The sequence below is a fragment of the Marmota flaviventris genome, chromosome 2 (assembly GCF_047511675.1).
Source record: "Marmota flaviventris isolate mMarFla1 chromosome 2, mMarFla1.hap1, whole genome shotgun sequence".
Classification (NCBI taxonomy): Eukaryota; Metazoa; Chordata; class Mammalia; order Rodentia; family Sciuridae; genus Marmota; species Marmota flaviventris.
In genome coordinates this window covers 16,616,968-16,731,975 of record NC_092499.1, presented here as the reverse complement: position 1 = coordinate 16,731,975, position 115,008 = coordinate 16,616,968, and the positions used below count along the sequence as shown (strand labels likewise).

At 39.2% G+C, this 115,008-nt stretch overlaps 1 protein-coding gene across 7 annotated transcripts; it reads left to right on the top strand.

The window, feature by feature from the left end:
- The first annotated feature begins 7,223 nt into the window (after positions 1–7,223).
- On the top strand, positions 7,224–58,410 carry Gpr65 (G protein-coupled receptor 65). Of its 7 annotated transcripts, XR_011706543.1 has the most exons (7): positions 7,245–7,309; positions 23,091–23,351; positions 24,755–24,824; positions 25,254–25,393; positions 25,770–25,928; positions 55,986–56,047; positions 56,841–58,410. XR_011706543.1 is itself a non-coding variant. In XM_027931525.2 (2 exons), exon 2 carries the CDS (start codon positions 12,806–12,808, stop codon positions 13,838–13,840), a length of 1,035 nt encoding a protein of 344 aa, XP_027787326.2. In that variant the 5' UTR covers positions 7,224–7,309; positions 12,398–12,805; the 3' UTR covers positions 13,841–14,056. The 7 variants fall into 7 exon arrangements, 1 of the variants encoding a protein (XP_027787326.2); XR_011706542.1 differs by lacking the exon at positions 23,091–23,351 and having other exon boundaries at positions 7,242–7,309; XR_011706541.1 differs by lacking the exon at positions 25,254–25,393.
- Positions 58,411–115,008: the final 56,598 nt, after the last annotated feature.

Below are 115,008 nucleotides of genomic sequence, written 5' to 3'. Positions count from 1 at the left end.
AATTTTCAGTCTCTGTGTATGCATTTTTTTTTTTTTTTTTTTACTTTAAAAACTGCCGGCCTGGGGATGTGGCTCAAGCGTTAGCGTGCTCACCTGGCATGCGCAGGGACTAGGTTCGATCCTCAGCACCACATAAAAATAAAATAAAGATGTTGTGTCCACCGAAAACTAAAAAATAAATATAAAAAAAATTCTCTCTCTCTCTCTCTCTCTCTCTCTCTCTCTCTCTCAAAAAAAAAAAAAAAAGAGAGAGAGAGAGAGAGAAAAAGAAAAACAAAATTGCCTTCATCACCTGTAGTTCTTCTGTTGGTGGTTGTTACTGAATAGATTTTCTCAGATAAGGAACTCTAGGAAGTTTTGCTTTCTCACATGCTGAACCCATAATGTGTTTTGTCTCCTCTGGACTGTCAATACCCATTTATTTTTGTACTTCTGCCAGAGGAATAATTTTAGAGTCCACTTAGCTCAAGATCCAAAGAATGAAGAAAACGACAGTCAGAACAATACTGTCCAACAGAAATGTAATGCAAAGTGCACATAAAATTTAAAATTTTCTAGTAGTCACATAAAAGTAAAAAATGGGGGTACAATTAACTTTTGTGATATGTTTTATTTGACCCTAAATATCCAAATTATTATCATCACCATATGGAATAACATAAATGTTTATTTGATGTTCTTCTTTACATGTTAAATTTTCAAAGACCTAGGGTGCATTTTATGCATAAACACATCTGAATTTGGATTAGTGACATTTCGAGTACATAAAAATCAATCTCCTCTTGTAGACTGAACAGATCTATTGTCATATCTGCAGGGTTGGTCCCTCCTTGGCTTGTAGATAGCCACCTTCTCACTGTCTCCTGGCATGGTACAGGCAACCCTGGTGCCTTTTCATAAGTTTGAATTTCTTCTTTTATAAAATTAATGTATTTTCAGCAGACAAAAGTTACACATATGTTTATCATGTACAACATACTATGTACTGACTAAATGGGGTCAATTAACGTATGCATTGCCTCATATACCGTTTTTGTTTTGTGGGGAGAAGACATGAAATCTACTCCCTTAGCTATTTTCAAGAATACAACCCACTGTATTCCTGATATATAATCTGTAGTCACCCTGCTGTACGATAATTCTCTCGAACTCAATCATCTGATATAACTGAAACTTTCTATCACTTGATCAACTTCTCCTTAAACTACCCCAGCTCCCAGGTCCTGATAACAACCATTCTACTCTCCATTTTTATGAGTTTAAAAAATTTTTTTAGGTTCTTCACATAAATGAGATCATGAAGTACTTGTCTTTCTGGGTCTGGCTTATTTCACTTAACATAATGTCTTCCAGGTTCTTCCATGTTGTCATAAAGGACAGGATTTTCTTCTTTTTTAGGGCTTCCCAGTGTCCCGTTTTCTTTATCCATTCATCCATTGATGGACGCTTAGATTGAATCCATGTCTTGGCTATTATGAACACTGCAGCAATGAAGACAGGAGTGCAAATATCTCTTCACCACATTGATTCCATTTTCTTCGGATATATTTCCAGTATTGAGATTACTGAGTCATATGGTCATTCTATTTTTAAGTTTTTTTGAGAAACCTCTATAGAGTTTTGCATAATGGTCATAAGAATTTACATTCCCACCAACACTGTGCATGTGTCCTCTACATCTTTGCCACCATTTGTTTTCTTTCCTCTTTTTGACAAATGCCACTCAAACAGGTGCGAGGAGTTATTTCATTGTGGTTTGAACTTTCATTTTCCTGGAATTAGTGATGTTGATTTTGAGTTTTAAATTATTGGGGTTTTGTTTGTTTTTCATATATCTGTTGGCCATTTTATGTCTTCCTTTAAGACATAAATAAATATATATATATATATATATATATATATATATATATATATATATATATATTCAGGTCTATAGTCCATTTTTTATTGGATTGTTTATTTTCTTGCAGTTGAATTTAACTCCTTACATATTTTAGATATTAACTCCTTAGATATATGATTTGCAAATATTTTCTCATTCTATAGGTGTTATCCTCACTCTATTGAATATTACCTTGGGTGTGCTGATGCTTTTCAGTTTAAGCAATCCTATTTGCCTGTTTTCTCTGTTGTTGCTTGTGGTTTGGGGGTCATACCCCCCAAATTATCACCAGTTCCAATGTCATGGGAGCCTTTCCTGTATGTTTTCTTCTAGTAGTTTTATGGTTTTAGATCTGTCAGGATCTGTCATTTAAACCTTATTACATTTTAGATCTGTCATTTAAACCTTATTACATTTTAGAGAAAAAAATTATGTATATATGGTATAAGAAAAGGATTTAATTACATTCTTCTGTATGTAAAGATTTAGTTGTCCTATTTAAAGAAGAAATTGCCATTCCCCATTGTGTTTCCTTTGCATCTTTGTCAGAAATAAAGAGAGTGTAATGCATAGATTTATTTCTGGGATCTCTGGTCTGCTCCATGGTCTATGTGTCTGCATTTACGCCAGTTTCATGCTGTCTTGATTACTATAGATTTGTACTAGATTTTGAAGTCAGGTAGTGTGATACCTCCAGCTTTGCTTTGGTTATTCAGGGATTTGATACAAATTTTTGGATTTTTTTAAGCCTGTGAAAAATATCATTGGAATTTCAATAGAAATTGCATTGTATCTGTAGATTGCTTTGGGTAGTTTGGACATTTTAACAATATTCTTTTAATTCATAAATATAGGATATTTTTTCATTTATCTAAGTCTTCCTTAATTTCTTTCATTAACAATTTACAATTTCCCATGTGCAGGTATTTTATCTCTTTGATTAAATTTATTCTTACATTTATTTATTTATTGTTATTATAAATGGGAATGTTCTTAATTTTTTCAGATAATTCTTTGTTAGTGTATTCAAATACTGTTGATTTTTGGATATTGACTTTGTATCCTTCATCTTTACTGAATGCACTTATCAGTTCTAAGAGCTTTTTGGTAGAATCTTTAGGATTCCTACATATAAGATCATGTTAACTGCAAACAGGGACAATTTAACTTCTTTCCTTCCCTGGGATGTTTGTTCTTGCTCTTTCCTGGTTCTGGTTAGAACTTCGGAACTAGACTGCATAGAGGTGGCAAGAGTTAGCATCCTTTTCTTGTTTCTGATTTTGGAGAGAAAGCTTTCAAAATTTTACCAGTTAACATGAGGCCTCTGGGGTTTGTCACATATGGTGTTGAGGTGCACTCGTTCTACACCTAATTTGTTCAAAGTTTTTTTTTTTTTTTTTATCATAAAAGGATGTTGAATTTTGACCATTGTTTTTCTGCATCCGTTGAGGTAATTATATGGTTTTTATCTTTCATTCCATTAACATGGAACATCTCATTTATAGGTTTGCATCTGCTGAACCATCTTTACATCTTTGAATAAATCCCATTTGATCATGGTGAAATTCTGATCCTTTTAACGCGTTGTTGGATTTGATTGCTAATTTGTTTTTTGTTTGTTTGTTTAGAATTTTTATATCTATTTTCAGCAGGGACTTTGGCCTATAATTTTCTCTTTTTAGTGTCCCGTCTGGCTTCATCATCAAAGTAATCCTAGCCTCATAAATGAATTTGGAAGTCCCCCTTTTTAACTTTGTGGAAGACTTTGAAAAGGATTAATATTATTTCTTATTAGATGTTTTATAGAATTCAGTGGCAAGGTCATTGGATCCTGAGCTTATCTTTGATAGGAGACTTTTTTTTTTAATTCAACTTCCTTAGGTTATCAAGCAAGGACTTGCTGCCCTACGGACACAATAATCTGTGTGGCAACAGATTATTGCAAAAAAGAAAAAGTTCTTTTGTGTGGTGACTGGAAAGGAACTAAAAATTCAAATTCACCTTCCTTTGGTGAGGTTATAGGAAGGGAGAAGGGAAAATCTGCTCATTGATTGAATGACAAGAAGGGCCACACTTTTCTTTTGCGGGGGGTGCTCATGTTCTGCATAGATGATTTTGAGCTTGTGACATCATTGACAGAGGACCTGACTGCTGCTCCTGCCCAGTCTGAAAAATCATTTCTGAGAAGCCTGGAGAACATAAATTGTGAAATTTACATCTGGGTGTTTCCGGGTGTGAATCCATTTTACTTACTGTCCAGGTTTCCTATTTCTTCATGATTCCACCTTGGTCGGTTGCATGTGTCTAGGAAGTATCCATCTCTGCTAGGTTATCAAATTTCCTCTTCTTGTAAGGATACCAGTCAGGTTGGATGAGGACCTATCTTTAGGACATTATTTTAGTTTAATCACCTCTTTAAAGGTCCTATCTCCAAATATATTCTGAGATACTAGGGGTTAGGGCCTCAACGTATGAATTTTAGGAGGGAAATAATCCACTCCATAACATCATTTAGGATCCAGGGGCAGGGGGTGCATGTTGCCAAGGCTTGAGGGCAGCTTGAACCCCAAATCTTAGGGCTTTTCTCTATCATTGCTGGCATCTCCCAAAACAACCCTGTTTTCTTCTGTAGCTATCTCATGTAGGACTCACTTGAGTTGTCCCTCAGCAGTGACTGCCAGGCTGCTCCTGTGTCACCACACTGGGCTACCAGAAGTGCCAGGAGGTAGCTGAGGCCTTCTGGAAACTGTTCTACTCTACTGTGCTGTGGTGACAGGGCTGCCTCAGGCACCTCACGTACCTACCCCTGAGTCACACCACCTAACTGGACTTCATCCTGGAAGGGAGGCACAAGTCCACTCTCCTCCCCAGATTACACACTTCATCTCACACCCCTCACCACCACCCACCGGAGGTTGCTGGGGGGAGAGTAGCAGTCAGGGTGCAGGGGCCCTGTTTCAGGTTCTCACCATATCTAAGCTCTCCTTACTGCCTCTCTCACAACCCCAAGGAACATCTCTTTGTGCTCTTGGGGCCTGGAAGGTTTGCTTCACCTCAGCAGGAGTTCTCCCGAGCACACTGTCTCTGCCTCAGTCCTTTCCATTCCCTGAGCTGCTTCCATCTTTTGTAACCTTAAACTCACATGTTCCCCCCCTTTCTTCCTTTTCCTACTTCCTGATGAGAATCTCTTCTCTTGAGACAATAAACCCAAAATGGCTCATTGAGTGTGTAAGAGGAGACCTGAGGTACAAAGAAATGAGACTGAGAAAACAGAACAGTATTTCAAAATCTCAGCCCGCCATATTTAGCCGCTGTCTCCATTGCACCGGACAAAGGAGTGGCCTCACAGAAGAGCCCTCATCAGCAGAATCAAATCCTGGGCTGTCTGCCTCATGGAGAAGTTGGAACCAGACAAATCCACATTCGATTCCTTTTTCCCCCATTGGGTAGCCCAAGTGCCCTGACTGGCCAGTGCTGAGTGCCCAGCTTGTGACCTCAGAAGGCTAGACACCTGGATACAAATGCCAGCCTCCATAAAGACAGTAATGCTAATTGGCTTTGTCTGACCTTTATGTTGTTAAAATGTCACAGTGCAAGTGCTCTAATCAGCATTTCCAACTACTCATTAGAGACCCATGTGGTTGAAAATATGGCAATGCTCTATTTTTTGGCCTAAATAAGAAGGAAATATTATAAATGTTGGTAAACTTATTGTGTGAATTGGACAAAGGTTTTAGCACCGGTAGGCCACAATTTTTCTCCTATTAAATCAGGAGAAGTGAAAGTTTAATTGTATTTCTCATGTTCTTTAGTATATCCTTTTTTTTTAATTTTTGTTTTTGAAGAGTAAACTACATAGAATTTTGATGTGGACATGAAATTCTCTTTCCCTAAAAGCAGAAGTACAGTCTATTTAGGTAGTGTAAGAGATTCTCAGAGTCACGAAATACCCATGTTTAGAAACCACAGAGAAGCAGACGTGCCAAACCATGCAAAAAAAGGAGAATTTGGGATCGTAGTCACAAGTCCACTGAAATCATTACTTTTGTTTTTGTAATGATTTAAGGCTTTTTTAAAAAAATAATTTTCCACATTGTGCTTTAATCTTTTATTATTTCAATAGCAACATATTCTGAATCTTGAAGTTCAAGTATGCCCACTTATTTGTAAATTCTTGTATACTTTTATTAATGTATCACTTTTGTTGTTCTTAATGAAAGACCTACAAAGAAAGTATCAAAGACTCGTACATTCCTGATATACTCAATTAAGTCCAAGATGAATAATTGTGGTTGCATCACAAGATCACCTTTTCCTTCTCTGGGTAGAAAAGATCCTCCCAACAACCTTCAGTGTCCTCTTACACACAGAGACTCAGGGTGTGCTGATTCATGAAGCCAAAAATTCCCATCCCAGATTACGTCTGTCTGTATGATGTGATAGTCTCCCCTCCATTTCTAATAAAGGTTTATGAAGACAAGTTTCCAAAATGATGTCTAATGATATATATATAAGAGGAAGTTCTAGGAAATAAGTAAACCATTTGTAAATTTGGCGGTAACTTTTAACTCATTACAGTACTACATGAGTTTCTATCATAACTATCTATATTAGTCTTAAACTATCTATGATCTTTCAAGGTTCATAAAATTATTTATTTACCCAAGACAGGAAGTTTAATTGGTTTTGAAAATCTCTGTTTTCTATTCTCAGAGGAGAGTTAAAAGACAATGAAATACTACACATATAAAACCATTAGCCCTAAAAAGAAAAAAAAAAAACTTTACAGAGTAGTCTGCCTTAGCCTCCCCAGGCTGCACCCCATCAGCTATTGAACCACGCTCTCCACCATCAAACACCCAACCCCCAGTCTCCTTCTTCTGTCTTGTTCCCCAGAACTTGATCACCCGCATCCACCTGCAGCATCATCTCTTATCTCACACTTTCCTGTTTATCATACCGTATCTGTACTTCTCCTTTACTAGGTGATAAGCTCCTAGTCATAGAGGGTCATAGACAGGTCTTATACGTCTCCCAGCACAGTGCCCTGAGAATAGCATAGAAATATGTACTGATGGAATGAATGAACGAGTGAAATATCTAGTGCATGTTCTATTAAGTAAAGATCTATAACATCAGTACATATTTGTAATTAGAATGCAAAGAGAAAAGTGAGTCATAAAAATTACACACAGTAAATGATAAAAACATGTTTTAGCATACTTAAGAGCTTGACTTTTTTTTTTAATTGTTCAAACTTGGACAATATAAACCTTCCCATTAAGATGCTGCTTCCTCATTGGTTTATGATGAAATGTGAGCTATGAGTGCAATTTCCTGTCCCCACTTCAAGAGTGGTGGTTTCTCTTCTCAATGCCAGATTTATCAGGCTCCTCAGTCGACAAAAGCATCACTCCAAGAAACAGGGTAAGTGTAAGATTACAAACAGAATAAGATTTTAAGCGAGATAACATACTTTGGCAGGATGGTCAGCAATGGTTGCAGCGTTTTATCTGGTTTAGGATGTATAAATGTAACAAGGCAGAGTATTGTAGAGAGACACAAAGAGGAAGACGCATGGTTTCCTCTGCTTTGAATATGGGTAAAGAGATGTCGAAATTTAAATTCATGAAGAGTTAAGTACAACTATGCATATACAAACAGGGGATGTAAGTGCTCCATTTCCTTTTCGGAAAGTGGTATATTGGAAAACTGCATTGTTTAGGAGGAAACCTATCAGCTCCTAGCTGTAGGACTACCTCACACCTTTCCTTAGCAAACAATGATCTAATGATATCTTTTATATTCATCAGAAATAACGTGAAGGGGCTGGAGTTGTGGCTCAGTGGAGTGCTTGCCTGGCATGTGTGAGACACTGAGTTGGATTCTCAGCACCACATATAAATAGATAGATAAAGTAAAGGTCCATAAACAACTAAAAATATATATATGCATATATATATGCATATGTGTATATATATATGTGTGTGTGTATATATATATGTATAAAATAATGTGAAGTTAGGAAATAACGTTTCTAAAATTAATAAGCATCAATTAATAACTATTTGTTAGTATGTGACTATCACAGTGCCTGGAACACAGTAGTCTTAATAAGCAGCTATTAAACTGATAACCGAACGTGAGCCTTCTTATAACACTACAGGAAAACAGTTTCCTTTTGGTAATTCTCATCAGTGATTCTTACTATTTTTAGAGCTGTTTAGAAATAGGTATACTTTAAGATACTATAGATTGTCTTTTGGCATTCAGTAAAGAGTAAAATAAAAATTCAAAACTCATCTAGATTTCTTAGTGGTTCTAAAAGCAATTTTCTCCAAATCTGATTAAAGTAGACAAAATAACATTTGAAAAATGTATGAATAAGAGGACGTTTGTTTTCCACTAAAATTGTAGACCTGCATGCATTAAGTTAACAAGTTTATCTGCAAACCTTGGTATCATATGTGAAGCATTACCGTTCAAACCAGGCTGAGTTCCTCTGCCATGCTCTGGCCAGGTGGTCAAAGTGAACTCCTTGTAAGAAACGTGGGGGACAGCACAGATGATAGCAGCATATTACCAATGTTGCCATTGAAACAACAGTGACAGTTAGCATAGAGAGAAGGCTTGTCATGTGCCAGGTTCTTTGCCTGGTGTCCATCCCGTTCAACCCTCACGACTACCCTGTGACTAATGGAACGCATGTGGAAATTAGAACTTAGGTCACAGATCCCCCAAAGACCATGGAGAGGCTTTCAAACTGTCTCCAGAGCCCACGCTCATAACCACAAGGGTTATAGGGCCTCTGTTGCCCAACAGAGAGGAGACCCAGTATCTGCTTCATCAAACCATCCTTTCTTGTGGTTATTTTCAGCAAGGAAGGAAACACTTCTACAGCTCAAGAAATTCATTCTATTGAGAACTTGATAAACTCTTCCAAAATCAGTTTGTCCATTTTATCCTTTTTTTTAGAGAAAAAATGTATACTTATTGAGTAACATTGAGAAGGGGTACACACGGCCATCCTCCCACAGTTGTAGTCCCGGTCCCATGGGAGAATGTTTTCAGGATCCAGGTGTGTCAGCCTCGTGGGGAACACCATGTGGTCTCTTCTTCAGGTTGCATCTTTAATAGCTTCATCAATTCTTGGTGCTTCTCAGATTCCTCTCTGGTCCTTCAATTATATCCTATAGAAGCTGCTGAAGTGAGAAATTCAATGGGAGTAAATTTTCTCAGTGGTAGTTGGTCTTAAAATGTTCTTATTTTTCTCCAGTTCTAGCAATTTAGTTCTGTTGTGTACACAGTTATAGGTGACATATATTTTCTTAGCTGTTTAGGACTATTAATCCTCTGTCTACTATTATTGTTTTTATTAAATCCTTTGTCAGTCTAAATTTTATCCTCTGTCAGTAATCCATCTTTTCTCTCTGGCTATTTTTTATCAGTCTTTGGTGATCTGCAGTTTGATATAGATTTCCATTTCTGTTTGTTTTAATCCTATTTGGAATTTTTAAGTCTTCATAAATCCGAGGATTCCATATCCTTCATCAGTTCTAGAAAGTGCTGAAATATTATCTTTGCAAATATTGCCCCTTCCCTATTCTCTCTTCTCTACTTTTGTGCCACTTGAGTTACACACATGCTGACCATTATTCTCCATGTCTCTTTGGTGTTTTCTCATCTCTTTAACACTGATCATTTCATCTTCTTTCTTTAGTTCTGTCTTGCAAAATACTAATTCTCTCTTTAGCTATATCTAATCAATTGGTTGATTTGCAAATTTAAAGTATTATGTTTTTATGTCTAGACACTTTATTTCAATCTTTAAAAAATACATCTGGTCATTTTTATCTTCTCTTGCTCCTCACTTATGTGTTCCAATTCCTTCTTTCATTTCTTTAAACATATTAAACACACTTGTTTTTTGTTATATACTAATTTGCCTCTAAATCTTTGGTGGATCTAGTTCTTTCTTGTTTCTGCTCAGTCTCACACGTAGTGGCTTATTTCTGTGTGGGTGTGGGCGTGGGTGTGTACGCACATGTGTGTTTTAGTGAGGTCATAATTGTTAGAACCCTATCTATGGGATTTTTTTTTTTCTTTTTTGGTACCAGGGTTTGAACGCAAGGGCCTTAAACCACTGAACCACATCCCCACCCTTTTTTTGTATTTTATTTAGAGACAGGGTATTGCTGCGTTGCTTAGGGCCTCACTAAGTTGCTGAGGCTGGCTTTGAACTTCAGTCCTCCTACCTCAGTTTCCTGAGCTACTGGGATAACGTGTATGTACCTGGCTCTCTGGGCTTCTTTGAAGGGGATGTTAAGGAAGTTTTTCTCAAGGGAGGTTTTGTATTTACTTCTTCCAAATGCCTAGAATTTATTTATTTGTCATATAATAAATCTTTATTTTTGGTGAATTTATTTCTACAACTATTTAAATTATTTTTTGTTCTGTTTTAATTAATTTTTATGTTTTAAAAGAAGTAGAATCATATTTCCTAGGAAGGCATACATACTCCATCTGCATGTGCAACAGATGTTGTTTGTCAAGGTGCCTCACATCTCATCTCACACAGCTTTCCAATACCACTTTTTCAGGCAGAAAAAAAAAAAAAAAAAAAGCACATTTCCCAACCAAGCAGCCTGATAAATTTTTACACACTGGGCGTGGAAGAAGCACTATACCAAGAAACAGAACATCACCAAAATCTCAGAAGTTCCCATCATTCCCTCTTTGCATGGTATCTGGTTCCTTCCCAAATTCTAAATTCTAGCAGCATATATTAACCTTGCTTGGCTTTTATTAGCACATACTTTGCTGTCTTTGTCTTTCCTTTCACTCTGCATTCTTTTTGTGAGTTTCACCCATGTCACTAAGTGTAGCAATAATTTCTTCATTTTCATCATTATGTAGATTTCAATTGTATTAATATGCCACAATTTACTTTTCTAATCTACTGCTAATAGGCATTTAATTTGAAGGGTTTTACACATAGTGCTACTGTGAATATTTTAATCTTGTGCACCGTTGTGGTAAACACATATGCACTCTTATATACCTAGAATTGCATGAATACTCAGGGAAGCACTCTTTTTTTATAGCTCCCCACAGAGACTAAGCTGAGATATGGAACTTGCCAACTTTTCTCTGCTGTCTGCAAAATGTCTGTGGAGTTTACTATTTTACTTTGTTTTCTGGCTCACCCTTCTGAGGGTGGAGGCTCCTGTTTACCAATGTGTGTGGGATGGTCGAGGACCTCCCTCCCTGAGTGGGTCCAAACTTAGTGTTTATCTGCTCCAAAGGCTTTAGCTATTTCCTCCAAAGCCACAGATGCCTTTAGATTCTCCAGAGCTTACCCTGCTCACTGACCTCCCTCATCTTAGCTCCAACTTTTATTTTTCCGTCAGAATTATTTTTCTCTCTGGAAGAGACTGTTTTGATTTGAAAGGCTGTTTTTCACATTTCATTCATATTTGAGGTGTGATGAGACCGGAAGATCTCAGGAGTTTTTCTCCATTTTATTTTGAGTGAAATATGTCATGTACTCTGGATATGGCTTGCTCTACAAGCAGGATCCTCATGCCTTATGAGGGCAGGTCCCTAGAGTGCTCAGGATCCATCGGCACTTGGAAGACAAGAGATTTGATGCCCTGTCTGGTGTCCTCACAAAGCTTTTCTTTGAAGGCCTCCATCGGGTAAATCATCCAAACCACCAAGAGGCACCACTAACAGAGGAATACCAGAAGTATTTCTCCACCCCAGGATGGGGAGAAGGATGAATCCTTTACTCCTGTGTGAATCCATGACATCATAGCTTCACAAAGAAACTACCCTAATAAATAACCTGGGATAGCAGCAGAAATTGTTGATCACAAGATTTTACCTAGAACGCAGGACATTCTATCCTCTTGTTCATGGAAGTATAAAAGCCTTATGAAAGTTTCTCTTGATGGTGAAAGACAAAATGTAATAACTCACAAAGGAAGAAAAAGCTCAAAAACGTGGGCTCATCTATGTATTAAGGCTCAACAAACTGTTGTGTTTTAAAATTAAACTTTATTGTATTTCTTATGAAAATATTCGCTTGGCTAAAATGATTACTTTGAAAGTGCTTTACACCTAAATTGTATATGAAATGAAAAATGTAAAAGTGTATAACCACAAAGTGTATCACACACTTGGAGGCATGTACTGATTGTAACCAAATAACTAAATTTTCTATTTTTAGCCACTTAAAATTGCCTGTTGGCTTTAGTGTGGGTTGTTATCTCATGTCTGGTGAGAAACATAATTCCCTTGGGTAATTCTTATTTGCAGTAAGTAAAATATCTCAGCTTGATTTTATTTACTAAAGTCTACTAAGTAATTTTCCCATTTAAGCACCTTCATTGTGATTTAAAGCATTTGCAAGATCTTCAATAATGAAATATAAGAATTCTTCAAAATCATGATTGTAAGGAGGTTATATATCTTGTAAACATCTAATCTATTCTAGTTCATCTTTCATTACAGACTCAAAGGCATTTAAAAAGGGGTGTCAATCTCTGCGAAAATGAATTCTTTTTGCACCAATCTCTGTGAGATTCATGAAGAAAATTAAATTGAGATAATACTCCGTGGAAGTTGAAGGATATTCCAGTTGATCCTGGAGGGCTCTTTGCCAGCATTCTGTCCTTATGGACACATGGACTTCTCTTCATTGAATTTAGCTAACTGCCAGGAGTTTGGATTCTGACTTCCAACAAGGCATCATCTGTAAAAACCGATCTGCACCCACCCTTTAAAAGCAGTGATGGATCAATTAGAACCTTAGAAACCAAAGGAAAATTGGAGGGGGGGGGTGTGCACAGTAAAAGAGAATTCAACGTTGAAAACAAACTACAAAAGACTAATTTTCCTGTTCTTACATCCCAAGAATTAATGTTATTGCCACCTGAAGAAGAAACAATGAACAGCACATGTATTGAAGAACAGCACGACCTGGAACACTATCTGTTTCCAACTGTTTACATCTTTGTGATTTTTGTCAGCATCCCAGCCAATATCGGGTCTCTGTGTGTGTCCTTTCTGCAAGCCAAGAAGGAGAACGAGCTGGGAATTTACCTCTTCAGCTTATCGCTGTCGGATTTGCTGTACGCCTTAACTCTCCCTCTGTGGATCGATTACACTTGGAATAAAGACAACTGGAGTTTCTCGCCTGCCTTGTGCAAAGGGAGCGCCTTCTGCATGTACATGAACTTCTACAGCAGCACGGGCTTCCTCACCTGCATTGCCATTGATCGGTACTTAGCCGTTGTCTACCCTTTGAGATTCTCTTTTCTCAGGACCAGAAGATTCGCCTTCATGGTCAGCCTCTCTATCTGGGTGTTGGAATCTATCTTTAACGCTGTCATTTTGTGGGAAGATGAAACAACCATTGAATATTGTGACGCCAGACGGTCTAATTTCACCTTATGCTATGACAAATACCCTCTGGAGAAGTGGCAGATCAACCTCAACCTGTTCAGGACCTGCACGGGCTACGTGGTACCCTTGGTCATCATCGCCATTTGCAACCAGAAAGTCTATCAAGCTGTCAGGCACAATCAAGCCACAGAGAGCCGTGAAAAGACAAGGATCATTAAACTGCTGGTTAGCATCACCCTGACTTTCGTCCTCTGTTTCACTCCCTTTCATGTGATGCTGCTGGTCCGTTGCATCTTAGAGCGCAACATGAATCTGGAGGACAAGTCCGGGAGGCAGACGTACACCATGTACAGAATCTCCGTGGCCCTGACGAGTCTCAACTGTGTGGCCGACCCGATTCTGTACTGCTTTGTAACCGAAACAGGGAGGTCCGACATGTGGAGCATACTGAAACTCTGTACTGGGATCCGCAATAAATCCCAAAGGCAAAGGAACTGCACACTTTCCATGTCTACAAAAGACACTGTGGAGCTAGAGGTCCTGGAATAGAATGAGGGATGGGGGTACGGAGGGGAGGTCTGCGGCATCATTGCATCCAGATCACATTTTGTAAAGGGAATCAATCGCAGCCTGGGAGGCGACAGGTGTTCTCAGTGAAGATTTTAATCTGGTCCAATGGAAACATTTGAAAGCACATTGTGCATCTTCCTGCTCGCCTTTTATTAAATGAGATGGATTAATAAAATCTAATATTTTCCCAATGAATTGGGATCATTATTGTTGATGATAATTTTTTTTTTTTTTTTTTTTTTTTTTTTTTTTTTTGCGGGGGACGCGTATCTGGGCTGTAATCCCTCAGAGGATAGTAAGATAGGTGCCTAGGACTGTTAGTCCTTTAAATTAGTGCCCTTTGTGTCTGTTTTTTCTTGTTGGTTTGTTTGTTTTGCTTGGTGCTAGAGATTGAACCCAAGGCTGCTTTACCACTGAGCTACATCCCCAGCCCTTTTTTTATATTTTTATTTTGAAACAGGACCTCACTAAATTGCTGGCCTCCAACAACATGTGATCCTCCTCTCGCAGGCTCCCAAATCTTAGGGATTACATTTGTACACCACCACCAAACCAACCCATGAATGGATTTTATGGGTTTTCTTTCTTTGGATTTTGGGCCATCAACCATCAGATCTCTCGATTCTGTGACTGTCTCCCACAATCCCAAGTACTACTAACTACTGCTTCTTTTCTTCTCGTTTATTTACAAATATTTGTTGAACCTACTCTACCACTAGGTACTGGAGTCACAACAGAAACGATCTGGTGAAGCCTTCTGAGGTTTAGGTCAGTATGGAAACCTAGTCACTGAGCTTGTAAGGTTTTACAGGAAGCAGAAACAAGTGGACTCCCAGTTTTGATTTGATTCTTTTTCAGTCTACAGCTGAGTACGTGGTAGTTGAAATTACCAGAAGTTTATCTTTAGATAAATAGACAGTTATGTCAAATCTTCTACCCACAGTCTTCTTTGAGGACTTGGAATATTTGGAGTCTTGATAGATCAGTTTGAATCTTCATTGAGGAAATTGCTCTGCTCTAGAATTAGGTAGGCACTGAGTAAACATTTGTCCTAACCAAAGTGATTTTTTAAGACTCTTTATCCTACTCTTTCCTTTTCTCCTTTCCTTCCTTCTCTTTAACGCTGTCATTTTGTGGGAAGATGAAACAACCATTGAATATTGTGACGCCAGACGGTCTAATTTCACCTTATGCTATGACAACAGCTACTGTCATGATACCATGTTGTGCCCTCACATTCCAAAACAATATCCTGATAATGAGATCAGTATTTTCTCAATAATGAATCAACATAAACTGACGGTGATACATGAGCACAATAGAAAACTGCCTGGTTTTGAGGCCCTATGAATCTTCTCTGTTCTTTGCATTTTTCTGGTTATAATGATGTTAGAGAATGAAGAGATTCTGGACAAGCACTCTGAGTGAGACACACTCACAACTGCTTAAGAGAGAAAGATTCAGCATTAAAACAAAGAATACAATAGTGTGAACTGCTTAATTATGAATACGTTATTGGCAACCTTTGAGTCAAACACATTTAAAGGTAAAAGATCCAGAAAGGACCACACAGTTGACTGATAGTGTTACTGCTGTTTACCGGCGACGAGTCCTTGCTTCCCTGAATGCTGGAGTCAAACACCAGAGAAGCAGCCGAGGCAAGTGGAGAGTGGAAAGTGGAAGCTTTATTAAAGGACAGCAGGAAAGACTTCTCCCCGGAGAAGAAGGGGACCCAAAAGGCAGAATCCGTGGAAGGGGGAGGTCTTCCCTTTTTTATATCTGAGGTCCTCTTCTAGTCCTCCCACATTCCTGTCCTTTGTTCCCCTCCGTCCTGCAGTGATAGAATGCAGGTGGGAAGGCCAGAAGGTCAGGGTCAGGGCCAGGCAAGAAGGGCCTGGGGTGGTTTGATTAACACCTCCCAGTTTGCTGTGAGCTACTTCATTAACAGTTCTTTAGGATGGATTTAGGGGCTTGGGACATTAACATTTCAATTTCCCCAGGTGCTGTTCTGGCTTCCTGGACTCCATTCCTAATAATGATCTCCACTCTCATTTTCCGTACTCTACATTAGACCTGATTTACCTAACTTCACTAACTACCTATCTTTAAATCTGGCTTCAAAAGCAGTGTCAGACCTTGAAGCCAAGGACCCTGAATTGCCTCCAGAGTAGATTTTCCCCCTTGAAAAAAATTTTAAAAATACTTCTCCCATTTCTTTCTCTAGGTGTGATGCAGACATATGCATAAAGAGTTGATCCGTGTCATTGTTGGGTTGAGGTCAGGATAAGGGGAAAGGGGAAAGTTAATCTCATTAATTATTACCTCTGAGAATATCATAAGTCTTATAGATAGTAATTAAAATGATCTGTTACAGAGACCTGATTGGGATTCTTCTTCAGTTGGTTATTCGAGGAGACTGGCAAATACAAATTTGTGCCACCCTTAATGAGAATGTCCTATTGAACAACTGATAGCAAAACACTGTTAAGATGTGGGATTAGCTCCCAAATGAGTCAAGCTGCCAAAATCTTCTCAGAGGAGGGCCAGTCAAGGAGAGATAAACTGGGAAGATGCTCAGGTGATTTAGGACAGAGGACCCTAGACACAATCTAAAATCTTCAACAGTGGAGAGTGAACCTTTTCGTTTCTAAAGACTTTTAGGTTCCAAAGTTCTCCATTAAGATGAAAATAATTCTGGAAGGGATAAGACCTTCCAGCTATTATTGCCTGGATCTTCGTCATCAGGAGACCCGGATTGGAATACCAGATCATCTACCGACTAGCTCTTTGAAAAACTTTCTTGAAATTATTATTTTTTTTGTCCCAAACTGCAGGGACAATTGTAACACTTGCTTTTTAACAAGTAGATTTGAAAATGCTTTATCCACTGTGGCGAGATAATTGTTCATTATTATGAGTTATTCCCATTTTATCAGGATATGGCCAACTACCTGAGAGAGAATTCCCTGGAAGGACCCTGGGCATAAGGACATAGTGATGTGGATTTGTAGGAGCTGGTCCCAGGACACTATTGTCATGGTCACTTTCTCTGGAGGGTTAAATACCTCTATTAAGGTAGTTCAGGAACCTTCATGGTTTATGGTTCTATAGGATATCCTCAGTGGCGCCTGCTCCTTGCCCATAATTCTGTGGAGACACACACTCTGCATTGTCAACATACAGGTTGACATCTATTTTAAATTTATTTACATTTTGAGTTTTTATTTTCTTATTCAAAGTGTCATTTTTTTTTAATTTAAGTAACTCAAAATAGACATCTTGGATAGGCTGGAAATGAGACCAAGTTCAGGTCTGGGGAATCTTTATGGATGAAGAACTTAAACGACATAAAAAATAATCACCTCATTTCATCCAAATTACACAGCATTATCTCCCCGGGAGCATCCAGAGCAAATCTGCTTACCCACAATGATTATGCCTTTTCCTCTTCTCAAGCTGAGCTGACAGATCTCTCCAGGACATTAGATATCTGTTCTTTAGAGTAATGATCAAATAAACAATTATTTATCAATCACCTCCATTGACTTCATTAACTTGTTTTTAGTTAGAGGCATTGATTTTAAAATAGCATTTGCAATACAGAGTGAGCAGGCATTTCTTTTTATAGTATATTTTCCTTTTTGCTCTGCCATCATTCTGTTATCTATGCAGGGCCTCTGTTCTTTTCTGGTTAAACCGGTCCATGGGTTGCCATGGAAACACAACCGCTATAAAACCCCAACCCAATAAAGCTTTTGAGATAATAGACTTCTTTGTCGATGTCCATCCAGTGACCCTGCCAGGAACCAGAATTTCTCCAGCAGACACAAAAAGACTCAGACACACACAAACCACTTACTCCATCTCACAAAACTAAGAAAAAAAAATCTCCCAAACCACTTGGTCCTTTGGCATGTGTTTGTACCATTTTGTAGGATGTCTAATGCCAACCACGGGAACACCTGTTGTCTCCTGAACTTTTGAAAACCACCTGGGCTTTTTATTTTCGTGTTTACTATATCAGCAGCCAGGGGAGAGATTTTATTTACATTCTTTTTTTTTTTCTCCCAGGAAGTGGCTGCCAAGGGAAATGAGGCAGGAAAACTTACATCTGTCTTTTTCATTGCCATACTGGTCTGAAAAAAATCTAGTTCTGATTGTGATGTTTATTTACATCTACTAAGTGGACACATCCTGGTGGGGGGGTAATGAAAAATTAAACTTAAAATATAGCAATATATGTTTCCAAATTTTCTTTATTCCTTAGCGTAAACCCCCTGACTCCATTCAAATAAAAAAGATATTTGAGCATTGTATCTCTTTTATTCTTTGAGGTTTATAACAGCTTTAAGATGTAACACACTGAGATTCTATTAGTGTAATTAGTTACATTTATTTAATGCACCTGGTTTGAGTTAATTAGCTGAAAATAACAAAAGCAGGTCAAATTGGAGGTGATGTGGGGTTTAAGATTCTTTTCTAGAGGTCCTATTCTTGCCACATCATTTATTGTTCATCTTACTCATGACCACTAGGTGGCAGTAATGCTCCATCATGGAACCTTGTAGTTCGCCGCTCCCTTCGTTGCTCTTGAAGAGCCAAGAGTAGCCCAGGCTGGCATTTTCCTATCCAAGAGACTGCTCCCTAGGAGCTGGAAATGAAGGCAGGGAGATGCTGCAATCCTCTGCACCATTTATTCCTCTGCACTCTGAAAAGCTCAGCAATGATCAGATGCTTTCTCTTGGTTTAAACTCCAAATGTCTTTTCAGTTTTGTTTTTTTTTTCCTAAGCTGGTTACATACAATTGGTCCGTCAAGCTGTAAGAAAACTTAGGCTAAATTGTGTAATTTCTGCAAGATTGTGGCTATAGCCTTGACAATTTGTCTTTGTTTAGTTTTCCTACCTATGTAAGAAAATACTAGCTACCTTTCAAATAAAAAGCAAAATTAAGCTTTAATCAGTTTGTCTTTTTGTCTACTATAAAATTAATATCTATGAAAGTCAAGAGGTAATTCAATATGTGTGGTTTTTGATTCTAATTTGATATTGTTAGATCTCTGCACCAAAAAAACCCCCCACAAAACCTTAACATCTGTTGTTTTGAATTGCTTAAAACCATTTTTCCCCAAAGAACAGTGATACAATCATGTTCTAATTTAATAGCATTTGCATATCATTAAACATATAATGTCCTGTAACCTATTTTTCTTCTGCTTATAATTTTCTGAAGCCCTTTATGCAGCACTAGTGGAATTTTACACGCTAAAAAAATAGGTTGCGATTCCTCAAATGATGTTGCAATTAGGTGTTTAAAAAGCAAACTGTATACTCATCCAATAAGGGAATGAACTGGAGACTTCTCCATGTTGTTCAGAGTCAGTTATGGAATAGAAATCCAAATTTTATGTGTGCTTGGTTTCAAATCCAAACTGTGATCAAGAAACCCTAATCCACAGTGACTTGCCTAGCCTATGCTTGAAAATAATAACTTAGTCCTCTGCATTTCATTGAAAGTTCTTGGATAGTTGAATGGACTTGGAAATATTCTTTTCAGAAGTGTCCTAAAAGTTCTGGCCCTGCCTCCAAGACTCTTGACACTATTGAAACTCCAGCTTGAAAATTGGGTAACAACTATCATTCTGACCTGCAAAGTGTTTTTTTTTTTTTTGTGTGTGTGTGTGTGTGTGTTGCTGGGGATTGAACCAGGGGTTGCTCTATCACTGAGCTATATCCCCCAAGACCTTTTTATTTTATTTTGAGACAGGGTCTCACCAAATTGCAATCTGCCTGCCTCCTGAGTCACTGGGATTACAAGTATGGGCTACCACACTTGTTCCAGAAAGACTCAATTCTTATGGGTATTCTGTCTAGTAATTATAATTGTTTGTTGAATGAATAAACAAACAATATGTTGATTAATGAATAAACTAAGAAGTGCAATTTCAATGTCAGGGTTTGATTCTTGAAACCCTTGGAACTATTTTGTATTGGTGCTTGGAAATTTTAGGATTATATGGGAAAATATGATGAGCAAAAGAGAGAAAGAGTAAAACAATAGAAAAAGACACTATCGATGACCTTGTATTCACTGTCACTTGGCAGTTATAGGAGTTCTCATGTGGTTTCCTGATACCACCCCTTATGAGAAACATTTTTAGGATGTTTCACTCCTAAATTTTTGGTAAGATGTTCATAAATCGACTTAATTGTGTTGCAGACTACACAGTGGCGTCAATCTCTGTTGACAGAGTCAGTGCTACCAAAAGTAGTGCTTCATTTTTCTTTGTCAACTTCATCTTAACTGCCAGCCCTCATGCCGACCAGCCACAGAGAATCCATCGCAATCGTGGCAGAACTTTCTTCCTCTTCTGGGTTCACCCCAGAATCAGGGAAGTTTACTTAATGCTATGAAAATCATGGAGAAATAGGAATTCAAATTTAAAATTTTTTTAAAAAATAATTTAAAATTTTTAAAAAAGGTGGAAGGTATCTCATAAAAATAGAAAGGAGACCCAAAGAGTAGAGGAAGGAGATCCTGAGGGAGGAGGGGAGGGCAGGGGGAAGTTTACAACTAAAACATAATGAATCCCACTGTTAAGTGTAATTATAATGCACCAACAAAATAAATTATGAAAATGAAAATAAAATGGGAGCGTGGAGGGACTTTTGATTGACGGTCTCTGACAGTCACCCACACCATCGGGTTGCCCAAGGTTTCAGTGGTCTTTGAATCATCACTGTGGTTCTATTCTCTTTGAATATTGCGGCACAGAGTTCATTGGGGTGACTGGGTAGGGACCCAGTTATTGACAGATTCCTGTACACTGGGTAGACATCACATCCTCCCGAGATGCCTCTTTGGAGAGATGCCTAACTTCCAGACTTGTGAGTTTTTTGGCTTTAGGAATGGAACATGTTCCTCATTAGCTAACTGAAACCATCAAAATGGTCTAATCCCCTGACCACGGTGTAGGTTCAGTGGTGGGCATGTGACAACCTGCTTAGGTGCTGGTACAAAGGCTCTTTCTTGGCTCATGATGATGTGGTATGCAGATGAAGTGCCTGACTGCTTTGTGGGCCATTTTGTCATCATGAAATAGCCGACACAAGGAAGAAAAGAATCGCAGAACTCTGGGGCTGTATCCTAGTGACATGGTGAGTCCCTGCATGTTGCAGTTACATGAACCAAGTAAACCTTCTTATGATTTACTTTAATCTGAACCAGATTTTTTTTTTTTTTTTTTTTGTCTCCTGAACACTAAAAGGTCCTAATTTGGACCTTTGGAGATGGGGTGATGTTACATTGTTGAGTAGGCAGAGATGGAGAGATCTAACAGAGAGGGCAAGGAGGGCATCTCTAGCTGGTGAAAGGAGCAGCTCTCATTAAACAATAGCAAAATGGTTCGTTAAACCCCTTGGACTAAGACAATGTCTACCAAGACTCCACCAGAGAAATATTGGGGGGAAAAGTCAAGACATTAGAGTCTTTTGGTTTCTTCTTAGAGCTTTCTCTGTTTTCAAATCCAGAAGATACTGCTTCCCTGAGGGGCCTGGCCACTGGAGTAAGTGTCTTTTCATGCTTCAGGAAGAGGGTGAATTTTTGCTAGAAAATAGGAAGTCAACATTGTGAATCACTAGAGAGTGAAGTCTCAAAAACCAGTCATTGTGGAGAAAGAAAAGAATTTTGAATATCCTCCAGGCTCTGGTTTCATATGAAGAAGCAGGCCTGGGCTTAAACTGGAGTTTTCCGTCCATCAAAGGGAAATGAAGACCAACTATGATGTCCAAACTTGGATCACACAGGAATCTGCCTGTGCTCCTGATCCAGTGCACTGTGGGGAAGACACAAGGAACAGCCGAAAAGAAGAGTCAGAGAGAAATGTTCACCTCATGGCCTTCAGAGTGGTAGAAATTTCTAGAGGGGGTGAGATAGTTAATGCTTTTGCAGGACTTTGGGAGAAACCTCATGTTCCATCTGATGCGCATCATTATGGTAAAAAATAGGGAGACGGATGAAGAGTTGTGCAGACTGAGCACAGCACAAAAAAAAAAAAAAAAGAAAAAGAAAACTACATCTATGGAAACATGATTCAGTTCAGACATTGTAAATTTTCACATTTACTGTGGCAGTTTTAAAGTATATGGCAGTGATGTGTTTATTCTAAGAAAGTAAACATGACAATTTTCCAACAACTGAATAGAGAGTGTTATAAGGAACATACACCTTTTCCTCTTTTGCACAGAATGCCATGTGAACAGCATAACCCCACCTGCCCCTGGCATCACAAGGTCATGTAAGTCTCTCCTACCCAGAGCCATCATGGGAGGAGCTGGCATAGTTGGAGTTTATCTGAAAGGCTCAAAATTTACCCCAAAGTAGTTGAGTTACCCTATAGAGATAGTTAAGGCAGGAAGAGGTGATAATGTCTTTAATTTACAAGTGAAATAATTTTTGACACCCTACTACCCAGCAGGTTGGTAAGATAGGAGGAAGAAGAACAACAATAGAAATAAAGCTACTTTTTTGGTTTGTGCACAAGCGAGTTATAGTCTAACCACTGTCTCCCAGATGTCCAACCTTGGACTGGAGGTGGCCTGCTGGACACAGAGAGAGAAGAAAAGTTCCCTTCAACACTATCCCCCTCTAATCTACAATCCAGGTTGAGTACAGGTCCAATCATCAAGTAATGGGTCTCCAATTGGCTGTTTATAAGAATCACTGCAGAATCTCATTTCAAAGTTCTTAGCAATAATCTCAAGGGGAGCCTGACATTCTGCATTTCTAAATAATTTTCAGGCAAGGCCAGTGCTGCTGAGCCCAGGGTTCAAGCACTGAGTTGCATGGTTGAGAGTCTGAAGAGTGGGTCTCAGATTTTTGTGGTGGTCAGAATCCCCTGGGAGGCTTGTTAAAACTGAGTGCTGGATCTTGTCCCTAGAGAATCTGATTTGATAGACCTGAATTTGGACCTGAGAATTTGAATTTTTAAAATCTTTTTTTTTTAAGTTGTAGATGGACACAATTTCTTTCTTTCTTTCTTTCTTTCTCTCTCTCTCTCTCTCTCTCTCTCTCTCTCTCTCTCTTTCTTTCTATGTGGTGCTGAGCATGGAACCCAGTGCCTTACACAAGCTAGGCAAGTTCTCTGCCACTGAACCACAACCCCAGCCCCCGAATTTGTATTTTTGATGAGTCCTCTAACAACAGTGATGTTAATGGACTGTCTGATTCTAGGAGGAAACCATGAGAAGACAGGTTCCTGAGGTCAGATCAAGAGAGGTCAGCAAAGAAATCTAGAAGCAGAGAAGATCCATGCCCCATTTTGACTAAAGCTCGGGAAGAACATCACCTTTCAGTGACCCCCTGCACCAGAGTAGGAGAACTGAAACATAAGTGAGAAGAAGACATGGGGTACACTGTGCTTAAGCAAAAGAAGATAGTTGAGAGAAGGCCAGCTCGTGTGGGGCATTATCACACGCTCCCAGAGGTGGAAGGGTAAGAAATAGATGAGGGCCGGTGGGCTATCACGGATCATTGTGGAGAAACTTGGTTTAAATATCAAGGTAAAGGAGTATAACAAGAGGGGGGCACAGCAGACCCCCACCAGGCCACCAGATCATGAATTATATTATTGTGGGCATCAAGAGGTTCTGACCAGTGAATAAGAAGGACATCTCAAAGGTCATAGAAGACCAGGATCAGCAGGTAGACATCACTCTTAACCTCACCACAAAATGTAAGATACCCTTTTCTCACCACCCAGGCGAAATCTAACAGAAGACTCCTTGTGGAAATTGTCTCTTGAGGAAGGCACCATCTTGTGGATGTATAAGATGAGAAATATCTCTCAGAGGGACATGAACTTTAAAATTGCTTGATTACTTACCCAGAAGATAGTAAAATGATTGCTTTAGCCAACAGAGAATGAAATATCTTCCATGAACTAATTTAGATACTTTCCCACCATCATCAGGAATGGGGTTTTTAGGGCAAGGTGACAAATAATGTCTTTCCCACATCTAAATGTGGTATGCAAATATGTGACCTCTCAACTCATGTTAGACAAATCACACAAGACTATGCTGTTGCCTTTATCTTCCATAAGCCTAGTTATTTTAGCTAAATTTTGATTCACTGGAAAGCAGTAGCTATATATATATATATATATATATATATATATATATATATATATAATTAAAGTAAAGAGCCCCAAAGCAATGCCCTGGCCATTGGGTAGTGGAAGAATGAATGGATGAACAATGAAGAGGATTAAGTACTGTTCAAAAATTTCCTTCATCTTTTTACTTCAAAACTCATTTGTTTCCCTGGCATTCATTTGATGAAAATGAATTCCGTCCCTTCCAAGGAGGATACACAAAAAGACAGGCTAATAAAATAATCACGGTACCTAGCACCTCATTTTACTTGGGTTATGCATTGAATATTGATTTGGTCATTTGACATGCTGAGTAGATTTGAGGAGGGAGATCATGAAAATTACATGGAGACGTGGAGAAGATGAGATGAGATCTCCTGGGAAGATCAATGGGACTAACAAGAGCAGGGTGTGGTTAGTGCTCACAGCAGCCTGTGTTGGATAGACAGCAGTGACTGACTGTCTGCTACCGTGAGTGTGCTGGGAATAGAGAAGGAGCTCACTTGGAAGCACGTCTTTTGCCTTAGTTCCAGCTGAGCTGGATGATTGGCCCCTGTTTTCCTTCTTCATATTCAGCCCAAGAAAGACATCTGAAGAACCTTCAATACAAAATTCTCGTTTTGTACATGAAGCATGTGTGCCCCGAGAGGCAAAATAATTTGCCAAAAGTTACATGACTTCTAAGTAACAGACTGGGATAAACTTCACATCTGTCTCATCAGGAGTTTTTCCTTTATTGCAGATTCTTCTAGATGAAGATGACAGATCATACTGTCTATGAAAAAAATGGGGGTCCAGGGAAGAAAATTCAGGTATGGCTGAATACTAATGTTCAACCTATGTTGCCAGGAAGAGATTTTTGACACCTTCTGCTCTTTGACTTTAACATGATGTGAAGGAGGATTACCAGCATTTCCCAGTTTAGGTTCCACAGCTTAGAAAACCAGAGGGAAGAGGGAGGATCTTTTCTGGTGAAAGTCATGATTCTGGTTCACCTGCCCTATAGTTCACCTCAGCAACCGACTGATCCATTGATAGCTGGACAGACTGTCAGGAGGTGGTGCTGGAGGCTATGAGGTCAACCTAGTTGGAGGAAGTAGGTCACTGGGGGAATGACTTGGAAGAGTATTGCTTATCTCTGGCCCCTTTCTTGCACTAATACAGATTCCCCTCACACTCCTTCTCTCTCTCTCTCTCTCTCTCTCTCTCTCTCTCTCTCTCTCTCTCTCTCTCCTGAGCAGCTTTCCTCCACCATGCCCTTCCATCATGATGTTCTGCCTTACCTCAAGCCCAAAAGCAATGAAGCTGGGTAACTGTGAACTGAAATATTTGAAATTGTGAGCCAAAGTAAAATGTTTCTCCTCTACGTCATTTCTCTCAGGTATTTGTCAGAGTGAGAAAAAAAGCTAACATCTGACCACAGCATTAGTATGGTCCATTGGGGCTTCTTGATTTGGAATTGTGAGGACATTGGTCCTCAAGATTAGTCACTAGTGTTCTTTCATTTCCAAGCCATGTGATCTTGAACAAATAAGATAACCACTTAGAAACTGTTTTCTCATCTTTAATATGAGGATGATACAATTCCCTCATGCACCTAATGATGTTATTCAGGGCAAATGAGATATGGAATATAAGTATTTCTAGTGATAAGGTATTAATTTTATATTGACAATTTCAACTTCAATATGTGAGCATAAGAAATAGAATAACCTGGTGTTTTTTTCATTTTTGTTTTTTTGCAATTTTTATGGCAGGAGAAATTCTACAGACCATTTGGCTCCTTCCACATGTGAAAGCTGAAATGATTTAATGACAAATCGACCTCCAGTTAACTCCAAGCTTACATTAAGGACATGATTTACTACAATTCTGCTTATTGTGGAAAAACATTAATCAAGTTTTCTGTCTGACAGGTGAGTCACTGTGTTTATGTCTGTTTATGACTAGGCAAAAGCACAGAATGTCCCATGCATCCCAGTGAATTATGAAAGTCCTCTAGAAGATGTGCTTTGGCCATGGATCTTCCTGCTATCTCTCCCCTGCAGTAGACTGAGAATGTTTTTCCTGCTAGAACTAGGCTCATCACAGTTCATTTCTGCTTTGCTGGCTCCTAGGATGATCCCCATGAGTTTTGAACCCCAGATTGTAAGCTTTAGTTTAATAAAAAAATACATTGGAGAAAATGGCCACACCTACTCCTTCCCATCTCACCTCTCCCAGTTCCTTGACGCTGCCACCCACCACCTTGTTTGTGCCATGTTTTTAGGAATCCATCAGTGATCACTGCCATTTCTATACTGGAGTACACAAATGGGCCAAGACCACCACATTTGATATTTAATTTTCCCCAAAATCTTATAAAGCAGATATTATTTTTCCCACTGTACATGAAGAGTATGAAGGTTAGAGAGACTAAAAACAGCATAAGAATTTGAGCTCAAATGTTTGAGTTGAGACCCTGTGAACTGAACACCAGACAGGTAGCCTACCTGTTTTCATGCTCTCTTATAGCACAGTGTGGCTAATCACTTTTGAGCAATAGATCCTAACTGGGTTGAAGTGAAGAGGGAGTTTTGCTCCTATAATTTCAGGAGATCCTTGGATACACATACTATTGCAAATAGATGGCATTTTATTAGGAAAGGGGTTATCAGGACTCCCTAGAGACCTCCCTTTAACAGCCAAGAAGGGGAACAGTCTTATTTGACTGCCATTTTCTATCAGTCACTATGAAATCTAAATTCTAATCATGATACCATACAAGGTTTAATGCCACCAGTGAGACAGATGTTTAAGAGCTCCGTGAGGCACTATTTGAGATTTTTAAAATACAAAACTATGGAAAGGGTAATAAATGGTTGTGAATCTATGTTTGAAACTTAACCTATTTTTCTGAAATTGCTGACTGCTGTGGTTTGAAAACGGTTTGTTTTCCCCAAAGGCTTATGAGCTGGAGGTTTGGTTCCCAATGTAACAGTGTTGAGGGGGTAGAACTTTTAAGAGGTGGGGCCCTGTGGGAGGTAATTAGGTCTTGGGAGCTCCACCTTCTTGAATGGATTAATGCTTTCTCTCTTGGAAGTGGACCAGATCCCACAGGGATGGATTAGTTTCCATGACAGTGGGTTTTCATGAAAAGAACTAGCCTTGGCCAATCTGCCCCCCCCCCCCCCACTCCTTTCTTGCTTCTTCATTCACACATGTATCCCTCTGCTCAAGGCCGGCTCCCTTTCTTCCTGACATGTCCAGGGGACCCTTGCCAGGATTCTAGCACCATGTTGTCTGGGTCCTGCAGGCACTAGAATCATGAGTCAATAAAGCTCTTTACTTTTTAAAGTTCCTAGACTTAGGTATTTTGTTATCGCAACACAAAACAGGCAAAGATACTGATTGTAAGAGTTTAAGTCAAGTGATTTAAACTACCTCTGATAAAGTTTCCAGTCAATTTCATGTTGTTCATATACCATTTCATTTACTTCTTAAGTACATAGGAGACATATAGGAGGGGAAAAAGTGTACTTATCTCTTTTAATGATACTATAAAAGATGGTGAAATATTTAATAGAAAGAAAAACACATGATTCATTTATTAACTATTTCAACAAACTTTTGTCAAGCATTTAATTTTTAAAACACACCAGTAGGATTGGAAAGCCTTCAGTCTGATAGGGGATCCAAAGATAAATGATACAAGAGAGTGAATATACCAGTTGGATAGAAGGATGAATGGAGATGGCCAGTGCTTGCTCAGTCTTGAAGAGTCAGGAAATGTCCCAGGACCCTAAAGGCAGCATAGGCCTTAACCAAGAGGGGAGGGCGTTTCCTGCCACGGACTTGAACGTGCCCAGCCCTGGCTCCATTTTAAGGAAATGAAAGTAGTTCACTGCTATTGGAACTGACTATGAGGGAGGAAGTAGCAAACGACAAAGGCTGGAAATAAACAGAAGTTAATTTTTGGCAGAGATTCATAATTTGGACTTTTATGTTAAGGTCACCAAGTTGCCATGAAAAAGTGCTAAGCAGCGAATGACAACAGATTTGTCCATTATGAAGATGACTCTGGCTCAGTATCCAGGCGTGAAGGAAGGAGATGAGCTCTGGACACCGAGAGCTATAAGATGCTGGGAAGGAGAGCCATGGAAACAGTGAGGCAAGACTTGGTGCAGGCCTGAGTGAGGCGGTGGCATCTGGGATAGCAAGAAATGGACAGATGCAAGAGGTCTTAGGAGGACCTGTGGGTATTTGGGCTCAGCGGCATATGCATCAAAAGTGTAAGAAAGAAGAAAAATGATGTGGAAATAGTATCCAGACAGCCAGCAGCCTTCATTTGACCACACTGCAATTATCCTTAGAAAACATCCACATTTCACTTAAGGTGCAATTAGAGGGACTGTTTGTTGTGACAGTCAAATCCCCAGAGGGCATACCATGTGGATCAGGTTGGGAGGTTAGAGACTATTCTAGCCTGAATGAGGTTGTGCCATCCCAGGTAGTGAGAGTGAGGAGCGAGGGAATGGAGGAGAGGAAGAGAGAGAGAGCAATATGACACCAGATCAGAGAGCTGACACTGTTTAGTGTGACAGATTGCTCCATCCCACTGATGACAGGTGGGTCTGCTGAGAAGGTGTATAATTTCAACATGAAGGAATAAAAAGGAAAAATTCAACCACTGCCTCCTGTCTCCTGCTGGCCAAAGCTTTATTTCATGGGGCACAAACCTCCCTGCGCTTCCATGATGGACATACGTGAGTACGATAGTTGTCATGTGGAGGTATCATAGGGTGGCCCCAGGCAGGAGGTGAAAAGTTGAGGTGCTGTCCAGTTGCACCTTCATGAAAGTAGTCAGAACATACCTCAAGAGTGGGACATCACAGTGGTGGCTTTGAAGGAAACAGGTGGAACAAAGAACAGAAAGTATCACATAAAAAGCACCAAATACAGTTGTGCCCCTTGTACTGTCCAGATCCTCTTTGCCCCACTGTTATATCGAGCTCTCCAGGAGGATTGGAAAGCATTAGTCCAATCTGGCACGAGGTCCCCTTCAAGGTTAAGGTCAGTCAGTCTGGTTGAAGATAAGTAAAGCAAACTTCAGTCTATACAATTGTAGCTGGATTTGCAGTCATCATTAAGATTTATCTCCAATCTCTTCCAATAGCCTCTACGTCCCTCACTATCATCCAGCACGTTAGCTGTATGGGTTAATGTCCTGGTAGGGCTGTATAGACCTTCAGTTTTAGGGGCTGGTGCCCTTATTTTCTTTGTTTTTAGTGGGCATCGTTGCAACACAACTATATGTCAATTTGACAATATGCAACCATTGTCTCACTGGACATTGAATCACCAAGATGCACACATATTATGAAACCCTTGGGTTCCACACCTGCTTCTCCCCATCTCCATAAGGCACAGCAGACCTAGTTCTTCAGGATAATCAGGGGCTATTACTTTCATAAGCAGAATATTTTTTTCCTTAGCTGCTGCCTACAGGCATGCTGAATCCAATTGGCATCTCAGCTTCAAGTTCAGTAGATTTAATACCTTTCTCCTGGTAGAATTGTTCTCTTCCCCATCCACCACTATCAAGACTTCTTATCCAATAGAGGCTAAGGTTTCAGGATAAGAAACACAAAACCTCTAACCATTCAATTCTTGGTCCTGTGAAACTGTGCTACTGAGGACTTGGAGCTTAATATTTATCTCCATATATGTCCATAGCACATCCTGGAAATCTGCATTCCATCCCTCCTAGGTGTTGTCCTCAAGCTGTCTTCTTAAGTGAGCTTTTAACAGGATTTCTACCACTCTATTAAAATGTCCACTTCTGAATGACAGGGTACAAGGAATAATTAGTGGATCCTGTGTGCAAATACCCACAGCTCTGCCTTTCCTACTAAAGAATATAACCTTCGGTGTGAGCAATGTTGTGTGAGACCTCATGTTGATAAATCAAGCATTGTCTAGAGCTTTGGATGTAACTTCAGACAGCAATGAAAACCACTATTTTAAATTAAGGATTAAGTCCTATAAATACAAATTTTTATATACCCAGTCCAGGATAAAAGATGTCTAATTGTAATCAACCCAATACCAAGAGACTGACTGATCTCTTCTGTCTGTGCTACTGACAGTTTGGGCATGCAAAAGTAACACAAGCTAGAGGAGAGGGATCCCATACAAGCCTCTATCCCTGCCAATGACCACCTTGTTTGGGGGCCTGCTGTCCAGCACAGGGGCAATCAATGACAGACATGGACTGAAATGTATGAGGCATGTCCTTCCTAACCAGTTGTTGATTGACCCTTCCTTCAGCAGCGCATGTTCGCATGTTCTCTGATAAGTAGTAATATCTATATATTTGGCCCATGGGCTATAGTTTGCCTGCCCCTGATATAGAATAATGAATTCTCCAGTTCAGTAGCTGCATATGAAGAGTCAGAGACTGTGTTGATCTGCTCCATTAATGGTTCCATATTTTGCATGTAAGCCAAAATGGGAATTATTATCCAATTAAATTTATAATAGAGTTTACCATTGCTTGCCATAAGCCATCTTTTATTTTTCAGGACCCAGGCAAATTAACTGAATAGGGATATGGTGCAAACACCACCTCTGCATACCTACAGTCTCTGATGACAGTTGAAATGTCTGCAATCCTCCTGGACACAGACTGCTTCTCATTTATCATGCAGGCCAGGAATGTGTATGTAGGGTGTGTGTGTGTGTGTGTGTGTGTGTGTGTGTATGTGTGTGTTTAGGAGAAGTTTTAGGGGTTTCTAATTGGCCCTTCTTACCATGATGACTCTCAGGGAAATAATGTGTGTGAAAGTTCTGCCAGATGCCCAACATAACTGTATACTTGGTGACTAGGAAAAAAACTGAAATAAACTCAGGCTAAAATTTCATTTAGCACCTAGACTCCATATACCACTACTCTAATCAAATTCCATACTTAACATTGTTCAAAAAAATCTATGTATTTTCCCTTCCCCAGAGTACAGTACTCTATCAACTGGTCTTGGGTCTCTCTGGTGGAAATATATATGCTCACACAGTGTGCCAAGGTTATTCTTCAAGGGTACTCGGCTTCCCTTTCTTTTTTTTTAATTTTTTATTGTTGGCTGTTCAAAACATTACATAGTTCTTGATATATCATATTTCACACTTTGATTCAAGTGGGTTATGAGCTCCCATTTTCGGCTTCCCTTTCAATAAGTGGATTCTAGGTCTTGAAACTGAAATAAGGGCCATAAATTTCCATTGTGGTGACTGATGTCACACTTCTGCTCCATGGTTCTCAATATTTATAAATATAACCACACAAGTCAGCAACTCTAGTCAGCAGTCTAGCCGTCTCAAGTCTAGGAACATCATGGTTTATTAGCCAACAACAAAGATCCCTGTTAAAGCATTTTGATTGACAGTCTGACTTTGCTGCCCATTATAGACATAATGTCTATAATGGATGGACAATCAGAGGCCCTCAGAGGTCCAGACTCTGCTATTCTGGAATTCTGTCATCCCCAATGATAATGTGGAGACCAGTTTTATGGCAATACCTCCAACCACCAGTCCTGTTTATGAAGACAGCGTCTATCAAATTTCTAGTCTGTCAGTACCCCTCTCACCTTTGTATTCCTTATTGATTTGATTAAGGGAGTGTTTTCCAGGTCCCCTCAGTGACCATAGCCAGGCGATAGATTTCTAGATCTTACATAATAAACTAATTCTAACAGCCTCATCTCCAAAAAACCAAAAAAGTTCTAGCATCCCTTCCTCATTAACTGGAGCCCATTGGCACATACAAGCTTTAAGGACTCAGTTTAAGATTTTTAGAATTCTCTTGAGATTTTTATTGCCCAGCATTGAAATCCAAGTCATGAATGAACTCTCCTTTGTCAATAAATGTTCCCTATCCAGTCTTACCAGCTGCTTTCCTGTTCCAGGTTAGCACTCCTGAGATCTACCTCCCTGGGTCCTGCAAATGCTTGGGAATGCAGATCAACCCTCCTGAAGCACAGATTGTGCTGATATCAGTACCACCTGATCAGATTGTCCTGATCAGACTGGGAGGCAGGCCTGGGGGGTACTGAGGAGGGGGTGTAGGGGAGAACCAGTTCCACATTGTGGGGTACCTCAGGTGGTACCATTTCACTGACTCCAGGAAAGGGGAGGCTTCTCCCTTCTAGCAGGATGGAGGTATGCTTCAGCCAGCCTGGAGAACTGAGGGGAATTCTGGGGCTCACAATTCCCATGAATCCACCCAAATAGCCCTAACATGAATCACGTCAGGGCATTGACACTGACAGATAAGACTTGTTGGAGCTCTGAGCTGAATCATCTGAGCAGCTCTGTTACCTTTAAAATTAGAGACTTTTCAGCACGGTCTTCAGGAAATGAGAGTCTCCTTTGAAGTTACCACAGAACACACCGGCTCTTTAAAGAATGTTTTTTACTCAGCGTTTGGTTGTCATAACATCTCATTTTCTGGTGCAAGTCTTCAGTGCAGTTATCCCAGTCAAAATGAATCTTGTAATTATCTCAGCCCTCAGAAGGGCCAAGTACCTCATCTTCTGCCCGCACCTCACCTCAGTCAATCTCAGGTGAGTGCCTTGGTAATTGTATGTCACTGCAGGTCACAACAGGCCAGGGATTATCACCACCCCACTCACCTCCAGCAGTGGAGTACTTAGTTACTGCCACCAGATCACTGAGTGATCCAGCTTGAAAGTTCCATCTCGGTGGTTTGATTGATAGGGCCACTCTTGGTACTAGTTGTTCAAGCCTGGGCTCCCTATTGTGGCACAGCTTAAAGAGGTGCTTGAGTACGATCCCAGAGGTCAGAAGTGAAGGACAAGAAGAAAGAAGGGAGCAGAGGAGAGCCAATGGGAGGGTGTGTTAGCAAGCAGGTTGCCTCTAGAGTGACTGATTGCTCAGTGAGTTGTGTCCATTCCTGAGAAGCTGTTTAAAAAGACCCTACATATCAGCATTGTCTATTGATGGGGAGAGAAAAAGGGGAAGAGTTTATTTACTCATCTGTCTCCCACCTCCCATTGGTTAAAACTTCACACTGGGGACTCCCCTGCACTTCCAGGTCTGCCTATCCGTGTGCCCAGCAGAGGCCCCAGCAATGTCAACAGGGAAGCCCCAGTCAGGAGATGAAAGGCCTGAGGCTGGCTATGCGATGAGGGCCTATCAGGCTGGCCTGCATGAAATCAGCCAGAATCTATGCCCAGTTGGTTGTCACAGGGGTGAAACTAGTGAGGTTTAGAGGACCTCACGTTATATAAGGTAAGAAAGTCAGAGAGAAGTGTGGGTGCGAATGCAGGAGGAGCCAAATGGCTGCATCAATTGGACATCTATGTCTTTGGAATACATTTGACAATAGGTGCATTTTGTCTGGAACACCCTGAAAAAAAAATTGGAATCTGAACATCTTCAGGTAGAGCATACATTTTTCCCACTTACCAGGCTCCCTACTCAGCTCTGTGTGTGTTACACACTTCACACATTCCTGTTCCCTGCCTAACTCCTGAAGGCATTTGGGCTTAAGTCCCCTGAGGGTTGGGATCATAGCCTGCTAACAAGGCATGGCAGATTTAGCTGCTGCACATCTCCAGCTGGCTTGCTCTCAGAAGCCTGTGGGTGGGAATGACTCAGGCCTGCAGGGGAAAAATAAGCCCAAGGCCTGATGCAAGGTTTGTAGCCCAGGTGAGCCGGAAAGTGAGGGGATTCGTTGGTTCCCAGAACACCGGCCACGTGCTGGAAAGAGCAGAGCCGCAGTCTCCTTTTAAGAAAACACTTGAACACTTTCCAGAGGATCAGAAGAAGACATTAGAGAGTTTTTTGATGTTTTTACAGTGTGGGGATCAAGCCAAGGGCCTCCACATACTAGCTACACTAGGCAAGAGCTCTACCACTGAGCCACATCCCTAGCCCTGCACTAGAGTATCATCAAGCAGGCTTCTTTAGTAAAGAGGTTTCAACCCTGTTTTCATTAAACAATGATGTTGGGCCTGGCTCTCTTCCCTTCCATTTTTCATGCTCAGCAGTGACCTTCATTTCAGTAATCATTTTCCCTCTGTTTCAAAAACAAGTTAAGTTATAGATGCTGTATCATCAAAGCAGAGCTTGAAATCTGATAATAAGATAACTCCATTCTGTTAAGTGAACCGTCTGGATTTGTAAGGGATATTGAATTTCTTAAGTACATTATGAGGTGGAGAGTAGATACTATAGACATTTTATTAGGAAATTTATGTCATAGAGATATTTGAGGCATTGTATCAAGCCCTGTTGATACAAAATGAGGTAAGATATGAGAAGCGACCCTTGGGGAACTGGGAAGCTCGTAAGAAAACACATGTGGGGTCTGGGAAGGGTGTTGTGGAGAACCTAGGAAGGAGGGAAGGCTTTGCTGAGGAAGTGACATTTGTTCCAAGTCATGAAGGGTAACTTGCTCCTGAGGCTGCAGTGGGAAGATGGAATGACCATTCAGAAGGGTGAGGCAAGGACAAGATGTGGGACCTCTTGCCCTCCTGTCTAACCGGGCTGCCTTGACCACTATGGCCACTGCTCATCACCCCAGGTAGGGTGCTGCTATAGTCACCTTCATTAATAATCTCGGCCAAACTCTGCCTTCCCACACCTCAGAGGCAAGGAAGTTGTACCTGCTGCCTGCAAGTAGCAGGTTGGTCACCAATGCCTGGACTGGGTGCATAGGTACTGGCTGAATATCCATCCCTGGCTGGAAGTTTCCAAGTGTAAGATCACACCAACGACAGCTGTCAGTAAAGTCATAAATGTTCTAGATTTATTCTCCCATTTTCACAAGTATGGAGTTCAGTGGGAAGACATGAATTACTATGTTGTCACACTTTTCTGAGCATGCAGAAGGAAAGCTGTATCTGAAGAGCTGTGGGTGACCAGGTAAATAGCTGAGTAGGTGCTGTGGGTCATCAGGTATACGGATTCTTGGTGGAGTATCTGTTTCTTCTTTTTGACGATTTGATAACTGATGGCTATTTTCCAACTTCTGGATTCTGTTCTTGGTGCTTAAACAGTTGTTGTGTGTACTCCATCATTTAAATCAGTAGGTCTGTGAGCCCGGTTCTGATATTCGTATTTTAAGAGCTCCTTTGTAAAGCTCACATGGTTGTAATGTGCAGCCAGAGTTGATTGCCACACTTCTAGATCCAGAGAAAGAGGAAGGGGTGGGGGAACTTATATTCAGTGAGCAAGAACTATTATCTTCCCTATATAGTTTCAGTGACATGGGGACCTGTAATCAGGAGCATTCCATTAGTTTGATACAAGTATTTTGATAAGCCGTTTGGAGTAAAAGGTGAGTTCTCCCAAGAATATGTTTAAGAAGCAAAGCAGTTACCCAAATCACATGTATGTGACAAGCCAGGAAATAGATGGCCTTTAAGCAGGGAAGAAAATGAGAAAAAAAAATGGATAAGAAAAGAAGAGGGGGGGAAATGACCTACTGTGAGCCTCTAGACCTCCTATGGCTGAACTCCTGGTGCTTGGGGTGAGGATTTCTTGTGGATACAGTTTGAGTGGAAGGTTTCTGCATGATTGATGGGGGAGGTCACGGAGGCAGGAACTGGGTCAGGAGTCTGCATGCAAGTCTGAGTCTCATCGTGTCATAGCCGACGTTCACATCATACATTCAGGAAGGCAAAGGTGCAAGATACTGTCACATTGTGACAGAATAGAATTTGCTGATGTCAAGAAGTCACCTTGGTGAGCCATGTTTATGAGTTTCCACAGAGAGCCACTGTGACCAAAATTCCCCCACTAAGCATTAAGTGTCTAAGGAGGAGTCCTAAGACAGGACTCCCAAAGAGCATTCTGTGGCTCTCAAATTCTAAAGTTACATGAAAAGAAAGAAAGAAAGAAAGACAGGGTTCCACAATCAAAGAAATTAAAGGACTTCCAAAGCATTTCATATGCTAATGTGCACAGTGACTTTCTAAGAGGTGAGGTATAGACACCAGGTCTCTCTTTTTGTTCTCTTTTACTATCTCAAAGAATCAGAATTTCTTGAATCACTTTGGAAAACACTATTGCAGTTCTATATCTCAGTAACTACTGCTGCATAGAATTTTTTCTTTTTCCAGAAATGACCAGGAGACACACATATAGAAAGACACACACATAACTATGTAATGTTTTGAACAACCAACAATAAAAAATTTAAAAAAAAAAGACACACACATTTTAAATGTGCCTATTTTCTTTTTAAACCAAAAAGTTGTTTTCCTTTTGACTATCCTTTCCTAGAAAGAACACTTAAAAACAAATAAAAGCAAGTTGTTGTTGCTGCCCGAGACATTGTGCAAGTCTCTGGATGTTTGTCCCCAAATCATTGCTCATGATGTTCTGGCTCTGCAGGGTTTATTTCACTCCTTGAAAACAAAGCTCCCTCTGGAGAATTAGAACAAGACATTTGAGGATGGGAGGGAGCCAGAAAATTAAGGATTCATCCTGCTGCATTTCTTTTGCTGAACCTTCATGATGTGAATAGGTAAGTCGAATGCAAAGTGAGAAACAGTTGGCATTTCATAGCAGGAGGTTAGGAACAGAGTGTGCTACTGCATCAAGGTAACTTTAGTGAAACGGAAGTGTGTGACAGAGATGGAGTAGGAAGCAGAAGACCCAAATTCTAGACCCAGGGATATCACATTTTGGGTATGTGACCTTGGCCAAATTCTCCATAAAATGATCCTGAATGTAAGTGAATGTAAGTGTATCTGGATAACTACACAATCATAAATGTAAACTATCTCAAAGTTACTAGGAAAAAAATTCTGGAGAAACCAGAACCTGCAAAAAAGGCCCATCTGAGGGCTCCAGGATTTTTACAGCCATGATTCTGTGGGGGTGGGGTAGGGATAGTGCAAAGCCTTCTTCTCTGAGAGAGCTTTCCCACCCTGTGAAGTTTTTGAGGCATCAGCCACTCCTGGGGCACCGACCCCTAATCCACTGGATCCCACAAAGTCCTGGGGTTACCTGTCGCTAGTAAAATGGTGGGAGATCCTGGCCCTGGGCCTCCACGTGATGTTGCTATTGAGCTCTGGTCTTTGACTTAATTGCCTGGCCTGCTGCCCCTGCACTTGGCTATGCTGGCCCAATGTCCCCCATGCCTGCTGTGTCCTCTCCAGCACCCTTGTGGCTGTTCCTGACATGGGACACTGTCCCTCTCTGTCCCTCTGCCCTTTATTTTTTCACAGATCACTGGGGATCGCACAATGAAGCAAAATATGTTTCTGTGGCTTGTGAAGAGTCCAATCTTTATAACTTTTCTCCCAACCCCCAAGAATAGTCAGCAAGCCTTTCCTTAGAAATAGTAAGCCAACACTACGGTTGGATTTTTCGTATGTTGTAATTTATTAAATGATCATTAATTCTCCCAATTTTGTCCCCCAGTAGAATTTCTGATATCTGAATTGGATAGTTAAGGTGTCCAGAATGTACATAATTTGAATGAAGCTCTCCCAGTCATTCTGGTATTCTATCTCTTCTTTTCCTTCTAAGCATAAGGAAGCAGGCCATTTTTAAAAAAGTTTTTTTAAATTTATTTTTTAGGTGTAGATGGGCACAACACAATGAATTTATTTTTATGTGGTGCTGAGGATCGAACCCGGGTCCCGCCTGTGCTAGGTGAGCGCTGTACCGCTGAGCCACAATCCCAGCCCAAGCCACAATCCCATCCTGATCTTTTTTTTAAACTTAGCAACTTTTTAAAGATTGCTTTTATTTGAGGCTTTAATCTCTCTTTCTAAAATTGGGAGGAACTGTAATAAAACACATGTTTGCTCACGTGATCTTTTCCCATCTTAGGTTATTCCTCCAGAATGTCAAACTCTCTCCTAAGACCACAGCTACCTCCACAGTTCAAGCCCTGGGCAACTGATGAGCCTCCATGTGGTCTTTCCATGTCGGCTCTTGTTCTTCTTAGCCTTTCTTCATACTGCAGCTAGAGGGGTCTTTTTAAAAAATCTGATCAGTTCTCGTCCCACTGAAAACTCTTCTGTTGCTCTTAAGAAAGATTCTCTCTCTTTAACATAGATAAGTGCTCTTCAAATCTCAGAGAATTATTATTCTTTGAAAAATTGTTAAAACTTGCCGGTGACATCATCTTGAAAAGTAAGTAGTTCTGTATGTTCCCCCCATTCCTTATTTTCTTTTACATTTGCAGATTTTCTTCCTTCTTTCTGAATTCAGCAAGCATGTTTTCACTTATATATAGAATCTTGCATTTCTACAGGTTATATAAATCTTTGTATTAATTTGGTGTTAACTTGTATTAACTTAATAAATCATCTGACCACTTGTTCCTAAGCTTCAATGATGCTGACACCTCATCCAAGCCTTGCCTGCTCTTTGTTGCATCAGGGTAGATGCTTGTCTTCTGTTCTGGAACCCTCTTTCCCATACTTCCTTCTGTCACCAATTATAAATCATCATGTTGAGTTTAAGTACACCTCTTCATTAGTATGGGAAGCCCATGATAACCACTCAGCGGTGTGAGATTTATTTTTAATGAGTAGTGTATGGTAGCAATCAAAGTTACACTTTTATCTTTTGTATTTGTCCATATGGGAAGCCAGTCTTGGAGCACTGTGGATAGAGCAGCCCACCTCCTCTCCCTATGCAGACATCCTTCCCATGTTTCTTCATTCTGGTATGTGCCTAAGTCTGCACCTATGTTTTCCATTCTCTTTTACTCGATTTTTAAATCTACTCTTGCACCATTACTGCACTGAGTTAATTACCATACAACTTTATAATCAATCTTTGTATCTTACAAGGAGAGTCCCTGTCGGCCCTTACTAATTCATCTTCAGATTTATCTTTGCTATTCTTGGCCCTTGATATTCATTAGACTTCTAGGATCACTTTTTCAAATTCTGTAAGTAGAACTTGCTGATTTTAATTGGAATTGCATGGAATATTACGGATAAATTTTGGGCAATCTTACATTTTCCAATTTTCATCAAGGAAGTATGCATATATTTCTATTTTATATAAATCTCTTATGCCCTTCAAGAAAATATTATAGTATTCTCCATAAAGACCTAAAGCATCTCTAATAAATGTATTCCTAGGTTTCTTATGAACTGATACTGTAAAAGGTATGTTTTAAATTTATCTTTTAATTGTTGATGTATAGGAATGAATTCATTTTTCATAAGGTAATCTAGTATTTAGCAACTTTAGTGAAATCTTAATAACTCAAGTTTTTTTCTTTAAATTTGCTTAGGTTTTCTATGGAGATATTAATTTTGAGTACAAATAAAGAAAGTTCTATTTTCTTTACCTGTCCTTTTAATAGTTACCTATTTAATAAATATTGTGCTAACTGGGACTTCCAAAATAATAATGTTGAATAAAATTGACATGGTAGATATTCTTGTCAGGTCTCACCATTAAATACAACATCTGCCCTTAGGTTTTTTTTTTATGATTTTCTTTCTCAGGCTAAAGAAACCTGTCATAGTTTCTTATTATGAATTTTTATTGAATTTTACCAAATTCTTTCTCTATACCTATAAAGAAGTAAGATGGAGATTGTTCCTTCTTTTTCTATTTACTGAGTTAGGATGCATGAGAGAATTATTATTCTTTGAAGAATTGTTAAAACATGCCTGTAACATCAACTTGACTTTAAGTAGTTCTATATGTTCACCTACCCCATTCCTTATTTTCTTTTATACCTGCAGATTTTCTTCCTTCTTTCTGAATTCAGTATGCATGTTTTCACTTTTATATAGAATCTTGCATTTCTACAGGTTATATAAGTCTTTGTATTAACTTGGTTTTCCAGATTTCTAAAATCAGAAATCCTAAATTATTTCTTTAAGAAAAAAATATTTTAATTACTTTTGTAAATGAGTCCCGTATTACATATTCTTGCTAGTGAGTGCTGACAGAGAAGGCATATTTGCATTCTTTTCCCGTCAGTTCTCTAAAGTCCTCACTAAATACCCAGAATATTCCAGATTCAGTAGTCTATAACTGCAAAGTACTATTTTATTTTATTTTGTATTAAAAATGTAGAGGATTTCTAGGCTCATTGTATGGACTATCAGAAATTGATGCTTCTTCAGTATTACCCAGTAGACTTTTGGGAATCCCCAAGGAATATACCTGTACAAATAGCTCTTTTCTTATTGAATTGCTCCTGCAGCCATGTTCTGAACCACTGCTTCTTCAGAGCCAGGAAAGTGTCCTCCCAGCACCTCATGATGCATGTTGTACCCCTCTCAGGTTTGACACCATTCTGTCTCATAATTCCCAAGGTAAAATTAAGAACAGCCTCTTGTATTTAACAAAATGTATTGGTGAGCATCTAGAGAAGATGTTCAAGTGACTTACGATGGAAAGAAAATTAGATTGTCATCAGACTTTTCAAAAAGTAATATACAATATACTTAAGATACTCAAAGAAGTAATTAAGTAATATACTTAAGATACTCAAAGAAAAATAAGGTGAGCCAAAAGTTTTATAACCAGCCAAACTGGCTTTCAAAACTAAAGGCTGTAGACAAATCATTATCAACATCTGAGAATTCAGAGACCCTTTTCCCCTTAATCCTTTGCTGTGAAATCTGCTGGAGAACAAACTTCAGACATTCTTCAAGTAGAGATAGTTACATGAATACACGTAACGAGCATGAAATTCATAGCCACTTACAGAGCTAAGTTGAGGTTAAAGTTTAAAAGACAAGCTTATAGTGCATAATAGTTATATGCTCTGATAATATAATTATAGAATCATTAAAAATGCAAATAGAATGGGTAGAGCATATACATAGTTTTGAAATTGTTTTCAGTAATCCTTTGGTGGAGGGTATTGATATAGGTATTGTGAGACAACGATTATGTACATAATGAAGAAGAAAACAAATGATAGTTGTGGCCTATTCTAACTCTATAATACATTGTCTACCTGAGAACCAAGATTCATAATATGGAGGAAAGAAGATACAGATTAAACAGAAGAGGTTAAGTAGAAACTCACTTATCCTGAAGTTGAATTGGATGAGGTTATCATTCATATTTATACTTATGAATATATAGGTAAGTGTTCATGGGTATTCAAGATGTCCTCATTTCAAGGTGGCAATCTAGGTACTGGGAATCTCTCTCAGTTCTGGACATGTTCACTGAAAATTTTTGGAAACAAGCGTTCAACTCAGTAACAGAAAGCATCCCTAACACCCAGAATATTATTTGAAATGAAGGTTTCTTGGTGATACAACTAATTTTGAGGCAAAAGCAGGAAATATACAAATTGATCACAGAATATGTTGTTATATCCCAAGAATCATGCCAAAAGCCATCAATTTAAAGGAACTTCCTATTCATCTATTGAAGGGCACCTAGGTTGGTTCCACAGTTGAGCTGTTGTGAATTGTGCTGCTATAAACATTGATGTGGTTGTGTTCCTGTAGTATACTGTTTTTAAGTCCATTGGGTATAGACTGAGAAGAGAGATAGCTGGGTCAAATTGTGGTTCCATTCCAAATTTTCCAAGAAATCTCCATAGGAATGGATGAAAAAAAGGTGGCATATATACATAATGGAATAGTACTCAGCAATAAAAGAGAATAAAATCATGGAATTTGCAGGTAAATGGATGGAGTTAGAGAAGATAATGCTAAGTGAAGTTAGCTATCCCCCAAAACCAAATGCAGAAGTTTTCTTTGATATAAGGAGGCTGATTCATAGTTGGATAGGGAGCGGAAGCATGGGAGGAATAGATGAACTCTAGATAGGGCAGAGGAATTGGAGGGGAAGGGAGGAGGCATGGGGTTATTAATGATGGTGGAATGTGATGATCATTATTATCCAAAGTACAGGTATAAAGACACGAATTGGTGTGAATATACTGTGTATACAACCAGTGATATGAAAAATTGTGTTCTATATGTGTAATACGAATTGTAATGCATTCTGCTGTCATATATAAATTAAAAGTAAATAAAAAAATTTAAAAAAAAACGAAGGTCCTTTCTATGGCCAGAATGAAGCCATTCAAGTTTTAATAAAGAGCTGGGCACAGTGGCACATACCTGTAATCCCAGTGGCTCAGAATGCTGAGGCATGAGGATGGTGAGTTCAAAGCCAGCCTTAGCAATTTAGAGATGTTCCAAGTAACTCAGTGAGACCTGTCTCCAGATGAAATATGAAAAAGGGTTGAGGATGTGGCTCAGTGGTTAAGCACCCTGGGTACAAAACAAAAAGTTTAATGAAGACATTAAAAGCAATGGATTGATACATATCAAATATATTTAAATCCATAAATTTATAGTAATTAAAAAAAATGATTGGTCATATTTGGAGAAGGATTTGGGAACCAACTCATTATTATGAAAACTAATAAAGGGGAAAATCAATTACTCATTAGGTCTCCCTATATGAATTTTATTTCAGTAACCAAATAGTAGATGAGTAAAATGACCCTTCATAGAAAGATTTCAGTTAATTAAGAATGAATGAAATCTCCACCTTACAGCTCCTATTCAAACCACAGATCTAAACACTGAGCAGCAGTAGCTGCCAACCTTACCAAAGGAAAGGCAACCAGTCTAGGCTTCCTGATGAAACAACACAGTATCACCAATGGTCTTATCAAAGCAAATAAACCTGAATCAGATGGAACTACCAATTGACAGGGAACGCAGAGGACAGAGGAACACGTTAAACTCCACCACGGTGGCATAACCAGTAGAACCCAGATCATGAGAAGCTCTGACGATCCAACATTTCAACAAATACCTTGCAAAGGATAAAAGGGACATGGGGCAAAACTTGAGATTAAAAGACAAATTTTAAAACAATCAAAATTAAACTACAGTGTTTTGGGGTGCTCAATTGAATGGTAAAACTACTTGTTAAAAAGGGAAGTGACTTCAATAAAATTAGGATAATGGTTTCTTTTAGGGAAGAGGGTCCCAGCATGTGAAGGGCTTCTTAGGTAGCTAGCAAAGTTCTGTTTCTTGACTTGGTGGTGATTACAAGAGGAAATGCCTCTAATGATTCAGTGAAGTAGAATTTTGTATCATGGAGTTGTCTGTATTTATGCTTCATTTCATAGTGAAAAAGATTTTTAAAAATCATCTGAACATGCTTAGGGAATAATAGTACCACCATTCAAACTATGACTAAGTGCTATTAAAACTAATTAACTTTCAAGATCACAAGCCAACACCTAAATCTCGGCATTCTTGTCCAGCTTCTACTGGGTTTTAAGAAATAAAAACTAGTTTGAGTCCCACACAACCAAATAACCAAGCCTCTTTAACCTTCCACCTCCTGTTCTTTCATGTCAGCAAGAGGAAGTAGTCTGTCCTTTCCCTGGAAAAAAGCCTACTCATTCATCCTTGCCCTGGAATGATTGACACTGGGAACATCCAGTCCCTTTTTGAAAAATATCCACTTCCATTTACAAGGTGGAATCTGGCTTCAGAGTATCAGAAAAAAAAGATAATAATAATGGCTGTTGATGTATTTCCCCACATCTGGGTCATTCAATATAAACAACAGCATGTGAGAGATGCCATCACTTGAGTCCAATCATATACTTAAGAAAAATCATTTATTTACCTGTTCAAAAGAATATTCAGACTAAAGCTAACTTTATGTCATAACCAAAGCATTATCTTTCTATTCTGAAATGCATATTAAGATGTTTAATGCACTGCTTCTCCTTTAAAATAACTCCCCGTTGGGGATTTCCCTCCCTCAAATCCTATCTTGAGATTTTCTGAAAATAAGTTCTCAGAACAAAGGAAATCTCAAATTTTATAAGTAAGAAACTCTAACAGCCCTCAGAAGAGAGTTCCCTCCATTCACTCCTATAGTCGCAAACTGGATAAAGTCCTAAGTTTTATCTTTATCAGGTACTCATTTTAACTAATCTCAGTCATCGATTTGAAAAAATTTCTATCATTTAGCCCTTAGCTCTGTGTATAAATCTTATAACCTCCTCTAATTTTCCCAGAGTAATTATGACATGGTGTGAATCCATCCTACAGGAAACATTTTCCCCTTTGTTTGCTCTCACCCTTTACCATTGTCTGTGATAGAAACCACAAGCTGGCCACAACATCCACTCTTTTTTCTCCTTCCTGGAGCCGAGGCTGAAGTAGATTTCTCTATTTTTGTTGCACTTATTCCAGGGGACTAAGTTCTCACCAATGGAAACTCAACAAAAAAATTCTCCACTTACAGAATTTGCCCATTAAAACCTCCCACTCATGCTGTCCAGCTCTTTCCTCTTTTTGGCCAGCTGGACTTGTGACCCGAAGGAAACCTTGGCAACTGAGGATGGAACATGGCAAATTCACTGTCCCATTCCAATCCCTGAAGACCACAGTGTGCTGCTGCTGACCTGAACTGCCTCCTTGAGAGAGAAATACACTGATATTTCAGCTGTTGACTTTTTAAGGGTTTCTTTGCTTGTTACCTTCCTAATCAATATGGGAAGAGGCACCTAAAAGAGAATACCATAAACACACACACACACACACACACACACACGCACACACACCTAAAGGCAGATAGGAGATGGCTATCAAAGGCTAGAAAGCCAGAGCCCCAAGTTAACCATGAAAAGCACTTTTAAAACACTTCATCTCTGATAGCTTGGAAAGTAGACCAAGAACTTACTGAGTCTGAAGCTCTAGGGAACATAGCTGGTAAGAGTAGGAATGCTAGTGTGCGAGGCTGAAAGCTGTGGCTTTTAGCCCAGTAATGCAAAAAAGAGACGAGCTCAGGCAAAAATTGACTAGATTGTCTACTGAAACAGAACAATCACTAAAATAATAATAATGGGACAGCCACAATAATAATGATGATAACAATCACAACAATAGTAATAATTCTTCAAGACTGCTCTGGGCTGGGGAAAAAAAAAAAACACTGATGGTTTGTATAGCTCAAACAGTAGAAGATAAGATTTATAGGTTCAAAGAATAAAAGGAGATCCAGCCCAGTGGCAGAGATAAATATCAAGAGCGTTGGCACCCAAGCCTGTTTCAGACGTCAGTGATGGTTTGATCAAGGAAGACAAACCTCAGAAAAGATCAAGAAAATACTTTGGGGTTTATTTGCTAGCACATGAAACAGAATGGAAATAAGTAGGTCAGAAGCCCATCATATTTCTGAAAAAACAGTAGTGCCCCAGGAAACCACAAGCTTGAATCTGTAAATCACCCTCATGCAACAGCAGAGAGTGAGCTCTGAAAGGTGTCAGCTCCTAAACCCACATTTCCCCATGTCCACCTCTTATGTGGCCATGGAGAATAGCGGACAAGATTGTTCTCCAGGAGGACAGAGTCAAGGGCCACAGAGAATGCAGGCAAGGAAGTACCTTGCTCAGGACGACACTCGGTACATTGACATTTTATTCTAGGGTTTGGAGGGTCTTTGCAATACCTACCCAGCAGGAGTTCAGTGCTATGGCCCAGGACTGCTGTGGGCATTTCTATTCTTGTCCGCTTTTGTATATTGGGTAGGCAGTTGGGCCCGGATAACTTGTCTTTTAGCTCACAGGGTGCCAGATCTTGAGGAACCACGTCTGGACCTCAAGAAGAGATCTGAACACCATCTGGAGACCCCAGACTTTGATATAGATATAGTAATTGGAGAAATTTTTTTTTTCATGAGAAATAGGCGAATATGGCTTAATAAGGGATGATAGTGGCCCAAGGGACCAACTATGTTAGAGATGCTAGTTGTCTACCAAAAATACATTCTTCTCTTCTTTCTGGGCACCCAGCTGGACTGCATTTCTCAGCCTCTCCTGCGGGGAAGTGACTAAGTTTTCTTCAATGGAATATGATTACAGGGATAAATGGCACTTCTACTCTTGGCCCATAACAGTCTCTCATACTTGTCTCAATATGTCCCTACCTTTTACTTGCTAACAGAAGTGGCAAGGCCTGGAATGACCTCTGGGTACCACAAGCCAAGGATGACACAGCCATCATCACCTGGGTCTTTAATTGACTGTGAAGGAGCTCTCCTATCAGTCCAAATCCTATTATAATGACTTCTGATTTTTTAAGCCACAGAAATTTGGATTTTATTTTAACAGCAGTGTAGCATAATCTAATAGATCCCATTAAAAAATAGCAATTCCTTTTTTTTTTTAAACAGAATTAACTGTTTCAAGAAAGGCTACAGTTCACACATTGAATTGAAAACCTTGACATTGTCCCTATTGGCCAGATGAGATTGCGTGATCCCTTCTCAAGACTCCTACCTGGAATAACTACAATCCTAATCGTTTTACTCCTCTTTTGCCTCTTCTCTACCCCTTCCCTGACCCCTCTGTTGTGCTCTCCTGGCAAAACCCCAGCTCTGGTTTCACCCAATCCTACCTCCTCCCATGCTTGCAAGCTTCCCACGGCTGGTTCCACTTTAAATTCAGGATTGCTGACGTAGTACTGATAGCCACAGTACTGTCCCAACAATCTCACTGCATTCCCTCAGTTCACTCATTCATCGAATCCCACATACAGATTTTCAGATGTTTTTGTCTCTCTACAAATCTCCAGTTCCTTTCCCTTCCTCCTCACTGTTAGCTGATGAGTTTGAATTCTACCTCATTAAGAAAATAGAAGCCATCAGGGCGAGTTTCCATTAGCTCCCACCATCTTCTCCTCGACTGCCTACCTGAATCTGTTCCTGTGTAATGTGCCTTCCTTCTTGGGTGAATTATCCGTTTTTTTCTAAAGCCAAAACCTCCAAATGTGCACTGGGCACCATTTCCTCTCATCTACTGAAGGCTCTTACTCTAAAAACTCTCTCCTCTTTTTTGCACCATCAAAATTTCTCTCTGAATTGGACGTTTCCCATCAACACACAAGGCACCTGGAAATCCTCTCATGTTTCAAAAAGAGTCAAAAGAACTTGACTCCACCTTGCCACCAACTCCCATCCATATGCTATTTAAATAGATATATTTCTGAAAATAAATGTTCCAATTCACTCTTTCTTTCTTTCTCTAATCTCATTCTCTCTTGAGCTCACCCCAGGCAGGATTTTCTGTTGAAATAGTTTGTATGAAGATCATCAGTGACCTTCATGTTACTCAAATCCAATAGCTGATTGACCATCTTCATCTTTCCCAGCCTGTCAACAGCATTTGATACGGTACATCACTCACTTTTAAAAAAATGCTTTATTCTTTTGGCTTCTCAGGGATGCTTCTTTCTTGGTTCTTTGCCTTTTTTTAGTAGTTGCTCCTCTTAATCTTTGAAACATACTGCAGCACTCCATGCTTACTCCCTGATGTTGATTCTTTCCCACCTGCACTAGATGATCTGTTGAATTTTATAGCTTTAATACCGTGTCTATTAAATGGATGGATTCCAAATTTCTACTTCTGAACTGAATATCTCCATTTAACTCCAAGCTTGCCTATCTAGTTGCCTGTTGACAACTCTTCTTAGATGTCTAGTTATTTCAAAATTAACATTCCCCAAAATCAAATTCCTGATTATCTTTACCCTCAAGGATGTTCACTAAAAGTAACTCCATTTTTCAGCTATTTAAGCCAAGGCCTTCATCATTCTCTGTTTTTCCTAACACTCTCAACTGGTACATCAGCACATCCTCTCACCTCTACCTCAAACTATATCTAGAATCTGCTCACTTCTCTCCACCTCCGTCTCCATCATCTCTCATCTAGATTACTGTGATAGCATCCTGTGGCCAAAACTGCCCACTCCCTCCCAATCTTCTTATCTCCTCCATCCTTTCATACTAGTAGAATTTCTATCTGGGCATCCGTCTACCAGAATGTACCTGATACTTCCTAACATTTTTTGCAACTTGGTGTAGGTAAGGGTCTGTCTGTAAAAACGTCTATGGAAACTTCCTTAAAAGATAGATCAGAGATACCCTTTGTTGTTTCTTCTTTATCTTTTCCTCCATCCTGCTTTCTGGTACAGACATGACTCCTTCCACCTGAAGAATGCACCCTTTGGTTAACTCTTTCCTCTCTGTACTCAAGCCCTGGATGAGTGCTTAGAGCCATGGGTTGGAATGTCTTTTAACTCACCAGGGGCTTGATCAAACAAAGCTGAATTCAGACCTCTGGATTCAGACTCCTGGAATGTAAGACAGAAACCAACTTCTTGTTAAAGTCACAATCATTTGAATTTTATTGTCACCCTTGAATTTTATCCCAAATAATACATCCCCTAACTGGTCTCCTATTTCTGCTCTTGCTCCTTTTAAACTATTATTCCCAGAGCATCAGTCAGAGAAATCCTTTAAGACCAGGTTGACTATACTACCCTTGAACTCAAAGCTCCCCTTGCTAGTCCCATATGCTCTCTTACTGGACATGTCTGTGTGTCCATGCTCTGTCTCCTCCTCCTCCTCTTCTGTTCTTGTCTGTCCATTCTTCACTCCATTTTGTCCATTACAGACAGCATGGTCCATGCACTATCTTGCAAACACATTTCTGCTGCAGGGACAGGCATTTTTTCCCTTTTCCTGGAAGACTCGCCCCCTCACTTTCCTCAAAACCTAGTTCCCAAAATGTTACTTCATCCAATAGGTCTTTTCTGACCACTCAAGTCTACATCATTACATCATTAACATCACAACCAGAACAGGTCCAATAAAAATTGGGACGCTCAGCTTCTTTAGAAGTGAATTTTTTTTTTTCTTTCCTGACAATACTGGACCTAATTCTCAAAGGGCAATAATGAACTTGAGCCAGGAAAAGCTTTGGGGTGGGGCTTAGTGGAGCCTTCTTGGTATGGACAATGGATGTTGTTTATTTAACATAAACTTCTATGACAACTTAGCTTCAAACACTGCCATTCCCACTCCACCCTCTCCATTCCTCTTCCTCTACCACCCTCATCCACCCCTGGCTGGATAATCCTCCTAATAAAGTTCTACTGGCTATAAAATTGATGCACAGGTCACGGTCCTGCTTTAAAAAAGTATGTAATACAAATGGACTAAAAAAGAAAAGTGCTCACAATGCCAGTATGCATGGAATTTTCCTCACATTTCTATCACCAGTTGCCTATCATCCTATACTCACTTGCTTTAATAATTCACAATAGTCACCTGGTTCTGGAAGGCATGTGATTAGTAAACAATGACTTAGGGTATTTTAGTTCTCTCAGATTTATAGGGAAAACCCCAAATGATTAAAAGTCTCTATGAAACCCAGAGGAAAGACTCTTCAGTATAGCATTCCAGGCATCTCAAGAGCCAGTCACTCCACATAGCAGCTTTCTGTACCTGCTGTACTTAAAACTGGCCTCCATCTACCAGGTTATTTAACAAAGACAAATAATGACTCATCCCTGGGGAGTTGTTTGATTTGGTGCAGAATCAAAGTCTTTTTTTCTTTTGAAATGTCAAAACAGGTCGACCAGGCTTTGAACCTGCACAGAGATTATTGCAAACAGATTAATCTTTCCCAGGAAGGTATCAAGGAGCTAATATTTTAAACAAATAAAAGGTGAATTGCATTACTTAGCCGTCAAATGTTATATTTAGAATTTACTAAAGACATAAATTTGAACAACTGTCAGTTTGAGTGTAATTTAAATTCTTCAAACAGAATAACTCATAAGAGGTTTATATAGAGTTCAGTTTTCCCTATTACACATTTATGTTGAATTTTTATTCATGAAAACTATTTCTGGTAGCTCTGGTACTTTACCCTGTCTTTAGGAATGCTTTCAAAACCAAATTCTAAGGAAATGGTTAAAAAAAAAAAAATCAGGGGCGGACTTTGAATGGAGCTCATCAACTTATCAACTTTATTATTTAAAAGTTTGTCTGGGATTAAGAATTATGAAATAATTTCATTCATCCATTTATTCATTCAGCAAAATCATGTAACAGATGTTTTTCTAGCAAAGACAGTCATTGTTCTAGTCACTAAGTTCACAGCAGAAACAAAAGATCTAAGTCCCTGCTCTTATGGAGATTATAGAACCATTCAATAAAAAAGTATGTAATACAAATGGACTAAAAAAGAAAAGTGCTCACAATGCCAGTATGCATGGAATTTTCCTCACATTTCTATCACCAGAATCTGGACTTTAAGGGGATGAACAAATTAACAACATAACCCATTAAGTCCCACATTTTCAATTCTGTGACTATTTCTTTCTTTCTTTTTTTTTTAAGAGAAACTTTTTTTTTTTTTTTTAGGTGTAGATGGACACAACACAATGCCTTTATTTTTTATGTGGTGCTGAGGATCGAACCCGGGTCCCGCCCATGCTAGGCGAACACTCCACCGCTGAGCCACAATCCCAGCCCAATTCTGTGACTATTTCAATGAAATTGACATGGGTACATTAAAATGGGATGGAAATCAGAATCTAGAGTTTATATATATTATTATATTAACTAATATTAACCAACAGTATAATATTATGATTACTATAATTATATTACTACATAATTACATGCTATTTTTATATGTTTATGTTATTATAATACAATGATATTCTTACATGTTATATTATTATGTATTATATCATGTTATGTTATATTATTATATATAAATACTATTTCAGTTTTTATAAGTATTTCACATCTGGGACAATGGGACTGAATGGGCTAATATTATCAGCTGCAGAATCTGTGATCAGAGAACATCAGCTCCATAATAAAACGGGGTGGTGTGGGGATACGCATGCTTTTAGCTATTTCTCCCACAAACTGCTGCCTTCTAAAAGGACACATTTAGGAACAAACAGGTCATTGCTTGGATTTCTGCTCTTCTCACACACTGAGAGCTACAGAGAAACTTCTTTACCTCCTCTAAAAAGTTGAGACTCCCAAAAATTGAGAAACTCCCCCACCCCTTGATTTTCTCTGTTACCTAAAGCAAATCAGACCTCCGTGTAAAGCAAAGTCTATCTTGTTGGATAAGCTTGCTTTCTTGTTCTGATAAGCTTGGTTTGCTCCTCTCAGTTCCCTTATGGGGAAGTAATCATTGCCCGGGGGCCCTTTCGTTCTCTCTGAGTTAGCTTATTCATCTAGTCATTTCTGGTAGTTTCTAATTGCCTCATCTAACAAAGTCAGCACTTATTGTTTCCAGCACTATGCTGCATTGTCGGAGCTCCGCTGGGTCTTCTCTCCCTCAACAGTTTCAGGAAGATGTTTACGTATAGACTTGTAAACTACCTGTTTACCCCAAGCAGAAGAAGAAACCCACCCAACGGCCCAACCTGACGTCACTGTGAAAATCATGAACAATAATATCACCTTTAGCTTTGTCAGGAGACTCTGACAAGTCTACCCACAACCATCTCCATCAATGACAGAGGACATAGGTGCCCCCCCAGGTCAACCCAGGAAGCTGAGAAATGGGCTGACCTAATTCATGGCCAGTGAATCTCACAGGAGGGACTAGATTATAAAGTCAGCAAAGTTTCTCATGCACGCCCTGCCCTGGGTACTTTTGCTATCACACCCTCTTTCTCTACTAAATAACATTAACAATTATATTTTATTACTGTGCCCATATACAGATGAAAATAACCCTAACTGGATTCATTATTATAGATTCCTTATGCCTATCGTCATTTTTTGTTGTTCTTTTTAAAAAAAAACAACATTTTTTGTTCTTTAAAAAAAAGTGAAATTTGAAAGATTTTTGTGGTCCCTGGATACTGTACCTCCTGTACCTAATGGAGAAGTGGCCTCCTTCTGCCAAGGCTCTTTACAGAAAAATGCCTCAGGCATCAAACCTTCCCATTCCTATTGCCTGTCCTGCCCACTGACCTGATCAAAACATCTTGGTCAGCAGCAGTTAGCAAGGCTGAGACAGTGGCGATGGGAAAGTCTCTTCTTCCTCTTCAGACACGTGGGACTGGCTGCTGTTGAACTTCTCCACTGAAATGTCCCCATGAGATCACCAGTGACCTCTAGGTGGACAAAACTCTTGGAGGGTGGTCAATCCTTAGACACTAGACCTCTCTGCCTCCTTTGACACCATTTATCATTTAACCAGTTTTAAGGGAGTGCTCATGATATTTCAGACTGTGCCAGATTTTGAGGCAAGGTTATTAAATAAACAGACAAGATTCCAGCCCTCAGAGAGCCCTCATCTACTAGGGGTTACAGATAAATAAACAGCAAAGATGTGTTTGGGTATACTTCAGGCACACAGGAGTCTCTTGCTTGAACTCGAGAAACCCCAAAATGCTTCCTAAATTGTGCAACACTTAACACCTGAAAGGTGAATTTTGCCTGGTAAGGAGAGAGAAGAGCATTCTGGGAAGGACGAGCGGCTTGCACAGAGCCCCAGTGATAAGAGAAATGGCCGAACACTCTGGTAATAGAAAGTGATTACACACAGCTTTGTGTGGGTATGTGCTATGGTTTGAATGCTGGCCCCAAAGTTCTGCCGTGGAAACCTAATCCTCAATGTGGCAAATTTGGAGGAAGGATGTTTTAGTCTGATTTTTTTTTATTGCTATGACCAAAAAATCTGACAAGGACAATTTCAGAAGAGAAATATTTATTTGGGGCTCATGGTTTTAGAGGTCCCAGTCCATAGACAGCCAACTCCATAGCTCTGGGTCTAAAGTGAGGCAGAACATCATGATAGAAGGGCATGCAGGAGGGAAGCCTCTCGGGACATGACAATCAGGAAGCAGAGAGTGAGCTCCACTGAACAAGGACAAATATAATTCCCCAAGGCACACCCCCAAGTGACCCACCTCCTCCAGCCACAACCCATCTACCTACAGTTACCACCCAGTTTAATCCATTCAAGTGGATTAACACACTGATCAGGTTAAGGCTCTCATAACCCAATCATTTCACCTCTGAACATTCTTGTGTTGTCTCACACATGAGTTTTTTGGGCCCAGCTCCTATCCAAACCATAAAAAGGTCCTTTTAAGAGGTACTTAAGTGGTGAGGTGAGGGGTCCATCCTCATCCATCCTGATGAATGCATTAATGCATTTATTGCAGAAGTGAGTTCCTTTTAAAAGGATGGATTTCTCCCCATTTACTCTCCTCCTGTCCATGTGATGCTGTATACCACGTTATGATGCAGCAGGAAAGCCCTCCCCAGATGTGGGCTCCTTGATCTTGAACTTCCTAGACTTCATAACTGTAAGAAGATAAATTTCTGATCCTTATAAAATTACCCAGATGGGCTGGGGTGGTGGCTCAGTGGTAGAGCCCTTGTCTAGCATGTGTGAGGCACTGGGTTCAACTCTCAGCACCGCATATAAATAAGTAAATAAAATAAAAGTCCATGAACAACAAATAATTGTTAGGGTCTGTGAACAAGTCAGGATGGCGCCTGGCATTTTGCCAGAGGGAGTGGTTTGTGAAGTAACACCAGCGAGCCATTAAGTGTGGAGATTCCTTATTGGTTGACTGCTGTATCTAGTTTATGTTAATTAAGATAAGCTGTGTGTAATGTATATATACCCCTCCTGTGCTACAATAAAGGGCTCCCACTCCTGCTGTATCAATGTACACAAGTTGTTCGTCACCCGCCGGTTATTTTGCTGCAGCAGGACTGCGGCAAATAATAATTTTTAAAAAATTACCCAGACACTGGTATTTTATTATAGTAGCACAAAACAGACCAAGAAAGTGTGGGAAAGGAGTTTGTGCTGGAGTATGTCAGGAGAATTATGGCGTTTAAAAAAAGAGCTGACTCTGGCATCAGTGTGGAGAATTAATTGGACTAAGGTGATATTGAGATCAGAGAGAGTCACCAGGAGGCTGTGGAAGGAAGGCTGTGGCTGGGACCTGGGTAGGACATGATAGTGATTTGAACCAGGAAGCAGCAGAGGGGGAAGAGAGGGGTAGATTCAACCCCAGCTCCTCTTGCTGCTTTTTTATAGTTACCTCTTCACCTACTCTCAACTCCTGACCACTATTTGTGTGTTTTCTCTCTCCATAGTTTTCTAGTTTGGGTTTTAATTTAATTTTATAATTGAAACTGTCCTATCCATATCTCAGTATAAACACAATATAAGGGAGAAGAGAAAGCAAGAAATAAAACAGGTGGTCTCAACAGTCCTGGAGATACCTTATATTTGAGGGTGCAGGGGAAGAAAGAATTAAGGATGACACTTGTGTCTGGTCTTTTACTGGCAGAAAATAGAATTCCTTTTGCTAGTTAAGCAGAAAGAGGATCTTTAGACAACAGTAAGAGGCAACAGAAAATCTGATTTGGAAGACCCACAACCAGGAACAAAGCAGTGGGGAGCAATGCCCGGCCACATACCACAGGACTTGTGGGCAGAATCACTGCTGCCTGTGGCTTGTCCACTGGGGAGAACAGGAAATGCACACCAGAGCTCTGCTACATGTATCAAATGCTTCCAGATTTGCAATTGCCACAAAAGTCTGCAGCCTCTCACTCTGCAGCAGGGTGTGTTGCTCACTTCTGCCCCCTGGTCCCAGGAAGGTGCAAATGCTTGACTGAACCTGCAAGGGAGATTGGGAAATGTGGTTTCTAGCTTTCCAGAAAGAAACTACAGAGCACTAGGGATGGGTCCTGAGTGAGCCCCTTGTAACATCAGCCACGGTTGGCATCTGCACCACCCTCTCACTAGAGAAATAAAAGGAAAATGTTAGTGATGTCTTTCAGAGATGAGACTCAGGGTAGGTCATCCCAGGTCAGTGGTGGGTGCCAGCATCTGGATGTTTGTTACTCCCCAAATTCATGGGTTGAAACCTGATATAATAGTATGAAGAGGTGGGCAGTTAGGAGGTGACTAAGTCCTGAGGGCAGAGTCATGGTGAAGGGGATTAGTGCCCTTAAAATAGAGGCCTGAGGGAACTCATTTATCCCTTCTGCTATGTGAGGACACAACATGGAAGCAGAGAATGAGCCCTCACCAAATACTGAAGGTGCTGGCCCATTAATCTTGTACCTCCCAGCCTCCAGAACGGTGAACAATAAAATTCTGTTGTTAATAAATTACCCAGTCTGTGGCGTTTTGTTAGAGCAGGTTGCATGGATCCAGACAGTGGGGCAGAGATTTGAAGTCAGGTTTCGTTGACTCCAAAGCCAGCCTCTTTCAGCTCTCCCCTGCTGTTCTTTAAGACTCATCTCTGTCCTGACCTCCCCTGGAAAGGCTGCCCCCCACTCCCAGACTGAATGTTGGGTGATATGTCCTTCTACTGAGCTTCCTTCTACTGATGCCCTGAACAGAGAACGCTGTGCACCTTCTATTACACTTTATTCTCTTTTTAAGTTATATGTATGTTTCTCCTTTTAAGGTATCTCCTATTAAGGTATTAGGAGACAGTTGCACAGGTGTCTCTGAGGGATAGATCTATGCACGCCAATGACAGTGCTAAATGCTGGGGAAACACTGCAGAAGGGAGGGCACAGAGGCTGGTTGCTTGATGCTGTAGGAAGAGGCTCCCTGAATTAGGAATTCAGAGGAGGAAGTTATGTTAATTGTGAAAGAACAAGTCCCGACACCCAGGGATCCGATGACAATAATTCTTATGCCCAGCAATATTGTTTGAGCCAAAAGCCAAAAAATGGAATCTTCGGGATCCATCCTAAACTTTGTTGCAGAAAAGGATCATCTGGTCCTGCTGTACCACTTTCCTTAACGAATGAGAAAGGGCTGAAAATGGATCCATAAGTCAAGGTAGAGTCTTCAGATGCTTGGGAAAAAAGGTGGGGTGGGAGGAGTTTGTGTAGACAAGGAAGGAACGCAAGGTGGAATCTTCAAGCTAGTTTTTAATATGTCTTTGCATTCCCCAATAGTTAATATTTTAATGAGGATTGAATGATCATACAAAGCTTTTGGCACAATAACTGCTACCTGGAAGTTGTTGTTGTTAGTGCTTTTGTTATTCCTTCTGGCACCTAGTATTTGGCCCAGATAAGCTACTTAGTAACTATTTAATGCATGAATGAATGAGCCCAAGGAACTGACTATGATAGCTCTTCTTCTCTTTCAGGTATATTGACCTATTTAAATGAGAGCTCTATTCTTCCTTGAGAAGACTGAAGTTACAATGAGGTAATGCTGGGCTCTTGGGCCAGGTGTGTATTTCTGAAGGTCTTCCTTGAGTCACTGCAGTCACACACCATCAGCTACCTGGACCGGAAGCTCCCTAGCTTTCCGTCCAATGCTAGGTTTTGAATTGTTCAGCTCTAAGAGAAGACAGTTAGCCAGCAGCATTTTCAAACACAAGACCCACTGAGTAGCCCACATCCCCAGGCTCTGCACCTTCCCGGTGCATGGACCTTGCACAGTGGACTTCAATCTCACCCACTGAACCTGCGCTGATGTTTTTCTATTTATTGTTAAGAGTTTCACATGTGCACAAAGCAGAGGGAGGCGTGTGAGGAGCCCCTGAGCACTGCACGCAGCTTTGACAAGATCTGCATTTCGCCATGTATGACGTCCCAGTGCTCTTTATTCTGCCTTTGCCAGGACTCCTGGGCAGGCCTCTTTTCTCAACCCCTGTTCTCTGTTCTGTGAACCTTATGTCCTGACTCAGCAAACCTTGGAAGCTAACAGTTCCTTGTCTATACAAACTCCTCCCACCCCATCTTTTTTTCCAAGCATCTGAAGACTCTACCTTGACTTATGGCTCCATTTCCCCAGCCCTTTCTCATTTGTTAAGGAAAGTGGTACAGTGGGACCAGATGATCCTTTTCTGCAACAAAGTTTAGGATGGATCCTGGAGCTTCCATTTTTTGGCTCAAACAATATTGCTGGGCATAAGAATTATTGTCATGGGAGCCCTGGGTGTCGGGACTTGTTCTTTCACAATTAACATACTTCCTCCTCTGATTTCCTAATTCAGGGAGCCTCTTCCTACAGCGTCAAGCAGCCAGCCTCTGTGCCCTCCCTTCTGCAGTGTTTCCCCAGCATTTAGCACTGTCATTGGCATGCATAGATCTACCCCGCAGAGACACCTGTGCAACTGTCTCCTAATACCTTGCCTGCCACTCAAGTCCTAGGAAGCCAAATTCTTTGACATCTGACAATAAATAATAAGGTCCTACTGATGGAGCTGAGTCCCTAATTTGCACTAAAAAAATGGTGTGGGCTTTGTAGGGAAACATTTTCAATTCAGACGCAGAAATCTAGTTTCTAGCAAAAGACGGAAAACAGTGAGCACTTGAACTGGGAACGGTCCTCTCATCTACCATACCTCCAGAGCAACGGAGTGACTTTTTCACAGCTGAGGCACAGATGGGAGATGATACCCCACAAGGATGAGTGCCGTCCTCCAGAATGTAGTGTGATCCCTAAATAAATGACCACTGGCACCATGTCCCAGTGTTAGAATCCACCCTCTCTGTGCCAAGGAATAGAAGTAGGAGCACTCTTTGCTGACTGTCAGCTGATACCATGGTATCCGTAGCCTGCTGGGAAATGTGTGCCTCTACGCCTCCGTTGCCCAGGACACTCACGCTCACTCTTCTTTTTACCCATTCTGGCTTCCTCTCTCCCTCGTATCATTTCCTAGCCCCTCACCCACCACACTACCTTCCGGATAAAGTACTTGAACCTGAACTTTTGCCTTGGTGTGTTTTAGGGAGACCCAAACTAAGGTACAGGGATAATTCTAGTATTCACCTCACAGGTTTATCAGGAGAAACAAGTAAAAGAAGGAACACATTGGTTTAGAGTATGTGCTCAATAAATGTCAACTAAATGCTGTCATCGTCATCATCTTCTTTCCTGGAGAGCTGAGATTCTTTTGTTCAAAGGGCTAAGAAAGGAATATTAACACACTGGGCTTACTCCCTCCTTTTCTTCCATCCAAGAAGTAAATTGCTGATAATATTAATGTCTTTCATTCATTGAGTGCCTACTCTGCAGCTGGGTACAGTGCCAGTTGCTTTGCATGCACTGCCTGTGGCACAAGGTTATCTCAGTGACTAACCAGATTACAGTAATTAGAAGCATAATTATAATCATAATCATAATGGATAACATACATTGAGATTTTACTTTAAACTGCTATGTCTCCTGAGTTCTTCACATGCAGGGAGTATCTTTCCATTTTAGGGAATAGACTCAGATGGGAAGTGACTTGGGACAAGGGATTGGTCCCTTGTTCACTCAGCCTGGATAAGGGACCACAACCAGGGCCTGATTGACTCCAGAGGGCTTGCTCTTTCCACCAGACTAATCTTCTCATGACAGCTTGTATTTCTCTAAAGGGGGCTGTGTATGTGTGTGATTTAAACTTTCGAGGGTAAAAAACTTTGTTTCACAGGAGCTGAAAGAAGACGGCCACTCAGCCCAAGGAAGCCGAGTTCACCAGAAATCTCACCCTGAGACAATCACTTTAAGGAACAAGGAGACATGAGTCACAATCTAAAATAGCAAAAATAAAGCACAAGATTCTGCTTATGTCAAAACATTGTCTCTGTAATTTATACAGACGTGGGAACTTAGTTTCACAGCAGTGGTGAGGAGAGGGAGAACCTCTGCTGCAAGGTGGGTGTCTGCAGAAAAATGGATACCCTTGGCTCACGGAAAGGTCAAGGTAAACACGTGCTTAAGAGATGGAGATGGATGCTTTTATTTATAAATTCTTGTCCTATTCTATTTAGAAGAATTATACTTAATAAATTGTGCTGATAATCATTCCTAGAAAATCAAAATCTGACCTTACAAAACAGTTCACTGAAATGTTCCAAGTTAAGATTATACTTGTCTGCCCCTATCTCAAAAATAAAAAAATAAAATAAAATAAAAGGTCTGGGCATGTAACTCAGTATTAAAGGACCCTAAGTTTCAATCCCCAGTACAAAAAGAAAAATTATACACTATCCCAAAGCATTTTTAGTACATATAATTACAATAGGGAAACAGTCATTTTACCAGCTCTTTGGGCCATAGGAAACCAAATGTTATGAATTTTACTTCCCCCAATAATATTTACAATCATTGCAATAATTGATATTTTTCAAGAACTTGTTTATTGCCAACTGAGCTAAGAAATTTACACTATTGAATTCTTGCAATGATATTAAGAGGAAAGTACTATTATTATCTTCATTGTAGAGAAAGAAAATTATAGATAAAAGACATTAGAGTTTTGCATAATATCACTCAATTAGCATGTAGAGAATCAAGACTCAAAATATAACAAATCAATGTTCTGGCTTAAAATAATTATTCATTCAGTCAGGATTCTTTCTATGTGGACCAAACATCCAAGTTCCAAGGTGGCTGAATTCAGGGTAGACGAAAGTGACTCAATGTATGACTGGGTTCTGAACACGAAGATGAAAGTCACTTCTCCAAGTGATGTCTAAATAAACTGCTCTGTGAGTCGGCTTCTCCAAAGCGTTCATTCTTCTTCACGGTGATTTTAGATAAGTTGCCACCCTGACAGAATGAAGCCATCATGACAGGCTCAAAAATTGCATTCTTTTTCAGAAAGAGGCAGGATTCACTCCCACAGCATGAAGTTACAAATATCCTGCGCCACCCAGAGACCCTGCACCAAAGGTACAAGTGATCAAAGATGACTCTAGATTGGCAGGATCCAGGGAATGGACTGTACCAAACACCTCAACAACCTTGGCCCACCTGAGATGTGCTGTTTCCACGTTGATGGTTGAAAACGGAAACGTAAACTTGAAGAAGTAGAGGCACAAAATACACTAGCAGATATAAGGATCCCCCATTTGTCCACAACCATCACTGTTTTTCCTTGTCTGTTTCCTTGCCTGCTGCTGTCTCCCAGCTACATGAGTAGTTCTGGATGCTTCCACTAGAGGGCTTCTGCTTATGGTTTTTGGAGTCCACAGGCAGATGAATAAACATCCCCCAAACAAAGTTTACCCTTCTTCCCATGGCAGCCACTCACTACAGAGGACAAAACCCATGACATATATCATCCATTAAAATCAGAGGTGGCCTTTTACTTTAAAAACAACAAAAGCTATCTCAGAGTTCTGTGTTTTTTGAGGGAAGATTGTTCACAAGAAGGCAACAGATTGCTTACTCACAGCTAGTGATGGTGTAGTCTGCCCATTTGGAGAACAAATTTGTCTTCCTCGTAAAACTGTTAAATATCACGGCATGCAACCACTGATGAGATGATTCTAGGCCTACTCAGAACCTTGAGGAAAATGATCCACAGCAAAATTCTTCAACCCTAATAATAAGCACTATATGCTCTGGGGTGATCAAATCTGTTTCCTATTCTACACAAGAGAGTCTAAGAGACAATCAATTTACTCATTTATAGTTCACCCTAGAAGGCAGAAGTGGAAATCCAGCAAAAGACTTTTAACAGGGCTGTGGCTGTGGCTCAGCGGTAGCGCGCTTGCCTAGCACGTGCAGGGCCCTGGGTTTGATTCTCAGCACCACATAAAAACAAATAAAAAATAAAGGTATTGTGTCCAACTACAACTAAAAAATTATTAAAAAAAAAGACTTTTAACATCAAAGCTGATCCACTTCACGCCTGCCAGATCCATTGCTGATATCCCAACTTACTCACTATTCAGCCATGACCCAAAGGTACTGTCACATTCCCACAGGCCTTTCCTTGGTTGCTATCAGGCAGAGGTGAGATAGCTCTTGGATGGAGCCGTCTGGTGGTCCAGGGTCTTAAGTAAATTAATTTCTGATTTCTCTTCTAACAGGGCTCCTCTATTAGATGGGTTCCTGGTCACAGTCCTGTGAAAGTACTGTGATCTACATCAAGGAGAAACGTCCCAAGGGTCATCCTAACCAACTCCTCTCTAACTCCAGCAGGTTTATCCCAGACTCTTCCACTACAATCTAGACTTATATCCTTTGTCTTTGGGAGAAAATAGTCACAAACAATACAAGATTTTTAGGGTCTCTAGTAACTGTCTTTGGCTATTAGGGATACTAATAAAGATCATGCTTCATAACCTAAATTGCAAGAGTCAAAAGATTTTACATGAAACCTCAAATATGTAAGAAGATGGTTTGAAAATCCAAGGAGAGTTTTGTCTTCCCTCCCCCCTTTCCTTTTTAAATTTTTTGACTCGTAACTTGATCCCATTCATAGACTTACCATCTGCCAAGAATAAAAAGAGTAAAACTAGCATTCATATATCCATGTACGATATGTGTTATGATTTAGATTTGAGGTGTCCCCGGAAAGCTCGAGTGTAAGACAATGCAGGAATTTTCAGAGGTGAGATGATTAGATGATGAGAGTTGTGATCTAATCAGTGGATTGATCCACTGACGGATTAGCTGGGTGGTGACTACAGGTAGGTAAAGTGTGGCTGGAAGAAGGAGGTCACTGAGGGCATGCCTTTGGGGTTTCTATTTTGTTGTGGTAAGTGGAGCTCTTTTCCTGCTTCTTCATTGCATGGACTGGGTAGGCTTCCTCCCCCAAGCGCTTCCACCATAATGTCCCAACTCAGCTCAGGCCTGGAGATATAGAGTCAGTCCCACATGGATGGAGCCTCTGAAACTATAAGCCAAAAAATCCTTTCTTCCTGTAAGATTGTTCTTGTTGGGTGTTTTAGTTAAGTGACAAAAACTGTGTATATTCTATACATAATGCATGTGTTTATACAGCATATGTATTTTTTATTATAATCATCTATTAATTCTTCTGTAAATAAGTAAATGCCTATATACCATAGGTAGTGGACCTCACCATAAAAAATCCAGAGGTGGTAGAAACAGACCATTCACTCTGGTCTCTCTAACTAACCCAGCTCCTGAGTTAATATCAGGTAACCTTGTGAAGACCTTCTTAATTCTAACCTCCTCCATTCCCCTCTGGTTATCTATTGCCTTATAAATAAGTCACACCCAAAGAAAGGTTTAAAAGCAGTTATCAATTATATATTTCACTTATAATTCTGGAGGTTGAATGGGAACAGCTAGCCAATAGTTCTCAACTAGGGGTGATTTTTCCCCAGGGGACATTTGCAAATGTCCTGAGACAAATTCCTGAAGCAATGTGCAGCACTATCAGAGAGGTGGAAGTCAGATAAAATGCACCATTTAAGTAAGATTCAGATTCTTAGAACACCCAAAATGTCCTGATTTCATATGAAAACCACTTACACCAAGAACAAGGAAGATCTAGAACTGAATGAGAGAAGAGCATCATCAGACACCAGCACAGGATGACACAGATGTTAGATTGCCTGATAAGGGTTATAAATCAACCTTCACAAAAATGCTTCTCCAAGCAACCATTAAACACTTAAGACAAATAAAAAAGTAGAAAGTCTCAGCAAAGAAATAGAATATACAAAGAAGAAAAAAATGCAGATTTGGGAATTTTAAAAAATACAAAAACTGAACTTAAAAACTCAATGTCTAGGCTCAAAAAACTGGAGGAAACAGTGGAGAGAATCAGCAAACTTGAAGACACGTAAAACAGAGAGAAAACATATTGGGAAAAAATAAAACCTTAGAAAAATGGAAAGAAAAAAAGTGGAACTGAAAAAGTACACAAAGAATGATGGTCAAAAAATTCCCAAATGTGGCAAAATATCTATATCTACATCTGTATACCTATATCTGTATCTATACCTAAATATCTGCAGAGTCCAAAAGCTGAGTAAATCTCAAACAGGATAAATGCAGAGAAATCCACAGATTCATATCATAGTCAAATTTCTGAAAACTAAAGACAAAGTCTTAAAAGCCACAGAAAGAAACAATGTGTTATCAACAAGGAGGAAGACAATTGGCCCAGCAGTGGATCTCCCACCAGAAACCATGTAGGACATTGGAACATTTCTCAGGTGTTAAAAGAAAAGAATTCTCAACCCAGAATTCTGCATCTAGCAAAATGTCCTTGGAGAATAAAGGAAATAAAGGAATAAAGGAAATCAAGATGTTCTTAGAGGAAGGAAACGAAGAGACTTTGTCCCCAGCAGACCTCCCCACAAAAGAATGGCCAATGGAGTTCTCTAAACACACAACAAATAATAATAAGAAGATTACATAATTCTTGATATATCATATTTCACACTTTGATTCAAGTGGGTTATGAACTCCCATTTTTACCCCGTATACAGATTGCAGAATCACATCAGTTACACATCCATTGATTTACATATTGCCATACTAGTGTCTGTTGTATTCTGCTGCCTTTCCTATCCTCTACTATCCCCCCTCCCCTCTCCTCCCAGATTATTCTATCTGTATTTATGAAAACTAAGAACTCAAAAACATCTGTCTATCCTGAACAATAATTTTTGGAGACAATAACCCCTTCATGTGTTAAAGCATACAGGGTTGTCTGAGTAGTTAGTGGGTAACAGTGCGATTTAAGAAAGAATGATAAGGAGTATTTAATATAAATCCTCCTTCAGTATCAGATTTAATTTGAGGTAATATGAGTCTTTCTTTATTGGGGGAAGTAAGTGGATAGCATATCATGTCCTCTGATATAATTTGTCACTTACTCTATTAAGAAAACTAAAGTGCTCTATTCTAATGCAGTGTTTTTTGAAAATGTGACTAGTTTGTTTTTATTTTAAAATATTAATGGTTGTTAAACATCAGAACTTTCTAGATATGATTTTGAGATAACATAAAATGCTCTCAATTCCTTGTACCATTAATGTGCTATCAGAATTATTGCTGGAACATTTGCTCCATCAATCAAGAGGACGGGAAAACTTCCTGTGACTTTTCAGTTTGAATTAGAGAATAAATTGAATTCATTTCTCTTGTCATTACCCTTCTCCATGAACTTACTGAGCTTTGCTGAATCCCTGATTGATAAGCATTAAAAAAATATATAATTAGCAGCATCTAAAAAATAATAATAATAATAAGAAGAAGAAATTATAAGAAAGAGTCATGTAAATCAGAAAGAAAGAAAAAACACAATGGAAAGGAAAATATGGTAAATACAATAGAATTTATTTCTGCTCTTGAGTTTTCTGAATTATGCTTGGTGTTTGAAGCAAAAATTTAACACTATCTAATGTGGTCCTCGATGTATGTAGAACAAATAGTCAAGATAAACTTATTATTAGAAGACAATAAAGGGAGGTGATGGGAAGTAAAGTTTCCATACTTCACTGATAAAATGTCAACACCAGAAGGATTCTGTGTTATGTAATGCCTGGAGGAACCATAAGAAAATGCTATACAAAGGTATACATTTGAAAACACCACAACTACAAATGAAGTTCTCAAAATGGTCAAGTAACACATATGAAACCAGGAAGAAAAGAAAACTGAACATTTTGTTCACTAAAGTAAGGGAAAGTTGAACTGATTAGACACAGTCTCTTAGCAGAACAGAATATTGCTTTTCTATTGTGTTTTATATTGGGTGTAGGGGCTGCATGGAGTTCACAGACCAGAGGTGTAAGGGGTTGACATCATTTGTAGAAGCAGGATTACTCAGGTGAGATCCTTGCTAATTGGGGCTGCAGAATCCTTCGCTGATTGAACGGTTTTTAGAAGCAAGGAACTGACTGTCTGGCTTGATCTATGGGATAGGTTTAAAGCTGGCTGTGGTAGTTACTTGTTATCACCGCTATAGAAAAAAAAATCTATCATTATTTTTTGCCTTTTTGAAAGTATATATTTCAAGCCTAATTTCTATTTGTTCAAGACTTTGTCCCCTAATAAAAATACGTCTGATATGGTGAAGTACCATGGGGCAGGGAGAAAGAAGGGAGAGACTTTGTTGCCACAATCAAATAACCTCACATTTGTGCAACTTTTTAGCTGTCAATGGGCTGGGGTTGTGGCTCAGTGGTAGAGCATTTGCCTAGCTTGCGTGAGGCACTGGGTTCGGTCGTCAGCACCACATAAAAATAAAATAAAGATATTTTTAAAAAATGTGTTTTCACTCACATTGCTTCTTTTAATAGACTTAGAGATGGAAAAGACAGCTCCTAATTTTTCCAACAGAGCAGCTTCAGCAGCACGCAGCTGGCACAGGGAGGCCAAATCTCAAAAGGACTCCTGACAGATCCTTGTGGGGGTTCCCTGCCCACATGCTGTTGTACTGAACTCCGTGTGTTCATTTTCTTGTTGCTCTATAACAGTGACTACAGACTTAGTGGCTCATAACAGAACAGATGTATTGTTTTTCATTTCTGGAGGTCAGAGGTCTAACTGCACGTTCAGGGGGCCCAAGTGAAGGTGTGAGAGGGCTGCATTCCTGCTGGAGGCTCTCGGAGGAGAATCCATGTCTTTGCCTTTCTCAACTTCTAAGAGCTGTCTCTGTGACCTTCACTTATGACCCCTTCCTCCATCTTCAAAGCAGATGGCTCCCATCTCTGCTTGAGCAGTAATATCCATCCCTCAGACTGACTTCTCCTGCTCCCTCTTATATGAACCGTTGTGAGGACACTGGATTCAGTCAAGGAATCCAGGATGTTCTCTCCATCTCAAGCTCCTTATAATCACATCTGCAAAATCCTTTTGCCATGTAAGGTAACGTCATCTAGAGTTCTGGGGATTAGGACATGGACACATCTGGGGGTCATTATTCAGCCTATCACAGCTGAGAAGCAAATACGCCTATCCCGAGGTCCATATGTGACCACTCTGACGCCCATCCAGTCATCATGGGCTAACGTCTTCTTAGTAGTTGACTTATTTCTTCCTTTATGTGGCATGCACAGGTTTGCCAAAATCAAAAGTAACAATCTTAATTAGTGGTTACTTAAACATGAGGAGATGCATCATTACAATGAAATCCCATAATTACCAGATAAAGAGACCATTCTAGAAACTGCAAGGATCATTGGAGCCTCCCCAGTCTCTCTCAAGCACCTCCATTCTGTCACAACTGCTGGAATGGTGAGGCCAGTGACTGCCGAGTCCAGGGGGTGTCAGCCAGCTGGGTTATCTGGGACAGCTCTGTACTTTCTGCAGACATTAGGGCCACTGTTCAGACTGGCCCCGTATTCATAAACATTGGGCATTCTGAGTTACAGGCTACAACTGTTTCCCTAAGAACCCCCATGCAAAAAAATGGGGTATAACATCAGTGACCAATTGGATAGACCTCAGATGTCAGTAACACTCTAAGGCTTTCCCTGCCTGTGCCCCATGGGTGTATCCCAGGCTGGCTGAACGAAGATAGGAGCTGAGGTTAGAATATCTTCCTAGGAACTCATCCCTGCTCAAAACTCAGACCACGTATTAAAAAGCATGGGGATAACTTCAACGTTTATAGCAGCACAATTTGCTATTGCCAAACTGTGGAAGCAAACTAGATGCCCTTCAATAGATGAATGGATAAAGAAACTGTAGTATAATGGAATGGAATATTACTCAGCATTAAAAGAGAATAAAATTATGGCATTTGCAGGTAAATGGATGGAGTTGGAGAATTTCATGCTAAGCAAAATAAGCCAATCTCAAAAAAACAAGGGGCTGAATGTTTTCTCTGATAAGTGAGTGCTAATCCATATGGGATAAGTGGAGGAATTTTGGATGGGGCAAAGGGGAGGGGGCAAAGGAGTAAGAAAGACTGTGGAATGAGACAGACATCATTACCCTAGGTACATGTATGATTGCACGAATGGTGAGACTCTACTTCATGCACAACCAGAGAAGTGAAAAATTCTGCCCCATTTGTGTACAATGAATCTAAGAGCTTTCTACTATCATACTGTCATGTATAACTGATTAGAACTAATAAGTAATTTTTTTAAAGCATTGGGCTAATAGGAGTCAAGGTACTAGTCATTTAACTTCTCTGACCCCAGTGTCTTTATCTGAGAAATGAAATAGCCCTTTGCAGGTCTGATGCCCACAATTTTACCGCCTGTGTCAAGATTGGAAAGTACGTGCAGTCTCAGACTATTGATATGACCATGAGACCGTCCTAAGTCTGAACATATGATGTCCCTTTCCTCCAGTCTTTTGTATTCAAAACACTCTGCTTATAAGAGAGTGTTCGGGAGCCATGGGATGAGTTACATGAAATCCTCCAGTAATTCAGGGTCTGTCCCCTTTGGAAATCATCAACTCCAAGCTCATTGACTGGTGAGAGATGCCACTTTAGGATGGAATGGGCACATCAGTGACCGCCTGGCTCCAACAGAAAATGTCTCAGCATTCAAGGTGTTTCCTTCCTATCCCTTCTTATGAACTTCATGTGAATTTTCCTGAAGGTAATATACTAACCAATATTACTGGCAGTGCAATTACAGGGAATTGGAGCAGTCTTTGATGATGCGTTTTAATGAAGAGTGATGATAGATAGTCATAGTCTTCATGTTTTATGACATCAGCCAAAGTTATCATTATGTTAAAGAATTAATAATGCTCACAAAAATGTATTTGAATGTCAGTGAAGAAAAATGAAGTCCATAGATGCTATCTCCTTTCTGAAAGTTATTATAAATGTCTTTCTTAGGAAAAGATGCTGAGTTAAAAGTCTTTTCATCCTTGCTTTTCTCAGATATGTATAAAATATAGTCCAAACTTGTTTTTTTTTTCATTCCTGAATAAAGACGAATGGATTGTTGAAAGAAATGATGCAACATCACAAAATATTAGAGCAAAACTGGAATTCTCTGAACTGTAAAAGGAGTAATCTACACATAATGGTAATACCAAAAGGAGAGAAAGGTATAAGAGAACTGTCTGAAGCACTAATGACAGAAGTTCCTCAGAGTAATCTCAGACACCACACCACAGATGCACGAATTTCAGAGACACCAAGCAGGGTAAGAGCAAACAAAGAAATGAAAAAACTATTCCAAGACATATCACTTGCACTCTTCAGAAAATCAAAGATAAAGAAAAAAATCCTAAAAAGAATTCAGAGAGAGAGAAAAAACAACCTTATCTATAAAGGAGCTAAGAAAGAAATTATATCAAATTTCTCTTCAGAAACCATAAGAAATCCGTTAAGAATGAATTGAAATATTAAAAATGTTGAAAGGAAAATCCTAGGTTGGTGAAATGTTCAATCTTGAATTCTGCTTTCTGTTAAATTATCCTTCAAAAAAAAAAGGGGGGGGGAGAATTATCTTAGATGAACAAAAACTGAGGGAAGTTGTTCTAGAAGACCTTCTAGTTAAAAAAAATATATATTAAAAGTTCCTCAGAAAGAAGAAAATGATATAGGCCAGAAACTCATACTTACATCTAAAAAGAAGAAGTGCATCACAGAAAGAATAAATTAAAGTAAAATAAAAGCTTTTATGTTTCTTCTTCTTACTTAATGCAACCAATAACAGATTGTTCAAAATAATAATATAAGCCAGGCTTAAGTCTGAAGCAGGAGGATGGCCAGCTTGAATCCAACATGGGCAACTTAGCAAGAGCCTGTATCAAGTTTTAACAAAAAGGGCAAGAATGTAGCTCAGGGGTAGAGAACTTGTCTAGCAACAAGGCCCTGGATTCTACCCCAAGTTGAACTGCAAAGATAATAATAATAATAATAATAAAATTTGACTACATGTACTCGTGTGTGTGTGTCTGTGTCTCTGTGTGTGTGCACTCGTGTGTGTGTGTGTATACTCATGTGTGTGTGTGTGTAAGCTTATGTACAAGTGAAAAGAACGATAGCTGTGATATGAGGAACAGGAGAAAGAAATTAGTAATACTTTCTTTTTTTATGTCTAAAGTTGTTTATTTTATAGAATTATAAACTGATTACAATATTTATCATAGAAAGGAATAATATAAAAATAACAATACATGAATAATTCTTACTTTCTTTTTATTATAAGTTATTTGCACTATCTATGAAGTGGTATAGTGTTAACTGGATTAGTAAATGTGTGTGTATATTGCAAATTTTATTGCAATCACTAAAACCTGGAAGTATGATTGATATGCTAAGAAAGGAAAGAAAAAAATCAATCATATAAAAGGCAGAAAAGTTAAGGAAGACAAAAATAAGGACAAAGCACAAGAAAACACTAACAAATATGGCAAGTATTAATCAAACTATATCAATATTCATTTTAAATGCCCAAATACACCAATTAAAAGGCAGAGATTGTCACTGTGGATTTAAAAAAGACCAAACCATATGTTGCCTACAAGAAACCAACTTTAAATATAAAGATATATGTAGACTATAACCTTCCTATGTACATATATGAATTCACCACAGTGAAACTCACCATAGTGTATATCCATAAGATGGGGAATCTGATTAGAATAAATTATATTCCACGTTTGTATAAATATATCAAAATAGATTCTACTGTCATACATAACTAAAAAAACAAATAATTTTTTTTTTTTAAAGTAAAGGAATGGGTAACAAATGCTGGTGAGGATGTGGAGAAAAGGGAACCCTCGCATATTGGTGGTAATGTAAGTAAATACAGCCTCTATGGAAAATAGTACGGAGGTTCTTTAAAAAATTAAAAATGGAAGCACCATTTGATCCACCAATGGGCATATACATTCAAAGGAAATGAAATCTTTATATCAAAGAAATAGCCGCACTCCTATGTTCTTACAGAACTATTCTTACAGGACTATTACAGACAAGAAATGGAACAGCTTAACTGCCCATCATCTGATGGATGGATAAAGAAATTATAGTGCATAGACTAAATGGAATAATATTCAGCCATAAGAAGAATAAAATTCTGTCATTTGCAACAATATAAATGAAACTGGAGATTATTGTATTAAGTAAAATAAGCCAGGCACAGAAAGACAAATACTAGGTAATCTTACTAATCTGTGAAATCTAAAAAAGTCAATCTTATAGAAATTGGGAGTCAAATGTGGTTACTAGAAGTTGGAAAGAGAAGGCGGGGGGTGGGGCAAAGGTTGTTAAATAGGATAGCAGCAAATCATTTTGTCCTATTCCACAGTAGGGTGACCATATGTAACACTAATGCATTATACATTTCAAAAAGCTAAAGAAAGGATTTTAGCTCAAAGAAATGATAAATCCTTGAGGAGACAGATATTTTTTAACTGATTTAAGCATTACACAATGTTTATGTGTATCAAAACATGTTATCCCACAGATATGTACAATTTTTGTGTTTATATACCAGTTAAAAATACTTTTAAAAAAAGAAGCCAAGGAAGTAGAGGACTAGAGAAATAAATACCAAGCAAGCTATTTTGTGGGTATCAAAAAAGGATTCTTGGGCTGGGGATGTGGCTCAAGCGGTAACGTGCTCACTTGGCATGTGCGGGGTGCTGGGTTCGATCCTCAGCACCACATAAAATAAAATAAAGATGTTGTGTCCACCGAAAAACTGAAAAATAAATATTAAAAAATAATTCTCTCTCTCTCTCTCTCTCTCTCTCTCTCTCTCTCTCTCTCTCTCTCTATCTCTCAAAAAAAAAAGGATTCTAAATATAGGAAGAGGCAAAAGAAGAGGAAACTCAATATTGAAGAAGAACATAGTTAGAATATTGCACTACCCAACTTCTAAATTAACTATAAACCAAGATCTCATGGTATTGGAGAAAAATTAGACAAAGATATCAATGGAGCAGAATAGATATGCCAAAAATAGACCCACATAGGGTCAACCCATCTTCAGGAAAGGAGCACAGGCAACACAAAGGGAACAAAGAGAGTCTCTTCAACAACTAGTGTCAGAATAACCGGAGATTTATATGAAAAGTGTAGAAAAAATTGCTATGGTCTCCACATGAACTCATGTTGAAATTTAATCACATTTGTGAGATATTGAGTGGAAACTTAGTTCAAGTATCATTTTAACAGATGAGTCTTTGGGAGATGATTAGATTAGGTAAAGTCATCATGGTGGAGCCCCATGATGGAATCCAGTGTTTCATAGGAAGGAGAGACCAGGGCTCACCTGTCTTCCCTGTCTTTCACTATGTGATGCTGTTATGGTTTAGATGTGGTATCCCCCAAAAGCTCATGGGTAAGACAATGCAAGAAGGTTCAGAGGAGAAATGATTGGGTTTTAAGAATCTTAACCCAATCAGTGAATTAATCCCCTGATAGGGATTAACTGAGTGGTAACTGAAGTAGTAGGGTGTGGCTGGAGGAGGTGAGAATTGGGATGTGGCTTGGGGATATATATATTTATATCTGGCCAATGAAGTCTCTCTGCTGCTGATCGTTATTTGAGCAGCTTCCTTCTGCTTAAAAATACTCTTCCACTATGAAGTTCTGCCTCATCTTGAGCTGTGAGGAATGGAGCCGGCTTTCTGTGGATTGAGGCCTCTGAATCCGTGAGCCCCTAAATAAACTTCTCCTCCTTTACAATTGTTCTGGTCGGGTTTTTCAGTTGCAGTTGCTAGAAAGCTGACTCAAACAGATGTCCTGCCCTGCTTTGGAATTCTGCCACCAAAAAGGTCCCTGGACTTTAGACCAGAACTATAAGCCAAAATAAACCTCCTTTCTTTATAATTGACCCAGTGTATGGTATATGCTATTAACAGCAAAGATGGACTTAGACCCACATACCTTACATCCTTCTCAAAAATTAACGCAAAATACATAATAAACCTAAATGTAAAATACCAAAATGGGGGCTGGGGTTGTGGCTCAGTGGTAGAGCAATTGCCTAGCATGTTCAAGATCCTCGGTTTGATCCTCAGCACCACACTAAAATAAATAAATAAAATAAAGGTATTGTGTCCAACTACAACTAAAAAAATAGTGAATAAATTAAAAAATAAATAAAATTCCATAATGGGAAATTCCTACAAGATAACATAAGATAAAATCTAGATAACCTTAGGTATGGCAATGACTCTTAGGTACAAAACTAAAGGCAGGATCCATGAAAGAAATAACTGATAATCTGGACTTCATTAAACTTATAAACTTCTGCTCTGCAAAAGACAATGTTAGAAAAACAAGACAACAGGTTGCAAACTGGGGAGAAAGTACTTACAAATAAAGGACTTTTATTCAAAATATACAAAGAACTTTCAAAACGCAGCAATGTGCAAAGAACATGATGCTAGGGGAAATAAGCCAGGCTCAGAAACTCAAGGGTCAAATAATTTCCCTCATGTGCAAAAGCTAGAGATAAGAAAGGAATGAAAACAGGGGCTCTCACAAAATTTGAAGGGAGATAAGTTGAGAAAAAGCAGAGGAACAAAAGTGGAAGGAGGAGAGGAAAGGAATGGGAAGAACTAGGGAATGAAGTTGACCAAATGATGCTATGTGCATATATTAGAAAATCACCATGAATTCTAATTTTATATGTAATTGTAATACAACAATAGAAAAATAAACAAATAGAAGGAAGACTTGTTGAGTAGAGGAAGGGGAAGGGAAAGGAAATGGGAAGGGGAAGAGGAAGTACTAGGGATTGAAATGGAGCAAAGGATGTTATATGCATTTATAAATTATCAAAAAGAATCCCATATTATGTATAATTATAATGCATTAATTAAAAACTCAGCAATAAGCAACAAATGCTTGTTTAAGAGACCTTAACAGACACCTTACAAAAGAAGATACACAAACAGCAAATAAGTATATGAAAATATTTCAACAACATATCATTAGAGAATTGCAAATCAGAACAATGGGAAGTCACTATATACGTATTAGAATGACCAAAATTCAAAACAGTGACAACATCAAATGCCAGAGAAGATATGGAGCAACAGGAATTCCCATTCTTGCCTGTGGAAATGGAAAATGGTACAGCTACTTTGGAAGGTAATTTGGCAGTTTCTTAAACATTAACCATACTTTTGCCATATGATCCAACTCTTGTGTTTATTTACCCAAATGAGTTGAAAACTTATATCCACACCAAAACCTGTACATAAGTGTTGGTAGCAGCTGTATTGCAAGCAATCACGGTGCCCTTCAAAAGATTAATGGAAAAATAAATTGTGATACATTCAGTAGTCCACCAGCTTTTTACTATCACATCAGTTAATATGTGAGAATGAATCAAAGAAGAGCAGATTAAAAGCAAAAAGATTGATTAGGTGCCCCACTTAAATAGTGGCAATAGAGGTAGAGAAAAGAGGATTAATTGAAAATATGTTTTGGAGATAGAGTCAATAGGATAGCTGGTGGATTAAATGTCCTTGCCTTCAAAGAATTCCCACTTGAACAGACCACTGGAGCAGAGACTGTCAAAAGGCCAATACAGTTTAAAAATATGAAATGCTGTTACTCCTTAGCTTCTACCACAATTCTACCGTGGAGGGACCATTTCAAAGGAAGCTTTTAACTCCATTTAATCACACCCTTCCTGTTGTGATTCCACAAAAGGGCCTGTCACTTTCATTTTCATCTATTAATATTTTTTTTACATTTCTTTTCCAAATGAGCTCATCTACTAAAAGCAAATGCGAACTCAAAATCATTATTTAAAACCATCTGGATAATAATGTAAGAGCTCAGAAATTTTCAATTAGGTGGAAAACAATGTCCCCATATACAAAATTCACTTGAAGTTTGTGAAGAGGGTATAAAAAGCGCACACCGAATCCCACTGTGAGCTTTTCATGTCTGACACCCAAGATACCCTACTGACTTTTCCATTGAGAATCCAGGATTGCCTTCAGAAACTATCTTTAGTTTCTTTTTTGAGCACAATTCTTGCTTTTCTTAGCTTAAATGAAAGTGTATTCTATCAGATGAAGCTCAACCCGTAAACCTAGCTCAGACTTTTTTCTTGGAAAAAAGAAGTCTACAGCGAGTGTGCACAGATGTCTGCAGCCTTCCCCTGCACTTCCACCTCAGTGCCACACCCCGCATGTCAGGAGTCACTGAAGTGCCTCCGAGGAGGGGTACGCTAATTTGTGTCTAGAGAAGGGAGAATTCACACCATGAGGAAAATCAGAACCAACAGCTCCACAGACATGGAAGAGACTCAGAAAAGAGAAGCCCCTCTGGCGTGGATGTTGGGGGCAGTGAGCTGTGTGTGGTGTGAGTCCCATCTCCACCTCACCATGGATTCCTTGGTCTGTCTACATTAGCATGTTCTAGGGAATCTCCTTTCTCTTCCTTTTGGTGATAAGTCCAATGATCTTCTAATTACTGATCACTGGTATATTTCTCCCATGGACAATCTCTTTTTAGTCTTAAAGATTTATTTTCAGATACTTTAATGTCATGCCCAACCTAAAACAAAACTCTCTAATTCTATGCTTCACCCTTTTCTGTCTCCCTGTCACCTGCCTCCTCTGCCCACTCTTTCCCCAGCCAGGCCTCACTTTGGCTGAGGGACTGGCAGTGGAGGTTGATCTTGACCTGTTCCTTCACCTTCTCTTTTGGCCCTTTCAGAGCCAGTACCCAGAGTACAGGGATTAGGAGAGGAGGGAAATGTCTTTTTCTTTTTTACCCTTAGATGATCACTGGTATATTTCTCCCATGGCAATCCTAAGTACCACTTCTGTATGGCCCCCACTCAAATGCTGGCTTCTTGTGAGACATGGGAATGAGTTCTTCAGGGCCCTGGTGGGAACCCGGCACTGTTCAACTCCTGGGTGGCTTGATGTGCTCTCCAGTTGCTTGCTCTCTGTGGAACACTTTTTAATGCCTAGCCTCCATGATACTTCCCACAATGGAGTCCCTTCCCACACGCACTGCTCTATTGGGAAGATTCCTTCCAGATGGCTTAAACCTGGTTGACTTATCTAGAGGGAAATGCAGGATTGATGCCATCTATCTCCTCCTCCTTCTCCTTCTAGCCATTGCATACAGAACCATGCACACTCAGACATCCAGAATTCTTCAGGCTGAAATTAAGTCCTATTCTCTATATTCATGGAATCCTTCTCCCAAACTCTAGCATCAAGGAGACAAGTCCTCCAAGAATTCTCTCCCCCCATTCCCTGTTGGCAGAGCTGGAATGGATGCCATGTTTCTGGGCTCAGCCAGTATCCTTGCAGGAAGTGAGACAGCAGCCTCCCATTCTTGAAGCACCAACTCCTAAACTCGATGACAGTTCTCTTGGAATCTTTACTTGGCTCTGAAGGTGAGAACTGCCTCAGAATTCCCCACTAAACCTGAATTCCCCTCATCAATGAACTGTTGGGTAAGCTCCTTTCAAATGTCACATCTTCACTTTATATGGGATGGCTATGGTGTTTATATTTGTAGGATCAATGGATTATCCCAGAAAAGCCATAAAGGGCACATAGACCAGCTCCCTGGCACCCTCTTAAGAATGGGGAGTGGGGGGTTGTGTGTTTTCCTCAACTTTGAGATTTTACAGGAAACTGAGGAAACAGATAAAGTCTAGATATGTGTAAGCAGGCTAAGTACACTAATGCATTGGTGTGAGTGTGACTCATTCTTGTAAATATATAGAGATATGGAGGCTGTGTGTCAAGGTTGACTCTAGTTGTGAATCAAGACTACTGGGGTCAGGGAGGCATGTACAAAGAGTACTCACATAAAGATAACTTTATAGCTAGTTCCTGAGCATCCCTGTGTCCGATGGGTAAAAACACGGCACTACGTAATGCGGATAAATTCAATCAGTCAGTAAATATTAGCAAAAACCACCCCGTGACAGCACTCTGGCAGGTGATGGAGATACAGAAATCAACATAACCCAGGGGTTTGGGGGCTCATCTGCAAAACATTGACTAGGCATCAAAAGGTTAAGTGAGAGCCAATGAAATCCCAATCATACTCTTTCTTAAATGGATTTGTAATGGCATTCATTGGGAGCTGATTGCAATATCAATAATTACAATATAATGAACTGACATTCTATTCAACTTTCATGTGGAACTTTGCAGCTTTTCCAATGAACTATGAATCATGTCTATTTGAAGACCAATTTCACCCCACCCAGTATCCACAGGAAGAAGTGCACTCATCAGAGAGGCTCAATTACTCTCTCCTGCTTCCCAGCACCAGTCTGGAGAAAGCTCCCAGCACCATACATCATTGCCTCGGAACTGTGGCTAATTTCTCAGAGCGTTTAGGACTCATGCAAATGGTTATCTTTAAGGATGCATCAACGTGGAAGAAAAATGAATAATATCCTGTAGTCAGGATGCTATCAGTTCATTCAGTGAGCATTTCCTTTTGCTGGTTAACTCTTCAATTACTGTGATTCATACTATCCAATTTCCACACATAATGACTAGATGCCATTTGCTTGCACAAGAAAGATTGGGAGAATTTTTCCTCGGTATGGCTCCCTATATATGAAATTCCTATAAGGTTCTGGAAACATAGGTAATGTTATCCCCATTTAATAGATAAGTAAATGAGACAAAGAAAATGTTCTTATGTTATGCAATTAACAAGTGTTGACAGAAAATTTCAAGCTAGTTTTCACTAATCTAGAGCCTAGACTTTTTTCATATGCCTTCTCTCTATAGAAAATTAAAGAAAAATCTCCTGAGAAGTATCACCAAGCAGTGGGAAGAAAATTTATGCACATCTACCAAGTAATCATCACACTCCACTTTAGATATGCTGTGTGACAAAGACTCAGGAGTTCTTCTCTCAAGAGCCCCAAGATGAGGAACAATGGTGAATTTCCACAGCTCTCAATACTGCCACGTTTATAGTTCTCAGAATCAGTGAGTCTCCTATTTGAGGTCAAAGCATCATCTGGACCCACAATAGCTTCCAGAACCCTCTGAATCTCCCTCCAGAGGTCCTCAAGCCCCTGCTCTAGCACAGTTGAGGATAGGAGGATGATGATTCCTCAACTTTCCCCACCCTGTTCCTTCTTTGCACAGATAAAATGTTTTCTTCTTCTGAGTACAGAGCTCTATCCGTGGTTCTATCTTTTGGGATTCAGAGTAATTTTAGTCATCTTTTACATGACAAACTTTCATAGTTTTGAAGGCATCTCTCATATTCCCAATTAAAACATCTACACATAACTTGGCTTTTTAAAACACAAACACGACAGAATTTTAACTCCTTTCATTATTCTGATGAGTTACTGCATAGGATGTCTAGATCCTAGCCTGGCCAATTGTACTTTTGCATTGGTCTTCTTGCTTCATGCATACACTATAGTCTAGTGCTTAGGTATGGAAGTACATGTTGATAATCCCAGTGATTTGGGAGGCTGAAGCAGACAGATCATAAATCCGAGGCCAGTCTGAGCAATTTAGCAAGACCCTGTCTCAAAATAAAAGATAAAAAGGGCTGTGGATGTGACTTAGTAGTAGACTGCCTCTGGGTTTAATTCCCTATGCCAAAAGAAAACAACAATGACAAAAGCCTATAAACTATAGTCTAAAGTCCATTCAGCCCCTGGGATATTTCTTTTAAGTGTAAATACGATCATGTCTTTCTTCTACTTAAAACCATTCAATAACTTCACATTCCAGAACAAAATCCCTAGTCCTTACCTCTCTACACAAGGAACTTACTCTTTTGTTTTCAGGGTGTAATGAACAACTGACCTGCAACAATCAAGCTTCACCATTGCCAAACTATTTCACAATTGCTCTGGATTTTACTCACATTTAGATAAATATGTGTGTGCAATATGTCCAGAGCAGATTCAAGGATTCAAAGATTTCAAGGCTCAACAAGACGTGTAAGCATGTCCAAGAGTAAAACACCTTAACCTCTGACAATGGAACATGTATGTATTTCCTGATCCCCTTGGACCTCCCAGTGCTTCTGACACAGACTCTAGCTTTCCTTTATCATAAACATCTAACATGTAAAAGGATTTTTGACCTTTCTTGTTAAAGGACATTCTCTAGGCATTCTAAGTAAACTCAAAGTAATAAACCCACAGATAGGAGGGCAACGTGTTTTATGCTACTGTAACTAAAGCAGAGGTTCTTACTCTGGAATCCACATACCCCTGAAATTATGCAGGTGTTAGTCAGCTTTACATCACTGTGACCAAAATACCTGACGAGACCAACATAGAAGAAGAAGAGTTTATTTTGGCTCACGTTTTCAGAGATTCAGCCCATGATCAGTGGACGCCATTGCTCTGGGCCCAAGGTGAAGTGGAGCATCATGGCAGAAGGGCATGGTGGAGGAGCTGCTCATCTCTGAGTCACCAGGAAGCAGACCTCTGTTCTGGAAGAGGGAAGAGCTGCAGGGAAGATGACACCTTCCAGGGTATGTCCCAGTGACCTACTTCTTTTAGCCACACCCCACCTGCCTACAGTTACCACCCAGTTAGTCCATTCAAACTGGAATGGACTGATTAGGTTACAACTTTCATAATCCAATCGTTTCTGAATACTCCTGAATTAACACAGTAGCTTTTAGGGGATACCTCATATCTAAACCATAAAATGTGAAATTCTGCATGTGTGGTATGTGTGTGGGTGTGTGTGTGTGTGTGTGTGTGTGTGAGAGAGAGAGAGAGAGAGAGAGAGAGAGAACACAATACATCAACGCTATGACAATCTGCTCGACCCATTCTAGCACTTTCTGCTCTGGAGTACAGTAGCATGCTACTTGTCTACCTTCCCAGATAGTCGGTACATCGTGAAGGCAGAATTCACTTCTCCTTTCTTGTTTTCAGTTCTACCCCCTTGGGTTAGCATGGTGTCTAGCTCTTGGTATTCAGTAAATAATGATTTTTAAACATAATAAATTAATGACTCCCCATCATGGAAAGTTCTGCATGAACCACAGAAGTCAACTGGAAGGATCAGATGTATTCCTATTAAGTTTCCACCCATTCGGTCATTGCTCATCTCTCACTGAGAACCAGAGCCATACTAAGAACAGGAAACCAGTGGAGAGCACATGCGCAAAAGCATCTGCCTTTGTGGAGTCCAGTTCATTGTCAGAAACATACATCAAATTAATAATCAAAGTGTCGTGTGATCACAAGCTGTGATAAATGCTGTAAAGGAAAAATGCAGGAGAACTTGATTTAATAATTTATTACTTTAGAAAAGGGACCCAGGGAAAGTAATATTTCAACTGAGATCTGAAGGATGAAAAGTAGTTAACTAGCAAGGAATTCCTGTGAGGCCAAGCACCAGAGGTCCCTCTGCTGTTCAGAGGGTGGGTTCGCTGGGACACTTCCTCGAGGCCGGGTACCTCTGTGGCTCTCTAAAGATGGTTTCCCTCAGTTCCTTTCCCCTTTGTACTCAGGTGCCACTCCATTCTCTGGGTGAATCTGGGTTGGCCTTTAACTGCTTTGAACAATAGAGTGACAGAATGATGCTGTCACCTGTGCCAGATAGATGAGCCCTGGGGGACCAGACCTGTGGGCCAAGAGGCCACCTTAAACATCTAGTCCATTTCTTTCTTTTTTTTTTATTGGTTGTTCAAAACATTACAAAGCTCTTGACATATCATCTTTCATACATTAGATTCAAGTGGGTTATGAACTCCCATTTTTACCCCAAATACAGATTGCAGAATCACATGGGTTACACATCCACATTTTTACATGATGCCATATTAGTGACTGTTGTATTCTGCTACCTTTCCTATCCTCTACTATCCCCCCTCCCCTCCCCTCCCATCTTCTCTCTCTACCCCATCTACTGTAATTCATTTCTCTCCTTGTTTATTTTCCCATTCCCCTCACAACCTCTTATATGTAATTTTGTATAACCATGAGGGTCTCCTTCCATTTCCATGCAATTTCCCTTTTCTCTCCCTTTCCCTCCCACCTCATGTCTCTGTTTAATGTTAATCTTTTCCTCCTGCTTTTCCTCCCTGCTCTGTTCTTAGTTGCTCTCATTATATCAAAGAAGACATTTGGCATTTGTTTTTTAGGGATTGGCTAGCTTCACTTAGCATAATCTGCTCTAGTGCCATCCATTTCCCTGCAAATTCCATGATTTTGTCATTTTTTAGTGCTGCGTAATACTCCATGGTGTATAAATGCCACATTTTTTTTTTATCCATTCATCTATTGAAGGGCATCTGGGTTGGTTCCACAGTCTAGCTATTGTGAATTGTGCTCCTATGAACATCGATGTGGCAGTATCCCTGTAGTACGCTCTTTTAAGGTCTTCAGGGAATAGTCTGAGAAGGGCAATAGCTAGGTCAAATTCCCAGCTTTCCCAGGAATCTCCATACTGCTTTCCAAATTGGCCGCACCAATTTGCAGTCCCACCAGCAATGTACAAGAGTACCCTTTTCCCCACATCCTCCCAGCACTTGTTGTTGTTTGACTTCAGAATGGCTGCCAATCTTATTGGAGTGAGATGGTATCTTAGGGTGGTTTTGATTTGCATTTCTCTGACTTCAAGAGATGGTGAGCATTTTTTCATGTACTTGTTGATTGATTGTATGTCCTCCTCTAAGAAGTGTCTGTTCAGGTCCTTGGCCCATTTGTTGATTGGGTTATTTGTTATCTTATTGTCTAATTTTTTGAGTTCTTTGCATACTCTGGATATTAGGGCTCTATCTGAAGTGTGAGGAGTAAAAATTTGTTCCCAGGATGTAGGCTCCCTATTTACCTCTCTTATTGTTTCTCCTGCTGAGAAAAAACTTTTTAGTTTAAGTAAGTCCCATTTGTTGAATTCTTGTTATTAACTCTTGTGCTATGGGTGTCCTATTAAGGAATTTGGAGCCCGACCCCACAATATGTAGATCGTAGCCAACTTTTTCTTCTATCAGACGCAGAGTCTCTGATTTGATATCAAGCTCCTTGATCCATTTTGAGTTAACTTTTGTGCATGGCGAGAGGAGGGGATTCAGTTTCATTTTGTTGCATATGGATTTCCAGTTTTCCCAGCACCATTTGTTGAAGATGCTATCCTTCCTCCATTGCATGCTTTTAGCCCCTTTATCAAATATAAGATAGTTGTAACTTTGTGGATTAGCCTCTGTGTCCTCTATTCTGTACCATTGGTCCATCCGCCTGTTTTGGTACCAGTACCATGCTGTTTTTGTTACTATTGCTCTGTAATATAGTTTGAAATCTGGTATCGCTATACCACCTGATTCACACTTCCTGCTTAGAATTGCTTTTGCTATTCTGGGTCTTTTATTTTTCCATATGAATTTCATGATTGCTTTATCTATTTCTACAAGAAATGTGGTTGGGATTTTGATTGGCATTACATTAAACCTATAGAGAACTTTTGGTAATATCGCCATTTTGATGATGTTAGTTCTGCCTATCCATGAACAGGGTACATTTTTCCATCTTCTAAGATCTTCTTCTACTTCTCTTTTTAGGGTTCTGTAGTTTTCATTGTATAAATCTTTCACCTCTTTTGTTAGGTTGATTCCCAAGTATTTTATTTTTTTGAGGATATTGTGAATGGAGTGTTTTTCCTCATTTCCGTTTCAGAAGTTTTGTCGCTGATATACAGAAATGCCTTTGATTTATGCGTGTTGATTTTATATCCTGCCACTTTGCTGAATTCATTTATTAGTTCTAGTAGTTTTTTTGTGGACCCTTTTGGGTCTTCTAGGTATAGAATCATGTCAACTGCAAATAGTGATAATTTAAGTTCTTCTTTTCCTATTTTTATGCCTTTAATTTCTTTCGTCTGTCTAATTGCTCTGGCCAGTGTTTCGAGAACTATATTGAATAGAAGTGGTGATAGAGGGCATTCCTGTCTTGTTCCAGATTTTAGTGGGAATTCCTTCAATTTTTCTCCATTCAGAATGATGCTAGCCTGAGGCTTAGCATAGATAGCTTTTACAATGTTGAGGTAAGTTCCTGTTATCCCTAGTTTTTCTAATGTTTTGAACATAAAGGGATGCTGTACTTTGTTGAATGCTTTTTCTGCATCTATCGAGATGATCATATGGTTCTTATCTTTAAGTCTATTGATGTGGTGAATAACATTTATTGATTTCCGTATATTGAACCAGCCTTGCATCCCAGGGATGAATCCTACTTGATCATGGTGCACAATTTTTTTGATGTGTTTTTGTATCCTATTCGCCAGAATTTTATTGAGGATTTTTGCATCTAGATTCATTAGAGATATTGGTCTGTAATTTTCTTTCTTTGAGGTGTCTTTGTCTGGTTTTGGAATCAGGGTGATGTTGGCCTCATAGAATGAATTTGGAAGAGCTCCCTCTTTTTCTATTTCCTGAAATAACTTGAAAAGTATTGGTATTAATTCTTCTTTAAAGGTTTTGTAAAACTCCGCTGTATACCCATCCAGTCCTGGGCTTTTCTTGGTTGGTAGTCTTTTGATTGCTTCTTCTATTTCATCCATTGATATTGGTCTGTTCAAATTTTGTGTATCCTACTGATTCAGTCTGGGCAAATCATATGACTTAAGAAATTTATCGATGTCTTCACTATCTTCTATTTTATTGGAATATAAGTTTTCAAAATAATTTCTAATTGTCTTCTGTATTTCTGTAGCATCTGTTGTGATATTGCCTTTTTCATCCCATATGTTAGTAATTTGAGTTCTCTCTCTTCTTCTCTTCGCTAGCATGGCTAAGGGTCTGTCGATCTTATTTATTTTTTCGAAGAACCAACTTTTATTTTTGTTAATTTTTTCAATAGTTTCTTTTGTTTCAATTTCGGTGATTTCCGCTCTGATTTTAATTATTTCTTTCCTTCTGCTACATTTGCTGTTGTTTTGCTCTTCCTTTTCTAGGGCTTTGAGATGAAGTGTGAGCTCATTTATTTGTTGGTTTTTTCTTTTTTTGAGGAATGACCTCCAGGCGATGAATTTCCCTCTTAAAACTGCTTTCATTGTGTCCCATAGATTCCGATATGTAGTGTCTGTATTTTCATTTATCTCTAAGAATTTTTTGATTTCCTCCTTTATGTCTTCTGTAACCCATTGATCATTCAGTAACATATTGTTCATTTTCCATGTGATGTAGGATTTTTCCTTCCTTCTTTTATCATTGATTTCCAGTTTCATTCCATTATGATCAGATAAAATGCATGGTATTATCTCCACCCCTTTATATTTACTGAGGGTTGCCCTATGGCATAATATATGGTCTATTTTTGAGAAGGATCCATGTGCTGCTGAGAAAAAAGTATATCCACTTGATGATGGTTGATATATTCTATATATGTCAGTTAAGTCTAGGTTATTGATTGTGATATTGAGTTCTATAGTTTCTTTATTCAACTTTTGTTTGGAGGATCTGTCCAATGGTGAGAGAGGTGTGTTGAAGTCACCCATAATTATTGTGTTGTGGTCTATTTGATTCTTGAACTTGAGGAGAATTTGTTTAATGAATGTCGCAGCACCATTATTTGGTGCATAAATATTGATAATTGTTATGTCTTGTTGGCGAATGGTTCCTTTTAACAGTATATAATGTCCTTCCTTATCCCTTTTGATTGACTTAGTCTTGAGGTCGATTTTATTCGATATGAGGATGGCCACTCCTGCTTGCTTACGAGGACCGTGTGTGTGGTATATTTTTTCCCAACCTTTCACCTTCAGCCTGTGTATGTCTTTTCCAATCAGATGTGTCTCCTGGAGGCAGCATATTGTTGGATTTGTTTTTTTAATCGATGCTACCAGCCTATGTCGCTTTATTGGAGAGTTTAAGCCATTAACGTTTAGAGTTACTATTGATATATGGTTTGTACTTCCAGCCATGTTTGATTATTTATCTTTTTTTTTAATTTAGTTTGTTTCTCCATGATTAGCTTTCCCCCCGCCCTCTGTCTTTACTGAGGCACTTCCCACTGATGGTTTTGGTTATTGTTTTTCATTTCTTCCTCGTGTAGTGTTTTGCTCAAGATGTTTTGCAATGCTGGTTTTGTGGCTGTAAATTCTTTTAAGTTTTTTTTATCATGAAAGATTTTTATTTCGTTGTTGTACCTGAAGCTTAATTTTGCTGGATACAGAATTCTTGGTTGGCATCCATTGTCTTTCAGTGTTTGAAATACGTTGTTCCGGGATCTTCTCACTTTCAGCGTCTGTGATGAAAAATTCGTTGTTAACCTTATTGATTTACCCCTGAATGTAATCTGCCTCCTTTCTCTTGTAGCTTTTAATATTTTCTCTTTGTTCTGTATATTGGATATCTTCATAACAATGTGTCTTGGCGTTAGTCTACTGTGATTTTGTATGTTCGGTGTCCTGTATGCATCTACAATTTGTATATCCCATTTCCTTTTTTATTTCTGGAAAGTTTTCTGTAATTATTTCATTCAGCAGGTTACTCATTCCCTTGGTTTGAATCTCTATACCTTCCTCTATCCTGATGACTCTTAAGTTTGGTTTTTTTATGTTATCCCATATCTCTTGGATGTTTTTCTCGTGATTTTTTTACCAGCCTTTCTGAGTTGGCTAGACTCTTTTCAAGATGATATATTTTGTCTTCATTATCTGACGTTCTGGCTTCTACTTGCTCCACTCTGTTAGTGATACTCTCATTTGAGTTTTTAATTTGGTTTATAGTTTCCTTCATTTCTAGAATTATTGTTTGATTTTTTTTATAATCTCTATCTCCTGATAAAGATGCTTAACTTCTTCTTTTATCTGTTTATGTAATTCATTTTCAATGTGTTCTTTCACTGTTTGAATTTGCTGTCTCATATCCTCTTTAAGGTTCCATTCCATCTGTCTAAGGTAATCCTTGAGTTCTTTATATGACCATTTTTCTGATGACTCTAGGTCCTCCTGAATATTTAGGCTGTCCTTCATTGTTTGTACTCCTTTTCTTCCTTACTTTTTCATGCTGCTCATGTTACTTCTTGTTCTGTTTGACTGCTGAGTTACTGTTTACTCCTATAAATTTATTTGATGCTTGGGAGGAACAGTATTAGAAGGGAAGGGAAGAAGTCACTAAAGAGAATGAGAGTAAGCAGGTAGAATTCAAGGAAGGGGGAATAAGAAACTTGAAAAGAAATGAAAAGACAAAAGAAAAAAATAGAAAAGAAAAAATAATTAAAAAATAAAAATAAAAATTTAAATTAAAAAAAATAAAAAATAATTTAAAAAATTTAACAAACAACAACAACAAAAAATGAAAATGAAAAAAAAACCAAATTAAAAAAAATTAATAAATGCAGTCTTAGAGTTTGATTAACTTCTTTTCCAGGAGGTGGAGCTGTGCCCACCGGGCCAAGCTTCTCCTCTCAATACGCAGGAACCAATCACTGTGCAGCAGCTCCTCCTCCCAGACTGGGCGGGTCTCCAATCCTGAGTGCCTAGGGCCTTCTCTTGTGTCTAGTCACTTCCCCACTTTTCCTCAAGCCAGACCCCGCTCACCGGTGACGCTCACCACAATACTGGCTACACGCCAGGTCTGCTGCTCTCGGGAGCCCTATTTTCATGAACGACTGGGCACACTCTCCCTGTTTGCCATTCCCTCAGACCCTAAGTTTGTAGAGCTTGGGGATGAGAACCCTCAGCGAATTTTGCTTGCCCTCCAGTAGCCACGCCCCCAGTAGCTGGTGCAAGAGACCTCAGTGGTCAGCACTGGTGGGAGCGGTAGCTGGGAGTTCCATGCCGCGGGTCCCGCACCACTCTTGATTCCCTCCGTCTGGCTATCGCGCTCACGGGAGAGCTGGGAGGGGCCCTTAAGGTTTCCCTGCTGTGAGGAGAGAGAAGGCTAGGGGATTACACACCAGTCGCCGCTGGTTTCAATGAAATTATCTCCTCTGCCGCATTCTGGTGACGTCAGTTCTCTGCCATGGTGGTATCCCATGCAAATGGTGACAGTTCGTTCCCTTTGCCAGGTGACCAATGCAACGGGTGGGTCCTGACTGTCTCTCCCAAGCCCCGTTTCAATCCTGTGGCCACTGCCTATGAAGGCTCGGTTGGCATTAACCTCCGTAGGATCCGAAGGTCCGACCAGTTGTTTCAGTGGGATCGTTTAGTGCTGAGTCACAGCAGTTTGTCTGCGAGAAGCAGGCGAACGGGAGCTTGAATTCAGCCGATCCAGGCTCAGTGTGTGTTCTGAGAGGCCCAGAGTGTTCGCCCCAGATCCACGTCAGCTCAGCATTGCCTAGTGATCCTGAGCAAACAGCATTTAGATGGTTTACGACTCTCTATGCCTGCGCAGCTGAAGAGGTCAGAGACTTGATTTCTCCGCGCCCGCCGCCATGTTCTAGGCCCCCCACATCTGGTCCATTTCTGATGATTCCAGCCCCAACAGTTGTCTACCTTCAATTGCATGAGTAACCCAGTAAGAATTTCCAAGCCAAGCCCCATCAACCAATAGAACAATGGCAGATAATAATAAATTGTTTTGAGACAGCAGGTTTTGGGATATTTGGTTACATGTTAATAGATAAACAGAATACTTGCCTATGATCGTGTTAAGACCCTTTTGGGAACTTGGACTAAGGGGTGAGGTTGATATCAGTTGACAAGGCCTCTTGAAAACAACAGTTTTTCAGATGTTCTTACTGAAAAATAAAGGGCAGAATAAAGATCTGTCCTCCCAACAGATCAACCCTTCCCCGCTCACATTTCAAGTCTATCCTTATTGTTGGCTAGACAGGAGTGAGTGAGACTGTCTTAGACAAGCCCTGCCTCATCTTAGACTTGAGTCTCTGCCAGAGACTCCACCAGTTTCTGCACAGCTGTGGTTTCCAAACCCTTCATGTAAGGATGACTCTCAGGCAGGTACAGGTGGTGTTTCTCTTTCTCCTGATGGGCAGTGTTATTGTCAATTTCTTGTTTTTCAGGATCCAGTATTTTCTGGAGGAGACCCTCCCCCCCGCCCCCACAACTTCAGCTGGTGTTATATCCTTCCGGTGAGAGAAAGTGGGGAGCAAGGGAGCAGGAAGAGAAAAGGAGGAAGCATGTCTTGAAATGGGTAGGAATGTTTTTGTTTGCACATTTTCATTATTAATAGCCATGTTTATCATAATTCGCTACCTTCCCAAGCTTACACACAACACGCAGTGTTTATGCTTCCAGTTGATAGCTACCCCATCAGTAAAGCAGTCCAGTTCCCCGAAGGCTGAGTGCAGGTGGGTCTGAGTGCTGCAGGATGCCAGTTGCTCAGAAAAACAGGATACGCAAGCTTTAATGGTTGCTAAAAATATATTAGCTGCAAGAATCATACTCCTTCTGTCTGTCTGGAGTGGATAAAAGCAACCATGGATTCAGCAGTCTTAAGAAAGGCTCTGTAGAACAAAGGGAAAGGTGGACAAATAGAAAGAAATGAACTTTACAAATGGGGCAAAACAGATAGCTAATACAGAACAATACTACTTCTCTTTATTCAGATAATTGGAAGTCCATTTTACTTGGATAATAACTATTGCTTCAAAATGTGATTTCAGGCTCAACAAAGTAGTGCAATTTAAGTTCTGTCATGCGTCCTTGTCATGCTTCATCGGGCAGCCGGGAGGAAGTAATTCAACATCCCATACAGAATCATAGGTTATTAAAGCTGAAAAAGAGCTTTGAGGCAAATGTATGCACTATATGATATATTAGTATAGGATGTATTATTTGCATTAAATTATTATATGCATATTTCAGGGGCCTGAGTTCATTTTTCATCAGCTGCTAATTCATTACTCACAAAGAGCTATTTTTGAAAAAAAGTAATCCATTTTTGACTTGTTGGAAAAGAGTCAATAGTAAAAGAATGTACACATATAATGGAGTATGATAGTGATTCTTCTTTATCTGTAGACTAGGACCTGTGGAAATTCTGGTCAAATAATATTCTCAGCAAGTACTAATATAATGCTTATTATGTGATGGAACTTGTTCTCAGTGTTATCTATGTATTACTTCACTTATTCCTTAAAAAGTCACTATAACATAGATAGTATTGTGATCCCATTTGATGGGTAAGGAAACTGAGGCATAGAGGTTAAATAAATCACCCAAGGTCATGCTGTTGGTAATTGCCAGAGTCAAGTTTTGGGACCTGGCAATGCAGTGCAAACATCCATGTGCTTCATCAGCCACACTTCACTGTCTCTCAATCCGAAGTGGGTCATTTCTATATTTATTAGTTGTCAGCCTTATTTTACCATAAAATGAGTTGTTATGACCTTTTTTTTTTTTGCACTTTCACATACGTTCTTTGATCTTTACATTTCACATAAGCTTTGAGAAGTAAGCACATCAGGAATTATCTTTACAATTTCCATATGGTGGAATTTTGCAGTCATCTTCTTCAACTTCTTTATATTTCTTACAAGGAAAGTAAAGCTGTATCTATAAAGAGTGTCTACAAATACATACTAAAATAACACAGACAACTTAATAAAAATGGGCAAAGCCATAGATAGAGATTTCACAGAAGAAACAACACATGGCCAACAAGCATATGAAGAGATGTTTAATATTATCAGTGAGCAGGGAAATGCAAATTAATACCCAGAATAGGGTAACAATTTCCATGCCTTTTACAGTCAAAATGTAAAAATATATGTATGCCAGATGTTAGAGATAAAATAAAGCCCAAGTGTCTATATGCTGCTGATGAAAATGTGAATTGGGAAAAGTTCGACATTATCTACTAAAGTTGAAATTCATATATTGTGTGACCTGGAAATTTCATTCCTACATATATTCTCAAAATATATTCTTATACATCAACAGGAGAAAGATATTAAAATGTTTACATCAACATTTCTCACAATAGCAAAAAAATCTAGAAACAACCCAAATGTCTGTCAAAGTGATAGTGAGTAAAGATAGCATGTAAAATTAATTTGATGGAACATTAAACGATAGTTTAGAATGAGTGGAGTATAAAACCATATACCAATATATATGAATCTTAGTAATATAATACTGAGGGACAAAAAAAGTACATCTCAAGATAAATAAACCCACAGAAAAAAGGCAGGTGAGGGAATGGCAAATGAAAGATTCAGGAGAAAGAGAGAGGAGTGCATGGGGCATTGGAGGAATTTCATACAGGGAGTGTGGTAGTCAGAAGTCTAAAACAACCCCTAATGCCCCACAATATTGCAGAATCCCCTTTCCTTAAGTGTGGGTGGTACCTGTAACTTGCTTCTAACTAATACAACATAGCAAAGTTAATGGACTGACACTTCTGTGATTCAGCTCTGTTGGATGGCAAAGGCAAAGGGATTTTAAAAATGCAACTAAAGTCCCTAATAGTAGATCTCAATCAAAAAACAGATTTTTCACCAGGCATGATGGTGTGTGCCAGTAATTCCAGCTACTCCAGAGACTGAATCAGGAGGATCACAAGTTCAAGACCAGACTCAACCAGCAACTTAAAGAGACCCTGTTACAAAATAAATATATTTAAAAAGCCTGTGGCTGTAGCTCAGTAGTAGGGCACCCCTGGGTTCAATCCCCAGCATCTGAAAATAAAATTCCTGGATGGGGTTGACCAAATCAGTTGGGCCCTTAAAACAGGGTTTAGACATCAGAGATTCAAAACAGTAGAGACTCTTTTGTCCCCATTGCTGACTTCCGAGATCCCAGCTTCCATGACTTCTGCAGTCTAAAGGAAATAAGTTTAGTCAGCCCTTTGCAGGCGCTTACCTCCTCAAGTCTCAAGAGATCACAGCCTGTCAGACAATACACGAGACCCAGAGCAGAAGAGCCAGGTAGGCTAGGCCCAGACTCCCCACCTGCAGAACCTGTGACAAAGTGTATGGGTGCTACTCAAAATTGCTACGTTTATGGAAATTGTTATGCAGCAACAGAAAACAAACATAAGTACATAGGGATGAGTGTCAAAATTTAGTTTCTGGTTTAGAATGTCGTTGGCTGGTATGGTTCCTGTAAGATCACTAAATAAAGCCATCCACGAACCAATTGTAAGAGAAAACCATAAGCCAAAGACTCTATTTAATCTATTTCTGCACACCTGTAATAAAAATAGAGAATAAGAAAATGAAAGAAAAGACAGGAAGCCGGGAGCCCCTTCTCTTCCCTGGGCCAGCAGCTCAGATCAGAATTTCCAATCCAAGGCAATTTTCTTTTATTTATTATTATTTTAATTGTTTGAATCAGAGCAGTTAACATTTCCAATGTTGTTTTAACAACTTTATTCTTTGTTTGTTTCCTTTTGTCATATCAGGGACCAAACCCAGGGCCTTCTGCATAGTAGGCAAGTGCTCTATCACTAAATCACACACATACAGCCTTTAAAATTTTTTTTTTGATTAACACATAATAATTGTACCTATTAATGGGGTATAGCATCATATTTCAATGCAAGTATATAATATGTATTGGCCAAATCAGAGTAATTAATGTTTCCATTTCCACTTCTTTCTTCTAGTATTTCATAAAATACACAGTAGGTTGTTGTGAACGTAGTCACCCATTGTAGTGTTGAAAACTAGGACTTATTCAACCTTTCTGTGTTTGGCATTCATTATTCAATCTCGCCGTCTCCTCTACCCACAACTCTTCCCAGCCTCTAATATTCACTATTATACATGTTTTAGTCAGCCTTTTCAATGCTGTGACCAAAAGACCTGACGAGAACAATTTTAGAGGAGGAAAGATTTATTTGGAGGTTCACGGTTTCAGAGGTTTCAGTTCATAGAAGTCCAGCTCCATTCATCAGGGCTGGAGGAGAGGCAGGACATCGTGGAGGAAGAGTGTGGTGGAGGGAAGGAGCACACATGATTGTCAGCAATCAGAGAGAGAGAAAGAGAGAGAGATTCCACCCATCAGATACAAAATATGTACCCCAAAGCCACTCCCCCATTGCCCACCTCCTCCAGCCTCCCTACCCACCTTCAGTCACCACCTAGTTAATCCCATCAAGGGATTGCCTCACTGATTGGATTAGGTTCTCATAACCCAAGATCATTTCTCCTCTAAACCTTCTTGCATTGTCTCACATGTGAACTTTTGGGGGACACCTTACATCCAAGCCACAGGATACATTCAGATCAACTTTTATTTATTTACTTATTTATTTTTTATTATTAGTTGTTCAAAACATTACATAGCTCTTGACATATCATATTTCATACATTTGATTCAAGTGGGTTATGAACTCCCATTTTTACCCCAGAATCAAGACCAGAATCAACCAGCAACTTAATGAGACCCTGTTTCAAAATAAATATTTTTAAAAAGCAGAATCACATCAGTTACACATCCACGTTTTTACATACTGCCATACTAGTGTCTGTTGTATTCTGTTGCCTTTCCTATCCTCAACTTTTTTTTAAACATCCACATGTTGTTATTTTAATTATTTGAATCAGAGCAGTATTTTTCTGTATCTGATTTATTTCACTTAACATATTGTTTTTTGGTTCTATCCATTTTGCTAGAAATTGCAGGCATCATTCTTTTTATGGCTGAATAATATTCCATTTCGTATATAGATCACATTTTCTTTATCTGTGCATCTGTTGATAAGTCACTAGGTTGATTCAATTAGTAGAGTCACTATGGAGAACAACACAGAGATTTCTCAAAAAAGAAAAAAAAGGGAGCTACCATATGATCCAGTCATTCCAATTATGAGTACTTAGCCAAAGGAAATGATATAGCATACCATAGACATGGGCACATCCAGTTCTCTTTTCTACTGCAGTGGACTGTCTTCTAAAGTTCCTAAGAGTTCAGAAAACGGTGGTTATGCAAAAGTCTATTCAGCCTATGAAATCCTGAATGGATATACCCATCTTTCCCCCATAGTCTTCCTTGCTATGTCTTGTCTCCTGTTGCTGCTCTCAGAGAAGAGTCTGTGAAGCAGTGTCTCTGGTGCTTGGACAGACCATCAGGATTACAGTCTCCATGCTTATTCATACCCAACTATTGTGGTCACAGTAGATAGCATCAGAGTGGTCATCGATCCAGAGACCCTCACTGACAGGCTGGCTGACCACCTGTAAAGAAGTCTGTGCAATGGTTGAACTCCACGGGGGAGGTGTGAGTTGGAAGATATCTTTGGATGCATGTTCAAAACTCATTCTATATCCTTTTGATGAGGTATGGGAAAAGAAAGAGCAAAAGTTGAATATCCCATGTACATCTCTGGCTATGATAACAACGCAAACTGCCTCTCCTGCTCATAGGGAAGGTACAAGAAGGAAAAATAATGAGGAGAAAATAAGAGGGACAGCACGCTCGACTCCCTGTGGGCATGCCTCCTGACCGAAGTGTGTGAGGAGTTTCCTGTAGCACCCTTGCTGACTTGAGAGAGTGACAAAAGTCTTACCTAACTGTGCAGTGAGTGCTGGAAATAGCTGTTAACCCTGTTCAGAGAAGACAATGTCGTCAGTGGACGATAGGAAAGACAAACAACTAAGGAAGCCAAGGGGAGTGGAGGACAATCATAAGAAGATGCCATGTCACTAAGGGCAACGGGAGAGCAGATTCCTGAGAAGTGGTGACTAGCAATAGCAGAGAATAACAGTGACAATAATGGTGGCACCAAAGTAATCATGGATGCCTGCTGATGAGGGGACAACTAGACACCAGGGCACCCTAAGTGACCACAACGTCATCCATTACTTTTGTGACCTCTTCTTTAATTCTAAATGCAATCTTCCCTCGTTCCGAGTATCATGAGAGTGTCTCTCTTCCTGTCCCTCATAACCTACTGCCCAGCGTAGTCATAAAACACATGGTCTCTAGAGCTGGACTGCCTGGGTTTTCATCCGAGCTCCATTACTTCCAAGCCATGGGACCAGGGGCAACTTACCTGTCTGTTTCTTCATCTGTGAAGGATTACTATGAAGATTAAGTTAATCAACAGTTTCAAGAACTTAGAGCAATATTTGACACATAGCAAGTGGAATACGATTATTTGCTGAGTGAATAAACTCGTCAGGATGGAGATTCTCTCTCCCTACTCCCTAACACTTCTTTTGTGTGAAGGGACAGTGGTCAGTGTGACATTCCTGCCCATTGTCACCTCCTTATCATTCCATCCCTCACACAGTCCTCAAGGATATTGAATGATTTGTCTGACTGGAGAATATGTCAGTTAGAATAAGTCTCAGCCTTAAGGGACAGGAGGCCCAAAATAATAGAGGCTTAAACAAGATAGAGACCTTATAAACAAAATCCAAGGTAAGTGGTCCAGGGATAGAATGACATCTCCAGGGTGCCAGGATCCTTCTAGTTTGTTTTCTACCCTCAAAATTCAGTTTCCATTCCATGGTCCAAAGGGGACACGTCTCATTCTTGCCATAAGGAAGGAGGAAACTGGAGGAAAACTCAGACCTTCACTCTTCCTAGAAATTGGACACAGCTCGTGTCACCTGAAACCAAAGCACATTGCCACATCTGGCTGCAAGACAGACTGGAAATGCGGTGCTTATTCTGAGGAGTCACTATGCCCCACCAAAAGGGGGGTAGTTTATTCCCAAAGAAGAAGGAGGTTAGAAGAGATTTGAGGAGATAATTGCCAGTCTGCCGTGGTGAGTTTGGGAGGAGAAGGCGAGCATATTTAATTCACACTCTTGCTAGGAGAAAGGCTCATCTTAATCTAGCAGGGCTGGGGAGATGTCTGTCTGATTCTAGGGCTCAGTACTAGGAAGCTGACTTGGCCACACATATAAGCCATATTCTCCAATGTCGTCTTTAACACCAACAAAGAGGATATATTTATCTCCATCTGCTGAACAGTTTTGTCTTATTTTCAATCATTTCAGAAGCCAGGTGAAGAAACAGGGTGGTGTTATGGAAAGCCTTCAAGCTTCCCAAGGTATCTCAATAAAGAAAAGACCTACACGAAACACAGAATGTGTTAACACACACAGGTGTTGTACAGAATTCCCCATCCTGTGAACTATGTCATAGAGACAACCCAGAGCGTGTTTACAGCTGCATTTTTATTACTATATTTTCAGATCCAAAAATCGATTTGGTAGCTAAATATATCTGGATGCAATCTTTTAAACAATATAATTTCATATCTTCCAATCTGGAATAGTCTTATACTGAGTAGGATCCAGGGCCTTATTGTTTACCCTTTAGCAGAGTAGTGGGTTTAAAAAAAAAATCTAAGCTATTCTCTAACATGTACTGTTTTAACATTTAGAAAGCATCCATTTTTAGCAAAAATCACAGCTGTGTAAATGTAGCATATTGGTGTGGAGGAGGGTTACATTTCAACTTGCTATATTGGAAAGTAAGAAAATCACTGACTTTTAGATCTGGGAAAAACTTAGGAATAATTGGGCCAGTCCCTTCTATTGTGGATGAAAAAACAAGCCCAGGGAGGGAAAGTGGCATGTCCCTGGCTACTCAGGCTAATAAATTATAGAATTGCTGGAGAGTCCGGGAAGTGCCACTCCAATATATTTTCCAACAGTACAGTGTACAAAACTCTTCTCTCTTCACCATCCACTTTCCCTATGGTCAAGAAAATTAACTCTTCCAACTGTAAAATGAGAATAATAATTCCTACCTCCCCGGGGCTGTTCAGAAGAATTAAACAACTATGCTAATATTCTAACATAATCAGCATAAATGTGCCTCAAACAGAGTAAGTGTTCATTAGTCATTTTAATAAAAAGAGGAATCCACATAAAAGGTAAAAAGTGTAAAGTGTTAAGAGAATGCAAAAGAATCCTTCTGTCACTTGCTCATTCATTCATTCATTCATTCTATGGAGACTAAAGGAGCAGTTATTGAACTGCTCTGTGGCAAGGGCTGTGCTGAGCTCAACAGGTGGACAGATAAACAACTACATGATATATCAAGGTCCAAAGTAGAAGAGGAAAGAGTAAATATGGGGCAAGGAGTGACCAGTTGATGTTCTTGGTTGGGGTAGGGGATGATAGGCTAACAAAGGTTTCCTATTGAAAATGACTTAGAAGTTTAGCTTATCAAGTCAACTAGAAATTCGTTAGGTGGAAAACCATCCCTATAAAAGGGAATATCATGTGCAAAACACTGAAGCAAAAGGCCTATGCTATTCATTAAACAGACCCAGAGAACAGTTAGAGAATAAAGCACAAAGTTGATTCAGATCAAGCTGGGAGCTGAAAGTTCATCTGCAGGTAGCAGGGAGCTTGTCAAATGCTTCTCAGCAGAGAGAGGTATGGCCAGACCGCCTTTGGTGTAAGGTGAGGGAAAGGGGCAAATTTAATCAGGAGGAAGGGAAGCAGGATAGATAAAGCTGAGACGGCAGGATGTCTATCTGAATCCATTCTCCCGTCTCACACAGGGATGGAATTTCTACCTGGACACAAGGTGGCCCAGAATGAACTATCCCCTTCACTGAAGTATACGCCTTTGTCCTAGTCCCACACATTGAGGTGAGGCTGTGTGACTAATCCTGCCCATTGGGATGTAAGTTCAAATCATGTGTGGAACCTCGGGTTTCATGGGCTTATGATGGTGAGCCATCTGGGACCATATGATGAGAGCAGTAGTCCAGCATGTTGGAGCAAAACAGAAGCAACGTGAGCCCCTGCACAATAAAAGACCCCACCAACCTGGATCATCATGTGACAGAGAAAAATCACATCTAGCTTCAGTTTTAAGCCATTAGAACCAGGTTTAACCCAGCCAAAATCTCTATTGTAACAAGTCCATGAGGCCACCTAGATGAAAGGAAATGGTGAGAGGCAAGGGCAGAGGGAGCAAAGGAAGATAACGAATTTGAGAAAATTTGCTGGATTTATTGACAGAAAGTAGGACACAAGACAGAAGAAAGTGACAGTTGCGCCCCATGTGCCTTTGTCTGAATACTGAGTGGTTCAATGGAGATGTCATCAAAGAAGAAAGAGGATGGAGAATAAATTAAATTACTTTCAAAGACTTTAAAGCAGTTTGAAGCTTTCTGGGAAAGATGTGTTTTTCAGTTCATGCATCAATCCATCCACAAAACCTTTTACTGGACTAGTACTGTGAATAAGAAACAAAGGATTTTTTTTTTAACAGTCACTGGATGGTCATTATCAATCATGATGCTGTGACAAGGGATTTTTTATAAGAGGTGTGCATTAGACACAGAGTAGGTTTTTTTTTTTTTTTTGTTTTAAGATGGGCATTTCAGTTGGAAAGGTAGTAGAATACAAGGCGACAGATGTGCAGGTGTGTTGGACCCTCTGCTGTTTGCACTATTAAGAGAAGACCAGCCATCGCCTGCTTTAGGGTTGTTTCAGGTTCAAAGAGCAGACAGCCTGGACAAGGGGAAGAGTGTGAGGCACGTTTCTAAGATTTCATTAAGCGTCTACTTGTTTGTGGTTGAGGTGGTGTGAGAAACAGAAGGTCCCTTGAGGGAGAATAATTCCAAGTAGCCACTGATGTGGTTATACTGCAATCCTACGTATCCTTAGGAAATTAATTCTAAATAAAGTGACAAGGACCAAAAATATGGATATACACACTCCATACATTTTAAAACAGAGCCCCATTTGAATCATCTTTGCACATTTTCATGGTAGACTTTCTTTTTTACACGATTTATCCTCCTCCACCAGCAGTTTAAATAATCACCCACACAATGTTGTGGACTTCCTGAGCAGAATAACTTTTGTCATATTCATTAAAAATTCAAAGTATATATATAAATCATGAAAGTCACTTAACATTCATGTTGGCATCCATAAATGTTAGGCTGCCTCAAACATATCCTAAAATAGGTTTCTTAAACATAAAATGTGCATGAAGGAAAAGTCAAATCCACTTATTTATTCTAAGTTTCTCAGTGGTGCTTCACTAAGGCGGTCAACAAAGGAATTTCCCAACTAAATCCTACCGAAGAAAAATGTCGGTTTAACTAACTGGCATTCGGTGTGGTTCAAGGGATTATTTATAGAACACCTACTATGTGCTACATCCTGTTCAAGACATACGGAGATTCAGAATTAAAACATAATGTTGCTCTGACACAGATACAAGCAATGAATCCTAGGAGCCTAAAGAGAGAGATGAGTTCCTTATGAATTTTGGGAGATTATAAAAAAACACTTCCTTAAGATTCCATTTGGACTTTGGAAAGGAGGAAGAGTAGGATATTGCAGCAGAGCAGACAATTTTTCATGGGTGTTGGAAGAACAGTACAAAGTCCAGTAGGAGAGGGCTCTGGATGTGATGGAGGAGTGTCCCCACAAAATTCCTATGTTGAAGTTCAAACCCTCAGTGTCTCATAATGTGACTGATTTAGAGATAGCATCCTTTAAAGAGGTAATTAAGATTAAATGAGGTCTTTGGGGTGAGTCCTTATTCAGTATGACTGGTATTCTTACAAAAAGAGGATGTTATTATTCAGTCTTAAAGAAGAATGAAATTATGGCATTTGCCTATAAATGGATGGAGCTGGAGAATATCATGCTAAGCAAAATAAGCCAATCCCAAAAAACTTAAGGCCAAATCTGATAAACAGATACTGATCCATAATGGGGGTGGGGGGTAGGGAAGAATAGAGTTACTTTAGTTAGAGGGGAGTGAAGGGAGGGGAGGGGTATAGGGTGAGAAAGGATAGTAGAATGAATCAGACATTATTGCCCTATGTACTTATATAACTACATGACCAGTGGGTTTCTATACCATGTACAACCAGAAAAATGAGAAATTATACTCCATTTATATATGATGTATCAACGTGCATTCTACTGTCATGTATAACTAATTATAACAAATTTTAAAAATTTTTTAAAAGAGAAGGCTAGGACAGACATGCACAGCAGAAAGACCATGTGAGGACAATTCACAAGCCAAGGAGAGAGGTCTCAAAAGAAACAACCCTCCCATACTTGATCTCAGACTTCTAGCCTCCAGAATTTTAAGAAAATAAATTTCTGTTGCTCCAATTACACAGCCTATCATACTTTATTACAGCAACCTGGAAATCCAAGGTAAACTATGGCTTGTCCACATTTTATACAGAATTGTCAAGGACACCATTTTTAATCCTCACATTACCCTTACAAGATACATATTATTGTATACATTTAAGGAAACTGAGGCTCACAGAGGATACATAACTTGATCAAAGTGACGTATCTATAAGTAGTAGAAAGATAAAGAACCACAGTGTACATATTTTTATCTGTTTTTTACAACAGTGAAATGTCATGGACATGTCCCATATTACTAAAAAATCCAACTTTGGCAATTTAGTTCTGCCTATCTCCACTTTGAGTAAACTGCCTAGGTAATCTATAATGTTAGACAAAAACATCTTGAAAAATAAAAATGAACCATAGCATATTAAGAAATCGAGTACTCATCCAAGAAGTCCAAATGCCATAACTAGTGAGCATGTGACTATCACATCTAGGACATTGGAAAAGCAATCCTAGCTTAGGTGGAAACCCTGGGGAGGATTTTATCATCTTCCTGGACCCAGCAGGAGTGGGATCCCTCCCTAGTGGTGCATTTGCTAGAGTAAAGGGAATGATGGGGCTAGTGCTTATCTTGCAGATAAAGGGTTCACAGCAATAAATGGGAAATTTTGAAAATATAATTTGGAGGTTAAAAGTAGTTCTAGTCTTGTTTTTTACATGTAGATTATCCCCTTCTTTCCTTCCTTCCTTCCTTCCTTCCTTAGTACTAGGGATTGAACTCAAAGGTGCTTAACCACTGGCCTAAGTTGAGTCATGAAAATGTCAATTGTAATATATATATACCTTGATGGGTTCCAAAATGGTGTCATGTTAATGTATATAAAATACCTGGCCCACAGTCAGGGCACTATAAATGGAAACTTTTATTTTGTGTGAGATTCATTATTAGTTTCTTAGTATACAAACTGGATGGCTAAGAGAACAGACATTTATTTCTCACAGTCCTGGAGGCTAGCAGGCTAAAATCAAGTGGTTGAGTTTTTTCAGGAGCCTGGAGGGAGGATCTATTATTTCATGCCTCTTATAGTTATGGTGTTGGCTCCAACCCTTGGTGTCCCTTGGATAATAATCTTTCCTCTATGTCTCTCTCCTTTTCTTGTAAGGACATCACCCCTGTTGGATTAAGGGCTCACTGTACACCGATATGGCTTTCTCTTAACCAGTCTTATCTGCAGCAACACTATTTCCAAAAAGGTCACATGTCTGAGGTACTGGGGGCTGTCACTTGAACATATTGAATTGGGAATTGGAGGAGGGGTGTGATTCAAGCCACAATAGGGGCTGATGTCTCCAGTCTCGTCCCAATCTATCACAAACCACCTAAGTGACCTTCAAAGAGACGCTGACTCCAATCCTCAGAGTCTTCACTTATAAATGGAGTTAATAATGCCACTCGTAGCATCATCCTAAGATTCAAAGGAGGCTATGAGTGGGGTGTTTCGTAAAGGGCAGAGCACGGTTTGCTTTAAATTAATCATGAGCATCCAATGCCTCTTCTACTCTTAGCATCCAGTTCCTTTGAACCGTCTAATATACAGCACGATTTATTGTTTGCATTCAACAATCCCAAGTAAGACATTTTATTAATCATTTGTTCTCTTAACTCTAAGTGAACTAAATTATGCCTGCAAATGATTGGGCCCTGGCAATTAACTGACAATTTCCATGTGAGTCACAATGTTAATGTAATGCGACGCGACAGCTTTTTCCTGCAGCACATTCTTGAAATTTAATTATTCTGAGTAAGAAAATATTCACAGGGAGGCTCATCAGGATTGCACGAGGTCTGTTTAGTGTCTGACTGTAAATATTGAACTTCAGAAGTAAGGGCCTGGAGAGCAGCCAGCCTGCTATCAATCATCCTTCTGGGGTTCCAAATTGAGCAGAATTGATATGTACCTGGTTCTGTAACCTTCCTCTGAGGAATTAGTCTATGAATAATGAAATCTGCTCTTAGTCAGAAATTGGTGGAGATAGTCTATTTTGACTCCAAGGAATCAATTTAAAAGGAAATAGGCCCTTGACACTTTCATAGACCAAACATAGGAAGGCATTCAAAATAGCCTTCACTCGGATTCTTCATTCCACTGGTAATTATTAGATATTGCCCTGATGTGTCCTTTCAGAAATGATTTCAAAAAGTAGTCCTTGGGATTTTGTTCATTCTTATTCAATAGGTCCTGCACTAGAAACGTGGTACTATCCACCCCATACTCCATCCCTGAAAGCCTCCAATCAACCAACACTCCACAATGAACATTTAGTATCATTAAGATTAAACCAGAGTATTCGCCAGTCTGAAATGAGTGATCCCAATGAGGAAAATTTGAAGACGTGATTTCAAAGAATGGATCTCACTGGATACTAAGTCAAGGCAGAAAGACAGGGCTGGACACTGCTCCAACCCCAGCTCTTTTTTAAATTAACATGTAATAACTATACATAATTATAGGGTAAAGTACAACATTTCGAAGCATATTTATAATGGGTGGTGATTAGATCAGTGTAATTGGAATACCTATCACCTCAATCATGTATCATTTCTTTGTTTTAGGAGCATTTGAAATCTTCTCTACTAGCTAATTTGAAATACACAATTAAATATTAACCGTGGTTTTCCTGCTGTGCTATAGAACAAGAGGAGCTATTCTTCTTATCCCCCTATCCCACACCCATTAAGCATCCTTTCTTCACCACTTGAGAAATACCAGGACAACAGCAATTGCTGTAGGCCATGTGGCCTGAAGTTCTACCACCAGAAGCCTCCCATGGGACCTTCTAAGTGTTAGGTGCAGGACAGGCTGAATTATGTTGTCTGCAGGGCAGGCTGAACGAATGTTAGCTGCAGGATAACCCACGCACTCAAACCCCCCTCTGTCTGGTCCTTTATCACCTGTTTGCATCAAGTCTGAACACTCAACCCCACTCAAGGCTGAACACTCGACCCCCACCAGTCTGGTGCAACAGAAACCCACATCTGACCCCTGCCCCATCTACCTGAAGGCAGAAGATGACACCCTTAGCAACTACTGTATGATCCAATCACTGTACGCCAACAAGGCAGCTTGCAGCCCCAGAGACCCCATTAGATTTGGGCTATAAAACACTCCCTCCTGCCGGGCCCCTCTCTCTTGCTCTTGCTCTCTGTCTCCCTCTCTTGCTTTCGCTCTCCCTTGCTCTCTCTTTCCTCTCTCTCTCTCTCTCTCTCTCTCTCTCTTTCTCCTCTTTTGCACTGCTGCAATAAAGCTCTCTTGGTAGCTCCGAGTGTTGTGGTCACTTTCCTTTCACTAAGGAAGCATGGTGTCTTTTGTATACATTACTTAGCCTGAAACCAACTCTTTAAGGTCAAGGTTAGAGCAAAATAATGCCAGATGTCCATGTGAATTGTTCCTGAGAGACAGTCTTAAAACTCAGTTGGAAAGGTTCAAAATACTACACAGAGTCTCGACAACTTCAAACTATATGAGGGTTACAATCACCCCCTCCCCAAGGAGAATAAATATAGACCTGGGTTGTAACCAGCACAATTATTAAGATACCCATCTCACTCCCACACCCAATTGCTATCCCCTGGTTATTCATTCAAGCATTAATACAGGTATTGCCTTGAAAGAGTCTTAAGATGTAATTCAAGTCCCACTACCAAATAAGTTGACCTTAAGATAGGGACTAATCAGATCACAGGAGCCTTCTACAAGCAGAGAGCTTTTCTCTGACTGGTAACAGGAGTCAGGAACTTGCAGTACCCAGCACACATCATCTGGCCTGGAAACCGAGGGGAGTACCTGATGAAGAAGGCAGGTGACCTCTAGAAGCAGCAAGCAGCTACCTCCTGACATGCGGTGAGTAAACAGGGGCCTCAGCTCTGCAAGTGCAATTCTGCTGATGACAGGAATAATCCTGGGAAAGGACTCTGAGCTGCAGATGGAAACACAGCCAAGCACCTCATTGCACCTTGAACAGAGCAGGCAGCCACCCCATGCCAGAAGACTGACCTAGACAGCGACAAGCTAACAAATAGGCTTTCAACTTTTTTATGGGTGCATTATAATCATACATAATAGCGGGGTTCATTTTGTTATATTCGTACATGCACATGACATAATTTGATCGATTTTGTTCCCAATACCTCCCCTTTCCCACCTCTCCTCTCTCTCCCTGGTCTCCTTCTTCTACTCTACTCTAATCCCATCTGTTTTTGAGATATCTCCTCCCCACCATTTTTTTTTTCTTTTTTTCTCTTTAGATTCCACATATAAGAGAAAACATTTGACCCTTGATTTTTCTGAATCTGGCTTATTTCACTCAACATCACGTTCTCAAGTTCAACCCAACAAGCAGGTTTTTTTAAAAAAACAGGCTTATTGATGCATATTTTATTTACTAAAAATCTTGCCATTTTTAAAGTGTGCAATTCAGGGGTTTTCTGTATCTACTCAGAGATGTGCAACCATCACCACATCTAATTGCAGAATATTTTTTTTCACCCACAAAAGGAATTCCATATCTTCTAGCAGTGACTCTTCATTCTCCCTACCCCTGGTGCCTGAAAACCACTAGGCCAGTTTCTCTTTCCATGGACTTGCCTATTCCAGGCATTCTCTATACTTGGGATCATACATCATGTGACCTTTTGCTTTTTGCTGCTTGTACTCAGCACAGTGCTTTCAGAATTTACCCGGGTTGCACTGGTATCAGTGTTTCATTCCTTTTCTGATTGAATAACATTCCCTTGTACAAATAAATCATATTTTGTTTATCCATTTATCAGTTAATGGACATTCATTGTTTTTCATTTTTTAGCTGTTATAAATCATGCTTCTATTAACATTTGTATACAAGCTTTTCTGTGGGAATAAGTTTTGAGTCTCTTGAAAATATACCTTGAGTGGAATCACTGGATGGAAGAGTAATCCTATTTATTTGTGTGTGTGTGTGTGTGTGTGTGTGTGTGTGTGTGTGTGTTATAAATATATATAGGATCTCACTATGTTTCCCAGGCTGGTCTCAAACTTCTGGGCTCCAGAGGTCCTCCTGCCTCAGCCTCCTGAATTCCTGGGACTACAGGTATGCACCATTTCACCCTGCTTATGTTTAACCACTTTGACAGCATCATTTTTACAATTCCCTTAACAATGCTTGAGGATTCCAGTTTTCCTACATCCTTGCCAATACTTGTTCATGTCTGCCTTCTATATTTTAGACATCCTGATAGGTACAAAGGAATATCTTTTTATGGTTTCAATTTACATTTTTCTAATGGCTAATGATGTTGAGCATCTTTTAATGTGTTTATTGGCCATTTATGTATCTTTTTTTAGAGAAATATTCTGCTCTAATACTTTGCCTAGCTTTTAATTGGGTAGTTGTAGGGCATCTTCATATATTTGACACTAATCCCTAATTGGAAATATGATTTGAAAATATTTTCTTCTATTCTGTGGGTTATCTTTTCATTTTCTTAATAGTGTGCTTTGAGGCACAAAAGCTTATGATTTCCTCAAAGTACAATTTATCTAAGTTTTTCTTTTGCTATTGTGCTTTTTGTGTCATACATAAGGAACTATTGCCTAATCTAAGGCCACAAAGATATATTTCCATTTTCTTCTAAGCTGCTACATTTCAGTGTTTGGTCCATTTTTGCTTAACAAATGCATATGGCGTGAGGTAGAGGTTCAACTTTATTGTTTTGCATGTGAATAGTTGTCCCATCAAAATTTGTTTGACTATTCATTGCTTCAGTGAACTGTTTTGGATCCCATATCAAAATCAGTTGACTGTGAATGTAATAGCCTATTTCTGGACTCTCAATTCTATTCCATTAATGTACGTCTATCCTTATGTCCATATCACACAGACTTAATTACAATAGCTTTGTAGTAAGTTTTCAATTCAGGAATGTGAGTCCTTCACTTGGTTCTTTGTTTTCAAATTTATTTAGCTATGCTGAGTCCCTGACATAGCCACATGAACTTTAGAATGAGTTTGTCCACTTCTGGGGGGGCAGGGAAGGCTGGAGATGTGTTAAGTCAGTAGAAAGATTTGGAGGGGATAACATTTTACCAATTTTCCAAAACATGAGCACTTAATATCTTACCAATTATTTAGATCTTCTTTAACTTCTCCCAATAATGTTATACAGTTTTCAGCATAAATAGTTTGCACTTTACTATAGTCTAAATGTCTATTTACCCACCCAAATTTCATAAGTTGACATCGTTGTCCTCAAGGTATAAGGGAGTGGGGGTCCTGGGAGATCATGGAGGTAGACTCCTCATGACTGGACTTAGTGCCCTTCTGAAAAAGACCCAAGAGAGATTTCTTACCCCTTTCTTCATATGACATTGGAGTCAGAAGACAGCTGTCTATTAAGAGGCAGGTCATTACTGGACCCCAAATCTTCTGGCACCCATGTCTAGACTTCCCAGCCTCTAGAACTAGTGAGAAATAAATTTGGGTTGTTTATAAGCTGTCCCATCTATGGTATTTCTTTGCAGCAGACCAGATGAACTAAGACACTCATTTTGTTAAATTTATTCCTAAGCATTTCATCATTTTAAGGCTACTATAAATAGAATTATGTTTCTAATTTCATTTTATATTGTTTATTGCTAACATATAGAAATGAAATTGATATTGTGTATAAATTTTGCATCCCACAATCCTGCTGTACTCATTTACGGGCACTAATAGTCCTGTTTTAATTTTTGTTTTTGGTAGACTCTTTAGGATCTTCTATACACAATATCCTATCATCTGCAAACAGAGATAGTTTTACTTTTCTTTCCAACCTGTACATAATTTGTTCTTTTCCTTGCCCCCAACATTATGAATTGAAGTAGTGAGAATGTACATCTTTGTTTCTGATCTTCAGGGGAAATTTTTCAGTCTTTCCCATTGTTTATGTTATCTGTGGATTTTCCATGGAGACCATTAATCACATTGAAGAAATCTCTGTCTTTTCTGCTTTGTTGAGTGTTTTATCATTAAAGGTTTTAGATTTTTTCCAACTATATCTCTGCATCTTTTGAGAAGACCAGAAGATTATGTGGTTTCAGTTCTTACTACAACATAATATTGTGTATTATGTAAGTTGATTATGTATATTGAAGCAAACTTATGTTGCTGGAGTGAATCCCATTTGGTCACTTATTGCTACTTTTTTTTTTTTTATTTTGCTGGGGATGTGGCCCAGAGACACTTAACAACTGAGCCACATCCCCAGCACTTTTAATATTATATTTTGAGACAGGGTCTTGCTAAGTTGTTTAGGGCTTGCTAAGTTGCTGAGGCTGGCTTTGAACTCACAATCCTCCTAGCTCAGCCTCCCAAGCAACTAGAATTACAGGATGTACCACCGTGCCCAGCATTATACTATATTTTGTATGTTGCCAAATTCAGTAATATTTTCCTAGTAATATTTGGGTGAGGATTTTTGTGTCTATACTTATAAATCATATTGGCCTGTAGTTTTATTTTTGATGCTGATTATTATTTTGGTGTGAGGATACTGCTGAACTTACAGAACGCTTTACAAAATGCTCCTTTCTCTTGTGCTTTTTAGAAGAATTTGTGAAGAAATGGTATTAAGTCTTTATTAAATGTTTAGAAGAATTCACCATTCTGAGCTTAGCCTTTTCTAAGTGTACAGTTTGTAAATTTATTATTATTATTATCATTATTATTATTAATTTAATCCCTGTAGTTGTTATAGGTCTATGCAGATGATCCATTTCAACTTGAATCAGCTTCAGTAGTTCAGGTGTTTCTAGGAATTTGTCCATTTCATCTGAGCTTTCTAATTTGTAGGGATATTGTCTATAGTACCCTTTTATTGTTCTTTCTATTTTTGCAAATGCAATAACAATGTTTTCTCTTTCATCTCTGATTTTAGTAATTTGAGTCTTCTTTTTTATTGGCAAGTTCAGCTAAAGGCTTGTCGATTTTACTGATCTTTTCAAAGATTCTGTGTGTTAGTCAGCTTTCTTGTCAGTGTGACAAGATGTCTGAGATAAATAAACTTAATAGGAAGAAAGTTCATTTCGGCTCATGGTTTCAGAGGTTTCAGTCCATGATCACTTTGGGCCTGTGGTGAGGCAGAACAACATGGCAGGGAGCCCATGATGGATAAAAGCTGCTTACCACATGGTAGAGGTTTTCCCAAGCTTCCAGACAGAGATGGGAGAACTATCTACAATAGTTCTACAATAATTTTCTACAATTATTCTGTCCTCCCTGGTAAAGGCAAGGCTGCTAGTGTTCCTAGGCACCATGGTTGTAAGGCCGTTGGTTTTCAAGGGTACTGTGGAACTTGAGAGCAGGAGATGGAACAAGCATGATTTTTAATGCCAAATCTATTTATACCATAAGTCAGCTGTTATTCTTAAATAAATTATCCTCATATCATTGCAAGTGTTTGGTTAATATGCAGAGTTCATGTAAAAGTTAACTCTGAAGACTTTTGCCAATTTCTCATTGCTTTTAGTAGGGAAAGAATTTTCAGAGGTGCTGACACTGTCATTGCAGAAGTACTTCTCCCTGGGTGATATTTTAAACTATTGAGTATGTGGTGACTTTTTAGGCAACAATAGAAAACTATACATGGGTCAAGGTCAGGGACAGAATTGGACGCAGACATGGATCTGAGGTTCAGTAATGTGAAGGGCCGTGTGTGTCTCCAGGGTGGTCTCTGGTTACCTCCTTTGTGGTTTTATCTTTAGGAGAGCGCTCGTGTGCCCTGATATACTTGCAAGTTCTTCTACCCTACTCCTAGGAAAGGCTAACCCTGACAAAATCTTCACGTTTTAGAAATACATGATTTGGAGGATATGTCACCATGAATCTTGCTTCCAAAATGGAAAGCAGTTCTTTTGTTCGTTCATTCAATAATGGGTGGGGTGATTAACCGTACTAGTTTGCCCAAGACTTTCTAGTTTTCAGCAATGGAAATTCTGCATTTCAGAAAATACCTGAGTCCCTGAAAACCTGGGATGGTTGTTAAACTCTAGGATAGCAGAAGCCTTAGATATAGGGCAGGGGTCAGAATGTTCTTTCCATAAAAGGCTTTATTTATTCAAAAAGTATACTGGACTCTGTGGCCCAGATGACAATCTTGCAACTATTCGACTTCACGGTTATAGCACAAAAGCAGCCATAGACAATGTGTTTAAAAAAAAAAAGCAAGACTATTTCAACAAAACTTTATTAAAAAAACAAATGGAAATCTAAAAATATGCATGTGGTCGATAAACACATGTAAAGATGTTCAATATCATTATCCATCAGGGAAATGCAGATCAAACCATAATGAGACACTGCTTCACACAAGAATGGCTACAATCAAGCAGAAAGACAATAACAAGTGTTAAAGAGGTGAGGAAATTGGAATCCTCATATTTTACTGAATGAAATGTAAATTAGAGGAACGCCTTTGAAAAACAGTGTGATACCCCGTAAAATGTTGAATATAAAATCACCGCTTAACCTAGCAATTCCATTCCTAGCTATATATAAACGAAAGAAATAAAGACCTATATTCAGGCAAAAATGTGTATACAAATATTAATAATAGCCTTATTCATAATGAATATTGGAAACAATGTATCCTTCAACCAATGGCTGGATAAACAAAATGTGGCATATCTATACCACAGAATATCACTCAGCCATACAAAGTGCTAGTTCATTGAATGACATGGATGAGCCTTAAAAACTCTATGTGAAAAGAAAGGAGCCAGACATAAAAGGTGACTTGTTGTAATATTCCCTTAATGGAACATCCAGAAAATGTAAATCTATAGAAACAAATTAGTGATTGGAAGTCAATAACTAATGGATACATTGTCTCTTTTGGGGGTGGTAAATATGTTCTAAAACTGATTGTGGTGATCATGGTGACACAGCTCTGTAAACACACCAGTGGCCATTGAATTGCACAGTTTTAAGTGTACCTGGGTGGATGGCCTCGTATATGAATCATATCTCATAAAGCTATGTGAGAAACAGATGGTGGACAGAATTTGCCCACAGACACAGTTTATCAACCTCTGGTCACAGGAAAGATGACCAGGAGGTCACTCTGTGTTCTTTCATTGGCTTTGTTCTAAGGAGGGGGAAAAACACATAGGTGTCTGACACTCATATCAGACAACACAGGGGACTCGTAGGTGCATAAAGATTTGAGACAAACAGGCCAATAAAAATGGGTTTGCATTTTTCTGGTGTTCCCTCTGTATATTGTGAGGCAGAGGCACAGAGTTGCTCTTCAGTGTCTAGATTCTGGCCATAAAGCTTCTTTTCCTCATCACCAAGAAGAACATCAGATAGCATACAGTTGGGACTAGCTTTTATTATCCAGTCTAACAATCTCTAGTTTTTAATTGGAGTGTTCTGGGGCTCCTACTTCCTGCGCTGCCACCTGGAAACTACTGTGGGCGGTAAACGGGACCATCAGAGAGCACATCTCCTTTGCCTCCCTTCCTCGCAGGTAGAAGTCCAGGGCGGCCTGCTTGCATTGTTATAAACCACTTAAGATATATTTTGTCTGCTTATTTTGTAAGCAGGCTGGCTTACAAAATATTTTGCTGGCTGGGAGGGTGAATTCAATTTCTGCTCTCTCCATCATGGTGGGAAACAGGAGTCCAGTTTTGCCTGTTTTTGAACTTTATAGAAATAGACCTACATGGTATATATTCCTTTTGCCTCTGGCCTCCTTTGCCAAACGTATGACTACTAACCACGTTGTTTTTAAGTAGCATTTGTTCATTCATTTTCATGGCTGTTTTTGTATTCACAGTTCAAAAATATTTATTGATCTCTTACTATGTGTTCTAGAAACAGTGCCAAATTTGAAGGACATGAGTTTTATGAAAATAGACATAATTCACACGTTTGAGAAATGTATGATTTAGTGCAGGATTTAACAAACTGCAGCTCATGGGCCAACTCCAGCCTGCTGCCTGTTAATTACATAAACTTTTTATTGGGACATAGCCATACCCATTCATTTGTGTATTACCTATGGCTGCTTTTGGGCTACCTTGAAGGAGATGAGTAATTATGACAGAAACCAAATGACCCACAAGGTCAAGGATATTTACTGCCTGGCAGTTTATAGGACAAATTTGCTGTCCATTGTCTAGTAGGTAATATTTATAACTTCTTACTGCAACAGAGTGCAGATGTGAACACTGTGGCTTAGAAGGGCTGAATGATTTACCTAAATTTCTCATAATTTGATCCTAGATCTGTCCATTGGTGGGCCGGTAAATACCTAACAACTGGTTCCCCTATAAAAATGATACATGGTATCATTATAACTATGTATGCCATAATATATGAATAATTGTAAAATATATAATATTCTTTTTAAACAGCTAAATATAGCTATAGCAATAGACTAAAAATCTCTGTTCACAGAGGGTCTGGAGCAGAGGCATTAGGGAGTGGCAATGGGGAATAATTGCTGGTGTGTATGACATGGAGTTTCTTTCTAGAGCATTAAAAATATTCCAAGATCAGATGATGGTGATATTTCCATAACTGTGAATATCCTGAAAAAAAAACATAACTGGGTAGTATGCAGGCAGACTACTTTCTAATCTCTAAGAATTTGTTCATTCTAGACATTTCACATAAGTATAATCAAACAATAGGTAGTCTTTGGGGACACACAATATTCTTTATTATGAATCCCATAGAAGAAATTGATTCTCACAAAATGTTTTCTTTGATCTTTGCTGAATTGCTATATCCACAGTCAATACATGGTTATAACTGATGATTGAATGTAGCTCCAACCTGAGCATTTATATCTGAGACAAAAGAAGAAAACAACAAAAATGTAGGTCAGAATTCACCTGTGATATGAGAAACTGCCTTGCTGAATAGAATGAAAAATTTTTGAATACTGAAAGTATTTTGAACCATTCTCAGTATTTTGAGCCACTCAAACGTAACAGAGACAACACATTTTTGTTTATTAACATTACTTCATCATTTTTTAAGATCAGGGATTATTTTTCCAAGGGCTTGTGACCCAAAAAGTCTGTGTTGCAAAGTTTTGGTCCTCTCCTTTGTAACAAGAAAGTAGCCATGAACAATAAGGAAAAGAAGAGAAGTGGCTGTGTTCCAACCAGTTGTAATTCACAAGAACAAGTGGCAGAACTATAGGCCATAATTTGCCAGCCCTTAGTCTAGACCATCAACAAAATAAATCAAGACCTAATTTCTATAGGCCATAATTTGCCAGCCCTTAGTCTAGACCATCAACAAAATAAATCAAGACCTAATTTCTAGTGTTTACCAGTTTCTGGGGTATAAATATTCCTACCACCCACACATGATTTCAAGATATCCGCATGACATCACTGAAAATGGAGATATCAAGAGAGAAGCATAGTAGGCAAACCATTACTGAGTATTCCTATAGTACTAATGAAATAGGTACAAATAACCTCAAGAACATAGTTAATAGGAAAAATGTAGAAAAATAATTAGGATATGGGTATGGAATATTTCTTACCTTTGTTTTTCATAATATTTACTTTAGCTTTTATGGTTTAATCTTAATAATAACAATAGTTAGCTAAAACTAGCTAAGTTCTTAAAAATTTAGCAGCCAGCTATAGTGAGCGGATATAGTAGGCCAGCTCTAGACAACTCTAGACATGTCTAATTTTGCCACCTGACCTTTTAACTACTGATATGACTAATTTTTAATTTTATTTTACTTTGCATAATGGTCTCTAGTTTCATTTTCCTGCAAATGACACAATTTTATTTTTACTTGTGGCTGAATAAAATTTCATGTGTATGTATACCACATTTTCTTTATCCATTCATCCATTGATTGTTTCCTTGGCTGGTGCCATAGTTTGGCTACTGTGAATTGTGCTGCTGTGAACCTGGGTATGCATGTATCACTATAGCATAAAGTCCTTAATTCTTTAGGATAAATACCATGGAGTGGGATAGCTGAATCATATCATGGTTCCATGCCTCATCTTTTGAGAAACCTCCATACTGATATCCATAGTGGTTGTACTAATTCACAATTCCACCCACAGTGTAAAAATCCTTTTTCTCCACATCCTCTCCAGCATTTATTATTCATTCATTATTATTTGTATTATTATTGACTGATTATGACTGGTGTGAGATGAAATCTCAGTGTAGTTTTGATTTGCATTTCCCTAATTACTAATGATGTCAAACATGTTTTCATGTGTTTGTTGGTCATTTGTATTTCTTCTTTTGAGAAGTGTCTGTTTAATCCATTTTCCCATTTATTAATTGGATTATTATGTTTTTGATATATAGTAGCTGGCAAATATTTTCTCCCATTCTTTAGATTCTCTCTTCACATTCTTATGTATTTCCTTTTCTGTGTAGAAACATTTGAATTTGATGCCATACTACTTATTAACCCTTGGCATTATTTCATGAGCTTTAGGGGTCTTATTGAGAAAGTGATTGCCTATGCCTATATGCTGGAGTGTTGACTCTAAGTTTCCTTCAAGGAGTTGCACAGTGTCTAATTCCTAGGTCTTTGACTCATTTTGAGGTGATTTTTGTACAGGGTGGGAGATGAGGGTCTAGTTTCAGTCTTCTACAAATGGATAGCCACTTTTCCCAGCACATCTGTTTAAAGGCTATTCTCTACTGTATATTTTTGGCACATTTGTCAAGCATCATGATGAATGACTGTAGAGGTATGGGTTTGTCTCTGTGTCTTCTATACCACTGGTCTATATGTCTGTTTTTATGCCAGTACAATATGGTTTTGTTACTATAGCTCTGTAGTGTAATTTGAAGTTAGGAATTGTAATGCCTCTAGCACTGCTCTTTTGGCTTAGAATTGCTTTTGCTATTCTGGACATGTTATTCTTCCAAATGAACTTTAGAACTATTTTTTCTTAGTTCTGTGAAGAACATCATTGGTATCTTGATGGGGATTGCATTAAATCTGTATATTGCTTTTGGTAGTATGGCCATTTCAACAATATTAACTCTATCTATGAACATGGGGAAGGACCTTCTTCTTAGATCTTCTTCAATTTCTTTCTCCACTGCTCTATAGTTTTCATTTTAGTGGTCTTTCACGTCTCTGGTTAGATTTATTCCTAGGTATTTCTTTTGGAGGCTATTTTGAGCAGAATTGTTTTCCTGATTTCTTTCTCAGCAGATTGTTGATACATAGGAAAGCTATAAATTTTTTGTATGTTGATTTTGTAAACTCCTATTTTGCTGAATTTATTACTAGCAGTTTTTTAAAAATATATTTATTTTTTAAGTTTTAGGTGAACACAATATCTTTATTTTACATTAATGTGGTGCTGAGGATCAAACCCAGTGCCTCGTGCATGCCAGGCGAGCGCTCTACCACTGAGCCACAACCCCAGCCCTCTAGCAGTTTTTTGGTAGAGTTTTTGGATCTTCTAGGTATAGGATCTGTTATGATTTTGATGTGAGATGTTCCCCAAAAGCTCACATGTGACACAATGCAAGAAAATTCAGAGAAGTGATTGGGTTGTGAGAGTCTTAATCTAATCAGTGAAATAATCCCTTGAGGGTCTTAACTGAGTGGTAACTGAAGGCAGGTAGGGTGTGGCTGGAAGAGGTGGGGCATTAGGGGTATGGTTTGAGGGGTATATATTTCTATCTGGCAAATGGAGATCTCTCTCTCTCTCTCTCTCTCTCTCTCTCTCTCTCTCTCTCTCTCTCTCTCTCTCTCAAGCTGTTTCCTTCCAGCACACTTTTACACCATGATGTCTTACCTCACTTTAAGCCAGAGGAATGGAGCCTGCTGTCTAAGGACGGAGACCTCTGAAACTATGAGCCCCCAAATAAACTTTTCCTCCCCTAAAATTGTTCTGGTCAGATATTTTAGTCACAGCTGTGAAAAAGCTAACTAAAACAGGATCATATCATATGCAATATCATCTGCAGATAATTTGACTTCTTCCTTTCCTATTTTTATTCTTTTTCTTTTTCTTGCCTAATTGCTCTGACTAGAATTTCTAGAACTTTATAAAATATAAGTGGTAAATGGACATCCTGATCTTTTTCTATATTTTAAAGTAAGTGCTTTCTGTTGTTTTTATTTTTCTCCATTTCTCACTGTGAGGTTGGCTTTAGGTTTTCATATATATCCTTTGTGATGTTGAGGTAGGTTCTTTAGATCTCTAATTTCTTTGGTGTTTTTATCATGAATCAGTACCAAATTTTGCCAAAGGCCTTCCCTGCATCTAATGAGACGACTAAGTGGTTTTTGTTCTTAATTCTATTTATGTGATGAATAGCATTTATTGATTTGTGTATGTTAAATCATCCTTGCATCTCCGAGATAAAACTAACTTGGTCATAATGTACAATCTTCTTAATATGTGGTTGAGGACAATTTGCTAATATTTTATTAAGTATTTTTGCATCTAAGTTCATCAGGGATATTGGTGATTTTCCTTGATGTGTCCTTCTGTGGTTTGATATGAATATGATACTGGCTTCATAGAATGAATTTGGAAGTATTTCATCCCTTTCTATTTCAAGGAATGATTTGAGGAGTATTGGCATTATTTCTTCTTTAAAGGTCTGGTAGATTTTAGCTGAGAGTCGATCTGGTCCTGGGCTTTTCTTTGTTAAAAGCCATTTTCTTACTGCTTCTCTCTCTTAAGTTTTTGGTCTCTTAGGCTTTCTATGTCCCCTTAATTCAATTTTATCAGAATTTTTCTATTCTAGATTCTCCAATTTGTTGAAGTATAAGTCTTCAAAATATTACCTAGTGATCTTCTGGATTTCTGTGGTGATTTTCCTTTTTTCTTCTCTAATATTAATTTACATGTTTTCTCTTTTTATTTTGGTTAATTTGGCTACCAAGGTTTATCAATTCTGTTTACCTTTTCAAAGAACCAACTCTTTGCTTCATTGGTCCTTTGTATTTTTTTTTTTATTCTCAAGTTCATTGATTTGGGCTTTGATTTTATTTCCTTCTACTTTGGTTTTGTAATTGGTTTGTTCTTTTTCAAGGGCCTTCAGATGCATCATTAGGTAGTTCATTTGGAATATTTCTGATTTTCTTATGTAGGCATTCCTAACTGCAAACTTTCCTCTTACACTTGCTTTCATAGTGTCCTAGAAGTTCTGGTATGTTGCATCACTATTTTTATTTGAGTCTAAGAATTTTTACATTTCTCCCTTGATTTCTTCTATCACCCATTCATCATTCAGAAGTGTATCATTCATTCTCCATATGTATACATAGTTTCTGTAGGGTTTTGTTGTGTTGATTTCTAATTTCATTAATTATGATCTGATAAGATGCAAGGAATTATGTCAGTTTTGTGTTTTTTTTTGTATGTGTGTGTTTGTACTTGCTAAGAGTTGTTTTATGGCCTAAAATATGGTCTGTTTTGGCAAAAACAACTAGGAATGCAGCCTTCCTCTAATCTGCCATCTTAAATCATTATATTTGTTTCTAATTAATTTAACTGGGGTTATTTTTAAATCTGTCAAGGACCAAATATCCTCAATAATTCAACAATGTGATTTTAGGGAGCTATTTTAAAATTCTAACAAAATACTGGAATATCAAAACATGTTGATAATGTTGGCATAATATTACTTGAATTCCTTGAGTTACATGAATGTAAGGTGTTAAGTCACTCTAAACAATGTGAAGGATACAGGAATTAGACGTGCCTTTCTCCCTTTCTTTTTCCACTTTTAACTACAAAATCCAGGCCATGGTCCCTCTCACAGAGGAGACTGTAATTTCCTTCCAACTTGAATATCTAACACCACTTACTCTTAATTTACACTGCAAAGTACCCCATCATTATTCCTGAAATACAACTTTCACAGGATCATGTCCATGTTCAAAAATTTCAGTGTCCATTATAACAAAGCATGAACTGTTTACCCTGGAATTCAGTTATCAACAGTGAAGCTCCTTTTGAACTCTGTCTTCCACTACACACATTTTGACTCTAACTTATCCTCATCTGTAAATATACCTCAGACTTGAAACCACTATTCTTTTGTACATGTTTTTCCTGCCTTAAATACTCTCCAACCAAATGACCCTCCTCAACCTTCTAAGTCAGAGCTTTATTCAAGCTTCTCATCTTAACCTCTATCCATTAGTATCTCTCTAGCTTTCAATATCCTGTCAACTGATCCATATGATAAACTGTACTACATGTGACAAAATTAGTATAGACTCTGTTAAAAACACAACTCAAAGGAGGATCCAAGATGGTGGGCCAGAGGGAGGCAGCATTCTGTGTCGCTCCATGACGTGGGACCCAAGTAGTGAGAATACTGCCTCTCAGAGAGATATTCCTGCTCCCACCCTGGAATCATGGGCACTGTGCCAATCCAGGGCTCCAGGCCTCGGCATCAGAGCAGGTCTCCCAACTACTCGCCCATGCAGGACTACCAGGTACCCGATTGGGACAATTAGCACCCATGCAGAACTTTCAGTCACCCACCTGAGTAGAAATCACTGAAGCTGCTCCCACACAGGACACCTGGCAGCTTCCCACACACAGGAACTCTGGCCACCAATCCCCTGTG

What these genes read in the sequence shown, in the direction of transcription:
- Gpr65 (XM_027931525.2), top strand. Translation starts at nt 12,806, where the DNA reads ATGTTATTGCCACCTGAAGAAGAAACAATGAACAGCACATGTATTGAA.